General features: G+C 39.9%; 2 protein-coding genes across 2 annotated transcripts; both read right to left on the bottom strand.

The window, feature by feature from the left end:
* Window positions 1-56,683: 56,683 nt before the first annotated feature.
* foxg1a (forkhead box G1a) lies at window positions 56,684-59,957 on the bottom strand. Its single transcript, XM_004554657.3, has one exon. The coding sequence runs from the start codon at window positions 59,677-59,679 to the stop codon at window positions 58,354-58,356; it is 1,326 nt and encodes a 441-aa protein (XP_004554714.1). The 5' UTR covers window positions 59,680-59,957; the 3' UTR covers window positions 56,684-58,353.
* Window positions 59,958-71,760: 11,803 nt separating this feature from the next.
* sptbn5 (spectrin, beta, non-erythrocytic 5) lies at window positions 71,761-139,879 on the bottom strand. Its single transcript, XM_004554656.3, has 81 exons — window positions 139,758-139,879; window positions 138,275-138,397; window positions 133,691-133,858; window positions 133,268-133,384; window positions 132,883-133,031; window positions 132,508-132,736; window positions 130,821-130,907; window positions 130,620-130,727; window positions 130,460-130,544; window positions 130,248-130,381; window positions 129,431-129,651; window positions 129,173-129,311; window positions 128,917-129,051; window positions 128,727-128,815; window positions 128,388-128,541; window positions 125,759-125,962; window positions 124,449-124,664; window positions 124,005-124,179; window positions 122,926-123,062; window positions 122,568-122,780; window positions 122,270-122,422; window positions 121,363-121,493; window positions 120,838-121,089; window positions 120,103-120,178; window positions 119,512-119,723; window positions 118,889-119,138; window positions 118,574-118,713; window positions 117,749-117,848; window positions 117,409-117,579; window positions 117,079-117,243; window positions 116,458-116,547; window positions 116,236-116,372; window positions 115,649-115,835; window positions 115,374-115,483; window positions 114,646-114,736; window positions 114,326-114,442; window positions 114,018-114,175; window positions 113,466-113,598; window positions 113,220-113,365; window positions 112,274-112,388; window positions 111,234-111,344; window positions 110,672-110,851; window positions 110,275-110,478; window positions 109,568-109,717; window positions 109,378-109,482; window positions 108,981-109,169; window positions 108,626-108,781; window positions 107,835-108,023; window positions 107,655-107,750; window positions 107,197-107,318; window positions 106,764-106,878; window positions 106,160-106,273; window positions 105,748-105,869; window positions 104,604-104,766; window positions 104,341-104,529; window positions 103,594-103,671; window positions 103,342-103,514; window positions 103,148-103,238; window positions 102,927-103,073; window positions 102,565-102,702; window positions 102,216-102,383; window positions 100,926-101,014; window positions 100,536-100,722; window positions 100,176-100,244; window positions 99,950-100,093; window positions 98,930-99,126; window positions 98,626-98,830; window positions 96,304-96,483; window positions 96,067-96,222; window positions 95,753-95,970; window positions 95,035-95,224; window positions 94,778-94,954; window positions 94,246-94,353; window positions 93,308-94,068; window positions 93,038-93,086; window positions 92,893-92,961; window positions 92,103-92,186; window positions 90,379-90,470; window positions 89,230-89,346; window positions 73,635-73,831; window positions 71,761-73,154 (listed from the first exon to the last, which is right to left on the bottom strand). Exons 2-81 carry the CDS (start codon window positions 138,386-138,388, stop codon window positions 73,000-73,002), a joined length of 12,252 nt encoding a protein of 4,083 aa, XP_004554713.3. The 5' UTR covers window positions 138,389-138,397; window positions 139,758-139,879; the 3' UTR covers window positions 71,761-72,999.
* Window positions 139,880-144,179: the final 4,300 nt, after the last annotated feature.

The raw sequence follows: 144,179 nt of genomic DNA, 5'->3' as shown, positions 1-144,179 counted from the left end.
CCAAATCTCCGCCCTTGACACAGGGTGTATGTGCATATGCTGGAACAAGTTGCAGCTTCCATGAATTAAAAGGTATGCTGCTAGGACACCTTCAGACATAGACCTCCACAAACCAAAGCAGTCTGTGTGGATGCGATAGACCTGTGGAACTTCAAGAAAGTCTTAGAACAGAGCAGTTCATTTTCTGCACTCTCACATTTCCCAGGACACATGTGTTGTAGTTGTAAGACAGAATGTGAACCCCCTGTCTGATAGATTGGTCTTAATATTTACTGAAGAACTTTAATCACCAGAACTAAATGAGACATAGTTGTCTGTCTGTTGGTAATCACTCTTCTTCTTCTGTGGTTCTAATCGTTGGTAGTGTAAAGTTTGGAGCACAGAGTGATCGACCTCCAGCTGATCCCTGCAAGCTCCAAGTGTTTAGAGTCAAACTTCAGTTCCATCTGATCTATTGGTCACAGTGTTTAGGAGCAAACCTTCACCGACTCGTACTCAGCACACACCAGGGACACAGAGTGTGTGTGTGTGTGTGTGTGTGTGTGTGTGTGTGTGTGTGTGTGTGTGTGTTAACCATATTCCTCATCTCCGTCAGCAGCCAATTGGTCAGCTCATTAGTGGATCATACATCAGTGTTGGCTTGACCTCCCTCTTCAGTTTTTTTCTGTCTCTGGAACTGTGACTCATTTCAGTTTGGATCCACCAAGTCCACATTTCTAGACCGTATATGTCACCACCACAACAACAAACTCTGTCATCTTTCAAAGGTCTTTCATAACAGTGCCAAGAAATTAGGATTTTGTACAAATTTTAAATGACTTGGACTGACTTGAGACAAATATGCAAACACAAATGTTTCTATACAGATGCAACGCAGTTTTAAACCTAACTTTAACAACTTTTTGCAGATATTAGTTACAAAAAAAATGCTGTTCATGGATATTGTTTATAGATCTGAACAGTAGGTAAAACCGAATCTCAAGTCCTATTACTGCAGAAGAAAAGCACACAAAAGACATCATTAAAAGGTCTAGTCAAAACTGAAATGAACAGTACTGGTGTTACTGGTGTTTGTGTTCAGGTTTCCTTTTCTGTGCAAAATGCACACAAGAAAACAAAGAGTAGCAGACATAATTATTTTTTGCATAACTTTATCAGTCTCTCACTTCATTGTCACGAAATCTTGGTGCAAACTTTTTTACAACAGTGCTTCAGTTCATTGAGGTTTTCTGGCATTTGTCTATGCACAGCTCTCAGAGAGTACCACCACAGTATTTCTTGCAGGTTGAGGTCTGGACTTTCACTGGGCCATTGCAACATCTTTATTCTTTCCTTTTTATGAACTCTGCAGTATAGCAAAATATTCTGGAGTCAAATGTGGGCACATCTGTCAGAAACTAGGTCACACAACAGGACAGCAATCTTAAGCAGACCAGCAAATCTACAGCAGAACTACAAAACAAGGATTCAAGGAGCTTTATTGTCATTCACATCACATGTTAAGATGAGGTGGAACGAAATTATGCACACACGGTCCCAGAGTGAAAAGAAACAAAATAATTAAGAAACAGATTTTTTTTTTAAAGTAATAAATAAATAGTTTGGGGGGGGGGGGGGGGGGGGGTTAACAAAGAAGGCGACCAGGCTCAAATCGCCCCTTCACCACCATGTTTTTTTCCAAATGTGACCATCATGGCAAAGTATCTTCATTTGGTCTCATTTTTCTAAAGAACATTGTTTCAGTATTCTTACATATAGTTTGTTCAGATGCTACTTTCTAAACCTACCGTGAGATCACGCTCTTTTTTTCAGAGACTAGAAGATTTCTCAAGTCGGTCTTTTTTCAGTTGTACTGTCATGAACTTTAACTATGTAAACTATGTTTACAGAGGGTGACATGTTTTTTTTGCAGCTGCTCTGACCCTGGTCTGACCTTGCAGGTGGATTTTGCTGGGCAGTCTTTTCCAGAGAAGATTGGCAACTTTTCTAATTCTAATAATTATCAGTCTTACTATATAATGATGGACTTCATAAATGTTCGGAAATGGGATCCAACCTTTCCAGACTGATGGACAGTAGCAATTGCTTCTCTAAAGTCACTGTTGATGTCTCTCCTCTTTGGCATTGTTTTAACACACACTTGAATGCTTCAGACCAGCAAAACATCAACATGTATGTTTTTATAAAATTTCTCACACTTGGGCCCATTTGTTTAGTAGCATCTGGTTCCTAGTTTTCCTCTCCATAAATAGAAGAGTCAGTTAAGGTTCCAATTTTTTAACAGAATTTGAAGTAAAATAGCAAAAGCTCGAGACTTCTATGTATATCATTATTTATTTATTTCACTCAGCTTTTTCCTCTTCATCCCACCACAGCTGTCACTGTTTCTGTGTCCCTTCAACAGACATCTAAGTGTACAAGGTGCACTCAGTTGAAGTTAAGTTAATGTATTTTTTAACTGATTATAAAGCAACAGCTCTAATAATTGTCTAATTTCAAATTTGTGTGCCTTTAAGTTGCTAATAAAGCCCACTTCACTCTGTCAGACACGTTCTAATTAAGTGATTTCTTGATTCAATAGGTCTGGCGGTAATCAGGTCTGGGTGTGGCTTGAGAAATTTAACTCAGCTTTCCAACAAATATGTTTAATCACATCATACATAAAGAGCACAAGGGCGCACACACACACACACACAAACTCTCTGACATGCAGTGGCCTTATTTTCCAAGGGAGGCATTGTGTTAATATTTTCTAGTTTATATTCAGGACATTTGTGGTAAATTGTATTCCTTTCTTTGTGACTCAATTAACTAAGAGGCTCATGGCCTGAGACTGAGAGGCAAAGTATCTGAACACACCTTTGTTGTTAGCTGTAACAGTTCATCATCCTCCTAATTGTTGAGTTTGTACACTGTGACACAGCTCCTTTTGCAAATATTGTGCAAATTTGACCCGAGACAGTTTTGTGTGAAATGTAAATTAGTGTTTCTACAAATGAATGCAATGTGAATATTCCCAAGGGAACTTGAAAAACTATGTCAAGTGTTGAAGTTATGTCATGATTGTGAATTTGTTTTGATTTTTGCCTTCATAGTAGCTCAAAGCTGTGAGACCTCTGTTTATTTGAGAATTTCTACACATGATCTTCTTACTATTTGGATTTCCTATGAAACAGGGAAGAAATCTGAGCGCAGGCATTTCTAGCCACACAGTGACAGTTCGTTGTAACTCTGCAAGTCACTGAGTAGGTCAACTGCTCAACAGCTTTGGCCCACATGGAAAACGTAAAAAAAAAAAAATTACGTTACACACGTTACACTGTTCTGAGCCGAGTAAGAAGTTGCAAGGAACAAGTGCCCATTCTGGGTGGCGGGACAAGTTGCTGCCCCGAGTGGAGGGTTTTAAGTAGCTCAAGTCTTTCTACAAGGGGAGATTGACATTTGGATTGTGGGCGTGTCTGCATTAGTACGTAGTGGTGAAGAGAGAGCTGAGTGTAAAAACAAAGCTGTCAATTTGCGAGTCATCAGCTAAAAGAATGAAATTTCAGATACAAGCAGCAGAAATCAGGTTTCTCTGAAGGGTGGCTGGCCTCTCTTTTATTTATTTTTTAAATTTATTTATTTATTTTTTTAACCCTTTATTTCATTTTTAATGAAAATCACAGAAAACATATTTATAAACCACACCGTGATAATGTCGCATAGGGATGCAAACACAAAAAGCTAGGTTTATATGTTACCGTTTGTTCCCATCATTACTAAAAAATAAAGAGTTTTATTTAATTTTTTTTTCACAAACAAACAAAAAAAAACAAAAAACTCAACCCCCCCCCCCCCCCCCCCCCCCCCCCCCCCCGAAAAAAAAAAACAATCCAAAACTAACAAAGATACTACGCTCTAACAGTAACATAATGGCATAGTGAACCACACAGATCTACTCGGCCTGGGGGAGCTCCCCTCCACCTCTTTACAGGTCCCATGCCGTTAGGTTTTTACTACTGTCCAGTCAGCACTTTACAGTCCATCCCTGATCATATATGGAGGGGTAAACTACCTTTAAAAAAAAGAAAAAGAAAAAGAAATAAAGAACATGTCTTTAACGGACCTTCCTTCTTACAGTAGTTGCGTGAATAGCCTCATCCCACGTTACCACCTTCAACAATTCTCTCCCAGGCTGGCCTCTCTTTTAGAGATAGAGTGAGGAGTTCAATCAGTCAAGACAGGCTCAGAGTAGGAGCCAGTTCAGGTGCACTGGAATCTGACAATAATGCCTCCTGCATCAGGGGTTCTGGACATGTCTTACTTGGGAGTAGGCCCCCGGCTAGATCCAGGACACTCTGGAGAGATTATATCTCTTGGCTGGCTGGGGAACATCTCTGCGTGGCAAAGGGGAAGGAGGTCTGGGCTTCTCTCCTTAGGCTGCTACCCTGATGACACGGCCGAAGATAAGCAGAAGAAGATGGGTGGATGGATGGATGTTACATTGCTATTAGACACAACTGCTATAGCTGCTTTCTAACCTTCTCTCACTTTCTGCTCTCCTCCATGCACCTTGGAAATCTCTATTTTCGACACTGTACACTGTCATATTGTTGGGATTTCCTTTGAAGACAAAAAAATAAATATTCAGTCATGTAAATGTTGAACTGGAACACAAAGCTTTGTTGTTGGTAATATTTTTGTTGTTCATTTTTTTCCAGTTCTTTTTCATGCTCTTTGTGTCTTTTGTTTTTCATGTCCTTCATGTTGTTGTTTTTCTAGCACTTATTCGTGTATTTTCTCCTATTTTTCTAAGAAACACTGTTTTGTCAGTGATATGACAGCGTATTATTAAACTTTAACACGTTACACCAAGCTGGTACACAATCTGCGAGAAAGGAAAAATATGGTTTTAGTCTGGACAAAGGAACAAACAGTAAGGAGAAAAAAATGTTGTTTTACAATGATCCTATCCTGCTTCTTCTGATTCTGTCTTCAGCAGATCTTTGGACTCATTAGCGCTCAACTGAACAATCGTGACTTTCACTTCAGATCAGACAGAACCTTTTTTTCTGTCACTGTAAGCACTCATACATATATCTCCTTCAAAACATAGCCACTTAAGTCACCCTGACAGTCGGCCCCTCCCATCCCCGATGCTGTTGCTATTGTCCTAATACTCACAAGCCAATTTCAGCAAACCCAGTTAACAGCCTGCAGAACTTAGCCAAGCTGATAGACTGACAGTTCTCCGACAAAAGCCACACAGGAGAAATTCCCCTGCTGCTAATATCTGCTGTCAGCCCGGACGCATCTAAAATGCAGCTAATGCATCGCCCCTCTGCCGCTGCGCCTCCCCCAAGCACCGCCACCTCCCCACCTCACTACAGCTGACAGAGAGAGAAAAAGGGAGAGTGATATGAATACTTTGAGAATAACAATGCTAAAAAAGAAAAAAGAAGAAGAAGCTGCTCTCTAATGGTGCCGGCAAATAGCGAAGCATATTCAGCCTGACAAAAGGGGCTTCTGTGTGACGGGATGTTCAATCTTCCCAGGTGTCAGTGCCTTCACACAGGAGGGGAAATGGGTGCCAGACAGAGAAACATCCAAATCCCCACAAGTGCATCCTAAGTAGGCATCATGTTGCAGAGAGCTGAGTGATAGTGATAGCAGCATGATGATGATGATGGCGATGATGATGATGATGATGCTGATGATGATAGTGCAGCTATTTGGACTTGATGGGACGCCGATTTTGCCTCCACACAAACAGTTTGTGTCGCTGCTTTCACTGTTTGAGAGCAAAGCTGGGAAAACAAAAAGGGAGCTTCATAATGGCGGGATTGTGTCAGAGTAGGAAAGGCCTGGAGCTTATTTTTGCTGTTTAATGTCAGTTTTACTGGCAGAAGGGTATGATCGCGCGCAGTTTCTCCAGAATGTTCAGCTGACAGCCTCAGAGTGCTAATCTGGAAGGTCAAAATGCCCCAGAGATGGTTACGCTGTCACGATAAAGTAAGATTTTTATCTGTTTGAGAAAGTTCATTTCACCTTGACTTCACAACACGATATGAAGAAATAGACACAATAACATGTTTGTAAGAATACAAGGATTTACCAGCAGTACCAGTGACCATTTCTAATTGTGTCAATCTTGAGACACAGAATGACCTCAAAGGCACATAGAATCGCTATAATGACAGATGCAGTGACGATATGTAGTAGAAAAAGTACCCACAAAGGTTTAAAATCTGCCCACAAGAGCGTGGTCCTCAAACTGTACACACAGAAATGCAGCCCTGAATTTAGCCCTCATTAGAACCAGTCTTGTGTCAGACTCTCAGCACATTCACTGGCTTTTTAACTTGGTTTAATTTCCCCTTAATTCCTGCAATATTCTTTTTAGATTTATTTCATAGTCATTACACCCACTTGGGGTCATAAATATCCATCAGCAAATTACCCATGTCCAAATACAGATACAATTTCAATTCAATTCAATTCAATTCAGTTTTATTTATACACCGCCAAGTCACAGCAACAGTCGCCTCAAGGCGCTTTATATTGCAAGGTAGACCCTACAATAATACATTCAGAGAAAAAACAACAACAATCGACCCCCTATAAGCAAGCACTTTGACGACAGTGGGAAGGAAAAACTCTTTTAACAGGAAGAAACCTCCGCAGAACCAGGCTCAGGGAGGGGTGGGGTGAGAGAAGGAAGACAGGATAGAAGACATGCTGTGGAAGAGACAGAGATTAGCCAAACATCTAACTTGGAGGAAAAACACCTGTTGATTTCATTTATTAGTTATATTAGTTACTAAGTAATTATATTATTATATTAGTTTTACAGATCTGCCACCATCATCTTTTGGCAGGATTATTGTTTTTACTTGGAAAGAGACGAAAAAAACGGTGTTATTACTGGAATAGCACTAGTTTGAAAGTGTGCGGCAGTTATTAATTGAAGTTCCCTGCCTGTCCTGCATCTGTACTGCATTAGCATTACCGCAGCATAGCAGTAACCATGGTAACCAGCCTCCATCAGGCATCCTGCGTCTTTACCTACATATCTACCTGAACAAAACACACGAGCAAATGCATACACACTGCTCACAGCACATCCATCAGCTGGTTTCCTCTCCACCAAGTCTTAACAGTGTGTGAGCACACACATGTGTGTATCTGTGTGTGTGTGTGTGTGTGTGTGTGTGTGTGTGTGTGTGTGTGTGTGTGTGTGTGTGTGTGTGTGTGTGTGTGTGTGTGTCAGAGCTGACAGCCTTTTCTTTGTTTAGTTGAAGTGACAGAAACAGCTTTTCCCTGTCTACTAGAGTAAGACATCAAACACAGACACACAAACACAAATACACAGAAAGATATACACACTAATAACCAGGCAGTGAGTGTGGAGAGACAGTGTGTGTCAGAGTGTGTTTGTGTATATTGTAGGGGAGGTTTGTGCGTGAGAAAGAGAGAGTTTATTTTCAAGACCCAGTTCACATATTTGTTTATTTTTTCATGTGTGTGTCATAGTGTCTAATTGCAAGTGCTGGTTTAAAGTACTGTAAATGTACATAAATTTAGGTAATTTAAAGGATGAGTTGCATGCTAACATATACATCTCTTTCCATTTATGCCGGTATGTCATTGGTCATCATACTGTTTGCTGTTTTACTGTGTGTTTGTTTTTATATCTTTAGTTTTAAATAACATGTTCATCCATTTGTACTCGTGTATGAGAGACAGAGAGAGAGAGAGAAAAACCTGCATCCCTTAGCTGTCGTAGGCCTGGAGATGGTTACCTTGGAAACCAAGGGCAGTAAAGATGGAGGGGGAAGAGACATGAGTTGATTGGCATTCCCCCCCTCCCCTGCTGTTTAATAATCTCCATTTACTGCTGAGACGGATTGATCTGGCAGATAAAAACAGAGAAGTTCCGTCTCCCTTACCTTCCCTGGAGCATCTATCTATCTATCTATCTATCTATCTATCTATCTATCTATCTATCTATCTATCTATCTATCTATCTATCTATCTATCTATCTATCTATCTATCTATCTATCTATACACACACATAGATAGATGGATAGATTTAGATAAATAGATATATAGATATATAAATATATAGATTTAATAATATATGATAACAAAACAATTGTTTTGTTGATATAAATATATACGTACTTTATAGAAAATATACAATATTAAATTAAAATTCAATATTTCAAAGTTAAAACACCATGTAGAGTATACGCAAGATATTGAAAATAGTCCGGGTGTCAAAAGGAGGATTTATAAAGTCTGATCACCTGAGGTAGGAATGATTTCCCGTGGCGTTCCATGGTGCATCGTGGTTGAATGAGTCTTGCTGAAGACTGGCTCCTGTGGCCATCTGGCACAATATGGAGAGGGCGTGAATGATTGTCCAGTACTGCCCCTAACTTGAACAGCATCTTTCTTTCTAAACCCACTGTCAGAGAGTCAAGCTCCACACCCACAATTTTACTTGTGGATCAGCTTATTGAAACTGTTACCCACTGTGCTGCCCCAGTACAGTGAGTATAGTGAGGACACAGAAGACAAAAACTAGCCACTACAGACTCATTAAGCATCCGGAGTATCATCCAGCAGATGTTAAAGACCTTAAATGTCTCAGAAATGAAGTTTCTAATGAATTCAAATTTAATGCATTGTATTGTATAATGCTGTTTCAACTCTCTGTCCAGTGTTGTCTAATTTCTTCAGCCTAATTTGGTTTAGTGTTCTCTGGTGCTTTCATGTGTTTAAGCCCTCCTTTGGACCATTATTCATTGTGGTTTTACCACAGGCTTGGCCTGTTATTCTCTGGTATCTCTTTAATTCTGGTTCATTCTCTGTTGGTAAATATTTTTTTTGTTGCTCCAGCTTTAAGTTAAACCATCATTCACATTTCCTAAGTCCTGATTTGGTCAATGGCTATCTAGTACTTTAGTCTGGATCATACAGAGTGTTTCCAGTACTTTAAACCCTGGTTTAGTACATTGGTGTAGTGTAACTGAGCTGTAAAGAATTAAAAAACCTGCATGTTACAAAGCCATAAATTGGACAGGCTTTTCATGCATTTCTTTGTCTTTCTGTCTCTTTTCCCATTGTTCTAGTTGCTCCTGATGGGTTGTCAATCAGTGGCCAAACGCACACAAAATGCCCACAAACATACACATATATGATCTCTCCCACTGCATTAAAACTGTCTTGTCCGAGTCTTTGTGTGAAAATCTCTCTGTATAACAATAGCTTGTTGTCTAAACATACACACAGCCATGGTGTGTGTTTGTATCTGTTGTTGTTGTCGACGATATTTCCCAAGGCATCATGAGAAAACAACACAGACAAAAAGGAGGAACGGAGGATGAGTGATGGACGATGAGAGAGCAAGAAAAAAAATGAGCTCATGGGGGGAAATGGCAGTCTGTGAAAATTCGCACACATACGAATGACACAAACACACTCACAAATACACAAACACAAACAACAGTGGCAAGATTTAATACGGAGTTGAGGGTATTGAGGGTTTGGAGGTGTGATTTGGGAGGAGTGGGAAACGCCGCGCCTGCCTCCTCTGGTGAATTGGATCATCAACCACATCCCAGGATGCTCACACACACACAGGCGCACACACACACACAGGCGCACACACACACACAGGCGCACACGACACTTATTAGGTGGAGCAGGTACAGCTGGGGCTTGGATTTAAAGACAACACCACCTGGCCTGATGGTAGTCTGACAGTGATTAACACACACGCTCATCACACAAAGACACAGATGCATTTATACACTGCTACTTCACATGCACTAGATGATACACTGAATGCAGATATCACACGTAAAACATACAACATGTTATTTTTCTCCTGTGATGGCACAGATGGTGTTTTATTCTTTGTTTTGACATGTTTTTATGTCCATTTGTGAGTCATAAATGTGACGGACACTAGGATCAGTTCAAAATTGTGTCAGAGCCTCTTGTTCACTGTCACTGTGAAAGCATAGGACATAAAATAGCATGAATTTAAAGAAGCAACAAGCGTGCATACACAAGTAGAAGTATATAGGAATATATATATCCAATTATTGCAGGCCAACACACCAACATCAGGCTTTATGAAAATATAAGTTGTCTCCTAATATTCAGCAGTACTTTTAAACATGATTTGTATGCATGAAATAAAAATTTTCATGTCCAATTTGGTTTACGTATAAATAGCGGCGCTATCCTCAAATGCTGTAAAAAGTTTTTACATTTTCTGTAACATCTCTGATACATAAATGTTGCCCAGAGCCCAAACTGAGCTCATCACATTATTCTCTTTATTTCACCAACAATACAAAACAGACACCGTTTCAGGGGGTGTTGGGTAGTGTTTAGCAGCTCAGTTTAGTATTTTCACATGTTTTTAACCTGGTTTTGTCCATTTCTTTTATTCATGACGCTCACTGTTTCTTTGAATACTGTCACATGGTTTAATATGCTCTGCTGATTCAGCTCCAGTTTGGTCCAGTGTTCACCATTTGAAGGTAGGGGCAGTGGAGTATTTGATTGAAGTGTTTTTGCTAGAAACGCAAGAGCCAACAGAGCTTACAGAACTGATCCATGTCAGTTAAGTAAATGTAAACGTTAAGTTCCCACATGAGTGAAACCTTGCTTGGTTTTGTTGCATTTATACGGAATCACTCATCGCCTTTTACTCAACAGCAAAACTGGAACTCAAACACAGAGTAACGTAATATTACAGCTACAGTCTGCATACTGATGTCTTTGTTCACTAGAGTAACTGGTTAGTGAGGAAGTCATGTCTGTCTTTGGGCCATTCAAAAGCTCTTGTTAAACAGCTTTTCACACTGTTCCGGTAGTTTTACATGGGGGATTGTTTTGACACTTAGACAGTGTAACAAAAGATTTTCAACCAGGTTCATCTTAAGCATGTAACCTCAAAAACCACTCCATTAGTTTGAGCACATTGAGTACATTTTACTAAGACGCACTCCAGGTCTCTGTACTAAAGCTAATGAAAGTTTGTGTTGGGAAAAGTAAATATACACATACACAAAAATGCCAAGTCAATGCTATTTCCTGGGAAAATGCAGAGTCTGGAGCATTAGATACAGGAAAACATGTTGGGTTTGAGCTTGATAAATTGTTATACACCAGAGCATAAATGGCTTATTAATAAGATGCTTAATAAGAAAAAAAAACAGCAGCATCCTTGTTTTATTAATTTTGCTAAATATGTTACCTGTACATGCAGATATATGAAGTTTTTTCTCTGTAGCAGAAACAGCTAAAGTAGGAACCGTAAGTAGGAATAAGTACATTTAGCAGACGTATTCTTTAAGCTGAGGGGAACATTATTATTGGATATTTTAAAGGGAAAGATAGGTGTCAAAGAAAATGATAAAAACGAATGGAGGAAGTCAACAAAGAGACATAGACATAAACAGTGACAGACTGTTGGAGAGTTGCTGAATTCCCCTGATTACCGTCACACAAACACAAAGTTGACACACAAAGAAACAGTGATATGCTGTCTAATGTGAGTAACACACACACACACACACATACACACACAGAGAGAGAGATAAACCCCAGAGACAAGAGAAGCTGAGGGGATTTGTTGCAAAAGTCTTTGTGTCTGTAAACTCAGTGAGGCTGTTGGGAAAACAGAAAGCCCAGAGCTCAGGCTGGCAAACACATACACAGAGTGAGAAAGAGTGTAAAAAAAAAGACTTGGAAAGACAAAATAGAAATACATATGACGAGAATCATAAACCATGCCTTCCAGAACTTTTTTGCTGTTTGTGCTATTTTTTGCCATTATTAGCCTAATTAGCCTATTAGCCAAATTAGCCATTAGCCTAATGCTACATTGCGTTATATTGCAATGGAATGATACAGCATACTGTATTCATACTGCATACAATTAGATCACATGGTACGGTGTCTCAAGTTACTGTACATTTTGTATATTTTGTTTGGTCACATTGTTTTTGTTTGTGTTACATCTTACTAAAAGCAAGTTGCATCACATGATGGAAATATAATGACACACAGTCCATCAAGAAATCAGGCCACTTGACATTCCTTTTGATAATACTTCTGGGCAGTTATTTGGGGCTGATGAGACTAAGCTCCTTTAAATGAATGACAACAAAGCCACAACCTTAATTTTGGTGGTAATAAAAATATCATTTGTCATCAATCAAATCTGATCATCCATGCATTTTCCGAACACTTTATTGATCCTGTGGTCACAGGGGAACTGGAGCAGTTCCCAACTGACACAGCGGAAAAGGAAAGGATTGCTCTGGACAGGTCATCAGGGCCAATACCTGGAAGAAACCCAGGGTGAAAGTTTCCTGCTAACCAGGATGTTCCAACCTAGAACCTTCTTTCTATGCGGCAGCATTCTAAACACTGTGCCTACATATTCTTCCCAGAAATGCACATTAAAAGTTGAGTGAGTTTGTACTAACATAAGGTTTAGAAAGTTGCAAGTTTCAGAACATTTTTCTCCCAACATTTGCCAACAGTTTTTACTACTGCTTTTAAAGCAGGTGATTGGCTCTTTAAAAAGAGAGAGGGGTAGAATAACTCCAAACTGGATTACTGTTTTCCCATAGAGTTTTATTGTCATTGCTTCATATCACAGCGTATTATATTTAAAGTTCCTGCGACCATTTGCTTCGCACTGTGTCACACCACTAGTTGCAATGTTTTTAATGATGAACAGTATTATGTCACTTAATCAAGCCGCAAAATGTTATCAAAGTAGCATGAATTTAACATAATGTCATGCTTTTCTTAACCCATGAAGCATTTTTCTCCCAAACCAAAACCCATAAGAATTTCTCAGTCACAGTGAAAACTTTCTCAATTGACTTTATGATCCATTGGAAGCTCCTTAGCATAAGGCTGGTTCTACGGGCAGTCTCCAAACTAAGCCCAACCTTTATTGGATAAACAAAGGCGGATGAATGAAAACAATAATATTGATTTGAGGAAAGATGTCAGCTCTGAGCGTGATGCTGACAGTGATGCTGCTCTGTTTGTTTCAGCGGAACAAAGCAGAGAGCAGCAGCATCAGCTGGCTGATTAGCATGGAAAACAAAAGCACACACGCTCCAGTCATTCTCTTTATTAACGCACTGTTGTCTTGTTGTAATGACACCTAGATGCAAACAGGAGGACGCTTTCTCACACTGTGACAATGACAGACAGCTACACATACACACACACAGGATTCCACTGATATATGGGGCCAATAACAGGTTTTTGGTTCAGTGAAAGATATCTCAAGAACCTGGCTCACATGAAAGTTAATACCTGAATTCATTTGCTCCAGAGGATGTTTCTTAATGATCTGAACATTTCCATAGTGAGAGAGTGTTGATGCAGGACTTCTTTTGTTTAGTTTTGGTGTGTTTTGGATTTCTAGAACCAACTCTTCAGTCTGGCTTATCCAATGAATCGGGATTTACTCACCCAGGAAGTGACATTTAATGATGTTGTTGTCAGATGCCTCTTACCTAGATAACAGAGAGTCAACATTAGGAGGTTGGTGGGGTGGCAGCGGCAAAAAAAGTTTGTCAGTAAGCTGATGCCTTGATGCACTGGGTTATTGCAAGTGATCTCTAAGTGCACTAAAGGACATGCTGTGGTATAAACGAGCTACTCAAGTTCAAATCTGGAACTTTATGTCATATCTTTTTGTAAAACTCTTTGTTCAGACCAACATGTTAAATTGCATGAAGTACAGCAGGGGCTTTAGATTAAGCTGATGAAGGTTTCTGGTCTTTAAAAAAATTGAGTATATAAAGACAGTTAAAAATGCTTAATGTTCTAGACAGTGAACAAGTGTTTTCTTCTAGTCATCACTTTTCAGAGACTCCCGCTGAGGGCGTGTGTGTGTTTGTGAATGTAGATGACATAGCACCTCCACAACATAAAGACACAACACTTGCACAGACTTTGATTACTGTAGTAAATACACAGCATGGGTGAGGCAATTCACCGCAGTGTGTGTGTGTGTGTGTGTGTGTGTGTGTGTGTGTGTGTGTGTGTGTGTGTGTGTGTGTGTGTGTGTGTGTGCTTTAACTGAAGGAATGAACAAAGACAAATCTAGCTAAGGGTCTATCAGAGGGATTGTTTGAGTGGATCAGGGCTTTGTGGGTAAACACACTGCTGCTGTTGGAAGTTAAACATATTGTTAAACTCACCATCAGAGCCACTGCTGCAGTCTTCAGTAGCAGACCAGCATAGTCTGTGGTTTTTTTACCCTGCCAACAGCAATTTCATATTACAACCGTGCTGCATTCACTTGCCTTGAAAAGATTGTGCATTTTCCTTTCCGTTCCTTTTCCAGCAAACAATTTCATTGTATTGTCTTTTTAGTGTCTTCTCAGGGCAGCTTCTGTCATTTCCTTTTTTTTTTTTTTTTTTTTGCGAATTCCGTCTGTCATTTCCATTCAGGAACACAAAGTAAGGTTGTAGCAATTTGGAGGTACACAAACTGTTGGATCTATACAACAGATGCTAAAACAATTTAGACATACTGTAATATAGTACAGAGACATTTCAGGGAGTTTTTAAACTGGGGTTTGGGAGTGGAGGTGGGGTTTAAAGGTGAGCTAAAGAAGTTCAAGAAGTTCTTGTTCTTGAAGAACAAACCAGGGAAGAGGCGGGGGTGTGGTTGGGGGAGTGGCTCTAATACGATAATGATAATGATAAAGTAGTGGAAGTTATGTTTTAAATCTGTAAAATAGTAACAGAAGATTACTGGTGACATATGGCTGCAAAGGTTCACTGGTGTAGGTGGGTGCTTCACCATGCAGAGCCCTATGTGAGAAACTTTAACAGAAAAACTGAGATTGTATTTAAATTTAACATTGTCGATAGAAAAAAACGTCACTTATTATGGTTTTGTTTAGCTCTAAGTGTTGTGGGTATATCTGCTCTCTGTCGGCGGGGTCGTGTCGAGGTGTTAATGAATGCAGTTGTAAGAGATAATGTTTCTCTGATTTTTTTTTCTTTTGTGTATTTATGGTTTTATAGGAGCACAGATGTGAAAATGCCATCACATCATAATAATGACTTTATGTTAATATGGTCCTCTGCTGAGATGTGATACATGTAACTAAAACCAGCAGCAGAAGCTGCAGCATGTATTCTTCCCGACATCTTCTCACACCGTTCAAGGACTTCTCTCTCCATTTGATCACAGATGTGAAGAATCTGACGGGACATATTCATCTATATTTCATACATCTGTTTGTTTTTAAGGATATTAAATTGATAATTTCAAAATAATGAAAGCTATTCCTTTCACAGAAGTAAATAAAGATAAATAAAAATATGAAAACATAAGAAATGCTTTACTGATAGCAGGAATGCATTTTTAAGTATTTTTATTTAACAAAAATAAATAAAATGAAAATAGAAGATATAAAACAGTACAAGGTGAATAGCAAAAATGTGATTTTAATAATTTACTAAACATTTGCCTCTCATCAACAATCATGTACTCTTTTGTTAAAATAACCCAATAAAGAGATAGTTTAAATATTTATCAAATATTCTTGTTATTTAAAGGGGGAAAAAATCATGAAAAACAACAATAAAATTAAAACCTGATTTTACCAGAAATATTATAATTAGCGTGCATTTAATAAATTACATCACTTATGCAAAATTACATATTTACATATTAAATTATATGACTTCCTATGTCTTTCTAGTAGCAAGCCTTGCCAGCTGCTTTTGAGCATTTATTTCGGCAGTTATTTGGGGGCACACATTAAAGCTGTATCTATGGAATCGAACGAAATAGAAGGTCCTCTGTACAACTTACAGTATACTACTGCAATTTAAAATGTTTGAGGGCATCTTACAGGACCTACCTTGAAAATCTTTCCTAAATATTTCATCAGAGAAAATGTTTTACAAGTAAAAATACACATTTTTTCAAGGAATTTGCATTCAAAAGAAAGATGTTTTTGTGTTTTCCGAGTGCTTCTCTGTCCTGTATCTCTTCCTCCCACATGCCCCCCTCCCCGCCTCCTTTCTGTGCTTCTCACCCAGATGAAAAGCTGGAGACAACAACAGCGATGGCAGTACGACACGTTCCCTTGCTGAGCAATAAATCTCTCAGCTGTGTAACACAATTCCTGCAGCGTGATACCTGCTCTGACTAAAATACCTGTTGTTGAGATGAAGACGAAAACAGGAATAATTGGTCCGGACAGCGAAGGGTCATAAGACGGCAAACTGCTGTCGGTGTTTGTGTGAAATTGTTGGCCTGACAAAGCGTTGCTTTAAACGAGGGAGAAAAGTAAGACAAATTATCCGCCACACATTTCACATGAATCAGAGGATAGTTGCAGATTCAGATAATGAAGTCAGTGTTCACTATATCAGGTAGACAAGAACAAGACACAGACAGGAAGCAGATCTGTATTTGGATGCATTGTGTATTTATGGCGGTTTTGTTCCTCTTTGTAGTCATTTTTGTTGCTGTATTGTTTTATTTATATAGTCTTGCCTTTCTTTGAGATACTTTTGAAATCATTGTAGCTGTTTTGGATTTCTTTGTGGATGTTTTGCATCTCATTGTAATCTTTTGCTTCTCTTTCTTTTCCCAATTTCTGCCTCTCTGGTCATTTCAATTTTTTGTAACCAATTTCTATCTCTTTCAAGATCTTTGTGAGGCTGTTTTGCTGTTTGTTGTGTTGTGGGTTTGTCTCTTTGTATTGAATTTGTGTCCCTTTGTACATGTTTTGCATCTCCTTATAGTCTTACAATTTTCCTTGTACTGATTTTGTTAGTTTGTCTTTCATTCTTTGTGCCTTTGTAGTTTTTTGTATCACTTTATTGGTCATTTTGTGTGTCTTTGTATCAGGTTCAGTTCTCTATTTTTCCTTTTTTTTTTTAGTTTATACGTCTTTTTAGTTATTTTATCGCGCCAGTAATTTTGCAGTATTTGTCCCCTTTACTGACTGTGATTCTCAGCGGTTGTTTACTTATAAAAAAAACTATTTAAATCACATCCAACAGCGTCTTTCTAATCTATTGGGTTGTATGCTTTGAAGAATGCGACAGAATAGCAGAACAAGTTGTCATAAAATATTTATAATACATTCATAACTGGTTAATAAGACCCTTAAACTGACCTGTTGCCCAATTTTGCATTCTTGATTCTCTGTTTAATGCTTAGTAACTACTCATGTTAATCTCACAGAATAAGAATGTACTGACAAGGTCAGTAATGCCACAGAGGACAACTAAAGCGGATGAATCCTTTCATTGGTTAAGAAATTCAAAGCATACCACATTATCTGTTAAATATGGTGGAGACAATGGTATGGCATGTGTGGTTGCCAATGGAACTGGAGGACTAGTCCCATGGATGATGTGACTGCTGCTAGAATTGGCGGGATGAAATCTGAAGTGTACGGGACTATACTGTGCCATGACTGAAAGGATTGTGCAAAATCAACAAGTTTGTCAAGCTAAAGACAAAGTAGGTGAAGCTAGCAAAGCATGCTTTTAACAGAAACAAAACTAAGAGAGAAGACAAAGGCTCACAAAAAGCATTAACTGAAGACAGCCGCAGTAAAGGCCTGGCAGAGCATCCCATAGGAAGAATCACAGCATTTAGTTTTGGATTGCAAAACTCCAAATATTAAACACAATCTCTTGAGTCTCTGTGGCAGTGTCCACATGCCAAAGCATGCACTGGAGATGTTCACATTAAAAACATCGGTGCATTTGCGTTCTCGGCGATCTGTCAGATAGGGAACAGGACTTGAACTAGTCAAAGAGACATCTTCTTAATCGTGATCTCTTTAGCAGAAAGAGCAGCTAGCTGCTAATGCTAATGCCAGGTGAGTAGGACGGATTTTTAAAAAAGTCTTTCGGAGAACAGAAATGAGAAAAGTAAGAAATGGATTATTTCATTCTTTTCTGTTAACTTCACCACACATAAAACCTGTAACCATAACAACCAAACAAAAACGCATATACTCAACCTCAAAATGTTTATAAGATGTAACAAAAATAAAGCAATCTTTTTTTAAAGGAGAAAACTCGATTAAAGTAACCTACAGGTACCACAGAAATAACAATACTAGTAAAAGGTTAAAGGTACTTGCTAATATTTATGCGTGTGTGTGTGTGTGTGTGTGTGTGTGTGTGTGTGTGTGTGTGTGTGTGTGTGTGTGTGTGTGTGTGTGTGTGTGGTGTTTGCAGGCTACAGTCATCCAGCAGGGCTAGTTGAAACTAATCTTGATATGTTGAACAAGCAAAGCTGCAACAGCAGCAGCAATCCTCTCTCCACCTCCCTCTCCTTCCTCCTCACCCCTCCCTCACCTACTCTGATAAATAATAAACGACCGTTGAGTGGCTCCAATTTATGAGCCGGTGAGAGCGGGGGCCCGATAATGGACTAATTAGTTGTATCTCACATTAACTGATATCGGACACTCGGCTCCTCAATGCTAACTTTTATGTCTGGGATCTGCCCCAGGGGCCCTGATTTGGGACACCCAAAATGGTGGGGGAGGAGGAGGTGGGAGAAGGGTAAATGGGGTAATTTTCTGTTCCAGTGAGACCAGGGGGTAGGGCGAGGAAGTAAGAGGAGGTATTTGGGAAAAGGATCGCCAACTACTAACAGGTATTTCTGTGTATCAAAGCCTCCACAATCCCCAACGGAAACAAAACCAGAGAGGAAAACGCACAAACTGACAAAGTGGAGGTTTTCAGACTCTGGTCATGCAGCCGCGGCGGTGGAGGTGGTGGTGGTGGAGGAGGAACAAGGTAGGGTGGTGAAAACAGGTGAGGCTTTGTTTGGCTGAGATTCTGAGGTAGATCCATATCAGGAATCCTCTCCCACCTTGCCTTGCACTCTCTCTGAGGTGGATCAGTTTACGGTGTGGAGACTTGCTGTCGCCTCTCTGTCGGTTGACAGACAAGCAGGACGGAAAGGAGGAAGGCATAAAAGAGAAGAGGAAAATAAGGAGAAGAAGATTCTCAGTCATGAAACAACTCCCAAAAAGAAGAAGAATTCAGATGAGATTAGATCAAAGTTTTATGATCCCTCGGGGAAAACTGGGATCACCCAACAGCAGCACCAGAGAACTGGATACTGATAAGACCTAAGAAAAGAGCAAACAGACAGTGGTGAAGATAATACAGTGTGCACAAACAATAATAAACATTATGAAAATAGAGCACGAGCAACAAAAGACCTGCATAAGAATACAAACATGAAACCGGAGATAATGTGGCCCAGAGATTATAAATAAAGCTGCTTCATGACAGAGGAAGATTAATGAATGTCATCAAGGTTTCTGTTCTGCTTTCTGTAATCTGACAACAGTTTAAAGTTCCCATAAGGTCCTGCAAGATTTCCATGAAAAGTTTGCATGAGTTTACTCACACTGGGAATATTTAAAAGCATTTCTTTTTTCCCTTTATTTCAAATAAATGAGGACATAAGAAACCAAACACACTAATCTGAGTTTTTAAGCACACATGAGATCAAAGATGAACAAAAGCAAAAATGTGACCAACGGGGAGCTTTTTAAAATATTTCATTGTTTTCTGCCCTACCAGTCAGAATTCTAGGTCTCACAGTTTGACTGTGAGCCACACTGTAATCAGTCAATTGATCATTCTCTCACCCCAACCGGTTGCAGCAGACGGCCGCCACTTCCTGAGCCTGGTTCTGCCGGAGGTTTCTTCCTGTTAAAAGAGAGTTTTTCCTTCCCACTGTCGTCAAAGTGCTTGCTCATGGGGGTCGTGTGATTGTTGGGTGTTTCTCTCTATGTATTATTGTAGGGTCTACCTGACAATATAAAGCGCTTTGAGGCAACTGTTGTGGTGATTTGGCGCTATATAAATATATATAAATAAACAGAATCATTCAATTACAGATACTCCTGATTACAACTCATGTGTATAAAGCACACCTGTCCACAGAATCAGATCTTCCACCACAGTCAAGATCAAAGAGCTGTCAAAGGGCATCAGGACCAAGATTTTAGAGCTGCACACGATTGGAGTGAGCTACAAGACCATCAGCAGGAAGCTTGGTAAGAAGGTGACAATTGTTAGTAAAATTATTTAAGTATTATTTACCGCTGTGTTCTGTTTCACCACAGTACTAAGACATGTTTTCCTCAGTGATATTCAAATCATCATCAAAACTTTTATGTAATGTGAGTTTTTTTGTCTCTCTCTATTAAAATTACTACCATAAAAATTAGAGACTGCTCATTTCTTTAGAAGAGAGCAACCAGTCCTATACAAATCAAAGAACTTTAAATGTGACCATCTCTCGTTCCAGCTCATCTCCATCTCAGCAATGTTATGATGACTTTGAACATGACCCAAAATTCATTTAAAGAATCATGCAAGTGATAAGAGCTGGGTCTAAAGCTAGGACTGTGCAATTTTCAGTCAAAGAATCCATGGTTTCCATTCCCAAAGGCAGTGTGTCAGGTAACAAGATTGGGAGCACGCTTGGTCATTCTTACTTTTTAACATTCAAGGGTTCAGCACTATGGATTTTTCCCACAGGGTGAGACTGTAAATGGGTTTTAGGTGTCTGGTGAAAGCACTAAGTTGACACAGTCTAAACTGTCTGTGTATGTTCAAAACACTGACTCCTAGGTGAGGTGTTTCAGGCATGTCCAACTGGGAGGAGACCCCAGAACGCATCCAGGACACGCTGGCGAGATTGTATCTCTGCTGGCTTGGGAAGGCCAGTGTCCTCCCCAATAGAGGTAGTGTCTTTTCTGCTGCCCTGTACCTGGATAAGCAGTAGAAAATGGGTGAATGGATGGACATTTTTTTAAACTATTTTAATCACATCATTGTGTTCTCTTGTCTACAGACTGGAGAACGGGCAATGAAGTTAATATTGACTTAACCAGGCTTTAATTTGCATTTTCTTTGAAGAACATCTGCAGAACATTGAATAAAAACACAGGACACACAGAAAAAAGCTGGTATTTGATGTGCAATTGAACCCCAACATGTTACCTGATTTCTGCCCTGACAGTGAAAGCATGCCACTGCACCATACAAAGAGAGGAGAGAAAAACCGAACAGCAAGTGAGAGGTAAAACAGGTTTGGATAATTAGTCACCTCATTTCCAATTAATTAACACAGAACCACACAGCTCTGTAACCTGGGCTGCAGGTGTGTGTTTTATGTGGCACGTTTTCTCAATTGTTCAGCAAATGACATTTCTGTTCAGACATGTCTCAGCCTCCTCCCCACTGATGGGGAACCCAGCTTCTTCATGAGAATCAATCACATCATTTTACGACACCACACTTAAAAATCACATAACAGTAAAAGCTTAAGGCTTTGACATTTCGAAAATGACATTTACTCTTGTTCATCTTGCTAAGAGTTAAAAAATTCTAATTGAGTCCTCCCGTATATCTGTACATACAACCCTAAAAAACTCTTAGGAAAGACTCTTGATAAAAATGTCATAATATTTGTTATTTTTCCTGTAACTCTAGACCTACAGATTGTCACATGTTACTAAAATATGATGCAAATTGTATTAGATTAGTTTTTTTTAATGGAGCATCACTAAAAAAATGATTTGCACAATGTTTTGCATTTTCATTTGATATTTTCTATTTAAAATGTTTTGTTTAACCTAAAAGGTACAACACATGCAGCTATATAACAGACACACAACAAGAGAGCTCTCTACACAATACTTTAAGTACTCTGAGCAAATTTGCTTTAATATTCAGTTGAACAAGTATCAACAGCCAACCCATACCTCATATAACTTTGGCTGCTAACTCCTTCAAGGTTGCCGCCTTCTGAAGTGCTGCACAACTCCTGCTCCTTGAAAGGTCAGTTTGGACACTTTCTTTCGTAATACTGGACAAACATTGACCTACATTCCAAATGAAATTATTATCGGTTTGCTCCAATTTATCAAACTTCTTCATTTATGGACAAGGTGACAAGTCTTGCATGTCCTAAATCACATCAATGACAAAGAGACCAGTCACAACCAATCACTAAAAAAAAGACACCAGTAAATGTGGAAAATAACTAGAAATACTGTCTTGTTCATGATTGTTTTGCATGTTCCTGTTGTTGTTTTTTCAACAGCGTTTTAAGGAAATTTTGTTCTTTTTATGGCAGTTTTTGTGATCTGTTCCAGTTTGCCATTATTTTGTCAATCGGTGGTTACATTGCACCTGTTGTCATTTGATTTTCCAACAGTAAATGTCAGCAGTCACTTAAAACTCAATTGCTGGCCTTATCAATGCTAGTTAGGACTGTTTTGTTCTGTACTGCATGTGAAACGTTTTGTCACAATCAATGAAAATGTAAAAAAAAAAGACAAAAAAACAATTGTTCCTACATGATATATTCTAAAATTGCAGCTACTGATGCAGCAAATTAGAGATTTGATCTTAATCGTCATCTTAAAGCTGAGGAAATTATAGGCAGACTGTTAATCAGCAAATGGCCAGCAAACCATTCCTCATGTTTGTTTCATAATCAGCTTTTCTGCTGTTTGAGGACACGTTGGCAGACTACAACTGCACTGATTATCTTTAAAATGACTGATTGAGCTGAAGTGATCTCTTACCTTCCACTGCCAACATCTGAAGTGTCAATAGAAAAGACAACCATGAATCATTCCTTCTCTGTTACTGTACAATAGCACTGCTGTGGAAAGAGACTATCTGAGCTGAGTTTGTCGGTCTTTTCATTTACAACCACATAGAACCATCATTATTCAATATTGTACTAAAATAGATTAGCACTGTCATGAAAGTTAGTCACATTAACCTTATTTTAAATAATTCTGAAGTGAGGTCTATAAACTCTGTTTGTTCCCTCAACTAAAGTCTCACCAACTGTTAGGAAGTAACCTTGTCAGTTTTGGCAAAGGCAGGTGTGCATGCTGAAATCTTCCACCTACTAAAATAAAGCCTATCCTCCGGCGCTGGCTGGCACCCATCCCAGTATGTCAAAGCACAGGGTCCAGACATCAGTCCATTTACCATCAGCTACTTAAGTTCAGTAGTCCAGTTTTATTAGTTTCTGCTATTTTAAATACTCTAGATATGCTCGACCTCTTTGATCCCTTGTAGCTAAGCTTTTGATCATGAACTTTATCCACAATATAAATTCCAGAGGTTCAAGGACAAGAAAAAGAAACAGAAATACACTAATTTTCCCTCAATCTGTGTTTTTCATAAATATCCCCCCTTAAATTTCCAAAATATGCAGCAAAACTCGACGTATTTGGGTACATGTTTAAAGAGTTTATCCAAAGCAAAACAAACAAACAGACAAACAAAAAAACACATTAGATCTTTGTTTATTGACTTTTGTTGTGAGATTAACTTACAGATGCACTGACCCATCCACAGTGTTTCGGACAGGATCTTTGTCTTCTAATGGTTATATTTAATGGACAGAGAAACAGAGAGTGAGAGAGAGAGAGGGATCCCATGATCCCATCTTCTGTGTTAAGTGGAGGTCAAGCAAGGTTCATTTCCAGCTGATCATCTTACAGAGAGAGGGAGGCCCTGGCTGCCCTCAGACTTACCAGTGTGTAAAAGAGCCTTTTGAAGTCAGCACAACAAGCATTTTTAAATTAGTGTGTTATTATTGTTGTCACTGTGACAACACTGTGACAATACTGTAACTGCATCAAGTGAGAAAACAAAGAACAATCTCAAAGAGTGCTGCTTTAAATATAAAGTTAAGATTTTCAGTTCATACTATAACCATTTGCTTATTTTCTGTTTGACTTTGTTAAAACCATAGTTGCTGTTAGGAGCTGTTTTCATAACCAGCAACCAAGTTAGAGCTGATTGATTTTAGAATGAAAATTATAAATTAAATCACGTCAAGGCAAGTGTGATTTTAAAATAGCAGATTCTTTTTTTCCCTTTTAAATCACTCAGCATTCGTGCGAACATGTTGGTGTATTTTATCCGCAGGTTGTGAAACCCAAATCCACCTTCAATAGCACCTGTATGAATTAATGAACGGCGTACATGGCTTTCTTTTCTGCACACGGACGATGGTTAAGTCAATTTTGACAGGCAATTAGGTAAAAGGCCCACAGAAATATTTTTCAAACAAAGGTTTTTGATCGCTTAATGGTTGGTAAATCCAGGCCTCCTGCAGGATTGAGCTGGGTGGGCGGTTCAAGGAGGCAAAACACGGTCATTTGCGGTCATAAACAGACCTCAAGGAGAAGTCAGGACTGGAGATGTAAGCCATACCTGAGCAAACCAAACCAAATGGCTTCACACAGAGAAGGCTTAGGCACAGAACTAATGTCTTAAAATTCTGTTATGGAAAAAAAATATTCCTATGCATGTTCAAAAATCACTAACACAAACAGCTGCATTGATAAAAGCTATAACAGGGTATGTATACATAAAGAATGCAAAGAAATAGATTTATTTATTGTGACTATTGTTCCTTTTGCTAGTAGGCTTGACATTCTGTAGATCACACACCTCTCATCAAAACTCTTCATATTTGAACAATTTAGGTATATATTTTAAACTCTTAACATCTACCTGAAGATTACTAACCCATGTAAGGTATAGGGAATAAGGACGAGGCTTGGAGGAGGGATAGCTACCCTTTTTTTATATCATTTTTCCCCGTTTGGAATAGAAACAATTAAAATCTTTTACAGAAAACTATAATGCAAAAATATGAGACTGACATATATGACATATAATATCTTTTAATTTCTGGAAAGTAGGCAAAAATTGCAAAAAATAGGTCATAAGCCTCTCTATTAACAGGTCACCTCATAGTGATGAATTTTATAAATAAGTTTAGTTGTGGAATCGAATGATTCAGAGCTTTATCGATATAAAAGAATCTTTTTAAACTTACCCAGTTGGTGGAAATCCTGGTGCCGCTGTATTCTGAAAGGGATCGTCTCACAAGATAGCAACACAACAGCAGCATTCTTTACTTAGTTTAAAATGCTTTCTCTGTCCACTGTCAGGGTATACACCTGTAGAGGTTAAACTTTCCGTTTGTGTCTTGATCTAAGTTAGAACAGTGCATCTGCAATTCAGTGTATGAAGTTGTTCATGTCCTAAAATCCGTTAAATTGAACTACATCATCTCAATATTTGTCCATCTACTGATATTTTTGTACGCTAACATCCTTTAAAAGTTCCGAACATATCAGTTATTTGCTAATACTGCCCAGAAAGCATTTCCCCAACATTTTGTGCACAGTCCTACAGAAAGGCATTTGTCAGACCACAGATTGCCAGAACAATTTTGGATCATAACTACATGTCCTTAGTGTTCGGAGATGAACCCCAGACATCTCCAAACGACCTTTGGAGAATCTCTCTGCTCCATTCTTTGTATTTTTTGGCTTTTCATCTCGGTTTGACATTTCTGTGTTTGAAATAATTCAAGACAACAAAGAAATACACTGGAAAAAAAAAGCCTTTACACTTCTGTGTTTTTTCTTCTTCTTTTCATGTAACATTCTTGTTGATTCCTGAAAATACATTCTCACCTGAAGCCTCCAGAAGCTTTCCAGCAATTGGGAAGGAACATTAAACTGTGACACAACAACCATCATCACTGCAGGGCTGAAATGTGTGCTGTTCGAGTTCAAAAATAGAGTGATGGCAAGTGCATTCAGCCTCAGAAAACTGAAAAAATATGACGCCTCAGACAGCAAGCACCAGCATCAGCTGTTTACGCAAGAAAGAACAGCGAGTCTGTCCTCGGATTTTATCTTTACAATGGAGAGCAAACATCATACAAAAGTCACCAAAGACTTGTTTGGAACCTCTCTGCAAATGCATAGAGATTCTATGCACAAAAGGCTTCACAGACAGTTAGTTTGATGATAGAAAATGGTTTGTAAAATCTATAATTAAAGGGTAATAATAAAAGACAAACCATGAGCAAAACAACACTACACCAGCCTGTGGTTGGAGCCTGTGTCTTTCCTCAATGTCATTCTTAATCATGTAGGAAAAAACTGCTTTGTTTTGACATCAATATTTTTGAGACTATTTCATGGGGGTTTCAGGCCCAAATAAAGTGAATTGTAGTCCCTATATCTCAATTAGAGAAAAATGGAAGCTCTGTTAAGATGACATGCTTAAAGACACTGCTTTCCTGTTGATATACACCTTTTTGTCGAAGGGGTCCCCTGCACCAGAGAAGCGAAAACATGAAGGAAAGAGACAATGCCACGGGCATCTTAACAAAGTGTCATCATCTTCCTCCTCACCTCAGATCTCATCTCCTGAATGGTCAGGGCTCTAACACACGAAAAACATCACAAACATGCTTATTTATCCCGATATTGTCACAGCTACTTATTATCACAGATCGTCATGCAACTCTCCCGTCTCTGTACATCTGAAGAGAACACAAGAGCTGGTTATAAGCTAACATTATGCCAGCTATTGTTAGATCAGAGTTTCCTAAAAAGCACACTTTTCCTCTGATAAACAGCTTGATTACATTCTCTCATTTTATCAGAGTTCATTCACTAACTGTCAAAGTCCACCCTTAGATTCACTGCAAAGACTGTTTCACTAACGCTGGCTAACAGCAGCTAGCAGAAGTTTACAGCCTCTGCTAGCTGCCTGTAAACCTTTAGCAAAGGTTTGCAGGCTCTCCTAGAGTAAATTTAGGCGGTGCTTCTCACCTGGGAATGACAGCTAAGATAAAAAGCAGACTGACAGCTGGATTTGGTCTAGAGTCACTTTTCTGTCTGACTACACTCACTACAGATGAGCGGTAGCCAGAGTTTGTGAGGTGACTCTGGAGTAAAAATGTAAAATATTGCAAAAGTTTAAATTGAATTTTAATTGATCATATCAGTTTTTGTTTTCCTGATTTAATGCTGATTAATGTTATTCAAATATCCTAATATGTACTGTGTACAAAAATGTTTTGTTTTATACAGTAGTAGAAACACACCAGCCGGCCATGGCTGTTATGAGGTACAGTCTAATTTTAAAGTTTTTAGCTAATGTTCCAATTTAAATGGATCTGTGGTGTAGTAGTTGACACAATAGTTTTTCTTATTCATCACATATTCATTCACTGTAGTAACCCCTTAGAAAATAGGGGAGCAGCTGAAATTTCTAATCTCAACAAGTTAAGGTTAGGGGTGCAAAGCTTCAGCACTTGCTTTGTTATGCTTATACTGGAGTTTAAATGTTTGCTTAACTTTGGGAAGTTAAAGTTGGTTTAAAAATGAGTTCTGTCTATAAAGTCAAAATTACCATTTCAACTTTAGCTGTAAATGTGGAAAGTTAAAGTTAGAATTTTGAATTTGGCTATGATTGTGCAGTTAATACAAGCACTTAACATTTAGCTTTCACTTTATTATACTTGTGTTAGCATTTAAGAACTTGCTGTAACGTCGGGAAGTTAGAAATTAACCTGTATCTTTGTAGAGTTAGTGGTGCATTTTAACTTTGGCTTTGAAACTTTATAAAGTATTCTGGGGGGAATGACAAGTCTGGACAAGCTACTACTAATCCTGTTTTAAGAAGATTCCCTTTTATTCATATCTGTGCATTAAACTGGTGTGTGCCACAGTGAAGAAACAAACTCCTAGTTTTGTTTTTCAAGTTTTCCTTTCAAAAACAAACAAAATAATCTTGGTTTGAGTCAAATTACAGTGATTTGCACCATTTAAAACACTTTGCAAAGGTAATTATTCCAATAGATGTGTGCAGTGCATTGCTCCTTATCAAGAGAAACTAGTTCACATGGAGAGGAGGCTTTTCTATACATTCAGGGAAAATATAACTCACATAAAACATAGTATGCCAATACAATATGCTAGTTAGGAAGTGAAGGTCCCGCGAAACTGTAATTATGAGCTCTCATAATTCTTATTAAATAGCCAGAATGATATCCCACTTTTTCTTGTTATTTTGCTCTTTGCATGCCTCAGATTTTCTCATCATCCCAAAAAGCATCGTCTCATCACTCAGTTTACAGCAACATGATTCTCTCGTGCACACCTTTGTTTCCACCCTGTTAAACTAAATCGGGCACACAAGTTGGAAGAGATTAGCTTTACCCCCTCCAGCAGAGTAAAACGGTTCTTGCAGATACAAAACACATTCTGCCCCAAACAATTCATGTTTAAATCTTATCTAACAACCTTTCCATTATACTTATTTTCCTGGAAATATCCTGGAAACACTTCTGCTTCCACACATGCAATCATTCTGGTCTGTGTATTAACTAGCTAAAAAAAATTATAAAATAAAATTTAAAATTTGTTTTTGCAAGACTTAATACATATAGTAGGTCTATACTAAGTTGGTCAGGGAGTCGATGAGCTCAAATAAAACAAAAGAACTAATCATTTAAACCAATAGTAAGGGTTGGTCAAAGACAACTTCATTTAATTGTACCCTTGCTGTGTTGCTGAAATGTTATGTGTAACATTTGGGGGGGGAAACAGTCAACCTTTCAACAGGGTCATGAGTATTTTACTGTTCATTTTGAAACCCACTCTGCTTCCCATCACTTCTGTTGTTTTCATAAATGGAGACTCCTCATCATGTTCTGTCACTTCCATACACTCTGCAGCTTTTCTGGTTCACACTGAGCAGAGAAAGATAAAAATCTGCCCACGACGAACAGAAAGGAGCAGACTTGGGTGTGCTGTCAGCTGCAGTGCGAACAGAGCCCGACTCTGTGGATCCACCGGCAGCCTGATCAGCACTCTAAGCTGTGGAGACGCCTGATGCCAAACAGATCAATGATGGTTCCTGTCTGGCCAGGCGGACACTCCTTCTGGATAACCAAGTCTTCCATCACAACATATTGAGGGCAACAAACCACCACCCATCACCCCTCCTCCTCTCCCACAGAGAGGCAGAAAGACTGCAGACAAAGACTGGCAGAAAAAACATTGCTGCTCATCAGAAAAGACCGGGTTTCAGTTGTGCACAGAGAAGTTAACTGTAACTGGAAAATCCAACCACAAGCAGTTTATCAAGAAAATGACTCAAGTTTCACACAACTAATGCTCAATATAACATTACAGAAGAAGATCCAAAACTAGTTTTATGCTCATGGTACTGAACACCTATACTTTTCATTTGTCAAATCTAGACATTTTAAGGTTCTTTATATTTTATCAGTGAAATGAAAAAAAAATGTCACATTGTTTTTTCATTCATTCTTGAAACCTTAAATGGTAAACAACTGGGAATTAAATTAAATAAAAAATAGGAAAAGGTAGACTTATACATTCTAAAATTATGTTTTTTTCTGTAATTGGATGAAGTGATACAAACTTCTAGCCCCAATAAAGCAGAACAGTCCACATATGTCACCAATCTATTCTATATGGAAGATTTACAAAATATATATATATGCAAAAATATTTTGGAGATATATAAGGGCTATAATGTTGAGATATAGGTGATGTTTATGTTCTGTTTCACTTGAGAGAAGCTTGTTTTATATACGTATTATAAGTGCACCATATGTCAGATTTTGTATGGTATTTTTAAGAAGATCAGAGATGAGTTATTATACATCTCTTTTGCTTTATTTAACTTGTATATCTAAAGTGTTTTTATGTGACGGAAACTGATTTCATTTTGTCTTGATGTCAAAAACTTCATTATATGCAAAGGGCAATAGTTTACACAGAAAACACTCAAAGGGGATTCCAAACTAATATTACACTGTAGGCTACCTACACCCCACTCTGATCTCCAGTGGGCTGAACCAGTGAAATGCAATTTCAACAATACATCTCAGTTTTTCTACATGAGAAAGTAATGCTGCTTGGTGCCTAAATTGTAAGAAACAAATGTGTCAAATTAAAGAAAAGTTAATATTAGGTGATTGTGCAGACCATCCTGCAATTATAAAACTGAAAATCCATTAACAAAAAAATAGTTTTTGTTAACTGACAGAATATCCTCTTTTTGTTTTGTTTTTTAAAGTGAACTCTCGGTTAAAGAAAACGTTTCTATCATTGATAGAAAATAACAGAAATGTCTGTATTTTTTTATCAGTAGGAAAAGCTAAAAACAGAAACACACATACACACACGCACACACACATACATACATATGCAATTATAGTTCAGCTAACCACTCCAACATCTGACTTTCCTCAATCATGACATTCTGTGTTTGTGTCTGGAAAAAAATGTTTTGGGGTTTTTTTTGTTTTGTTTTGTTTTTAAACAAGTGTCATTTTTGGCTTTCTCTGCGGTTGTTTTTGTCATTATGCACAGCAGCTGCGACTCACATAGTTTATACTCACTCCATCACTGCTGACACAATATTATTATCTGGTCAGTGTGATGATTTTTCAGCTTCACCACAGAGGAAAAAATTGACTTTTAATTAATTGTTGCTTGACTTTTCATTACAGATTTGGGTTGCATATTAAACAAAAGGATTCTGCAGGAATCAGACCTCAAACTCTGAGATTTTTCAACCACAAAGCAGATTTATTTTCACTCTTCATACCAATATCAGCCACAAATTAAGGTTTAGACTTCAAGTGATGGAGTCTAACTACATTTGTTAATAATTTAGGGCACTACAGTATTTTCTTTATACTTTACATTTAGTTATACAGTTAGTTTTTACATTAGCTAAACATTAACAACTTCAAAATAATCGCTGCTTTACAGATGTATGAATTATTTTTAAAAGTATATATACAGATATAGAGGAAAACATTGACAGATTGTTTTAGAGATTAAAAACATAAATACATTTTCATTATTTGTTTTAAATCCATCTCTCAGTACATTACTACAGTCTCTTAGAAAACACCAAAATATATGTTTTACATTACAGTTGACTGGTTATAGTTAATAGTTGGTTTAGTAATTTGTTTACCAAACACAAATCAACTCACTTGCAAATCTCAGGATTGGTTTGATTTTCTGCATTCTTGGTGGTGTATCCGCAACATTGTTATCAATGCTACCATGCCATAACTGACTGAAGATGACTGAGGCCAGGCTATTAGCATGCTGCATGCTGCCACATATGCCCACACTGTTGCTGCAGCCTTGTCCATGAGAGCAGTTTCTGATCTGATTGTTCCAGGAAAGCTAAACTAGACAGAGGTGCTGAGATGAAGTGTTGCAACCTGTTCTTGCAGGAACGCTCTGGCCTCCCCAACACAGCCAGAGTAGCAGCCTTTGGTTATCAGGACCATGTCCAGACACTTCCTTGGCCACCATTTAGTCCCAAATGTCTCGTACTAAATGGGCCTGAAGACATGCTGCACAACATGTTCATAAGAGGCAGCCAGAACCACTGACCACTGCACAGCTGGAAGATCTTCTCATCCAGGAAGAAAGTAATTCTTCAACAACAGATCCAGAAAGTTGTGCAGTCCACACAGAGAGGCTGACTGTTTGCATCATGTCCACAGAACACTATACCTAGTATGAAACATATAGACTGGTATATATTAATGGAAACTCATTTTTGGAAATCTGAATGAAAAAAAAAGTTTTTTATTTGTTGTTTTCAGTTGTTTTTTGTTTTCCTAATACAATCCATTTTTCTGTATTAAGTCCCGTTTTGTCTTGGTGGGTCTGCGTCATGACATAAATAGTCAGTTTGCCCAAGTCAGTAAAATGTTCATGTGAAATGCCCTTCCTCAAAATCTCTGACTGTACAGACTATACACTGTGAGCACAGTAACTGTAAGGGCTTGAGGAAGATATGATGAATCCTTGGTTCAAGGAGAAGATATGACAGGAATTACACCTTTTTAGTTCTGCTGGCCTTTGTAGCTACTTTGATTAGCAAATGCTTCCCATAACCCAAATAAAGATGTAAGTTCAAAATTCTCTAACAAAAATCTATATTAGCTCGGGTATTGGAAATGGGCACAAACAAACTCCACTTGCACGTTATTTTATAGCATCAGGCACACCTCAGGAATAATGGCTGAAGTGGTACTACAGCTCAGTCTGTAACTAGCTGCCTTACCTCCCTGCAAGAACTTGAATTTTTGAGGACCAGTGGGATACATCTGTGGAGCAGAACAATGTCTTCTTTAAAACTTGTAATAAAAATGTGTAGTATGATCCAAAATTAATCTGAATTCTTCCCTCACCAATAGCTACAGTATAGGTCTAACTGTTGATCTGAAAATGACCAAATAACCCAGATGATGCTGACCAAAACATGAAGTCGGTAAAAAAATAATGTGTGCAGCATCCTGATGATTCCCACGTGAATATTGTTCAGTTATAATATTAGTTAAGTACATCTGAAACTGGAATTTATGCTTTTTGTAATATGTGAAAATTATACATGCTTATATCACATTAATTCATCACATCCCACAAAATGTTTTACACAGGAAGCTGTTTTATGCATATTAAATTTGAAAAAATATACAAATCCCTGCTGTTTGTTTAAATGCATCAAATCTAACTAATATATTTTATTAATATTATATTAATATAATGCCACAAATTGTGGTTTTTTTTGTTTGTTTGTTTGTTTGTTTGTTTGTTTGTTTGTTTGTTTGTTTGTTTGTTTGTTTGTTTGTTTGTTTGTTTGTTTGTTTGTTTGTTTTTTGTAGTATACAGTGCTATATCACAGTTGCTTCAAGGCACTTTATATTGTAAGGTAAAGACCCTGCAATAATACAGAGAAAACAGAGAAAATCCCAACAATCAGATGTCCCCTGTGAGCAACCACTTTAGTGACAGTGAGAAGGAAAAACTCCCTTTTAACAGGATCAAACTGGTTTTTGTTGTTATAATTGGCAAAAAAAAAAAAAAAAAAAAAAAGGGAAACCTGCATTTACAAAAAAAAATAGGTACATAGTGTGAAAGCACAGGTTCAGGCTAGCTTAAGGTCATCATGATTGAGGACTTTCTTAGCCTGTAAAGAAAAACTTGACCTTTCCATTTGAGCAAAAAACAATAATATCTAAAGTTGAAGATAATTTTCACAAGGGAGCAAAATACATGTGCAGGAACATTTTGGTTTTAAGACAGGGCCATGCATAAATAACAGCTCAAACATTCTGGAAACTCCTCAAATAAATGCAGTGTGTTGGTATTTGTGTATGTATTTTCTGTACTGCAGTGTGTACTCCCAACATATTGGTCATAGGATACACACTAAGGCCTGTTTAGCTAAAAATACACAGCAGGCCTTGTTTAGCCATACAGTCGGCAAACACAACGTCAACACAGAGACACGGATACAGACCAAACATGCAGTGAGCCAGTATAAAGCAGGCAGAGGCTGCTGGTGTGTGCTGACAGATTTATATTGCACCTCATTATATTTGTGGTTCCTTTCTGTGTCACATTGACCGCCCATTTGCTGCTGATCCTTAGTCTGACTTTTCTGTTTGAAAACTCTCAGCAAGCTTTTGACGCTAATCTAATGAGCCTTTTTTACCAGAGGGGTTTTGATTATTTAACCAACAAAGCTAAACCAGCTTTTCACCTGTTTACCTCCATATGCCTGTCTTCTTTGATCCTTTAATATTGTATTTGCTAATCCTACCATAATTGTGATATTGTCTCTGTTAAGGTGGAGGTTTAGCTGTTTCAGGCAGAATGATTGAATACAAAAGTATTCATTCTGTATTAGCTGCAGTCAATTCTTCTCTTTTTATGTGGCCTAGTAAATCAGTGTGTAACTCTTGTGTCTTGTCTATCAATAATTATATGTACAAATTATGTATGCAGCACACGGTGTTATTCATATCTTTACAGATAGCATGGAGTATAATGAAGGTGCCCCTAAATTATGTCTTGACTCGTTCCTCTATCAGATTGGCATCTAGTGACTAAGAGAGTTGCAAAAGTCGCAACAGAGGATTCAAATCAAATCCTTTTTCTACAGCTGTCTTCTATACAGTGTGCCGTGTGCCATGCAGAAACTATGGCTAAAATGTATTTCATGGTTTTCTGCTACCTTTATTATATTATGGCATTATGGGAATTTAAAAAGATGTTAATTAGATCACTTAAGATAAAAGTAGCCAAATGAAATTTAATTGAAGAAAGTCAAATTTCAGTGTAACCTGACTGAAAGACAAATAAAAGCATTGCATTAAGTTTTTGTAAAAGCATCACCAGACAGTTGTTTTTTCCAGGAGCTTTCAGACAAATCTTACCATCTGGGAGTCAGTATGATTTGTTTATGCATACAGGTTGCACACACACCCACAAATGGAGCTGTGCATTAACCAGTTCTGACTGTTGAAAGTACTGTAGAAATCTATAGTGGACCTCTAACTTTTTATACTAAAAGTGTACTCTTAATTCCAAATTGGTAAATCTATTCTAAGATTATAACAGCCTCAAAATATTTAGAAACTCATTCAGCACATTATAGGTCACAAAAATGGACCTGACCCAAAAACTTTGCTTCCACAAACCACATTTCGCTATACACTGTAAAACTATAACACGTGCAGAGATAAAGATAGCTGTGAGCTGCTGAAAAGAAGAAACGGTGCGGTGAGCAGATAAAAAGGAAGTGCTCGCTGCTGAGCCATCCCTGTTGATGCTTCATTGACAAAGAGCAGCGGAGCGCACCAAGATCAGCGGGCTTTTTAAAACAACAAAACCAAAGATCACACCGGGTTTAAGAAAATATTATTATGTCTTGTAATTGGCATGACTGAACCAGGCAAGGGTGGGGAGGTGGGGGGAGTGGGTCGGCCAAAGGAAGCCAGAAGGAAACGGGGGGGTGAAACGACACCACTTTTCATTTTGACAATCGGATTTAGAGAGTTTGTTTAACCCGACAGGCCCTCACTGAGCCGCCTGCTTTTACACACTCATTAAAACGATTATTCACGACCCGTCGAGTGTTTTCTTGCTCGCTCACATGAACTACCACCACCGACCACCACCACCCCTCCCAAAACACACCAAAGCACACAGTATTACATTTCAGCTTAGTTAATTCAAACCTGGACAGCTTTTACTGTTATCTTTATTTAAACTGAGGTATATTGTGTGCATACTGTATCACATATGCTTCACTTCTCCTATAACATCAATTTATAATAATGTGAGCTGAAACAATTGGGCGACAAAAGCGTAAAAAGTATATTTGATGATGTTTGGATTGAATGGTGATTTTTTTGTGTTGTTTTGTTTTTTTACCTGTTTTCCAATCAGTTAATTTATCATGATCATTAACTATATTATCATTAACAGCAAGTAATGACAACATCACTGAACACAACTTGGGCATGGGTACACAGCAGAACTGATTAAGAGATGACTTTAACAAGGTGGGAGAGCTGGAAAAAGAAAACATTTGTCACATTTGATTTTTACCTTTAAAGGACTTTTCAGTGCTTGTGTTCTTTACTTTTTAGTTTAATGCTGTTTTACTCTTACAGAAAAGATTTGATTACAATAGTATCTAAAATTGTCATGCTATTTGCCAAAAACACAGACATCAAAATGATCAAGTTTCTGCTGTAATTCCTTATGATTCTTATTCTTTATCATTTCAAAGAAAGTCAGCTGTTTGTTTTTGAGTGTCATACAGCAATGATGCCTAAGCAGGAATCCTGGAAGCCACGTTTTAACTAATAAAGTCTCATAAACGTAATCAGAAGTCTTATAACACTTGAAAAAATATAACATCAATGCCATATGACTGTTGTTGCAATTGGGAAACGCTTTCCCTCAGACGTTTGATTAACATTGTGGAAAAACTATATTTTAGCCCAGCTTATGGTACTTTCTTCAATCTTTTTCCAAACTAAATAGCAAAAATAAATAAATAAATAAAAATGAAACAGTAAAATAAAAGTCTAGCAATAGTCATCAAAGATGGGGTACAAACCTTTCTGTTCTGTTTGAATACATCCTGATATTATTACTATTATATTACTATTATACAATATTATATTATTAATATTATACTTTATTGACGTAAAGTATATACTTTACGTCAATAAAGTATATTGACGTAAAGTATACTTGGTATAAATGGAGATTTACTGAGAAATCTCCATTTTTCAGTAAATGGTTGCATAATGCACCAATCCACTATAATATTATGACCACCTGCCTAACACAGTGTTGGCCCCCCTTTTGCTGGCTAAACAGCACACAAATCCAGTCTTTAAGTGATGACATGATGAACCCTGCTTCAGGGCCCAAACTACCCTGCATTTAATAAGGCTTTTGTGTTTTTAACATGTTTTAATGCTTCATGTCTTGTTCTAATTAATCTCAAAAAGCATCTAAAAAACAGTCAGCGATCACTGTTGGCCTCTCTCGGTTTTTATTACCATTATTCGTTTTAAAGCTCAGTTTTTAAAACCTTACTATGCAACTACAGCCCAGCCCATACAGAAGTATATTAATGACTAACCTCATATTGTGGATGGATTACCTGTTGTTTTCCTCGTTGAAGTTTGGTCTGTTTACAGCATTCCGGAATACAGTTACGTTTGTCCCTGACCATCGGAAACTTTTATCGAGTGGAAAAAAGTTAGCGTTCTTCCTCCAGCGTCACCATTTGTGTTATGCTAACATAGCTGTGTCGCTAGCGATCACACAGCACATGGTTTTATACCAGCCTTTGTCTGGCAGTAACCCTACAAAACGTCACTGCTGTTTACTTCCCTGTGTTCATTTATGTCGGAAGTGATAGCAGAGCTGTACGTCTTAATTTGTTTCAGAAATCTCTCAGTCAGAACATGATATATTGTATTTAGATGGAAATTAGTGAGCTAACTCCTTGCTAACTTCTAACTCTGTTAGTGATCGTTTGACTTAGCAACCTGCAGCGGAGCTTGGGCCCAGACACAGCTAATGACGTCAGACCGGATATGATGCACAGTGTGTTCTGACACCTTTCTATCAGAACCAACGTTAACTTTTTCAGAAATCTGAGTAGCTCGTCTGTTGGATCAGACCACACAGGCCAGCCTTTGCTCATCACACACATTTCAATTCAATTCAGTTTTTACAATTTCAATTTATACAGCGCCAAATCACAACAACAGTCACCTCAAGGCACTTTATATTGTAAGGTAAAAACCCAACAATCATATGACCCCCTATGAGCAAGCACTTTGGCGACAGTGGGAAGGAAAAAAACCCTTTAACAGGAAGAAACCTCCGGCAGAACCAGGCTCAGGGAGGGGCGGGGCCATCTGCCACAACCGGTTGGGGTGAGAGAAGGAAGACAGAATAAAAAAAAACATGCTGTGGAAGAGAGACAGAGATTAATAACAAGTATGATTCAATGCAGAGAGGTTTATTAACACATAGTGAGTGAGAAAGCGGACTGAAGAAGAAATGCTCAATGCATCATGGGAATCCCCCAGCAGCCTATGCCTATTGCAGAATAACTAAGCGAGGATTCAGGGTCACCAGATCCAGCCCTAACTATATGCTTTAGCAAAAATGAGTTTTAAATCTACTCTTAAAAGTAAAGATAGTGTTTGTCTCCTGAATCCAAACTGGAAGCTGGTTCCACAGAAGAGGGGCCTGAAAACTGAAGGCTCTCCCTCCCATTCTACTTTTAAATACTCTAGGAACAACAAGTAGGCCTGCAGTGTGAGAGCGAAGTGCTCTAATGGGGTGATATGGTACTACAAGGTCATTAAGATAGAATGGGGTCTGATTATTAAAGACCCCAATCACACATCAGTGAGCTTTGAGTGCCCATGACTCTGTCGCTGGTTCACCACTTTCTACCTTGGAGAACTTTTGACAAATATCATTCACAGCAGATCAGAAACACTCTACAAAAGCTGCCTTTATGGAGCTGTTCTGATCATCACTATTTGGCCTTTGTCAAACTTGCTCAAATCCTTTTTTAACTTTACACTTACATGTTTTTCCCACTTCTAGCACATCAACGTTGAGGCGAAAATGTTCGCTTGCTAACCATATAAGGTCATAAGCAGTGTGGAGAAACCAAAATATTTTTACAAAAATGTTTTTTTTTCTTGAAACAATAAAGACAGTATTTTGGTTTGTTATTTGTTTGTGGATTTGCTCAGATGAACTACTTACACCTACACATTGTCCTCATTTAAAAAATGAAATTGTGTTGTTATCTGTTTATAGCGTCACCCTGACTCAATAGTGAATATTGATAAACAATCCTAGATGTATGGTATCTGAAGTCAGAGACATACTGTAGGTGATGTAAGTCTGTCCTGGATTATTGACTGTCTGCTGAGCTTATGCCAGAAAAAAAAACACCAGGCACTTGTTTTGATCTCCGTATATATTTCATGATGTCTCTGCTATGCTTTCTGTTGAACGGTTGCTCACTGTTTACTCTTTTTGAGTTGTCTAATAAAATGCAAACAAAATAGCTCTTGTTCTTCCTTTTAGAAGAGTATAATTGGTTTGTGTGGGGAACACAAACCAGAGACAAATATGGTCGAATTGTCAAGTGCATGAGACATTTAAGCCCTTTACACACACGTTTGAAAGTCCACATCTCTGTAAGCACTGCATAAAGGAATAGGTCATAGCACTAAGGTTAAACACAGTGTTCACTGACTACATTTATATAAAAAAGGGAAAAGGGAATCGAGTTCACAAGTGCCTTTAAACCTAATGGTCTACAAGGGGCGATATCACTGGTTACAAAATAATTTGAATTATATAGAGGGCTATGGGAAAATGAGCTCCCTATAATCCCAGTAAACACTTTCCTGCTGAGGATATGGTCTCAATCACTAGTTTATGATTGAGAAGCCCTGACCTCCTGAACAGAAAGTGTCTCTCAGTATCCGCCCCTCATTCAGCTCAAGCCTTAAAAAGTACACAGACCCCTTATATCCATCCATCCTTCTTCTTCGGCTTACCCAGTTCAAGGTCATGGGGGGCGCTGTAGACTACCCCAGCTGTAATAGTATGAGAGGCAGGGTATGCCCTGGACTGGTTGCCAATTTGTTCCAGTACTAACACATATAGACAGACCCACATTCACAGCTAAAGTCAATTGACAGTCTCCAACTAATCTAAGAGAGAGAATCTATACAGGCAACGTTGGCTGTAACAGGTTATTGTATAATCACATTGCATTTTTCAGTTATGCTGTAATTTAACGCATAACTGTACTAAAGTCAGTGGAGTGATCTACAGCCTTTGCGGAATAGAGAAAAGGGTTGGTGAAATTCAACAACAACATAACGCTGCTAATACTGCTAACACAAGCAAGCATCTGCTAACACAAAGCTAGCCAAGAATGCAGAATAATGTTAAGACTGACCGCATACAGACCCCAGCCCAGCAGCAAGACCATGAACTTCAACAAATAACAAAGGCAGTGATTAGCAGTCGACTTACAGCATTGGTGCAGCCTCCATTTCCACCTGCGCATGTTTCAACAGTAGGATCACTGTGCTAATCAATTTAAAGTCTCTATAGGCGTCTTTGTTTTATGTTATGGCTTTTGTGTACATACACAAAAACTCAAATATGTTACAGTGAGTTTCAGGTCATTTTATGGAGTAACATGAAAGTAATGTAGTGAGTAATGTAACAAATTACTTGCTCTGGTGAGTAATGAAACAATACACCGCATTAGTTTTAAGAAAAGTCATTTGAAATATATTACTTTGAGTAACGACGCCAACACTGGATGCGGGAAGAACATGCAAATTCCACACAGAAAGCCCAGGGCTGGATTTAAACCCAGTAACTTCTTATTGTGAGGCTTTTTTTTTTTTTTACAGTTTTGAAGCTACTTTTAGAGGCTCTGATTCTCAGACAGTAGAGTTGGAGTGTTGTCTTAGGTTGTGATAATAACAGCTAGTAAGATAGGTTGCCTAAACATGCAAATAGGTCATTCTTTAGAGTGCTTTACAACAAACAAATCACTTGACTCCAGCCTACTATGTGGCGTTGCTGTATTCATATAAGTCTGGACTTTTGTTTTACGAGACTCAAAAAAATGTGTAGTATTTGCAGTGATTTAAGCAACAAGAATGTTAACTGAACATTCTGAGCGCCTGTTGTGTGTGTGTGTGTGTGTGTGTGTGTGTGTGTGTGTGTGTGTGTGTGTGTGTGTGTGTGTGTGTGTGTGTCTGTGTGTGTGTGTCTGTGTGTGTCTGTGTGTGTGTGTCTGTGTGTCCAGGCCTCATCTGTACCAATCAAATCCAGATTAACCATTTAACGCAGAAAGAAAAACAGCGCATTGACATTCCCAAATCTTAATCGTCGTTGATTGGCAGCCGGCCATATGTGGCTGAAAGAAATAATGGAGTGGGTTCTGAGACACACGCAAACACACACACACACACATATTTCCACTGTATCCACACAAAACCATACTTGGTCTCACTACATGATAATTCTAATTATCGTTTGGTATTTATATCTCTCTTGCCCTCAGATCATCTTTTTTTCTACCCTGAGGTCACATGGCACCTGCAAGCTAACCTGATCACTAAAACCAATAAAAAACCAGTAAGCATGAAAGAGCTAACTGTGACCATGGTTACAGAGACAGAAAAGGTGCCATGTAACCTCCTTGCAAAAGAAAAACTAGCAATAGCAAAAGGAAACAGGAATCGGGAAAAACAAACAATCATTAATGTGTCGTCGATTATGTTTTGGTTTTTTATTCTTTCATGTGCACAGTTTATAGGTCTTTTATTCATCACTTATGTCTGTTTATTGATCCTTTCTCCGTGTTTATGCATCTGTTACCTTGATTATTAAGTTTAAGATTATTATTTTTTCATTTCCCTTCATTCAGTGGTGGTTTTTCTTCAGTTTGTTGTTACAAAGCAGGAAACTATCCATAGAGGCTACAGCTGTTTTGTACCAGGCTCTAAACATGCTTTTAGTGTTGTAGAATTGGACATTTGATCACAGGAGTCTATGGGAACGGACTCCTTTTTGAAGCCAGTCTCAAAGGGCCTCTGCAGTTTTTTGGCACATTTGCCTTGGCTTCATTTTTCAGGTACAATGACTAAAGCTTGATATGTTTATGCAATTACTTTTTTCTTTTTTTTTTCTAGTGCATGACGCCTTGGTGTCTCTATAGTCACTGGTGTAAACAAAGTGCAAAGTGTAATCTCTAGAAGACAGTTTTGGCTCAATTGGGCCCGTCTATCACAGAAAATTTTCCTTGCAGTGTTTCCTGTTTGTTCAAATTCAAAACAAGAAGAAGAATTTGAGCATAACCTGCTAAACATACAGAAGCATAGACTGCATCTGAACTCGAGGGTACCCTCACAGTTTGACAGATAAATGCTCTCTGGGGAGATCGATCAGTCACACGGTCCGTTCCAAGAAAAAGCTGCAGAACATCTGGAACAAAACACTGCATATCAAAATGTATACATTTGCAGGTTTAAAGTTTTTACAATCACAGCAATATTAATAAACTACTTGTGGTACATAAATATTTCATAGAACAGTATTTTGTATCTAAGCAACATTGCTGTTTCCTTAAAGTGCCAGTAACTTTTTAACTAAAGTTACACTGTGCTGCTTCTAAGTCTACGTACATCTTTAAATAAAATACAACATGTTTTAAGTATTTCATTTGAATCTATGAAAAGGATATTTAACATTAAGCATTTCACTGCAGCTCCTTTTGGAGCTAGAACAGGTGTAAAGACAATTTACACTCACACACAAAAAAAGATTCTTTACACTGAAACAATAATTTTGAGTAAAATAAAACTGAAATATATAAAATTAAGGGTTTATTTAGTCAAATAAATCCTCATTAAGGAAAATGTGATTGATACAAAGTGAATGTACAGCAGTCAAGTACATTTAATTTGTCCAGATTCTGGTACATTTGTGTTTATGCAACAAAATTACATTGAATTAAATGGGTAGATTTTTTTATTTAAACTGAACTGTGGCCAAGAATTTTTTATATATTTTATTTTTGGCTTTTTACTGCCTTTATTAGACAGTGCAGTGAAGACAGACAGGAAAGTTGGGAGGAGAAAGAGGGGAACCGGCCGCTCCCCACCATGGTCGCCCGCTCGTCCCAGTGATCCAAACTGTGGCCCTTTTGTCTTTTTAACAAAGGCAAAAAATCAAAAAATCAGCTTGGAAAGAAGGAATGAAAGAAACGAGCCAACAAATAAACAAACAGAAAGCATAAATCCAGACAACAGCTCAGACCATTTCTATGTAATTATTATAAAAAGAATTAGCCATGAATGAAAGACATTAGCTAAGTTTTGGTTTTATCTGGACATGATGAACCCAGATTGCTTGTATGTTCATATGTCACATGTGAACCTATACCTTTTTTTAGAGTCAAACTGGGATGTAGTAGTTTAAACTTTTTTACTGCAGTGCTGTCAATCCTATGAAACTGCTGCTTCACTGAGTGAGTGGGTTAAATGCAGAGAGGAATTTCCCCATGGGGATCAATAAAGTATACTTCATTTATTTATTTATTTATTTATTTAAACAGCTTCAGTTTACAGTAAAAATGTGCAGGTATGTACAGAGCCTGAAAACACTTCTGAATTTAGCCTGCTGTCCCAAATATCTGTAAATTAGATCAAAACAGCTGGAGGAAAGAAGGAAACGCTGAACATTTGATTCCTACAGTTATGGGATGTGGGGGCTCTGTTGTGCTGTGAGATACATTTTCTGCAATGTTTTGTGTCCACTTGTCCCCTTAGAGGAAAGGGTGACTGCAGCTCAACCAAATTCTGATCTGAGTGACCGCCTTTATCATGCGTTGATCATATACAGATGCCACATCCAAGAGGCATGAGTACACTGCCCAGTTGATCACTTATGGAAGGTTTTGGACCAGTGTGCTAAACAACACTCTCTATAATCATCCAATAATCATCCTTAATCATCCTTAGGTTTTTTGTCATTGTTTCCCTTTTAAACCCAGAATTGAATTTAGATCTCACATACAAACTCCAGCTTGATCCTGGCCTCATCGTGTCTCATAGTATCATATACCATATAGACAAACGTACACCTACAGGACCTGCTTTGAACCCATGCCATGAAGCTCATAGTTCTTGTGCTGCTGTTAACACCAGATGAGGCTTGGAAATCCAGCCTTAGCTGACTGGAGTTTAAGCATTAAGCATCCTACCACTTCACTACCTTACCACTTGACTCATTTGCTGTGATTCCTAAACACTTCCACTTTGCAATAATACCTCCTACAGTATTGTAGCGTGTATGTGGAATATATATTCCACATACACGCTACAATACTGTTTCATTGGTCATATGACCAATGAAATTTCACAAACTGACTTACTTACTTACTTACTTACTATGACAGTACCATTCTATGACCTACTGTAGTTGCAGCTCATGACCCTGAGCCAACTCCTATCCTTCATCATATAATGAAACATACAAACTTGAGTTTTTAAGGTTTTGGGCAGGCAATTTAACATCAAAAAGCCTGTTGTTGTTTTGTGCCTAATGTGTGTTTCATAGCAGTCTCTAGGAGTCTTCATTTATTCAGAAGAAGAGGGGGAGATGTTGTCCAAATGAGTGCATAATTGGCAGGGTTATATGGCTCAAACCTATAAGTGAAGTGCCAAAACTTTCACTCAGTCGTATCCCTCTTTACTCAGGTCTCGCTCATAGTGTTTAGAGCTGAGCTGCACTCATTCCTGCTCAGGGAAAATCCTTGGATTTATTGAAACAGAGCTGAACTCAACTTAACAAAGCTTGGAAGTAAGGAAGCGTTTTCCTTTTAACAGTATTCCAGTGTGTTGTGCTTTAAGCCACTTTTCTACTCTGAGATCACTACAACAATTTCAACATCTCTTCCTGCCTATTCTCAGCAGCGCACACACAGAGCAACCTTCATGTTTCTTTGTTTCTTTTACTTCTCTAAAAAGGTACTGTTACAAATGTCAGTCAAAGTGTAGCTATCAGTGAGACTGTTAGTGTTTCAGCTTAATGTCAGAGTGTTCCAATATATTAGGATTAGCATTAATTAAATTAATATTTGCAATATTCCCAGTCTCAGTCTTTTCTCTTCAGATACTTGCAATCAAATGCAGCAGCACAAACATCTGCCAGAATTAAATCCCTTGTCAACTTCCAACTATTTGACCAGCTGTTCAAGTTAAGTTTAATATTTAATATGAAAAGAATGCCAACATTCTTGTTTTATAGCACCATGGACAGCAAGTTCTAACTAAAATTGGCACAGTGAATAATGGTCAGGTTAGTGTTGATTTTTTCACTCAGGAGTGGGGCTGCTTCTCTTTATCAGCACAGCACTGCGCTGCACCATCAGTTGCAAAGCCAACAAACTGCCCATAACATTTCTTCAGAGACGCCCTCATAGCAAATTCTAACTGCAGGCTGTGTGACAGCAACTCTGTTAAATAACTTCAATTCAGGTTCACACAGCACTAAAAAACACAGAGATTGGTGTATTTATGCACGCAGCACAAGACAGCATCGTCATTAAAACAGGGAAGGCAGTAAATAATGGTTTCTGTTCACTTACACATCATACATATTAGCTGGTATATACAATTTTGGGGTTTATATGGAGGAATCTTTGTAATAAAGCAAAACGCTATAAACCCTGTACTAAATCTCTGTTCTAATTCAGTCTGCAGTCTACATCAATACATCTAAGACAGAGGTCTCAAACTTGCAGCCCATGTCACCCCTACTTTGCAGCCGTATATTGACATGAAGAGATATAGCGCAATTTGGCCTTTGAAGTTACTTTTTTGTTAGGGAGGATTTCTATGTTGTTGAGTGCAATGTTAAAATAAGTTATTTTAAAAGCAAAAAATGATTTAGTATCAAGGCAATCTGAGCAGAGAGCACAAACATGTGGAGGGATTGGCTGTGTTAGTTCAGTGAGAAAGTCAAAGCCTAATGTGTACACTTAGGTCTGCATTTTTATTTTGTTAAATGCAAACAAAATGATTGCAGAAGTGCTGCCACGTGTCTGGCCAGAAAGAGAGGATCAATTTGTTTATTTGGTAGTTCAATGAAAGGCTTCAGTTAAGAGTTCTGTTTTGTCTTGTTATAAAATATTTGGAATTTTAAAAAAAAAAACAGTACATTTTCAGACATATTTATGGGTGTTTTCTTGTTTGTTTGTTTCTTTGGGGGTGGGGGGGGGTGTACTACTTGAACACTAAAGTGGCCCTCCAATGAGATGATAGTGTCAGCAGTGGCCCACAGCTCATTTAAGTTTGAGACCCCTGATTTAAGAGAAGAGCTCTATTATAAAGATATTGATTCTTCTTCGTCGCCTCTCATTTGTCTGGACGAAAAATTACCATAAATGTATGAAACTACATGCAACAGATTTACAACACAGTGCAATATATTTGAGAACAAGATTGCACAATTGATTGCGATATTACAAACCAACTCCATGTGAGTGCTGGCTTGACCCAGTTTAATTGAAAACTGAGAGCAGACTGCTTCAGTCTTATAGCAGTTTTATCTGCGTTTTATCACCACCTTGATGCACCTGATCGTCAGTGGTCTCAGACCTGGTTCCAGCCTTTAAAGTAACCACGTCAAGTTGATTGTACGGTTGTAATGTTTGGTTGCGTAGCTTCTTCGTCCACTGCACAGCTAAAGCCTTGCTTACTTACTGCCGTACTGCCATAGGTTTAGGCTGCTGGGAGACTTCCTGTGATGGACAGAGCATTTCTTCTCTTCCCTCTTTTCACTCCCCAGTGCGTTTTACTGCTACATGCCATAAATATTTGTCATCTCTGTCCCATAGTTTGTGTTTGTTCTTGCCTCTCTGCGCTCGCTTTTTTTCTCTTCTCTTTCCAATCACTCCCAGAGCAGATTCCTGTCCCCTCCCGCGTGGGTTCTGCTGCATTAAAAGGGAGCTCTTCCCTCCCGCTGTCGCCAAGTGCTGCTCATATAGCCCCTGATTTATTTATTTATTTTGTTTGTTTGTTGGTTTTGGTTTTTTCTTTTCCTTTTATTTGTTTTTCTTTGCTTGCTTTTGTCTCATATTGTACGACGGTTACTTTACAACACAAAACACCTCTTCTTAAAAGTTTTAGTGAAAATAAAAAGAATTGAATAACTGCAGAAAATTAACTCGTATGTATTTGCATAGCGCTTTACTTAGTCCCTAAGGACCCCAACGCGCTTTACACTACATTCAGTCATTCACACACTGGTGACAGCAAGCTACATTCTAGCCACAGCTGCCCTGGGGCGCACTGACAGAGGCGTAAGTAAATGGAAGTACTCATCGTCTGGTGGTCCTCCTCAGGGAACTTTTCAGGATCACATATTTTACGCCCGGCATTCACGTGACTTTTATGTTTAATACATATGGGGTTTTTTTGTTGGTTTTTTGTCTTTATTTGTTAATGTAAACATTGACCGAAAATGTTTCCTCCCCCTAAGTCGTAAGTGTCGTACATCTGATTAATAACTCATAAATTATGAAAAGACTATACAAGAAAATGACAAATGAGCTCGTCCTCTAGCTATGAGTTATGAAGATTACGGGAACCTTTATTGGAAGACAGAAGGCTGTTGAGTAAGTGTGAGACAGAGAATCTTAAAATATGTTTTAAAAAATACATCAGCGAACGAGAGAACAATACAGAAAGCGCTATGGCAAGTTTTATTATGAGCTAGTTGGCTCCATGCAAAGAAAATATTTTATTTTTTATTTGTGTAATCGCTTCATCACCTCCTCGGTAAACATGACTGCAAACACACACAGTGGACTGATTCACGGAGTTTCGGTGGTGCGTATAAAATCGCTCTGAGGATTTGAAAAAAAATGCTGTGAATTTATCTGACGCTCACGTCACACGCCTCCTCTCTGCGTTCAGGTGCAACCGATGAACATATGGTCACGTGGTGGTCGAGTCACCAAAGCAGAATATATATTTGGGTAGAAAATGAGAGAAAGACGAAAACAAGAAAGCAAAGCGTGTAAACAGCTTCACAAATTAAGAAAAAGAAGAAGAGGCTTCATTTTAAACACACACACACGGGGAGAGAGAGAGAGAGAGAGAGAGAGAGAGAGAGAGAGAGAGAGAGACCATCGCGTCACCTTCTGAAGCACACACACTCATTAACCTGTTATTTATTTGCCTAAGTGTTTTGGAACACTTTTTGCATTCATTATTGTTTCTGTTTCTGCTCATATGCCATACATTTGATTAAAAAATGCCAATTAGCAAACTATTATTAAAAACGCATATGTTCTGTAAAATGTTGTCAAATGTTACTGGTTTTAAAAACTAAATAGCTGTTACTGAAAATAGTAAAATTCTAATGATTATGTGCGCTGTGGTTTTTATATTTTTCCAAAAAAAAATGTGGAAACAGCAGAAATCAGCCTGGAATATTGGGTGTGTTTTAATAAAAGTCATAATGTCAATAAAACAAGCAACAACAACAAAAACTTTGTTGTTTCATTTATATCAGGTTTTAATACACAGTGTGCTGCTGATGCCATGTTTGGAATATTCGCTAAACTATAGGCCCCAAAGAAATTGAGAATTCCTCTGTTTTCTATATTTACTTTGAATTGACCTTTTTCGTGACTGGTTTCTGTCTACAATTATAAAGTACAGAAATATAATTTATCATCTCCATTAAGCGTCTTGATTAACATCTGCGTGGTACCTCTTAGCTGTTTAAAATGTAGTTCTTTATATTCAAACTACCACAACGAATATCATACCACAGCTGCTGTGTGACCGCGTGTTTTATACACTGTAAAATAAAAAGGGGGGGGGGGGGGGTGCAGGACGCACTACGATCTGTTTTATTAAGTTAATGCAACTTCAAAATGCCTCGGTGTCTTCACGTATTCCACAGAGGATATGAGAAAGGCTTCTTGTTTTTCTTTAATATTAGATTGTCAAAAGTGTTGGCCATTGATTTCCTTCGTGGATTTGCCTAAACAAAGTCAGTTCTAACACTTCTCCAGTTGGGTCCACTATTTATCTCAGCTCTATATCGGGGTAAAGGCACCATATCCGGCTCTTGGTTTGTTGGGGAGTCAAAAGGAGACATGACACTTGACGCTAATGGTAAGGACAAAGCTGCTCCAGGAAGGAGCTTCTCCCCTGACATACAGAGATGGTGAATGGGCACAGCAGCGTGGGCGTCATGGGCGGGCCTCGGGGGTCCAGGCCATCCTACTGGTATATTTCAACTACAACATACATTAATTCATGTAGTTTGTTCATTAAACAACAACAACAACAACAATAATAATAATAATAATAATAATAATAATAATAATAATAATAATAATAATAATAATAATAATAATAATAAATTCCCCCAAAAACGCACAGATCTCCGATTCCAGTTCACAGTCGAGCTTCTGCAGTAATCGCTCAGATTTTGGGAAGCAGCCCTCATGTCACTATGAAGCTAAAAAAGGGGTCATTCATCAGCCAGTGCAGTTCTGAAGCATGATCCTATCGAAAATGGGAAAACAAATGGAAATGTGTTGACTGCACTCACAGGAAACTGTCCCGGTGTGTGCTGAGTTCATTGATCTCCTTCCGCATGCGCCCAGAGAAAAGGTCTCTCCTGTTCGTTTCCTGCCTGCGCAATCTAAGACACGTGATTCTGCACTTCTCTGACTGTAACCACTTTTATCAGTGAGCCTACTACGCGTAAAGAGTTATTATGTATACCTGTTCATGATTTGTGGTTTCCCTGTGAAGGTGGCCCGATGACTCCCGTAGTATTCTGTAAAATGTATATTAACGGGTATTGCTGCATTTTGGTTTGTAACCTCTGGGCACAGAGTGTGTGAGCGAAAGCACATTTATTTTATTTTATTTTATTGTAAATGGCAAAGTGACGTAAGCCAAATGCCTTCTGTCAAAGGTGGCTGGCCATGCACTTCATATGCTCTGGTGCCGACCCTGGGGCACAGTCAGCTGACCTTTTCGCCCTGAGAATTTAATCCTGTGCGCCCTCCAAGAGCCAATCCCTGCAGTCTGAACCATTCAGATCCATGGAGAGGAGGATCACACACACCAGTAAAGTCAGGCTATTTCTAAAATTAAGCTCCTCGTCTTTAGGATCTATTTCAGGATAACTAGAGAAGAATAAACCTAACATTGTTTGCTTATCTATAACAGGTGGTGAGTGTCGGTGAATTTATAGCAGTCGCAGAAACTGGTTTGAACTAATGGGAACTTTTTGGGCGGATACAAAATAAATAAACAGATAGATAAAACATTTCTGCATTTCCACAAAAGCGGTCTACTGAACACGAGTAAAAACTGCTGTCATATGGTCTACTGACATACAATCCGTTTTATTTCATTTTATTGTATCCGTTTTACCTTATTATTTGAATTTTCTGTTTGTCGCCAATATTTGCCAGTTATCTGTGGTATCTTTACAAACTGCAGTCAAACGTGTCCCGCTGTGTCTTTACTGTTTTCGTCTGTGATGCCAAATGTTACGTCAGTGTTTTGGGTTTAGTTTCGTTTGTGTATTTCTTTTAAGTTCTTTTAGAGACACCGATAAAAAATAAGATTAAGCCTAATCTAAAGCAGGGAGGAAAGACTGGAGAGGAAGACAAAAAATACAAGAAGGAAAATGGCAAAATAGGGAGGAAAGGGAAGGAAGGAAGGAAGTCGAGTGAAAGGGTGGAAGTAAGGGAAGAGATAAAAAGAGGAAAGAGGATAGGTAGGAAAGACGGGGGAAAGAACAAGGGGAGGAATGAAGAAAATCAAGAGGGGGGTGGAAGGAGAGATAAAAGGGAAAGAGGGTAACCTAGAAAGGAAGGCCGAATGGTGTGAGAAGGAAATAAGGAATAAAATCAAGGAAGGAAAGAAGGAAAATAGGAGAAGATAGAAAGGAAAAGAAGGAAGAGAACGGAATGGAATGGAAGAAAGAGGGAAAGTTTATCTTCACTTCCTCCCCCTCCTCCCCTGTGTCCTTCTGTTGCTTCTTTTGTCTTTTGACTGCTGGTCACCCCATTTAACATGGGACAGATAGCATCAGCCTGACAGATATTGGGTTCCCTGGCAGCTCCATTGTTGGGGGGTGAGGAGGGGTGAGGGGGGGACGGGTTAGTTCTTGCGTTACAGTGGGACTCGTTTAACTCGCAGCCCTCTTTTAGGAAACGAACAAATTGCCGCTGAAAGTCCGCCTTTGTTGTTATGGTGGGCTGATCTGAGAGCAGCCGAGGCTCAAACACCAAACAGCCTGCAGAGAACAGCAGCGCTTGGATCAGACCACGACACACCGAGACACCGACCGTCTGCTGCTGCTGCTCCACAAACGTTCACTTTTTTTAAAATTATTATTTTTTTAGATCGTTTGATCAGACATGGGGTTTTTTCAAGGCCAGTGTCTTTCATGTGTCTTTTCGGTTTTCCTATTTGTGATGTTTTGAAGGCCCATGCTGATATTCTGAGGCATGTATTTACCAATAACCTGCTGTTCTTTTTAACATTTTCCAGCAAGTTTACAAGATTTTTTTAATGATTTGGAGGATTATGGGCCATTAAAAATCTCCGCTGACATATTTATTTGGACAATTTTGTTTTTCAATCATAAACTCCGGTGCCAGGAAGATGCTCACGAAATAAGATTTGGAGTGTTATTTTACACTAAAAAGCCTGCTACTGCATCCCAAACATATTTTTGAATAACACTCACCGATAACGTGCAGTTAAATGTTCAAAGATTTCTGGCTTTGAAGAAGCTGTGAATCAAGCTTTCGAGTGTTATGGGACTAAAAAACTCAAACCTTGATTTGAGTTAAAGAGGTTCACACTGGTTTCTTTAAGGTAGTATGGTGCACTTGGTGTGTGTTCTAATCTGCTTCCAAACATCCAGGGTGTTGGTCACATATACACTCAGTCTCTAAATCACCCCCCTCCCATTGGATTTATTTATTTATTTTATTGTATTTTTCAGAAATGTCATAACTTGGTACAAAAGAGCTCCTGAAATGGATTTTAGAGCACAAAAAACTTTTATTCTGTAGTCACCAAGAACACCCAGTTACTTTATTAGTATATCAAACTTGGTGCCTAATATACAAGCTTTTGAGGGGGTAAAAAAAACTGAATCCAGTTTTGAAGTGATTTGAGTTTCAGATACTGATGTTTGGACCTTAACTATTTCCTAATGTAAGATATCTGCTATGTTTCTATATAATTAACATGGAGCAGAACATTTGAAACCTTGATTTGAGATTTAATGACCCACATTTTACAGAGAACTCCTTAGTATTTAGTTGTTTGAGCAGACCTGTGGTGTGGGTTTTAAAAGTCCTGATCTGTGATAACTCGAGTTATTTCTTTCACAAAGTAGCAAACTCACTTTTTACAATCTAAGCTCTTAAGATTTCTATAAATCAGCCTTTAGAGAGAACAGTGGGAAAATAAAAATCTCAAATAAAACAATCATGTGGGTGCTTTTTTATTTTTTCTAAAAAATAAATATCCTTGGAGATCAGAATTATAGTGTTTCAGTGATTCTGTTTTCTATTTGCTAATTTGGTTCCAGACCATGTCTGTGAGTGTGGATTTACAGCATTGTTCTGCATTGTGTTGTTCTGCACCACCATAAAATAGTAATGAAATGTTGGTCCAGGATCGACATTGCAACTAACCAATCATACTGTTGTGATGTCATAGCTTATTTGTGTGGAAATTAATGTGTCGAGTTAGGTTTGCTGGCAGCCAAATTTAGATCATTCATGTTGGTTTACTAATGATCTTTTTAAGCATTAGCTAGCTTCTTGGCTATTGATTCACTGACCAGCTGCAATGGTGATCAGCATTATTATGATGATGCAGGAATAACATCAATACAGCTATATCAGATTATGCAAGAAATCTGGGATTTTAAAGCCTGATGGGGGTTTTTTCGGGGGGGGGGGGGGGGGGGGGTTTGGGGGGGGGGGGGGGTTGCCAAGCTTTGTGTTTTTCTATTTAATGCCAAACTACCAAGATACTCTGAATTTTATTCCTACTTTTCAGACTGTAAAAATCTCCTAACCACCAGATCTAGTTTCTCAAAATATTTCCCATTTTCGTTCATGATAAAGCTAAATCTTACAATTAAATCCTGGATTATGAGATCACATGTTTAATCCTTACAAATTAATGTTGTTATTTTTGCTATTTTGAAGACACCTACTGGGAATGTTCATTTATCCTTTAAATCTCTAATATCAAATAATAAAATATTTCGTTGTCCTCATGGACTTTACTGCCCCTCAGAGTCCACACTGAAATGACTCTTTCTGTTTTTTAATCAGATGTTTTGATGGCAACAGGCCGACACTGTTCAGCGCCTTAACTGCGTTCCATTTCAGTGCCAAAGGAATTAGAGTTTTAAAAACCTACATTTCAAAGTGTTTGATTTTGTTGCGTTTTATCACTGACAATGAGATTCTCGTGAAATGGTCCAATCTGTTTAGTCAAATTCAAACATTTAGGGCTTTCTTCATATGTTATCCTCTTGTTGGTGATGGAAAACTCTGATTTGATGCCCAGATGTAATGTAAATCGTTGTCACAAATTAAACCAAATTCAGAGTAGTGTGTGTGACAGGAATTATTTTTTACTGCAATTTTCTTTCAGAAGCTTTATTCTTCTCATAAAAACATGTAAGCTCTATACCTGTTGACTAAATGTGCTCAGAACTTCACATAATTGAGATTTTTCTGATTAGAAGAAGAGCTACTGTGTAACAAACTTTCTCCATTAAAGGACTGATTTGCGGTTTAGAGGCCAGACTGACTGATTGTCCAATAATCACATTTTTTTTTTTAAATTTCCATTCATTCTATTTTCTTTTCCTCTTCTTCTCAAGGCAAAAAATCCCTCAAAAGTCATTATTGTGCCTTTAAAATGCCATGCTGAAAACTTTAAAGTGAGTCTTTTCTGATCTGAAGAAATAAGTAAATGAATGTCTCCTATAACTTAAATCATAATCATTATCAAGACATAAAAAAATAAGTTGATAAATAAATAGAAAACCCAGGAGCCCTTCTGGATGAAATGTGTTCACCAGGCAGCCGAAACAAGCATGCATAAGGCCTCTGACAGAGTAGCAAAACACCGGCTATCGATCCGCAAAATAAACCCTGAAGCTGTAGAATGAAAGATCACACTTGATCCACTGAGCACTAAAGCCGCAGCAGCAAACAGCACAAACAGCCGAAGGTTTTCAGCGACTCCAAACGACAGATCTGTGCGCGATAAAAAGGCGGAGGAGATCCTGAGCCATCTGCACTCAGACTGAAGCTAGCAGCCGCTGCGGTGATGCACAGAAAAAATAAATGATTATCAAATAAAAGCAGAAAGACACAACTATCAGCGTCATTGCATCTTCATTCTTTTGTTCCACTTTCTGCTACTTTGATTGCAGGTTCAACACAAGCACTACACGTCTGCTACACATGGGTCGCACTTGCGTCCTGTGGAAGCTGCAGGCAGTCTGAAGGTTTGACCTTTGACCTCCTGCTTTAATTACTGCAGGTGCAGCAGTGAAATATTTCATGATCCAAAATCTCTTAATAGGACACGAATTTTGTTTAAAAAGCAAAAACATTCAATAATAATAATGAACTCTGTTTTGTTTCTTTTGGGATTTTTGTTTTTGTTTTTTGGAATAATTTCCACTGAAAGAAATGAAGAGATTTTAAGATGGTTGCTATTTTAACACATATTAAGAAAAGTACAAAAAAGGATGGAGGTTTAACCTTTGACCTGTGGGCAGCAGACAGGCATGAGGGCAATAATCCTTATTCTGTCATTGTCATTATTTGAAATAATTGCACTACCTGTTGTTGTTGTTGTTGTTGTTGTTGTTGTTGTGAGGTTTCTTTATGAGTTTGTTTTAACTAAATAAGATAAATATCACATTTTTCTCACACTGACTCTATTAGAAACTCAGTGTTTGCTTTGCAGGCTTATTGTATGAGCAGAATACTCTCACATCTGCATGGATTATGAATTATCTTTCCACCAAACGACAGGGAAGACGGGAAACAACATTCTGCAACAACACCAAGACCTGTTGTTTCTGAGACAGAAAATTGGAGCTTTAAGATGGATGGAGGGGACCTATAGACCTACTATACTCCACTATAGGACAAATCACGTGATAGCGTTTATCCAAAACCGAACAGAGACTCATTCAGGTTAGAACGTGTTGTCAGGTGAGGAAGGACGATCCTCACATCGAAACAGCTTTTTTTGTTTTGTTTTTTGTTTTGTTTTTTTCCTTCAATTGAGCAAACATTATTCGAATTTAGCAACAACACTGCAAGAAAACGGGCTTCAGAAAGCATGAGGCACCAACTAAAGTGGACTCTAGAGAATTTAAACTCCTGAAAGTGGAGAAAGAAAAAATGTATATGGGTGTGCAGCCTGTGCTGAAATGTTAAAACACGAAGAATAAGCTGGAAGGCCTGCAGCGCCTCAGACAGAGAGGCTCAGTTTACGGCTTTACGCCACAAACCTGCAGAAAAAAAATGTGAGGTGGTGATTGTGCACCAGCATAGAGAGAGAGCGAGAGAGAGAGGAAGAAAAGCTGCAGGCCGCGGATCAAAATCACACCAGCTGCAACAACAAACATCCACGCGATCACAGCGACATCTGAACACACTGTGAGTCTTTAGGCGTTGCTCATAAGCGCTGAGGAGGAGGACGCAAACACATCTCTACATCCATATCTCACTTTTCTTTTTCAGGGCTGAAAGTAGAATTCTGATTTCAGGTTGAGTTCGGAATCACGACAACTGCACAAAAAGCGATCAGAGCACCTCAAAGAAGACACTGAAGCTGATCCCGGCAGCAGCAGAAAGCACAACACAAACGCACACGCTCAGCTTTGAATCAGACTTCCTGAATGAAACACACAAACACCCCCAAAAAAGCGAAAGAACAAAACAGAAAGTGGCACATAAGCTGCAGCCACACAGAATTAAACGCAGAGCATCAGGTAACAAAGAGAGAAAATCTCCAAATGTGAGACTTCACGACCAGCACGTGCATCCCTGCTGGATTTAATTCATGTTTCTTCTCCACAGAAGCGCAAAAATACTGAAAACCGATATGTGAACCTGTTTACTGAAGAACCGAATTAACACAATCTGAAATGTCAGGTGTGTGTGTGTGTGTGTGTGTGTGTGTGTGTGTGTGTGTGTGTGTGTGTGTGTGTGTGTGTGTGTGTGTGTGTGTGTGTGTGTTTATTTGGAGAGATTTAAAAACCAAACCAAGCATCTGCGACCTATACATGAAGCATACATGTGGATCTCAGACCGATCGTTGCATAGTACAAATATGACACCACAAAAATAAATAATTAACTTCACACAACATTAAATAGTTCCAAACTTAAGAAGTAAATTTTCAACCTTGTTTAAGTTTCAGCTGTAAAATAGCTTCAAGAAGGCGCAAACCCGGCCACCAGCATCTGAAATACTCAAAATCTAAACCACAGTAGCGCCAAGGGGAAGAGGAAAGAAAGTCTCCTGACGGTGGAAATATCAGAAATTGTAGTGGAAAAAACGCGCCATCACCATTTGGCCCCTGACCAAGAAAAAAATGCACAAATCTCTAAATTTAAGGGGGAAAAAATCATCTTTTTCTGATTCTTAAAAAGAAAAAAAATCAGATGAGGCAGAATGATTAAAAAACAGAGAAGAAGAGTCATCTCACCATCAAAGTCATCACCTGTTAACACATAAAAAGCCACAGACAGACGAAAACACTGCACAGCGCCAAAGAAAGAACACCAGTGACCACAATTAGCCTGCAAAAGCTGACTCTTGTTTAGGAAAGATGTCAAATCTGAAAATGTAAAGGGGAAAATATCCAGAAAGTTTCTGCTCTGGGGCTTAAAAAAACAAACAGAACTGAGCAAAGTGAGCAAGAAAAGCCGCATTTAAAACACTAAAACGCATCAGTGACACAGCGCTCAAATCTGCTCTCACATCCTGACTTTTCTTTGGAAAAAAAGACTGAAAAAACTGGAGCTCCTTACAACTAGTGTACGGTGGTTTGAGCTGTGAGCAGTTTAAACCAAACAGACATATGATGATAAAACAGTGCAAAGATGACATTATTAGGGAGGGGGGGTGGAGGGGGCTGCACACAAACCCAGAGGCCACAGCCTCCAGCGCCTCAGATTTCACTGCTCAGAAGGAGAAAATGTCACAACCTGAAACACCAAAAGACCCTCACACAGTCAGTCAGGCTTCAGCAGCCTTAACGCGACCTCCGGTTGCATCATTTGACAGTTTTTTCACCGAGACGCGCATAAATCTGCACGTGTAAAAGCTGTAACGCACAGGTTGAATTTTTTTTTAATCCCAGATGTGTGCGTAAACAAGAACAACTAAAACTCCAGGAAAACATAAACGGAAACACTCGTGTGGATGAGGTGGGATATCGACCTTAGCCCACAAATGAATCAAATGATGTTTGCTCTCCATAAAACCATAATTCAGAATCTGATTAAGAAAATCCAAAATTTAAGTTAAAATCTAGAAGAAGAAAAAAGGTGGTTTTGCTGTTAAAAAAAAAAAGAACAATAATAATCCTAAATTGATTTTTGTGCTTTTCAGTGAAATCAGTGAAAACACGGACGGCAGGAATAAAAAAAGACAAAAGGATTTTCATTAGTTATGAATGTAACCTATTCTTTTATTTTTATTTTTTATGATTATTTTTTTCTTTTTTTGTTCTTTTTTTAAACTTTTGTAAGCGACAAACACGGGAATAAGAATAAGACCACAATAGTATCACAACCATGAAAATTTCTTTAGAGACGACAATTAAAGGACAATCATTCCAAGTAGTATTAGATAATGAGGCATTTTTTTTCTTGTCAAACAAACGGGTTTTTACATCGTTCCTCCTTTTATAGAAAAACAGAAAAGCAAAAGCCCACATTCAACTTACAAATAGACATTTCTCTCTCGCTCGCTTTTTTTTTTTACTAATAATACAAAAAGTAAATAAAAGGAAAAGAAGCGTGAACGTCCGTTTTTATCGGCGATCACGTTTACAGTCAAAGAAAGCACATCACAGGTTGCACTGCGGAAAATATCCATCAGCAAAACGAGAAATTTGTGCTCAATATTCAGCCTTGAAATCTGAATTTTCTATAGCACGAGCAGTTAAATTCAAAAGGTTTAAAAAAAAACAGGCAACAGGAGGCAAAAAAAATCTCTCCAGCAGCACTAACAATCCTTCGCTGATGACGCTGAAAAAAATCGGCGCCACCAAACTCCATTTACGTTTCAGCTAATTTAAAAAGACTGCAAAAAAGCAATATAAATCTCGTTTAAATGGATATTTTCTGCAGTGAGGGAGGCATCATTCACTCCGTCATCCACACCTTCTCCCATCCATTCATTCAGTCCTTAATTCTTTCCACATTAGGCCTGTAGTGTTATGCAGCTGAATACTGACTCTAAAAATCCTAAAAAACCGATTCTTTGGTCTATAGAAAGTACATTAGCAGTTTTCAACTGGGAAATTAAACGAGTGGAGAAACAGTCTCGGGACTTTAAACTGCGGGAGGCAGAGTCGCTAGAAACAAAAAAATAAAAAAAATATATAAAAAATGTGTTTCAATTTTGTAAAATAAAATCACTCTCCGCCGCTTTTCTTCAACCCCGCATGATACTTATAATACTGCAAAAATGCGGGCAAAACAGGCTATCAGAGATATTATTATTATTTTACCTTTTTAAATCTTAAAATTAGACGAAACTATTTTAAATACATATTCTATAAAAGTAATACCTCCTCCAATAATAATAACAGAAAAAATCAGCCTGCAGCTCTCCTCACGCTCTCTGTTTTTTGTGTTTTTGTTTGTTTTGTTTTGTTTTTTTATCTCAGATCACATTGCACGTCGCTGACTGACAGTACTATACAGAGACAAACCCCGGACACTTATAGGAACAGACATTATGTACACAAAAATTAAAACTGCTGGAGAAGATGGAGCAGAAGAAGAAGCAATAATAATAATAATAACAATAATAATAATAATAATAACAATTAAGATAATAATAATAATAATAATAATAATAAAAAATACCTGGAAACTTCAGGGCTGCTTTCTGTTAGTTTCTCAGTGCTGCTCTTTTTTGTTTTGCAGTTTTAAGCCTCTTCTCTTTTTTCTATAGTAGGTAGTTTATAATAATTTTGTCATTTTTTGTACAATGTAAATGTTCAGTGTAAAATGTTCAACTTACAGTTCCAGTCACTTAAAGATTCTCACTCCTTCAGGGCAGAATGAGGGGATGGATGCATGGATGGAGAGGTGAGGTGGGATAAAGTGGAGGGGTGAGGCTGGGGGTGAGGGTTTGGGGTGTTAGTGTATAAGCGGGTTGGAGGTTGAACTCTGGTTCTGATGCGTAAAATAGTCAGACAACCCCCCGGAAAGTCCTGAGGAGAAGGCCGGCAGAGAGCCGGACAGAGCGGGCCTAAGAGAGTCACAGGGCAGCGAGGAGGAGGACGGAGCCTGCGGGGAATTGGAGGCCGAAGCCCGGGCGGCCTGCAAGGTGCCGCCGCTGCCGCCGGACTGCGTGGTCATGGACGGGTGTGGGACATGAGGGAAAAAGTAACTGGTCTGTCCGGCCAGTAGATTCACCGAGCAGGGGTTCAGGGAGTAAGTGGCCCCGGAGCAAGGCACGGAGAGGCCGCAGGGTACCGCCGAGGCCGCCAGGGCCGCCGCTGTCAGGTGGTGCGTCGCGTAGGGGAGATCCCCCCCGACCAGCCGGTCCATGCTGAGCCCGTTGGAGGATGGGAATGACGAGTGGTTGTTGCTCATGTTCTGGGTGAGCATGGTGCTGTAGGACATGGGATGACCCGGGTATCCCGATGAGGTCCCGTTGTAGCCGAGGGCGCCGCCTGCCCGCGGGTGGTGTAGAGAGAGGAAGGGGGACATGGGCCAGTACAAGGAGCCGGCTCGGTCCATGAAGGTCAGCCCAGAGGTCAGCCGAGCACCCCGCTTGAAGGCCAGCTTGGCTCGGGACGTGGTGGACCTCCGTCGGAGTTTCCCGGTAGTGCCGCCGATGAAAACGTCGTCGCTGCTAGGGTCCAGCATCCAGTAGTTCCCCTTGCCCGGGTCGTCGTAGTGCCGCGGCACCTTGACGAAGCATTTATTGAGGCTGAGATTGTGTCGGATGGAATTCTGCCAGCCCTGTTTGTTCTCCCGGTAGTACGGGAAGTTTTTCATGATGAATTCATAAATGCCGTTCAGAGTGAGCCGCTTCTCCGGACTCTGTCTGATGGCCATCATTATCAAAGCGTTATAACTAAAAGGAGGTTTTTCATACTTGCCGCTTTTCTTCTCTCCGTCCTTCCCTCCAGCGCCGCCGTCTCCGTCCTTTGCGTCCTTTTTCTCTTCCTGCTTCTCCTTCTCGTCCGGGCAGCTCTCCTGTCTCGAGGAGTCACTTTTAGAGTCCGCCTTAACGTCCGGCTGCGCGACGGGAAGAGGAGCTTTCTGCTCGGCTTCGTCCGCGGCGCCGGGCCGGTGGTGGTGGTTCTGGTGGTGGTGGTGAAGGTGGTTTTGGTGGTGATGCTGGTTCTGGTGATTGTTGTTGTCGCTTTGAACGGCCTCGGGCACCAAACTGTTTATACTAAACGACGATTTAGGAATCATTTTCACCTCTTTGCGCTCTCCCATATCCAACATCACCGGGCAATAAGGGGGGAAAATGGCAACGACCAAAAGCGACGATCACAGCTGGGTTTCAATCTGTCCTGTCTCTGCCTGCGAACCAGGACGGGAAGGAAGGAAGGGGGGATAGATAGGAAGAAAGAAAGTATAGCCCAACAAACTATTTCATGTTCGGTTTGGGGAGAAAAAAGGAAACACACACACAACACACATGTACACACACATCGATAGGAGACAGATAGCTGCAATTAATTAGGGAGCCACAGCCACTAAAGCAAGTAAAAAAACATTGGTTGGACCTTTCCAGTCCTCAGCCAACCAGGGGAACATTAGTATTAAATATTAAGGCGTCCTCTGCGCTTTCAGCCAATCATGACGCACAGGGAAACACACACATCCACCAATGCCTTGCACGCTGCAAAAAATGCCCACCTTCCCGATACATTTCATGGTTTCTGTCCTAACGAATCGAAATTTGATCAAAATGAACATCGAACTGCGACAGGAACTAGTCTGTTTTTATGGTTTCCAAAGCGAATCGTTTGCTTCGAAATTTTCGTTGGATGTTAGACTATTCTTCTTCAAACTCGTGCTCCCTGTCCTCGTATTAATCTCATCTGCGAAATCATACCCTTGAACTGTAAACGGATTAAACTCGAATAAAAAAATTGAGATTTTTTAAAACCCACTCGTTTATTCACCTGACATTTTTTTTATAGAGAAAATGAAACTTTAGAGCCTTTTTACGCCGCCAAATCGGACACTTTTTACAGCGTAGAAAACACACTCACCCTTATCAACATTCGTGTGCCTTCCCCTCATCCCTCCCCTCTCACACTCTCTCCCCCACCTAAACCAAAAAACCATAGCTGGAAAACACACACCGTGCATGCGTAAACCCAAATCCCCGCCGCTCCTCATATTTACACTCCTCCGATTCAAATATTTGCCCCTTCGGCGTCTCCAAAACTGTTTACATCCCGGGAAAATAAACAGAGGAGAGGGGATCCGGAGGGCACGCGGACACGGTCAGGACAGGCTGAGGTGATTTATGTGTCAGATCGCAGCAGACTGCGCTGCGCAGAAAGGCTGCGGGGCTGCTTCTCCAAAAGCCGCTTCTCCGTGCGTAAAATGTGTGCCGGGCATAAACACGGTGTCATTTCAATCTGCCACTTTAAGGAAGGTTTCAGTAGTCACTTACTTTCCTCCCAGCGGAGGAGAATTTAACAACAGCACGAAGTGAACCGGAGGCAGGAAGAGACTCGGAGTGTGGGAAAGGGTGGAGAGCCGAGGGCCGCCGAGAGCTAGAACCAAGCCGCATTCACAGATTTATTTTTTATTTTTATTTTAAACCGCCATCGACAGAAAAATGTGAAATAATTTAACACAACATTTCAAATAGGGATTTATGTAATTTTTTTTCCTTCGAAGAAATAAAACAAAATAAAATAAGATACGTTGCAATTATACGCATATACTGTGACTGGTACGGCACCCCTGCTCCTTCATTTACTGCTGCTCTAACGGCACTGAGGGATGTAGGCAATGAAGTCCACAATATCTGCCTTATCTGCCTCCGCTTTAACGTTCATAAAATTAAAGACGGGGACGCTGTTTATGGGTTGATGTGTTTACATTTATAACAGAATTTGGTTGCCAGCCCGCGAAGAAATGATTGCGAAAAGGAAATGAAAAAAGTTCAAAGTGTCACAGTGGAGAGGAAATTAGTGAATAGATACCGCTGTTGTTCTTACATTGTTAAATGTTTACATTATTATCGTATGTTAATAGTAAACCGCTAAGAACACATATGGCTTTACAGATACTACACGAATTGGACTGTGCAGTAATATTTACGCACTTTGTTGTTGTTGCTGTTGTTTGAGTCAGATATTGTTTCTGGTCTCACTGGAGTTCATTTAATTCATGCATAAACTGCAACTACTGCTAAGTGTTCCCACAACAACTACACGACTATCCACTCAAATACGCCTGTAGTACTTCCAGCCGTATGCAGCTGCTTCAGCCCCTGAAACTACACAACTACCTCTTGTTAGTAGCACTGCTGGGGTTTTTTTATTGATTCACTGTCATTATTGACGAAATGAGTACAGCTACACCGCTGTTATTAGCACAGTAATAGTAATATTTCCATGCAGATATCACAAGTATTGTTGCTACTACAATGAAGTTTTTCTCTCCATATGAGCGCAAAAAATAAATATATTATGTTCCCCCTCAACAACACCCTCACGTGTTGTCTGGAACAGATAATTACAAAAGGAAAAAAAACTGTTAAGTCTACAAAATAAAAGCCTTTCAGAATGTAATTCCACCTTAAATAGTTTAATGGGAGACACACTCAGCCAAATCTGTCAGTCTGTAAAGTGCACAACAGTTGATTTAACACGTTTAAGGTGGTATGAGGATCTTGATGTCAGTGTGTGCGAGGGGAAGACAACCGAAATTGTAAGCCTCCCCACACACACACACATTTTTTTGACATCATTGGAGCATCGAGGTGTCCAAAACGAAACCACATAAAGCTAATTGAACATTTTTCCATATTTTTTATTTTACTTTGAATTTCTTAACTTTACGTGAATTATGTGGAAATCTGCCAACAACTCACAGTTTTCATCCAAAGTGGAGACTTTTCGGCAGAAATGTGACTCAGCTTGCTGACACACAGAAAACCTACAATTTAAGAGGAGAAAGCTCATTTATTAACAAAGAGCGACTTTTAAGAGAGTCGCGCTGGATTAAATACACCTGACGTAATTCTTTGTGTAGTTCTAATAAAAAATGAACCAGCTGCTCGGACACGCTCCGCTGTTTTTACGCATGAAACACTGAATTGTCACGGAAGCGTTTGCGCTTCTCAGACAACCACAAATATGAATTTATTTTCTGTGAAAAGGTGAAGCAGTCTGTCAGTGACGGGCGCTCATCACTGAAGCAAGGCAGGAGAAGACTTGTAGCAAAGTGAGCGGGTTTATTTCGGGCTGGAAGGTTTTTAACGCACAAAGAAGAAACTGAGCACTGAACACATTCTCAGAAACTACAAGTCTGAATAAACTCCATCAGTTTGTCAGAATCTCCTTTTTTTTGTTTTTAATTATTTTGTTATATAAACCATTAAGGTTCATCACCGGTCATGTTATTATTATGGTATTTCCCGTCTGTGAAGCTTTATATTTTGTTTTTGTTTTATCTGTTTTGCTAAAAATAAATCATTTTTAAATTCGAATTTAATTTTTTATATGAACATTTCATATATGTATGATTTAATGCCATATTATTATTATTGACTGGTCTTTTACAACAGAACCAAAAAGAACAATTTGCTGGATGAAAACGTTCATGGAAAGGTTCTGTAATTTTTTTATTTTTTTATTTTCTTCATTTGGATCTTTCATTCACTTACCATAGTTTTTATAATACAGGATAGATTCAGCTTCATGTAATGCTTTTTTCCCCCTTCAAATAATAATACCAATGATGAGACGATTCAGGGTGTTGGTCAAGTGCAAGCAGGTGCCAAAAACTGATACTCATTCTTCCCACTAGTTTTATTCGTGCGTAAAAACGCGCGCATAAAGGAAATGTATTTAGAGGGACATTCTTTTCTCCATTATGCTTTTATTTTGACAGCGTAATCTAACTCGGTGCTGTTTGTTTATGAGCTTGTCTGTTAACTGAACATACTGGCTGTTTGCTCAGAGAAGCTCAGGATGTGAGCGGACTGTTCGGCTCAGCTTGCATGTTTTCTGCAGCGCTTTCGTGTTGTCGCTGTATTTCCTTGTTGTGTCTGTATGTGTTGAGGTAAATTCCTGATTGTGTCTGTCGGGCTGTGAGACTCTGCAGCATCCAAACAGACCTGAGGAGGAGGAGGAGGGGAAGGTTGTGGAGGAGGAGGAGCCGCAGAGAAAACCCTCCATCCAGTCTCAGAAGGACAAAAACAGGGATGAATAAAAATTGGTGCTCTCTGGTGTTAGTTTGTCCAAAAGCATCTCAGCAAAGCGCCTGTTTCAGAAATTTAAGGACACGTTTTGTCCCTTGAAACAAAAGCAGCAGGTGGATTCGTCGGAGAGAGGCCAGGAGGGGTAGTTTCTGCGGTTCCAGATGTAAATCTGTTTGTTTTAATAAAAAATAAATTCACGTAACAACAGCTTCTTTCTAATTTTTCTCGACTTTTAGATGCTAATTCTAACATTTGCTTGGGCGGGTAACAGCTGGTGTTTAAATTAAAAAGCTGGGGCATTCAAATGAAACCAGGATCCAGTTATTGTCCTTGTAATTTAAAATGCCAAAAATAAGCATTGAAGAAAGTGGCAACAAGTAAAACTCCAAATAAAACCATATGAGCGTTACTATTTGGAGAATCCAGAGGTCGTGGAAAAACGGCTGATTAACAAGGGGGACTGAAAACGAAATTGAGTTCTTTTATGGGGGCAAACGCCCTCATGAAGGATAAGATACAGTAAAACTTGACCTCAGCAACTTGGGAAACACTTTAAACAACGTGAAAAAAATTTTTTATTTTTTTTTAAAGTATAACAAATAAAAAAGAACCATCAAAGTACACTCAGTGCTAAGTTCTGAATATAGAAACTCAAAATAAACTTTTTTGAAATTTTCCGGCAAAATAGGAGCGTCAGAAACTTTCTTATGCAAGAGATTAAAGTGAATCTTCTTTGTTTTTATTTAATTCTGTTGGGAACAAGTTTCCATTTACATCCTTAAATCGTTTACGAATATGAAACATTAAATAAACCTTGTTAGAAGACTGAAATATTTTTATTATGACCTTTTTGCGCATCGCTCTACTTTTCATGATATATCAGTTTTAAAAAAAAACAAAAAAAAAAACAAGCATATTTACGGCGAAAAAAACGCAAAAGAGACTTCCGACCTCCAGCTGTCTGATCATAATTAGGATTTCAGCCATCACTAAAAGAAAAAGATTATATTCTTATAGATTATATTTTCAGCATTTGTTTTATTCATTTTAAGTGTTTCTGGTTGAATTGAAAGGGAGAGGCAACAAATAATAAAATACTTCTGACCTTGCAAAGCATTAAGGTGCTTTGGTAGTCTCTGAGGGCATCCTCGGGGACTCAGTGGGATCTGAAAGTTTTAAGGTTCTTTTGCTGCTTACTGTAGAAGTGGGTTCAATTATGAGGGTCTCAAGAGTTGTTATTTGGGATCCAAGAGCTTCTTAAGGAGGGGAATGGTGATCATTGGCGCTCAAGAGTTTAAGGGGAGGTTAATAAAGGTCAAGACCTTCTTAAAGTTGCTAAATACCAACCGAAAGAGGACAGTAAAGAAGAAAAAGCTCAGACCAAGAAAAGCATGAAGGGGGTTCCTGAAGTTCCATAGTTCAGTCCAGGAATGTGACTAAGGAACTTCTGGTTCCATATCAGGAATCTGGAAATTCTTGTGGGGTTGCTAAGCAGAATATAAAGAGATGGTTAAAGGGGGTTTTGGGGCTGCTTCTTGGGGAAAGACTGTTTATTTGGGCACTGAGTGATTCAATAAAGAGTTTTTTAGGTGGTTCGATTTTTTTTTCAGTAAGCGCTGACGGCTTTCAGATTTTCTTAAGTTAAACCTGGTGTTTTAATAAAGTCTGGGAGCTTGTTAATGGTGTCTATGGGGTGGATGGGGCATTCTGTCAATAAAGGGTTCCTTGGGTTCTTGTAAAGGCTTTTGGTTATCAAAAGGAGTCATAAGTGAGTTCTAGGGGGTCTTACTGTGGTTTCAGGGATTTGTTGCAGCTCTATAAGAAGGAGCAGAGGATATCAGAGAGACATTTTAGTTCACAAGTCTATTTAGATAATGATAATAAGTATTTCTTTTTCCTTTGGGGAACAAAGTAATTTTCCCAAAGTGTTTTTTTTAAACACGGGCATTTGATTTTTGTCCCCTATAGTATGCCTTGTTGGGGGAGGGGGGGGGGGGGATCGACCAAAATAATCGGTGTTCCCTTAAATCCTACACAAAGACGATGGAGCTAATCTGCAGAATTTACTGCCTTAGAGTGTGAATGTTTGAACACATGACGCTGTGTGATTTCTTAACATCAGTATTGCCATTGATTGGCTTTAGAGCTCAAAGAAGGAGAGATGATGCCACCCTGCAGTGGAAAGTGGAACTGCACCGAGACAAATGCCACTCTTCCTGTTGGCATTCATATTGAGCCTCAGTTTATCGTGCGCAGTCTTATAACGTCGTTATTTTTTCAAGCAGTAGTGTGATTAAAAGTTCGTGTCTGGAAAACATAAAAATGAGACTGTGATGGCAAAAAGCAAACACCTGAAACTTTCTCTGGTAAATGTTGAAAATTCCAAATTGTTTGAAACGACAAACTTGCTTGCGTCTGCTCACATATAAGTTCTAACAGCAGGCGATAATATGCAATAAAATATTTAAATCATGTCAGTGTATCCCATAAATACTCAAGCGAGAGTGAAACTGATTAAAACGTCCCTGCGGAAAGTGTGGCAAAGGAGAGAAAGTAACTTAAATATCGCTTTATTTTTAAAGTGAGTCAATAAAATCCTGACATCACCGCGCGCTGGGTTTTAATAGTATACCGCCCTCTTTTTTCACACACCAATCTTGCTACTTTTGTTACATTAACACGGAGATCTGGTGTCATGTTGATGTTACAGCTGTAATGATCTTACAGTAATCCCGTTTAAACTGCTGGGAAGTCTCTTTTTATAGTAAGCCGAGTTCAAGAGTTTTTAACAGGAATAAAAGGTTTATTTGGATCAGGCCTATTGTGAACAAGATATACTTTTACAAAAACGATTTTTTCATCACCTGGAATATAGAGAACAACCTCCACATAGAGCGACCAGCAGCAGAGACTGTGGGGTTACGATGCTGCAGAGGTGGTTGAACTGCTCACATGCAACTATACAGGCTACACATTTATTTCATTCACTGTTTCATTTCATACATTTTTTTTCCAAATAGCTCACAAACAGTATGCACTGCAACATTATGCGTGTTTGTTTGTTTTTAATAATTTGATGATATTCTCTTTGTACATCAGTGTATTTTGTTTTTCACAGTAGCGGCACCGCTGTTATATCCGCTGTTTGGATGCGTCCGCTGATCTGTGGATTTCTTTTTGAGCCACACGTTTCTTGTGAGATTGACTGCTGACTTTAGTAAACTACAGCCAATCAAAATGTGGGACATCGTATGTGGAAAAGGGGGAGGAGGAGAGATTGGTCAAGGTGATGAAAATGCTGTGCAGTCCCACATAAAGTGAAGCACTTGGTCACCCTAACCTTGCTTTTTGCCGTCTAAACATTTGACCTGGAATAATATCAGATTCAATATTTAAATGTGCAAACCTAGCCGGGTATAATGCACAGTTCAAATACGGACGGAACTTTAACCTCCTGTATTTTATATATATATATATATATATATATATATATATATATATATAGATATAGATATAGATATATATATATATATATATATATATATATATATATATATATATATATATATATATATATATATATATATATATATATATATATATATCTCATTTCTCGTGTATATTAATATATTTATTCAGTTATCTATGAGGGAAATTGAATTAGAATTCTTGATTACTTTGGAAAAGGTGAAAGGAAATAAACCTTTAAAACCAGCAAGCAGCTTCAGTGTGAAAAGCAATAGTCCACTCACAGAGGTAAGACCTGCGCTCTTTTTAAACAATAAATTTAAAAAAGCAGGTTGATGCATTTCTTTCTTCTTTAGAACACCCTCTAATAGCTGAATGACAGTAAACTTTACTATAGCCCAAAGCACCTTTAACGTATAAAAAGTAGAGCACCTATGACGCGCAGTCAAAAGCAACATTAGAGCCGAACACAGAAACACAATGAAGTTTAAATGAGAGAGCTAAAATGCCATCGTCAGTATCTGGTTTCTGGATAAGTTCAACTTGTTTCTGCACACTGTTCCTGTCCTTGGGCTCCTGCTGTTTCTGCTCTCTGCTGGTTTCTCTTGTCTTTCTGTCGCGCCGTGAGCTGAATGCTGAAGGGGGAATCAGACGGAGGCCTGGAGGGACACAAATAGGTCCAACACCACCAAAAATGGACGGTAACAGTAAAGCCCGATGGTCGGTCACATACTTCTATACTAGCAGTACAATCCAACAGCACGAAGCCCATCTAAAAACAATTTAATCGTGGACTGGCTGAATGTTTCGAAGCCCCACAAATAAAGCCGAATATAGGCTTTCAAAAAATGTACAGATTTAAAGAAAACGTCACACCTTTAAAGCCATTCAACTGATAAAATGCCCTCTTTTTCGTTTATTAAGGAATAAATATGAGCTCGATCACGTTAATTTGGCTGTTTAACATATAAATTGCGTTTTAAGTTTTTTCATTAAGTGATCATGAGCGCATTCCTCATTTTTGGGCAACCTTTAAATGAAAAATCTGTGCAATTAAAATCAATTCAAATACAACAGATATATGATGCACACAAGTTCACGATTTGTTTCCATATTTTTGGAGTCTGCTCAGTGACTGTTTATATCTATTTTAAACGCGCTTCGCGCTTTATTCAAGGAAGGTTTTCGTTGTGGACGAACACCACGTGTTGGTGCGGAGGACTTCAAAATGATATAATGGTTCAATCGATGACAAACGCTGAAAACAGACTTCAAAAGAATACAACCAGATGACTGGAGGCCGCATGTTCACGCCACGAGGACGACAGACACGGTGTGAGGCTCATTCCTGCACCGACAGCGACACCAAGAGGACGTTTCGGTTAGAGGAGCTTCACACAAGTGAGAGTTTCTGCAGACAGGAAGACATGACCCGTCTGTCCATCTGCTCTTATCCAACCATAAGGTCATGTTGGGACTGGAGTCTGACCAAGCTCACAGGGCGAGAGTTGCGATGCACAGCAGACAGGTAGCAGGGTCAACACAGAGACACAGACAAAAACACACACTCACATCCTGTGGTTCATTTAGAATCACCAACTAACCCAACATGCATCTCTTTGAATTGCAAGAGGACCAGAGCACCTGACGGTAACCCATCTGAGCTGAGGGAGAACACGCAAACTTCACACAGAAAAAGCCTCAGCCAGCCAGGAGGTAGAAACCAGGAAGCATCCTGCTATGAGACCAGCTGTGCTACCATCACACAATAACAACATGAAAGAGAAACTGTTATAACATTACCAGGAAAGGAGGGTTTTTTTCCCTCCCCCAAAATGTCATGCCTTTTTTGCATTGTTGACCTGCTCAGTTGCCCAGAGTATACAGAAGGTTTTGAAATAATTTAGAATTAATTAAAAAAAAAGTATAAAAGAAAAGGTTTTTGGTTACACTCTGACTCTCAGATCTGGAACAGAGCTGACTGCAAGGGGAGGCAGGAAAGTAAGTGGGCTCTGTTTTTGTGCTGATATTAAGACCAAGCAAGAAGAAGACAGAACTGTGGCTGATTTGTGATTAGTAGGTGACCTGCTCTGAGCAACCACCCCACAATTTGTCAGTGCAAACTTTACAAGGGACTGGCATGATCAGTTTAGCCATTCCACTTCATATTACTGCCACTGTAGGAAGAGTATTGTCACAGCAGATGACACTCATGGGATAGTTCACAACATGTAGATCTAAATTTAGAAGAATCACTGAAGGGAAGTTTTCCTTCCCACTGTTGCCAAAGTGCTTGCTCATAGGGGGTCATATGATTGTTGGGTTTTTCTCTGTATCTTTTTTTTTTTTTGCCTGTCCCATTTGGTTCTTTAGCCATCAGAATTGTTGTCTGAAGACCAACAAGGATACCCAATGGATTTATTTTGCCAAATGGATCATCGTGGCATTGCCGCATTGGTCCATTTGATCGACCTTTGTTTTTATTATTTATTTTATTTTATTTTCAGTTGTTACAGACGGGACAGACATGAGTGAGGGATAGGAAAGGGAGAAAGAAAGAGGAAGGAAAAGAAAAACAGAAGGGGAGAGGGACAGTGAGAAAGGGGAAAAAATAAATAAATTAAAAAAAATAAAATAAAATCTCCTGGATCACCTGTTGAGAGAGAAAGAATAGAAAACAAGCAAAAAAAAAAACCAAAGCAACATACTAAACACAACACCATCGCATTAATCTAGCTAAGTGTAAACAGCAGTAAATACTAAATATTCAGTGTTGTTGTGCAGCACGCAGGACAGACAGCGCACAATGTGCTTTGAAGTAGCAGCCAAGAAAGGTGTAATTTAAGTCTACGAATAGTGAACACCCGTGTGCACACCTGTGTGGATCAGCGCGCTTGTATTCAAATGGTTTCCACATGTAATGGTCTGCAAGAGGATGTAGAGAGCCATAGCCCTGTCCCCCAGGGCATGAAGCAGGCATGGAGATCCAGGCCCCAGACATCCAGAGTGCGTGAGCCCAAGGAGGACCACCGGAGGGGCATCCGTGCCACCCTCATGGGAAGGGCTGAGGATCCCCAGACGAGGCGTCACCCAGTAGCCACCGAGCAGAAGCTAGAGGGGGCTGCACCGGCGTGCCCGCCGGCTCTGCCGGCAGCCAGCTGTGCCAGAGTGAACCGGGTTTTTCTCTGTATCTATGAAGCGCCTTGAGGCGACTTTTGTTGTGATTTGGCGCTATATAAATAAAATTGAATTGAATTGAATTGAAACGATCATTTCACCTACTTCTAGGAAAAAAGCACAAACTTTTAGTTTTGGCAAATAAAGTACTGCTACTACTGATTTTGTCATATTTTATCAAAAATGTGGTGGAAATACTTGATGAAAAATGTTTAACCTAAAATGTACATTTTGGGACTACATTCATATGTGACTTGACATATAAAGGCTTCAGCTTCTCAGTTAATGTTTTACCTGCTGTCAGTTTTTTGAAGCCAATAGGAACTAAATTTAAATGATATTATCAACTAATGTGCTCCGAATAACTCATAACAGATGTTGGCTATTTAGTAACATATCTAAAATAACAGAATTCAGAAAAACGTAAGCAAGTTTTTGCTCGTCTGTCTTCACATGCATAGGAACTTGAGGGACATTTCACTCTTAATCTATTGGGGTTTAATATGATGTCAGCCACCTTTGCAGCTACAACAACTTCAACTCTTCCACACCAAACTCGCTCATCCATGTCTTTATGGACCTGGCTTTGTGCACTGGTGCACAGTTATGTTGGAACAGGAAGGGGCCATCCCAAAACCATCACCACAAAGTTGGGAGCATGAAGTTGTCCAAAGTGTTTTGGTATGCAAGGGGCTAAGCCCAGCTCAAACACCCATACCACCACCTCCACAAACGTCACACAGGGCACTATGCAGTCAGACATGTGCAGTTCTTCTGGCAACCGCCATCCTAGATTCGTCCATCAGATTGCCAGACAGAGAAGCGTGATTCGTCACTCCACAGACCACGTCTCCACTGCTCTAGAGTCCAGTGGCAGTTTGCTTTACACTACTTCATCTGACTCTTTGCATAATGCTTGGTTGCAGCGGAAATACATTTCACGAAGCTCTTTATACACTGTTCTTGAGCTAATCTGAAGGCTACATGAAGTTTGGAGGTCTGTAGTGATCACATTTTCAGAACATTGGCAATTTTGAAGAATTAATTTGCTTCAGCATGCTCATGCTCTGTGGTTTTACTCTGGCAACCACTTTGTGGCTGAGATGTTGTCATTCCCACTGCTTTTGGAGACAGCCTCAAACAGCCAGTGGAGATTTTGGCACATCATCAATAGCTTAATTCTCAGTCCCAAAGGTTGGTGCATGACATTTAGCAATAATCATTTTCTTTTTAGATATTTAAGTATTTGGATATTTAAAATGGTGTTCAGTAAAGTCAAATTGCCTCCTTTAACACCAAAATCCAGTGCCACAGAGTTCAAATCTAAGATGACGATGGTCAAATGTTCTCTGCGTGACCCTTGAAGTCCAGGCAGATGACCTTTGAACATGTGAACATACTGGTGCTGTGAGTCAACACACTGATGAAGTTTTAACATGTGGCCAATCGTTACCATAGTTCCAGTGAGAGAAAGAGCTCAATAATGGTTGATAATGAAACATGGATACATTTTATTAAAGCAATTCAAACACATCAATAAACAATCTTAGAGCAATCAAACAAATACAGAAAAAGATAAGTAACATTGTCGAAGTCTGATCTGCAGAAACAGATACAGATAAATGATGAAGTTACGTCACGTTTTTGATTCAGTTTTATTGAATGACTCTCACTTTAACACTTCAACTGAGTTTAATTTCTTTTGCCAAATGATTTCTTCAAGTTTCAATCTGACTCATTATTTTTATTGATTCACTTATTGATCTGATTGAATGGAGGAGAAAATGAGACTGGAGATGTTTGGATTTGTTGCTCATTAATAAATAAATGGAGTTGAATCATTAGCCAAAGTTCTTTGTGTGAAAATGCAGAGCGTCATCTCTGCTGAACGATATCTTCGCGAATCTTTTCTCCAGTTAAATGTGACAAATTTGCTTGAATTGATTTGCTGTCAATCATTCTGTATGAGAGCAAGTGTCAATTTTGATAAAGTAGTGATCATGTCGTGCAGTCAAAGTCTTCACATGGAGTCACTTTAAACTGTTTGGGATCAGGCCGAGAGCAGATTCTCATTAGAGGTGATGTAAACACATCATTAACATCTGTCTGTAGAACTGCTGACCTGCTGGCTGCTTCAAATCCTTCCTTACTGTGGCCATGGCATAAAGTGCTTCTCCAAAAATCTCTTAAGGAGTTTTTTTTTTTTTTTTGCTGGGGTTTTTTTTGTACTTGATTGCTACTTTAGTTAGAACTTCTATAGTAAAAGAAGATTATGGTATTTTCATTTGCAGTTATTTACGTTACCTTTCCATGTGTATACACAGAATGACAGAGACAGGGAGAGCAGCAGTAAGACCCAGTACAGTACAGAGAAGCACAGATTAAGTCAGACAATATGAAAAAGAGGAGCTGGGCTGGAGGTGGGTTGCACAGCTGCTAGCAGATAATCAGCAAATATGGAAAATAAGCAGCCAATCACAAATCTAGTAGTGGTATGAGCCGTTACTTTATCATTTCGTCTGTGCTGGGCATAACCTCCTTTCATTTGCTGGAGGTACTTGTAAAAGAAAATCTGTATTTGGTATATGATGTGATTTCTATGAAACTTCATGCAGAGTCATGTCAAGACTTTGTATCCTTATTGTTGATGGTAACAAAAATATTCCAAATCTGAAACGAGACTGAGATGGACAGCATCACAAGATATATGGATGGAAACCAAAGTGTTACTTCTTAGAAAAAAACTTTCTGAAGACGTTCATTTTTGGCTTGTCTTTGTTCACAGGGTCCTCTATTACTTGGGGGCTCACAGCTGGCGGGTCCTGGGGGTCAGGAGAAGCAGGAGGAGGCACTGACGGCTGGCTTTGGAGACTCTGTGGATCTGCAGTGCATCAAGTCACAATCAGGCCAATTATTGACATAGAAGTCATCTAAGCGCTGTTCAGTGCTTCGTTAAAAACTATAGTAATGCATGGATTACAAATCCAAATGATTGACAAAATGAAAAAAAGGAGTTTGCGTTGATAAAATCTTCAGCAACTCTGACTCCAAGGTTGCATTTCCATTTGAAACCTGTAATATGCGTGCATTAACAATATCTGGAAATGAACTCCATCCTTGAAACAGTGTGTAACCATGTGGAACAAACGTTAAGGTATGTTTTCTGCAGTGATGTGCAAATAAATCCTGTGAAAGTCAGTGTGCACATAAGCTGGCACTGGTGTAACACTTGCCTAACATAACATGGTTCTAAATGCACATTTTACAGCAGTCTATCCTTTTTCTTGGCCCTCATGGGACAGAAGCTGAAACTTGACTGAGACAAGTTTGAAAACCAGTTAAATTTGCTGTGACGTCTCACCTGCCGTCCTGACCTCCCCTCCATCAGGATAGTTATGTCTGCTGTAGTAGGTATGGGGAGGTTTGGGTGGAGGTTGGCCCTCTGAGGATAACTGTCTCTCCAGGCTCTCAGCTCTCCTGCTGAGAGGTTTGGTTGATGAGGAATCATCTGGAGACTCAGCCAGCTTCTCCAAACTGAGGTTGACAGATGACGCTCTCCTGAGTAGCAACAAGTCATCTTTAATTTTAGTGTATCTATTATACCCCTTCCATGCGACTCTGAGTAACTGTTTTACATGATTCTCAAACTAGTCTTTGGCAACATTCAGGGGGAGATCTGAGATACAAGCTTTCTACTTAAAGGGCTAACTATTACAGTCATTTCTGTCTCTACTTGCGAGGCCACTCAAAAAAAAAAATACTGGTGGCCACCAGTGCTACCCCTCAGCCTCATATATGGTAAAAATGTACAATTCCTAGGTGATGTCTTGAGTTATTGCATTCATAAAAACTTTTAGACAATCTTGCCAGAGGATATTTAAACTCATGCAAGCTTTTCAGTAGCAGTTTGACAATCCTAGGTGGCGTTACCTTGTTCACAAGATTTTCCGAAACCTTGACATATGACTTTCAGGTCAAGTTTTTGAGGTCAGGTGGAGGTTTTTTCTTGACTCACATTTTTTTTTCACTCACTATGTGTTTAGAAGTCACTCTGCATTTAATCATTAGTTATTAATAATCTCTGGCTCTCTTCCACAGCATGCCTCTTGTCCTGTCTCCTTCCCATCACCCCCCAACTGGTCACAGCAGATGGCTGCTTCTCCCTGAGCCGGGTTCTGCCAGAGGTTTCTTCCTGTTAAATTTTTCTTAACACCATCACCACACGCTTGCTCACAGGGGTCATTGATTGTTGGGCTTTTCTCTGTATTATGGTAGGGTACATATAAAAGTGACTGTTATTGTGATTTGGTGCTAGATTTTTAAAAAAAACCAAATCAAATAAATTGAAGGTCAGACTTTGAGTAGATGCACCTATGATAAGTTGAAAATCCTATATCACGTCATTCTTGAATTATCCACACCTCTCGCCTATAGCTGCCTGGCCGCCCAGCAGGGTACGAACAATATCCCCATAAGCCTTTCAGGCTGACAGGTAAAAAAAAATCCTTACTTCCTTATTTATCATTGACTAGCCCTACAGTCAGCCCCTGGTTCATCCTCTGAAACAACCTGTCTCTTTAAGGCTTCGCTCCCTTAGAAGACTCAATTCCTTCTTCTCTTTCCACCTGACTAACTTCTGAAAGCCTGCTGAGAGGCGCCAGCCAGTGCTTGTGCTTGTACTGCCTATACTTTGAGTATGTTATGCCTCAATTATATACTATATAATGCATTACATTTTTATTACATCTAGTTCTGGAATCCTGTGAATGCTCTAGAAATCCTGTGAATTTTTGGCTGACAGGACTAGGATATTACATGGTCACTCTAGCTTAACACAAAGCCTTGAAGCAGGCAAATACTAGGAAAACAAATCAGCATTAACAAAAACCCAAGTTTATTTAATTTAAAAGCTATATCTTGTTATCCAGCAAGCACACAGTTTCCATGCCACAATCCTTCCTTTGTGGACTACCATTATGAAGCCTCAAGTCTGGCATTTGGGCTGTTACTATCATGTTTTTTGGGGAAAGACGTGGCCATATTAGAAAAGAGGATAAGGCTGGAAAGGAGTAAGCAGATGGATCTCAGAACACGAGGACAATATCTACAGATATTGAATTGTAAAGAATTGTTATTCAATAGGATTTACGATCTAGACCAAAGACTACATCCAGATCTTTTAAAATAGTCTTTGGTTAGTCCACAGTTCAAAACAACAATCCCAGTCTGAGCTCAGGACTTTAGCATTCAGTTCCTCAACAAATAACCCCACCACTAACTGCTGTGAAAACCACAGCATTTCCTTTTTACATGTCAATTTCTGTACCTGTTAAATAAACGTACTCAATCTGTCCCACAGAAATCCCTTCGTCAGTGTATTTTGTGACTGCTGTAGTCATGCAGTCACTGCAGTGCTCCATATTTCATCACCATGCAGCAAACGAAAGCAGATGCAATGCATGACGGCTGAATAGAGCCATAGCTGTGTCCTGTGCCACCGTGTGTTTTTCCACTATTGTGTGCCCGCTGAATGTAATTCACCTTGTCCAAGTATCTCATTAAAGAAAAATCCTGTTGGTGGGGAGTTTCATTTCTTTGGCCTCTCACCCACCTCAGAGGTGCCCAGTGTCCCCACAGTGCACAGTGTGAATAGGTAGATGTGAAAGTCAAAGTCAAATTATCTTACACAGTTTGAAGGAAACCATTCCAGCCTGAAACTCCATCAAACACGTGTGACTGACAACCGTCCTCTCTGACCCCAAAAACCATGCCTGTAATGCTTTGTATTAGGGACTCTGTCCATTCCAGCAACTTAATTTAATAACAGAATTCACAGGACCAAAGCAGAAATGTTATGGCTGCTTACACAGCTAAAATAAATAGTTTTTAAATAATACTTTGTTAATTTTAAATAAATGTACCTCAAACTATTATGAGGCACAGCTTTCCTTTTAATATCAGAGAGAAAATCCTATTTATTCAACAGAACACTGTAATAAGCTCATAGCAGGATAACTACGGGATGATTTAATGTCATCTGAATGAAGACTTTGTTGTTTCATATGTTTGTTAATATTATCATTATCTTGATGTATATACTTTAATTAAGACAGTTTATTCACTATTACAACTATTTGAATCCTTAGCTGGTCACATCACTACTTACTCATGCCACTGCATGTCCTGGCTGAAAATACCTCGCTATTAAGGCAGGTGACATTTACTATATTGCCAAAAGTAATCACTCATCTGCCTTTACACGCATATTCAATTTCATTTCAATTGAATTCAGTTTTATTTATATATCCCCAAATCATATGTACATAGTAGTACATATGAACTTGTGTGATCCATAGGGTTTCATATGATGTCAGGTCACACTTTGCAGCTGTGAACTCTGCTGTGAAGGCTTTCCACGAGGTTGAGGAAAGGTCACACACGGCAAAATGCTGTCAGACATGTGCAGTTCTTCCGGCTCACACTGTCATACCAGACAGAGAAGAGATCAGGTATTCCACTGCTTCAGAGACCGATAGAGGTGCTTTACACCAGTGCATCTGACACTTTGTGTTGTGCTTGGTGCTCGCCTCTGTCAGTGCGCCCCAGGGTGGCTGTGGCTACATTGTAGCTTGCCATCACCAGTGTGTGAATGTGTGTGTGAATGGGTGGATGATTGCGTATAGTGTAAAGCGCTTTGGGGTCCTTAGGACCAAGTAAAGCGCTATACAAATACAGACCATTTTACCATGTAAGGTTTGGATAAAGCTGCTTGGCCATGGAAGCATATTAGGTGAAGCTCGCTACATACTTGAGCCAACCTGAAGATCACAAGAGGTTTGGAGGTCTGTAATAACTGAATCTTTGCCCTGTCAAATCTAAAAATAGACTTCAATAAAAATGTACCAAAGTAAAGCGATCTCTCTCCTTTCAGCTCAGACAGCACTGTCATAAAGTTCCTTGCATGTTCATTAATATGTGCACCTAGCATTTACATTACTACCATCTTGTGGCCACAGTTGGCTATTGTCGCTGAAAGCTGCTTTTAATTAAGTGCCATAGGAAAGTGCTATTGTCTCTGACAGGGTGTCCATCTGGAGCTGGACAAGTTATATTTTTAATTTACTTTATGAAAAATGAAGAAGTACACCAGCACTTTGGAGCTCATGAACTGATTTTTTTCAGCAATACCTGGTCCTCAACACAAACAGACATTTAGCACAAACCTGTGATTTACAGAATATAGAATCTATAGAATCTCAGATATCTATTATCAAGTATATTAGAGGTAATATTTTACTGTTCTCAAGCCAGGAAGGTGGACAGATAGCACAAAGAGTATGTTTTAGTCTGATCAATTTAGTCTTTAGTCCTGTCTTCCAATGCTCACTCCCAACCCATGAAATTGCCACCCCTCCTTGAGCCCGGTGCTCCTGGAGGTTTCTCCCTGTTAAAAGGGAGAACTGTTGCCAAGTGCTTGCTTACAGGGCATTGTCCCTCTATTATCGTAGAGGCTTTACCTTAGAATATAAAGCTGTTGTTGTGACTTGGTGCTATATAATTAAAATTGAACTGAATTGAAATAGTTTCCCTGTCATCGTCTTGATGCATTCTCAATCATTCAGGTAAGTAAATCTCCAAAAGTTGATTCTGTTCATCTGGACGTAGCGTTTTCAGTGGGAGAAACGTTTCGTCACTCATCCAGGTGACTTTTTCAGTCTCAGCTGACTGCAGGTTTCCCCAATCTTATAAACAGTACATTTGCATATTATTTAGATTATTATTTAAATTTAACATGACAGCTAACTATGTTTTACAGTTGCCTCTACTGAAGACTTTAAAGGGTTTCAGGCAAAGTTACACTAACTCTAGTTTTAGCCTCAGACCATCCTGACTGGCTAACAAATGCTAATGTTAGCCTGTGATTTAGGCTGCTAACATAAAAACTTTTAGCTAGCTGACCAGCATAGACTAATTTGATAGTTAACAGCAGGGGCGATTGAATCAAAGTACCCCCAAAGATGTCTTACTTTTTTGACAATATTTGCTGTTTGTGTGACACACTACTAAAAATATAAAAAGCATACAGAACTTTGTTGTTACAGCTCGTTTTTCCCCTGCTCTGGCTCTAGCACCCTTTCTGCCAGAGCGATGGTGGCTGAGACGCAGCGGAGCGGAGGGGTAAGTGCCTGGCTTAAAACAGGACATATTAGCTGCATTTAACCCTAAGGCCATGTTTCTTTTTAGCTGAAAAACATTACACCAGGTAACCTGCAGTGTTGAAAACGTGTTTTCCAATGATGTTTGCTACCCTATAATCCGTCCTGCTCTGTAGTAAAATCAGCGACATTTGACCGTCCTGTTGCTCCCATTGAAATTTATACAGCTTATTTAAAATCTAAAACTTATAATTGAATGCAGCCTACTGTTGTTACCACTGTCCTGTTTGAAATGGATACTAACTAGCTAACTGACTGAATGCCCATTAACCTTATAACTCCTGTTGTGTGTGTGTGTGTGTGTGTGTGTGTGTGTGTGTGTGTGTGTGTGTGTGTGTGTGTGTGCGTGTACAGAGACAGCCAAGTTCATAATGGATATAAGGAAGTTTTTTCAAAAGAAGGAGCCACATTCAGGTACAAGTGTAAAATCAAATGATCCGTTAATCAAGAATAATGTTGGATCAGTGTTTTAATGTTTATATCTTTTATTAGATGTTCATGTGGTTTGGTTATTTGCCTTTCGGTTGAAAGTACACTGAGAGAGGACTTTTTATTAGTGATCTTAATAGTTTTTTTTATATAATAATGTAATTTTTGCATCTAATTGAATACAATCTATTTGTGTATGCTTGTCAGTCCAAAGAGAAGAAAGAGGGGAACGTGAAGAGAAAGTACAAGGCCAGGAAGAACCAGGTAAGAAAACAGACAGGGAACAGTGACGGGCACAACAGAAACTGTTAAACTGACAAAGAGAAAAAACCTGATTTTACTCACACAATCTGGAAGTTGTGTCCTCCCTAGGCAAGGCAAGGCAAGTTTATTTGTATAGCACAATTCAACAACAAGGTGATTCAAAGCGCTTTACAGAGACATTAGAAACAAAAACAAATAAAAAGCATGATTTAAAATTGATTAAAACAAGCAAACAAACTAACTAACTAATTAACAAACAAACAAACAAAACAGTATATAAAATCAAAACAGATAAAATCAGAACAGTAGATAAAATCAGTAGTTAAAATGTTAGTTTTGAAATTTAAGCTTAAAAGTGTGGATTTGGTGCTTTATTCAAATGCAGCTGAGAACAGGTGAGTCTTCAACCTGGATTTAAATAAACTGAGTGTTTCAGCTGATCTGAGGCTTTCTGGGAGTTTGTTCCAGATATAAGGAGCATAAAAGCTGAATGCAGCTTCTCCGTGTCTGGTTCTGACTCTGGGAACTGATAAAAGACCAGATCCAGATGACCTGAGGGATCTGGAAGGTTCATACTGGGTCAGGAGGTCACTGATGTATTTTGGTTCTATATTAAAGCTGCTGTACAGAATCTGCAAAACAAACTGGGTTGAAACATTTTTGACCCTCTTTAACAACATTCCGACATAACATTGTAATGGATTGGGGAGATTAAAATTAATGATATATTTTTATGTGGTTCAGCCAAAACTCTACTAAAACCTCAGCCAGTAATAGGTAGGCCAACTTTTGGACCGTCCAGTTGTCTGTATGACTGCCGCAATACGTACATCACATTTGCACACTATCAGAAAGAGCCAAACAGCCCTGGTGGAGTGAGGAGCTGCAAAGAGAAGCAGATGCTCTGTTTATATTCTAAAAATGTTTTAAGCTTGTTTCAAAGATTCTGTACAGCAGCTTTAAATGTTTTCCAAAAGCACACATACACTTCTCCAAAAGTCGATTCTGTTCATCTGGACGTAGTGTTTTGTGGGAGAAACGTTTCATCACCCATCCAAGTGACTTCTTCAGTCTCAGCTGACTGCAGGTTTCCCCAACCTTATAAACAGTACATTAGCATAATGACTGAAACCAGCCCACTGACGGAATAATGGGCTGGGAGGTCAGTTCCTTAATCTTAATCACACATACAGTGTTTCTCAAACGTTTTACAGTGTGTACCACCTGATAAAAAAGTCAAGCTCTCTCAAGTACCAAAGCATGAAATCTTACAACACAAAATTAGTATCTGCAGTAAAGATTTTTTCATACATTGTATACATTCTACCACAGGCAAAGTTGCCTCCATTTTTATAGGTTTTTATTAATATTTTGTAATAATGTATTTGTAAGAATTTATTCTGTTTCGGGAGTGTTTTTTATGTATCTGTATTATATTATACAAACACATTAAAAGTTAATCTCTGTCCAAAAAATGCACTCAGTTTACTTCTTACTCACTATGAGCATCATTCATTATTCTCCCGCAGTAATTAAGGTTAGGATATGTATTTTTTTTTTTTATTCCAATCCATTCTTCTTTTGCAGCATTTAAATAACCTTTATCAGATTTGATGGTTTTGTTGTAGACTTTTCAAAAAAGTGTTTTGCTTTTCTTTCACAAATGTGGGATTCAATTGTGTTAAAATGTACAAAACAGTGATGTCATGTTTTGTGACGAGGACCCAGGCACAGAGAGACTTGATGAATTTAAGAATCTTATGATTTAATAAAGAAATTTGCAGACTTGCACAGAGAGGGTAAAACTGTGATGACTGATAAAGGAGACGAAGACAACAGACGATGAGGACAGGGAGGATGCAGGGACCGAAAGAGACGGGGAAGAAGTCTCATTGTGACGAGTAAAGTGTATCTTGGCTGGCTGGGCAGCTCTCTGGGTGCTCAGCACCCCCAAAGCTCTGATCCTAGAATCGCCCCTGGTTAACAAACTATAGTGGTGATATTATTGAAAGTTTAGTTTCACCTCAGCACATTTATCATTATGTCCATTTTGTAGCACATAAAATGTTTAGTTAATATTTGTAGACAGACACATTTTTCCTGTAAACACATTTTTACTCCAACTTCTCTTGAAAATGTAATTTTTGTAATGCTGAGTAGATCATTTCAAGTATGTGGGAAATTTTTGTGACCCCATTGAGCTAATTGTAGTTAAATTATAACTATATGTTGACTAAAGTATAATATAGGCGCAGTGCTGGTCTGCAGGGGTGTTATATGCCATGTGGGGATGCTGCTGACATATTGTAAATTGTTATGTCTATATCAAGCTAATAATAAGCAGGGACATTTGTGTCTTTCTTAAAAATTCAGATCCTTAGAGATTATTTGAAAAGTGGATCAACAGCTATCACTAAATGAAACACTCTAAACCTGCAATGGAAAAATATCCCTTATTTCACCTGTGATCACACACTTGCACGTGCAGAGCCAACAAAAGGAAACACTTTACTGAGTGAAAAAGGAAGATATAAGATGCTGATGGTGCAGTGCAGCTGGTCTCAGGAGAGGATCAAAAAGCCTGATCACCTTGTCTACAAAAACAAGGTGAGTTTAATGTTGTGATTGATTTAGTTTGTGAAGGTTTGCGTGTTACTTTAATTATAAACTGCTTATATTGCAACGGAATGCTGTTATGTGTTTGCAACTCTACATTTATTTTAGGAAAATTAATAATGATAATCCACAGCAGATCTAAACAAAACCAAAACTCTATTCTTTCTTGCTGGCTTTCAATGGTAGGTGTACAAGTTCAGTTTATTTCAAGTCATTTTCCACCTAATACTAAACTTTGTATTTTTATTCCTTTTTTTAATCTTAAATGTAAACAATAGCAACAAAAAATGAACATCTTAAAACTTCTTTTCTTTTCTTTTTTTCCTCAGAATAAATTGATCTTTAAAGCTCAGATGGAATTTAATGGACTACCACGCTACATTCAGGACTTTATCACACAGGTAAATGAAGGTATCACTAGAAAGTGTGCACACAATTTCTCACTTCATGCTTGCTCTTCACCAACCTCCGGTGTCATTTTGTAGTCACTTGTCTTATTATTGTCTAATTTGTTGCGATTTAGGGTTTGTGAGCACAAGCAGAGGTTTTTGCTTGGGAAGTAACTGTGCCCTCTTTTTGAGAGAACATGTAATGGCTGTGAAATATGTCAAACTTTTCTCCTCTACTTTAACAGCTAAGAGCATTTTGAACACAGGGGACAAAAGGTGTGGATTGAGGATTTTGAACTATGGCATTTAAGTGTTGTCAATGCTGAGGGTTCATGGACACAAATCCTTATTCACTTAGCTGCTGTTGACAGTTTAAAAGTCTTCATCAGAACAAGCAATATAAAATAAAATAAAAGAATATTTAGCATTAAATGTACCAATGTTGTTGTGTACTACTTGTGCACAGATCATTTTAAGAAGTTTTAATTTACAAGCAAATGGTGTATAATGGTGTAATTGTATAGAAATGTATGGTTAAGGATATAAAAACGTACATTTAATGGGTTAAAGTTAAAAGAAGTGACTGTAAATAGTAATAGAAACAGAATTTTCAGTTTTTCTATTCACAGAAAAAATCCATTAATGACACAGAAAATATATTGTGACTAAGAATAAGACGATTTTTCCGTTGTACCATTTACAGGAAAGTCTTTCAACTTCCGTTAAAAAAAAACAAACACATTACTGTTTTTGTACAGAATTCTTTTTTACAGTGTAAAGCAACATCCGACAGCTGTTTCCTTCAATAACTGATGGACTTTTTGCATATTGTAATAGAAATATTCAATACACTCAAAACTGAAAACAAGCGTTAACCTTTCTGAGCATGGTTTTGTCTCTCTGCTTACAATTTGGTTACTAAGGGAATAAGTACCCTGACATGTACTGTGGGCTCAGTCGGGGCCCAACATAAACTATCTGCCCCAGAGTCCCTGAGAAAAGCCTTTTTCCTGTTTTACTGTGTCCCTCAACGTGTAAACAAAGTCTACAAACTAAAGTTTGAATTATCGAGCTACTGTGTGATTCAGCAGTGAACTAAGGCTACGCTCACACTGCAGGCGAAAGCGCTTCAAATCCGACTTTTTTGACCCTATGTGACCCATATCCGATCAGTATCCGACAGTGTGAACGGCACAAATCCGATGTTTTCAAATCTGATCTGGGTCACTTTCGTATGTGGTAATGAATCCGATACATATCCGATGTTTTAGAAAGCGACTGCTGTTTGAACGGTCATGTCGCATTAAATCTGTCTTTTACGTCACTGACACAAGACAGACGCCAATTATCAGCGCCAGAGAAGACATCGCGAACGCTTCCTGGCCATCCTGTGTAGATGTCAGTGAAACTGTTGGGAAGACAACGTTGGAGAAACGTGAACATTTTATTTGTACTGTATAATCTGCAGATTCTGACAGAAATCTGCAACTATCCTTTGAAGCAGCGCTCCTCTAAAACAGCAATAAGGATAATTATTAGGTTATCTACATTATTATGTAAATAACAAAATAACTTAAAGCAAAAATTGGGAAACGTAAAGTCCGAAGTCTTTATATTAAGGGCCATCAGTCAAACAATATTGTTTGCTCTGGGTCTAAACAGAGCGCGTTGTGTGTTACATCTTCTTTTGCGCATGCGGGCCGCTTTGAGCGTTCACACTAGAGCGCGTTTGCTGGTCGCATTTTATTTGTAGTGTGAACAAGCAGACAAAAAAGTCCGATTTGATCAAAAAATCGGAATTGAGCATTAAGACCTGCAGTGTGAACGTAGCCTAAGTAATTCACATCGTGTAAAAAAAAAAAAAAAAACAAGTATCGAATTAAAATTTAAATGAAAACTGCAATGGTATTATCAGAAAAATGTACTTTAAAATATATCTGCAGTATTTAAATAAACCTGTAGGCAGTAACTGCCTTCATACAGCACATTCTTGTTACATTTTAATCAAACTTTGGGGTGAATTCATCTCAACAATGCATCATATTGTATTAATTCATAACACGAATGCCTGTAAAACTTGAATCTGCAGAGCAACTTGTTTCTACAGTTTTTTTTATTTCCTTCTGCAGTACAGGTCAGCTTAATCAGGTTTTAAATCAGAAAAGTCATTATTTTAATGTTGTAACTGGCTAAGCTGATGCAAAATTAAAACCCGTCAGTCAGCAAATGTATTTTAAAAATCAAATTCCAAGTCCTCATGTACCTTGTTAGTGTTGTTGAATTGCAGATTCTTGTATATACATATATATGATATTTACATTTTTTTGGTAAACAACTGAAACCTGTTCATTATATTATATATAACTGTAATTGTGAAACAGTGCATTATCTTTTTAAACTGTTTGTTACAAAGTAAGAACAATTGCTGTTATATAAATGCAGCGAAGTAATGAGAGTTAACAAAGTTTGAGGTTAGCATCGTTTGAAGTATTAATTAGTTTGTTAGTTTTTTTGTATTTCTCAGTTTGGTTTGAATTATTTTACAAATATAACACTTAAATATAACACTTTTATGAATGTGTGCCACAGGATCCCGGAGAGAAGAAGTTGTCATTCTTCTGAGCAACCCCCTCAACCCGTCTGTCTCTAAAATGGACCTCAGGGACGAAAACAATCATATTTCAGAGACAATGCAGTCAGAAGAAGCGCCTTCCACTCCTGAAGTTGGCATTCTGGGGCAAACATCCTACCCTCTGGGACACCTGCTCCCCCTCAGCCAGCATCAGATCCTCAGACTGGAGGATTCTTTAGCAACATCCTCCCAGAACCAGCTCCTCCTGTGACTCAGCAGCTGGTTCCACTCATGGTCTCAGCACCAGCTCACCTCTACAGTCAGCCAGGGACAGCTGAGACACCCAGAGGTAGTGACAGGTCTCATTGAAGTTTTATTGATAAAGATGTTTAAAAGTGTTGGACTCATCACTCTGCTCTCAGCTTCCTTGTATTTCACCTTTGTATAAATGTGGTGTGAAGCTTTGCTGAACAGTAAACTTAGTCGCTGCCAGTGAAACATAATTCCAAAGAATAACGCAGGAGATCAAAGTCCAGCTATGTATGAATGTAGTTTTATGCACATCTTCTCCTCCCACTGATCACTTCTTCTACCGAGTGGATAGATCATAGCATTCCAGCTTTTCTCATCATCTGTTGTGTGTTTTGTGTGTTTCAAGCGTAATGTGCTCGGGATTCCAGAAAACATGATCCAGTACCTGCATCCTGCTGGAGAACTGTACGTAAAACACACAAACACACCAGTGTACACAGCTGCTGAACATCTGTATCTTCATAAACTCTGTTATCTCGTATCCGTCTCTGCATCTGTGTAGGCACGGTGTTCCAGTCTGGGATTTTGTCCCTCCTGCTCCCCCATCCAACACCTCCACTCCAAAGTAAGTTTCTGTGGTGCTTTGTGTCAGTTATCTCCAGATATCAGTCTTTTTTCTGCAGATGTTTGCTTGCATTACTGTAATCAGCTTCCTTTAATGGTGCCTCCTTACATTCAGTTTCACAGCTTTACTCATGTTTTTAAACTACTTTGCTCACAGCTGTACACAATGCTAACATGTGCACTGACTCTGTGTTTTATTCCTGTAGAAAAAGGAAATGTGAAGCCCAACAGGATGAGGACCGGCTGTACATAAAGAAGCCACCAAACGCCTTCATGCTTTACCTGAAGGAGCAGAGGCCAAAGGTGATGGTGGAACTGAATATAACTGCCAGTGCAGCCGTAAATGCAGCTGTGGCAAAGAGGGTAAGTGTGTAACTCTGCATATATTTATGCATCTGTTAATGCTTTATGCTCATGTTTGTGCATGTGTGCCAGCTGCCCTGTAGTAACAGTGTAGCTGAGTATTTATCTATGCTGACAGTGGGTTCTCATGATTGTCTGTCTTCAGTGGAGGTCTCTCTCAAAAGAACAAGCGAAATATTTTGATCAGGCTGAAAGCGAGAGATGACGTCACGCCACAGAGCATCCAGACTGGTCCACCAAAGAAAACTACGTATGTCCAAAGTGCTAACATGCAGTTCATACATGTGCCCATCACTGCACTGAATTATGAAACAACCAGTGCACAGAGTTTGGATCAACTGATGAAAATTCTCATATTTTTGTTTTTAGGGCAAAAAGAGGAAGAGAACACGAAATCGCACCTCGAGCACAGGTGAGAGGAGATTTCTGGGAATTACGACGTTTTTTCATGTGAAATGTGATGAAAAGAAGACGGAAATCTGTTAACGAAAGAAGACTTACTGTGTTTTTGTTTGTGTTTGTTTGTGCAGCATCTGAACCTAAACAGGAAGATCAACAGGCCAAGAGGCTTTGTGTGACGCCAGCTCAGACACAGCCATCTTCTTCCTATTCAGTTACAAAGGAGCCTCTTGAGCAGCCAGCTGTTACCAACCTTCCTGATCAGCAGTCAGCGTGTGTGCAGCTGCAGAACACACAGACAGCAGCTGATGCGCCTGTGTGTCAAGTAAATCCGGTCCTCCCAGCTTCTCATATGGATTTCAATTCAATTGAAACAAAAGGCGCTTCATAGGTACAGAGAAAAACCCAACAATCATATGACCCCCTATGAGCAAGCACTTTGGCGACAGTGGGAAGGAAAAACTCCCTTTTAACAGGAAGAAACCTCCGGCAGAACCAGGCTCAGGGAGGGGCGGCCATCTGCTGCGACCGGTTGGGGTGCCTCATCTGCATCACTGGTCTCCTCTGCTGCACCCGTTCAGCTCCAGAAAGAGGCCACTTTTGTCAGTGACACTGATGAAGCACTGCTGTCAGTGGTGGAACAGCTTGACTCCATCCCAGCAGCCCTCCTCTCCACTCACTGGTCCTCAGTTAAATCAGACCAACCCTGCTTCTCCTGTATATACTTCTCTATCCACATTATGTGCCTCCCCTGACACATTCTTTAAAAACCAAAAAGAGCCTATTGGTTTCACTGACAGGATGACATGTGGTCAATCCTCCCTGTCACTCCACAGCCTGATACACTCTCCTGTTCTAATACTCCTAAATATAGTCCGAACAGCCCTGCTTCTCTGGAGAACTCCTCTCCATCTAAATTGCTGGACTCCTCTGTTGCACCCACTGAATGCCAACCAACGCCTCCCTTCTTCAGCCAAACTGTAAAAAATATGATGTCGCTACTTAACGACCTCCAACCTGGGCCCTTTGCACAGCCTCTACAGCCCTCCTCTCCTCAAGCAGACTGGTCCTCACCAGAATCAGATCAGTCCTGCACCCCCCAAACCACGGCTACCTTCATACACTCTATTGAAGAAGGTCTTAGCTCACTGCTTAATTAGCTTGACGTTCCACCCTTTTCTGCAGAGCCTCAACAGCCCTGCAGCTCTCATACAACAAAAACCCTTCCTCTACCATTTCAGTCTTTCCTCTGTTTCACAACTGCTTGCCAGAGATCTCTCCACAGGCGTGTGTTTGTGTGTATGTGTGCACGTGTGTACTGATAGTCCTTGTTTTGGTGCCTGATCAAAAAGTCAGCTCTTGAGTCTGCTTTTGGGTCAACCTCTCATATGAACCCTCTGGGTTTGTCACATATAAACCCTTTTAAATGGAACAGATAAGGCTGCCATTCCCTGGTGGTATGTGGTCTCACACACTGAGGCAAGGAGAGACCTTTGGTACTTTATGCTAGGGAAATGGCCTCCAAAATCCAGTGGCAGTGTATCTGTTTATGTAAAGCTTTATACCTGGCTGTCAGCAAAGCAGACAAACATCCTGAATCTGTTTAATGAAACTATGTGGCACATCACAGGACACAGAGGTTCACAGGGCTGCTGCATTCCATTTGTAAAAGAGCACTGGAAAGAGAAAACACACCTACACTTGCCATTCATAGGCACACACACACCCGTTGTAGATTAAGCCCTCACAGTTTTGATCATTGCCACCATAGTTGAAAGCAAACCTTTAACTGAGCTGCCCTCTCAAGAGGCAAGAGAGAATGAATGTTGCACCATAACAACAGAGAGCGAGGCAGCTTTAACAGGGGATGGGAGCATGTCCTGACCTGCATGTTTATGCAAGAAACCACTGTTGTAACACCGGTGCTGACCAGGACATGCTGGACCAGAACAGGACAAAAGGGCTCGAGAGGTATAAAAGCAGGTAGCAGCTCCAAATACATGATGTACATCTTGCACTGGGGGCCAACCCCTCTCATCGATGTGCAACCACATAGAGTTCCCCAGCCACTTAGTGGCATACATCACAAGACTGATCCTGAAAGCCTCGTTTGTGTCATGTTTTCCTCACGGCTCACGCTTGTTCTCTGTTTTTTGTTTTTGTTTTGCTCTCTTATCAACAAGCTTAATTTTAAAGTGTTATCAAAACAAAAATAGAAACAGACAGGCCTTCTATGTTACTCTGATTTTAAACAACCTGTTATTGTTATTAAAGTGATTGGACTTTCCAAAGTATGACAACAGATCCAAGAGGAGGTGAAGCACCCTAGCTTGTCCTAGGACCATCTGAGTAGGAATACACTGAACAATTCGTATAAAGGTTTGTGTAATAACACCAAAAATATGTTGTTATCACCAGCTTTTATTGATATTGAGTGATAGTGATTTTAGGTTATATCACTAGTCTTGTTTCAGTAGATGATGAGGTTACATGTTTGACATTAACACTTATGTTTAATCCCACTTGTTATACTGTAATTTGTATTGCACTTATTCAGTTTTTAAAGGTGCATTATCATAACTACAATTTCCAAACTTACAAATCGGTAGTTTAGAATTTCCACTCAGCTACTTCTTGTAAATGTCTTTCCTTTTAATTCTTTCAGTTCTCATTTGCAACCTTGAGATACACAACTTTTTTTTTTTTTTTTTTTTTGCTTAAGCTCAAATATTTCACATTCTCCAGTTGAACTGAGTAATCACTTATGATCCAAAAGAGAGAGAGCTTTGTCTTAGGTCTATTAAAATTGATCAACCATGAGTGAGCGCTCACCCAGAGTCGTCAGAGTCACTGCTGGCAGATTCTGGACAGTTCTGGAGCTTTTTCATCCAGATGAGCTGGAGCTCCTTGCTTGATGCTGTAAATACATACTGACTGCCATCCTCCAGTCTGAGAGAGAGAAAGCACAACACAAGTACAGAAAAATAAGTCTTCCTAAGAATGTTTTGCATAAGAAAATACGGCATATAATGATGTAAAGAAATGCATAATTGAGACCAAAGTATGGCACGGGCAGAATTTATTTGAAAGATCAGTGGTGAGCCACAAATTTTCAAAATTATAATATAGTTTCACAGTGCTAAGAAACAAATACCGTATTTTTCAGACCATAAGGCGCACTGTCAATGATCTGGTCTGCTTTTATACATAAGGCGCAATAAGTGAAACAAAGCAGTCAGATAAGTCAAACTTTACTCATTTCATTCTTCTTGCTTCCTCCACTTCCGTACCATTGATTCATTAACGTTGAATTCTCTCACAGCTGCTCTGTTCCCATGTTGTTGCAGTATATTAATGACTAACCTCATAGTGTGGATGGATTATCTCAGTTCTCCTGACTGAAGTTTGAGGTTTCCGTTTACAGCATCCTGCCATGCAACTGCATTTGTCTCTAACCATCAGGAACCCTCACCTTAACTTTTATCAAGTGGAAAAAAGTTAGCGTTCATCCTCCAGCTTCACTGTGTTTATGTTATGCTAACATAGCTGTGTCACTACCGATCATGTAGCACATCATTATATACCAGCTAGTCCAACTTCAGTAACACTACAAAAGTCACTGCTGTTTAGTATTCTGTATTCATTTATGTTGGAAGGGATCCTCGAGGCTCCTGATTACGGTAGCCGCAATGCTTTAACAATCAACCATCAACTTCATACATATGGCGCACCAGATTATAAGCTGCACTGTCGATTTTTGAGAAAATTAAAGGATTTTAAGTGCGCCTTTAGTCCAAAAAATATAGTAGCCAATTTTAAGTGTAAATATGAAGTTTCAGAATGTCCTATACATCAGACAGTCATACAGCATAGAGAAGCTGTGATTTCTAACTTTAGCAACAACATTAAAGTCAACTTTCCAATGCTCCAATGTTGTGTTGTGCTTGTGTTTACACTGTCCATGAAGCGTGCATCTCTTACATTAGTCTGAAAGTGTTCTCCTTGCTTCTGTAGTAGCGATTCTCCCTGCAAACTGCTCCAACTACGTTGATAGGAGGCCACCTAGATGTCCTCTGTGAAAGCACAACAGAGTTAAACAGTGTAACTGTCACGGCGAGTGAGGTGAGCCGTGTGGAGGCAATGAAGGAGGATCCAAACGCAGGCAGTCGTGAAGGTGTGAAGGTGGTTTATTGAGCATGAAAGTAAATACAAACGGCAAAGGGAGCTATGACTAACTAGACTGGGAACAAACTAACTACAGAACACGAACCTGAGCAGAAACACTTGGCGGTTGACAGCAGGGAAACACACAGATGACGCAGGGTGGAATACACAGACGGACCAGCAACTACAATGACGGCAGACATGACTTAAATACACAGAGAATCACAGGGGAATTACACACAGGTGGTGGACACAGCTGGGAATAATCAACAAGACGAGACAAAGGTAAAACTGAACACACTCACATGAGACGCAGACCATCACAATAAAACAGGAACAAGCAACCATCACACTAAGACACAAACTCGACATAGAGAGACAGGCAGAAAATGGCACATGGAGCTAGACAAATACTAAGCAGACACAACTGAAGAACAAATCCTAAACACCACAGAAACATGAAACTCAAATAATAAACATCATCATAATCAACACTACCAGAGAACAAGAAAACAACCCCTGATGCAAACTAAAACCAAAACATAATAAAACTCAAACTACTGGGTCCGACGGACCCAGAACCGTGACAGTAACCTCACTGAGATTATTAGTGAACGTGCAGAGGCAGATGGAGAACACTGTGGTTATAATCCTTCCTGTAGAAAAATAAGCTGCAATATTTTCCTTTTCGTAACACACTGAGTATGCATTAGACACGACCTACGCTCAACTGCGAGTAATTATTCTGTGTCTGAAGAACACAAAAACAGCAGCCTTGGCAGCAAGTTCCTTTGAATTTTGGAATATTTTGAGTTTGACTCCAACAGACATTTCATTTCATTGCATAAACATAATTGTTTGAAAGCAACTTGAAGTTAAGGAAGTTGAATTTAATATATGAAAATGTTTCCAATAAAGATGATCATGCTAAAAACACTTTGAAAGAAAAAATAAAAATCTCCAGATTTGGATAAAAGTCAAAAACCCTTGTTCAAGTTACCAAAATATTTTGAAAACCTTTAAAGTTAGCTTCTGCATTGATTATGGTGGCGTCTATTCAGAGCATGAAGAGATTTTCAAATTCTAAATGAGGACTGAATTAGAAAAAAAGAGAATCATGACTGCCATCTCGATTAATCTCTATTAATGGAAGCCCTTATTTGCTTCATTGTTGAATACGTTAGAAAAAGAAATGTGTGAATTTATTATTTTTTTTATTTTTTTTAATGTTTTCTTTAAACAAATAAATGCTGTTTTTTGTTGAGTTTCTTTTTCCCGTCATTTCTCAGGATACACTCACACATTCATCTTAAAAGAAAGAAAGATCCTCAGTTTGATTTTGGGAGAAGATACAAACCCAGCCTCAGGGGAGCCTAGGTAAATGGGATCGCTGTGTCAAGGACACATGATACCATCAAACATGTCCATCTGCTATGGTGCTAAACGCACTCAGGACAGGACTTAATTGTTTTTACCCAAACTGCTGTCATGTCATGTAGGCAGTGCTGTCAGTGATGCAGTGGCTTTTTAATGTTCTCTACCTGTGCAGCAGCTGCTGTGTCTTTAAACAGGCTGAGAGTCTCTCCCTGCAGAACAGCAAAGACCTCCTCCCAGTGCTCCAGACCCTGCAACAAAAGAGGAGCCTCAGCCAATGCTTCAACAGTGGGCACAACAAACAGGCTGCCATAACCCAAAAAGGTTCTCGGGAACAAAAGGAAATAAAAGGAGCACCACTGGTGTCTCTCAAACCACCGGTGCTAATGGAAGGGTAGAGTGGCAAAAAGAAAACTGGCATAAATCATCCAGGTACTCAAAGTAGGTTTCAAAAAGTAATAAAAGACCTTCATTTTACTGGCTAATGGCATTAAAAATACACCAATGTGTATCAGCTTCTGCAGTCTTCAGGGTGTGGATGTACGAGGAAAACAACAGAGCAATTCACTCTGCTTATCTCCTCTCACTTTAAGTGGGCAACACTATAATGTTACATTATTTTCTTTAGCCTTTAGAAACAATCCTGAGTACAGCATCTTCCTCCGTTAAGCAGCTACTCAGTACAGCAACAAAATCACAACTGGATACCTTATAAAGAGCATGATTTCATACTGTGTTAGCAACCACCAAGACATAAAAATTGGAAAATCCAACTGGGAAGCCGAATAGCTCCTTTTCCATCAGGTTGTCCATCCAGTTTGATAGAGATGTGTAAATAAAATTAAAAATGTATCAAACAAAGAAGCACGTTGAGTTCATGCCCAATATGAAATTTCGTTTTTAGATATCTTTATAAAGATCATATCATCAGTTACAGATGTGTAACATGTCTCTCACCTTGTTTCCTCCTTGTTTCAGCTTAATCTCCAACACGCCCTCCATTCTGATTGGCTCCCCAGGTGTGACCTGGCAGTAAGTATGACAGGTGTGAGAACATGTGGTTGATGATGCTTATTAATTTAATGAATAAGACAGTTTATACCTCAGGTTCGGGTTGCCCCTCTGCTAGATCTAAAGACTTTTGTTGAGGTCTAGGAGAGGGGGGAATAAGGTCAACCATGAGTTAACTTACTTTTTAATGTTTTTTGTATAATTATGTGTGTGCAATTTCTTTAGCGCAGCATACTGATCCCATGGATGATTAATATATATTTTCTTGCTATGAGCTGAAACCACTGCAGTAACATTTTTTTTTTTAAGTTGAGGAATCAGCCAGTCGATGTCAAAGCAGCAGGAAACGGGGCATGCTCACGTCTTATCCTCCTTTGTGATTGGTGCAGCCGTCGGGGCGTTGGGTGGTGTAATGTGATCAGCAGCAGGTGGAGCAGGAGAGCCAGGCACATCGGGCTGCCTTGATGTTGGTGATTTAGGGCGAATACATCTTTCTTTCACAGGTGGAGGTGGTGGCGGTTCAGTGGGGGCAACAAGTCGTCTGATTGCTGAAGGTGAGTTTGGTGGAGTGGTGGGTTTCTCTGGAAGGTTCGGAGAATCAGAGCGGCAGCCAAACGCCTGCTCTGAAAAGGAAATTCTGGGCTTTGGAGCCACAGGTGGTTTGGACCTAGGCCGAGTCTCTTTTAGTGAATGGGACTGAGGAGGCGGTTGTGAAGAGGAATCCGCTGATTCTCCAAGGGGAGTGTTAGAATTTAGGTGTGAATTTTTGATTTGCCTTCTCCCGGCGTTAACTGTCGGGCTGGGACTGGACTCATCGGACTCATCAGAGCTGTCAGCCGATTCTGCTTTTTTAATAATCTTTGAATCTGATCCAGGTCCTAGTGGTGGGCTGAGAAGAGGGCTAGGAGAACTAGAGACAGCTTCTGCTTTCTTCTCCAGCACGGATGGTCTGATTGTTCTGTCTGTCTGCCTGCCACTGCTGGCCCCATGAACGTCTCTAGAGGAGATCCGTGGGGTCTTTAGTTCTGATGGTTTACTTCTCAGGGAGGAAACTCTAGCTGGAGGCTGTCTGTACTGGAGGTCCTTCTCCTCATTTCCATGAAGACCCAGTCTGTTTTCCCTCTGCAATAAAAAAGAAAGTGTTTTTAACAGGGTTCATGCACTACAAAAATCTAAATAAATGGTTTTAAGACATTTTTAAGATCTCAGTACCTAATAAAGAAAGAGAAAACCAGTGTTTGGGGGAAAAGCCTTTGATTTAGTCTATGAAACTCTATTCTTTCCTGTTGTTAATGTTACCTGTGTTTTCTTTTTCTGAAGTGCAATGAAACGGTCACTCTGGGCCTGGATCATGGCCTCCAAGTCCTCCTGCCTCTTAAGGAGCTCCATAACGTCAGACACAGAATCCTGGAGGAACCACAGAAGATGTTCTGGTTAAGAGACGTTTTAATGCCACGAGTTCTGAGTGACGTCTTGGGGACTCCATCCTCTGAAATCTTCCTTCAAAAATAATTTCAGTTTATTTCAAACAGGTGTATTGAGTCTATTATTATAACAGGTATAACATGGCCTTCCTTCAGGGGTAAAATAAAAACGCATCCATATTGAACGATGGACAACAAGGAGCAAATCATTTTATGTTAGATATCTTTTTTCCTCCTACCTCTGCATTTATCTGCATTACTAACACACTACAGGCAAAAATATACCCTGATACAGGGCAACAATTTCCATGAATCGCTACAAAAGAGTTGAAAAGTGAAAAGTGTGCTTGACCCATAGAGACATCTGTCCATTTCACTTTTCTGTCCAATTCTCAGCATTCGCATACCCCGTATTCCTCAGCCATCAGAGTGCTTTCATAGGAGCTCAGCCAGCGCTCAGCCTGCTCCAGCTCTCTCTGCAGAAGGACAATCTCCAGATCCTCCTGATACAGCAGCCTGGTTTCCTCCCAAACCTTCTCCACCCGCATCTCCAGCTCCTCTAGTTCACAGATACGCTGCTCCACCTGAGAGGAGGAATATACAGAGGGATATCAGCCATTCGGAGTCATTTCTATTGTTGTTGATGTTTGATGTGCCAAACTACCTTCTCAGACATGAAGTTTCCGTCCTCAATCAGACGACTTCCTTTCTGTTTGACGGCCTGTGATTTGATTAGTTGTCTGTCAATCTGGACGCGATACTCATCATGCTTTTTAATGAGCTGTTCCAGGTCACTTCCCTCACCACTCTGAGGCTCCCCTCTCACCAGAGACAGCATCTCCTTCAGCCACGCCCTGGAACACAAGACAATGTGCAATCTTTAAAATACTGCTTCTTTGAAAGAGAAAGCTGGTAATCTGCTGGTAGGAACAAAGAGGTTGTTATTTTCATTTGTGCTTATATCTGGCAGAGTAGCTTTCTGGCACCTGCACACTCTTCTGTGCACATACATGGAAAGTGGAGTTGGGCACATGACCCCAGAACAGAGCGGGTGACAACAACTGACAACTGATATGAAACTGATGTCGTCAAACATCACATGAAAGGAAGACCTGGGGTGTAAAGCCGCTTGCAGATAAAAATTCTAAAGCAGTTTAATCCAATGTCAATGAGCTTTACCAACTGGACTCCACAGTGTAGTGATTTACACATTTGGCTAACACATGAAAGGTCCCTGGTTTGAGACCAGGCTGAAACACAAATACTTTGGGGGTTTGTATAGAAAAATAAAGCTAAACTTAATAATTACTTAATACTATTTGTAGTGTTTTTGAATTTTGGGTAGTGTGTGAATAATTTTTTTTTCCATTGACAGAACCTACATGAGTTCAGTCCACTGGGAAAGGTATTTCTGCACATCTTCTGCCTGGCCCAGTCTGGCCCGTCGTAGGGAGGCCTTGTCCTGGATACTGGTCCAGCAGTCCTCTAGGTCATCCAGCCGCTGAGTCACAGAGGACCTGGCCTGAGGCTGGGATTTGCTCAGTGTGCGACCTACTTCTCTACTCCTGGTTACTTCCTCAGAGATTCGAACCAGGTCCCTCTGATGGAAAAGACAGACAACGAGGCAGGAACATTCATTCAGCTGTCATGCATCCACCACTTAGCTTTGATGCAGTGTTTGGTGGACATTTCCTACCTCCAATGCTTCATGTTGACTCATCAGAGTCTGGATGGAATGCAGGTCGTGGCCCAGGTCCTCTGAGTCCAGTACTGCTTCCTTCTCAGCCATCCAGCCCTTCAGTTCTTCCACATCGTGGTTAAACTGATGAATCTCCCTTGCTGCCTGCAGATTCTGAAGGACACAGGACAGACCATCATTCTCACAACCTCTAACCCAGATCAACTCAGGTAGCTTGATCTATCAGATCTATACCTGTTCTCTGGTCCTTATGCTACTGTTGAGCTCATCCCACAGCCTGCTGAGTGCATCATCCCTCCTGCGAGCCTGATCGTCTTGTTGCAGCCCTCGGCCAAGCTGCTGTACTGAGGTCAGTCGGCTGCGACCCAAACCGGAAACTTCTGAAACCAGAACCTCCAGCTTCTTCTGAAGGACCTATAGATGGAGAGAAGGGACAAAAAGCTAAGAAATGAATAAAGAGGGAGATATTAGCAGTTTGAGACCTAAGAGTTTCAGAAGATATACACCCTGGTAGAACATTGGTTTAATATTTACTACAAACTGACCATTTTCTCTATTTGTGTGCCAGTAAAGTCTCTTCCTTTTTAAGATTTTTTCAAGCCAAAAACTGATATGCTACAATAAATAAATATGAAACTAAACCCAAACAAATGCAATCAATATAACTTGGAGCCTCTGTTTTCATAAGTTTGAACAAACTTCCTGCTACCCTGAATTGGATAATAATAATAATAATGGATTGCATTTATATAGCGCTTTTCTAGGCACCCAAGGCGCTTTACAATTCCACTATTCATTCATTCTCACATTCACACACTGGTGCAGGCAAACCACGGTCGCCCAAGATAAGAAGATGGACAGATTTTTTAAAGTCCCGTCACTGATTCTACAGTTAGAAAAACTAGTTCAATAGGTGCTGTTATAGCTCATCTGGGTTTGAATCTACCACAGACCTTTCTCTGTGTCACATTATCCCTCTCCCAAATCACTCCCTGCTTACCTGTCTACTCTCTATACTTCTTAAAGCCCAAAACATAAAAAAAGAAATCACGAAAAAAGAAAACAAAATTTCAAATACAAAAAAATCCAATAATGGTTTTCCCATTAGTGGCTCCCCCCCCCCAAAAAAAAGGGCCCTCCATAAAACTAATATTTATCACTGATTGAAGAAAACAGGAACAACCCCAGCTTTCCGGACTGTAGCCGGAGTGACAGAGAGTTCTGTTGAGCCGAGTACTCATTTAACGTTAACTAGCAATGACTTTATGAATTTCTACACAAATAAAAATTGGAGACATCATACAGATGCCCCACAATCCAACTCTTGGCATTTCAGCCACCTCCATTTTACTCAGCAGAGTATCAGGGCTTTAACACCTTGTGCCCCTCGGGGACCTTGGGGACATATTTGGAAAAAACAGCTGTAGTCAGAGAAATCAGATGAGCTGTTTATTTCCTGACAACCTGAGCATTACTGGAGCTTAGCTTCAGCTGGGCGCAGTCCAGAAGAGGGCTGCATGTTCATCCAGAATCACCTGATGTTTTGCTGGAATTGCCTGGGTAAGAGAGGTCAACTAAGGCAGATCAAGTCTTGTTCGGTGGGCTCACAAAACTCTTTCCAAACTCTTTTGGTTCAGCTCCTGACAGAGCCATAATCCGCTTGGCCTGTCAATATCTATCAGCCACAGTCCCACAAGCTAATAAAGCTGAATACGTCCACTGTCAGACACGGCTTATGCACCCTCACTACACATCTGGGGGGCCAGGTCTGTCCATTCCAGTGTCCTCAGTGGTCACTAGATGGTGAGCAACTAACAGCTCTGCTCCTGTCTCTGGACCGTTTCCCCGACCTGAAGGTGCAGAAAAGCAATGCTCTTGTGCACTGGTGAACCAACATACAGGCAACAAGCCAGAGTGATAAAAGTATACCCACCCCTGCCCGCTACCTCTCACTAAGGGAAACTAGAGTCCAGGCTTATTCCTGGACACTGGTTCCTAAACCCAAGCTGTGAATTGAGGCAAGCCTGACTATATCTATGGCGCACTAGCACAGGCTAGTTATTTATTTAACACCAGTTCACAACGACAGTCACCAACAACAGTCATTTTAAGTTGATCCCCTAAGAGCATCACTTGGCAAGAGTGGGAATGACAAACTCCTTTTTCACAGGAAGAGACTTCCAGCAGAAAAAGGACAACCAGCTGCCATGACTGGTTAGTAGGTGAAGGGAAAGAGAAAAGCTAATGCCATGCAGTAGTGGTGTATAAACACATGAGGAGTGAAAATAAATGAGTACAGAACAAATTCTCAGTGTATGATGGGAAGTCACCCGGCAGACTGAGCTTATAACAGGATAACTAAGGGCTGGTTTAGGATCAACTGATCCAGCCCTGACTATAAGCATCATCAAAAAGAAAGTTGGAAATCTAATCTTACAACCCAAACTGGGAGCTAGTTTCACAGGAGCAGCAATTGATAGCTGATGGCTCAACCATTCTACTTTTTAAAAACTATGAAGCACAAGAAACCCATGATTATTTTTCTACGTGACTCACTTCCACATTCTCCAGATCTTGTCCACAGTCGGTGGACTCTACCATCGTTCTCTTGGAGGTCAGCCATGTTTGGAGTTCTTTAGCCTCTCTCTCATACACATAGAGACGGAGCTGATCTTCCAGAGCGGCACGACGGGATGCAGAAAGTCTGAGGAGCATCTCAAAACATTCAACGACAGCTGGGAGAGACTCACTGACCAGGTGGCTGAAAAACAGAAACATTCTTTTCTTTTAAGTTTCAAAATGTAAAAAAAAAAAACCCAAGCAGAATGATGATACTGCATCGTACTACACACCGCTTTACCTCTTGGGGTGTCTAAGGTGTTGCAACGATGCACCGTTCTCCTGCAGCTTCTCCACTGTCCTCCTCTGGTTGTCCAGTTCTACAGCCACAGAGTCCAATTTCCTCAGCATAGCTTCCGTCACCTCCTCACTCCTCCCGCAGTCTCGAGACTCTAAACCCACCTGCTGCTCCTCTAACCACAGTTGGAGCTCTGAAACCTTCAAACACACAAAAATAGGCACATAACAGGTAAAGTTTTTTTTTTTTCTTTTACAGTTTTTTTTGTTGTGATTATATACATAACATAAAATAATGTCTTAAACCAGTCCAACTGTCCAAAAAAGGCTTGTTAGATTAGTTGTTGATTCTAAATTGACCGTGAGAGTACATGGTGTTCTGTCTCTTCCTGTGATAGTGACCTGCTCAGAGGGTAATTTGTACAATTGTATGACTTAAATCTTTTATATACAGTCAGCTACAGTGTTGCTAGTAATGAGCGGTTATACATAGGACTGGGTATTGTCACAGATTTCTAAAATGGATTTGATTTTCATCCACGAGGTTCTGATTCAATTCAATTTTGATTCAGACAGTCAGAAATATATTATTAAAGGTATTTCTGGCAAAATACATTTCTATTTAAATATCAATTCAGGATTTAACCGGTCACGGCTGATGACCGCGACCCCTCCCTGAGCCTAGTTCTGCCGGAGGTTTCTTCCTGTTAAAAGGGAGTTATGTTTGCTCATAGGGGGTCATATGATTGTTGGGTTTTTGTTTGTATGTAAAATTATAGGGTCTACCTTGCAATATAAAGCGCCTTGAGGCGAAGGCGCCACTTTTATTTTTTGAACAAGAGCAGCATAGCATGTTGATGGAGTCACAGTCGGTAACATTGCGGCATGGTCTGAGGATGTGAGTGATTACAGTCTGTGGTTTATGATACTTGAAACAAAACTTATTTTTCAGATATTTTATAATATATCTAAAAAGGGGGACCTTTATACGTTAAATCTCAGTTTTATGTCATGTGTCTGTTACCTCTGTGAGGAAGGCATGTATGCTGACTGCCTCCTGCAGTAGTTTCACTTTCTTCTCACCCTCTACCGTCAGCTTCTCATGCAGACTCTTTAAGTCCTCCAGACGCTCCCGGATATCGTGAGATGCAAAGTGTCGGCCCCTGACCTGAGAGAAGAACACATAAGGTTCCCGGATCATTTCTTAAACATTCCAGCTATAACAATGCCGAAATCAAAGAGATCCTTACCAGACTATGCCCCGCCTCCTGAACTGCTTGGACCAATGGCATGCGTCCAGAGATCTCCTGCATCAAGGTCTTTAAAAAATGATTTGCAAATTATTTTTTTCAATAAACACAACAAAAGTAACCCAAAACCTGGAACAATTTGAACCATAGATGCTATTTAATAACCTATGACCAGACCACTAAACAAGTAATCAAAGATGTCCTTAACTATAAAAACAATTGCAATTTGGAGCTACAAATAAAGTCCAGGAGGTTATAAATGTCTTATTAAAATTATGATGTCTGTAATAATGTGAATATTAATTAATTTAGATATGTTTTCTTCCTTCCTCACTGTCAGTAAACTCTGCAAGTGGTCACCTGGTGCTTGTGGAGCAGCTGCTGGCTACTGCTGAGGGAGCTGCCCAAGTCTTTGGCAGTGATGGAGGGCAGTCTGTCATTCAGCCAGGCCGTTTCCTCCTCCACATTTCTGTAGAACTGGAACAGGACTTGCCAGGCCTCCAAGTTCTCCTTACGTCTCTGCAGGGGCTGCGCCAGACTGTTGTACCTGTCAGAGTAAAGACCAACACCGGTGAAATACATTTCAAACATTTTTTTCTCATTTAGTGATATTTTAATTTTTATAACAGTTGTTATACCCTTGGAAGAGCATCAACCTCTTCCAAGGTTATAAAGAGACATGAGGAAGTCGGCTACATTATGTATACAACCAGATTTCTTCACAGTGCAAATGATCTGCTGTTTACAAACCTGTTGATGGTGTGTGCCACTCTGGTCTGAATCTCCTCAGCCAGGAAGTTACCCTGAGAGTGGAAGCTCTTTGCTGTGTCCACCAGACCCTGATATATAAAATATATACATTTACATATACTTCATATATGCAGTGGATTTACAAAGCAAGCCGACATTTGTCACACTTTAGTGAATCTACAATGCTCTTTTTCCATGATGGTGGCAGGCAACTCTAGTGTGGCATGGCAGTTTGGAAACCAAAGAAGTATAAGTAAGGTTATTTTTCCCTTTAGACTTAAAACTGAGTTAAACATATAGTCATTAACATGAATAATGTGTCTCCACTAACATTTAGCTGATGTTAACAATATGGTGGGGTTTTTAAAATAAATTTCACATTAATGTTTGTTGTGAAGTAGGGTGGGCAATTGTCATGAGTGTGCTGTGTGGCAGGCAGGAGCTGCCACAAAGGTGATGAACTAAAAGAGGCAGCTTTATTTTGCTGTAAACACTGAGACACGGGATATATGTAAACATAACTTAAAACTGGAAACAAAGAACTATGAAGCTAGAAAACTAGGAACAGAGAAACTAGACTAGAACCACTAGGAGAAACGAGGACCATGGGAGAGACACGCAGCAATGTGGAATGACGCGACAACAGGCAGAGGACAACAGGGGACTAAATACACAAGGGATGGGAAACATAGCTGGAAGCTAACTGGCATAATGGGACAGGGAGGAAGCAAAAATGAATATACTAGACACAGGACACGGGAAACCCACAGACAGAAACTCAAGACGCAGCAATTGGGGAGACAGGAATAAACACAGAGACAAGACTGACTGACAGGAGAAGATTAGACTCAGAGGCAGGGAAAACTATGATCACTAAGAACCTTTTCGTCTGTTTTTTCTTTTAAATGCCTTGGTATTTCTTTGTGAAGCACTTTGTGATCTTTGTCTTGAAAGGTGGTATATAAATAAAATTTTACTTGCTTACTTACTAAGAGCTAGAAACTAAACAGAAACTAAATGATCGAATGAGAACTCAGAATTACAAGAAAACCGAACATGAAACAATCAGAGAATCTAGCCTAACTTAGAATATCATTTTAACCCGATTCACACAATCCATAGCATAAACCCTGGGACAAAGACCCAGGACCATGACGGCTATAATATCATTATAGAAGTAATCTAGTATGTAGCTTAGATATAATTAGTAATGAAAAAAAATCAAACTAAAAACTCAAAATTATGAGGATTTAAAACAACTAAGCATTATGTCCACCCTCGCGCTTGCACCTGGATTCGGTCTTGGTGTCCATCCATCTCCTCTTCCACCCCCTGCAGTTCCTTCAGCAGTCTGTTCACAGAGGGTAGGTCACTGCCACAGTCCTCATTGGCCAGCTCCCTCTCCACTGACGCCACGAACTGCTCCATGTCATCCAATGAACGCTGGAACTGCAATGCCTAAACACACAAAGGGCATTCAGAGAACTTTATGTGCCTCCCTACAATTCCAGGGCAATGAGCATGAAAGAAATCTTTAATGTTTTCTATGAAGATTTAGTTAAGGATTAAAGTTGAGTAGGTTTAAGTTGAAATTAAGTTATAGTTTTAAGGGCAACATTAAACATGACTGGGCAAGTACCTGGTAGGCCTCCTGCAGTCTAGTTTTCTTCTCCTTGCCGTTGTGGATCAGAGTATCCCAGCTGTCAGTCAGCTCTCTGAGTCGAGGTCGAACCTTTCCTTCAGCAGACAGAGACTCAGACAGCAGCTTCTCTCCTTCCTGGAAAGCACCCAATAGGCAACATTTTATATTCCCAATGGTGTAAACAAACAATAAAGTCTGAAATGTTAGCAAAATCTAAGAGAAGGTCTAAATAGGACAAAAATTCTGATGGGATAATCTTTTTGACACTTCTCAGGAATAAACCGTTAACTGTCCAGCCCAAGACATCTTGCAGCTAGAGCTGTAATCAGGGAAATACACAGACACTTAAGAAAATCCACCTTAGTGAGGGTTTCCACCCTGTAGCGGTTGCCGAGGATCTCTGCTTCAAAGCTCTGATGTTTTAACAGCTTTGCCTGAAGGTTGTTTGGTTCCCTCCAGTTTTCATCCAGTGCTATGGCGTTACGCTCATTCAGCCACACACATACCTGGAAAACACAAATTTGCTATAGACCCCTGAAGAACAATACAAATTAGGCTTCAGCAGAGTTCAGAAAGTTACCTGGTAGCTGCTGGACAAGAACTGCTGCAGCTGGAGGGATTGATCCAGAGCTTTGTAACGAGATCTACTCTGCCGCTGCAACTGACTCCGCCTGCGCAAACACAGCAGGTGAGCAAGCAGGAGTCAAAACATTATTTCCAGCTACAGTACTTGCTTTAATTGGAAAGTGTGTGGCTGAGATGTCTGATGACTACCTGGTGGTCAGTGCTTTGCTCTTTGCTCTGATGTTGTTGGCATCATAGTGCTTTTGTTGGATCATCTCCTGGGCCAGCTTCTCTACCTGGTCCAGCTGGTCTCCCTGAGCCTCCAGGGCTTCCTCAAACTGAATCTGCTTCCTCTGCAGTGTTTCTACCTCTGTCACTGAGCTCTGCAAAAAGAATAGGTTGCTTTCACAGCATAAGAGTACTTTCCTATATATGTATGATTCTGAAGCAAATCATCCGTACCCCGAGGTCCTGATTAGACAGGAAGGCTTCACTGTTGTTGAGCCAGCTCTCACATTGTTCTACAGAGGTCAGGAAGATCTGAAGGATACAGAGAAGAGCTCAGCAAAAGCTAATCTGACTGCTAAAGCTGTGTCTCATAGTTGTCTTATGTCTAACTACAAGAAGACACAAAATCCACCTTGCTAAGGTAGCTGAAACTTTTCAGTTATGTAAAGTAGCTCAATCATATGTGTCAATTGTGGTAAATGGACTGATTCTTATATAGCACTTTTCTACTCTCCCAGAGTACTCAAAGCACTCTACACAACATGCCACATTCATCCAATCACACAAGCACTGTCTGCTAAGGTTCTTAGTGCTTCCTAACTACCATTCATAGCAAATGTAGCATCGGGGAGAGCAATCTGGGGTTAGTATCTTGCCCAAGGATACTTGGCATGCAGACTGAAGGAGGATCAGTAGATGACCTGCCCTACCGCCTGAGCTGCAGTCACAGAACAGCCATACCACCCTGAGAACGCCCGATCTTGTCTGATCTCGTCAATTATATTAAGGATTATTCAGTGTAATGCTAAGAGGACCAGGTTAACTTACAATACATGAAATATATTTATTTTAATTAAATCTGAGATTTATTCAGCAAATTAATTTTGCAAATATACTTATAAATATGAATGAGACTATATTAATTCATTATTCACATCAAAAAGTCATATTAAATTATTTTGGGGGCCGCTGCTGTGTCACCTGTAGTGTACGGGCCTGCTCCAAGGTTATGTTACGGTTCAACCAGGCTCGGTCCAGTCCAGCTTTAGCTTCCTCTAGCTGGTTCAAAGCCTTTTGGATCTCTGACTTAGAGCTGTGACCAGACCGGATGAGACCCAGACCAAAGTCCCTGACAGAGTCGATGCGTTCAGCACGAGCGTCAATCTCCGTCTAAAAACAGCAACGTTTAAAATTGGCATTTACTTCATTAAGGTAGTAAAGTTTAAGTAAGCCACAGTGCTCACCCTCCAGTCCTGATGCTCCACAATGAGCCGGTCAGCCTCTGTTCTGGTCTTGGGAAGTCCCTTTTCTGCCATCTCACTGCTTTGTTTGAGACTCCACTCCAGCAGGAGGCGCTGGTTAGCCTTGAAAAGCTGCAACTGGTGAGCCTCCTGCAGCTTTTCTTTTCTGAAAAAGACCATTTCTTCTTGAGTTTTTCCTGAGGGAGTTCTTCTGATCACTATCCGTATTTTTGATTTTTACTAATGTAAAACACTGTTGGGCCTCTAAAAGTCCAGTGGTTAACATGTTGCATGCTTAGTGAGAGGGAAAAAAAGCCTTTAGCAGGTGTGTGGGCTTGTAGAAAGTTTGAGGGATACCTCGATGGCCTAGCTAGTTTAGACAGACCGAGCTTCAGCTAGTCCAGTACCTCTCATTACATACCACACCTGGAACAGTGTGCAACTACAGTCCCAACATGTTCCCATGATTTTAGACATGAGAATCCAGTATAGGAGTATGCTAAAGTGAAAACGCTTATCACAACCTGTCACCTAGCCCTCTGGCTAACACTCAGTGCGATGTGGCATGCTGTGTGGCTAGTGTTGGACGGGATTCCTGCACCCACCAGCAAAATGGATGAAACGATAAAACAACAGCTGCCTACACAGAGCTGCACCGAAAGACGAGCACAGGTAAAGACGGTGCTCTACCTGTGTGCTATGAATTGAAAAGTCAACCAAAAGAACCTCTCATATCTAAACTAACTAAACTAAACTCAATATCCAAGCTGCTCCCAGAACAACCCTGGAAAAAGTTGCTATGGATCAATGTGAGGGTAAGCACCAACACAACCTGATAATCACAGATTGCTACTCCGTGGTTTTGGAAATACCACACTTTCCATCAACAACAATCACACAGATAATTCAAAAGCTGCTCGGTAGCCTAGATAAAGTGGTGAGTGACAATCCTGCGAGGAATTCAAGGAATTTGCCAGACTGCTTGATTTTAGACAAGGTATAGAGATGGCAAAGAAAACATTGGCAAACTTCATTGGTGCCTACATAGTTATTTCACTGTTAATTACTAGATGCTCTGACCTTTGAAAACTTTCAGCAATTAAAATAATTGAAATCACTGTTGCTTCTAATAGTAGATTAAAGTTACCTGTGTTTGAGTTCCTTGTCCAAAGTTTTCAGAGTCTTCTGGACTTCTTTCTGTTTGGTCTTCAGCTTGTCGCTCATCACTGACTGAGCACTCACATCACCCAACAAGCCTTCTTCCAGAGACTGATGAGACAGAAGTAAGTCAGTCATTTTAGTCATAGAGGTGGTAATTTGGCAAATGAGCTGGACTTATAAAACTGCATTTAGTTTTTTGATGAAAGATTAGACAAGATTAGATTCATCTGATTTTTGTTTCCATCTGTCAAGGTTTGCTTTTTTGTCTTGTTTTTAATCTATTTAACATCTACTTGTGACCATCTTTGTGAACAGGTACCAAGCTTACATGCAAGCTTTCCAGTTACAATTCCTAAAGTCAAGAATGAACGTGTCAGTTGCAGCCTTGGGTGCCTCACCTTTGCTCTATCTTGGATAACTCCAGCCTCTCTCTCTATTTCCTCGTGGCGTCTAATCAGGTTTTCTACACTGTCCACATCGCAGCCACAATCCTGATCCTGCAGCAGCAGCATCTAAAGAGAGCGAGGAGGAACCTTTTCAAAATACCAACCAAGTTCCAAAAAAGTTGCAATGCTGGGTCAAATGTAAATAAAACAGAATGCAATGACTGGCAAATCTCATTAGCCCATATTTTATTCACAATAAAAAATAGAAAAGATGTTAAGATTCTGACTGGGAGTGACGAAGGACGGACAGGATTAAAGGTGAGTACATCAGCTCAGGTCCAGCATTTCAACACAGTTAGAACATTGCAATGTTTACCACTGTGCAGCATCCTGACTTCTTTTAACTACAGTCCATCTGGCAGCTGAGGAGACCATTTGCTGGAGTTTTAGATGAATGTTGTTTTCATGTTCCTTTGTGAATACTGTATGAGTTTGAGATTTTCAAATCACTGCATTCTGTTTTTGCTGACATTTTTCACAGTGTGCAATTTTTTACAGTGTAATAATTTTGTGTTTTAGAAGTGCAGCATCAAGGTTAAAAAAACAGTTGCCTGACCTTTTCATTAGCTCTGTCTCTGACCTCCTCCAGTTCTCTGATGAGACTGTGGACCACCAGAGCTTCTTCGAGCTGGTTCTTGTAATTATTCAGATCAACGTGAAATTTGCTCCACCTGGAGGAGAAGAACCACTTTGATGCATTATTTTGTTTGTGCGCTGGTCAACACTGTTGCCTCACAGCAAGAAAGTTCTGGGTTGAAATCCACCAGTCAGCTGGGGCCTTCTGTGAATGTTCTCCCTATAATTGCATGGGTACCCATGTAGGCACTTGTGTTAGCCTGTGACTGTGACAGACTTGTGACCTGTCCAGGATATGCCCTTCCTCTTGTGGAGCAGCTGGAATTAGCTCCAGCCCCACTGTGACCCTGATCTGGATGAGTGGGAAAAAAACACATGAGTGGAAGCGAGTGGAAGATCTTCAGACACGTTACCTTTCATTGAGCTGCTGCCTCCTCTTTGTCACAGTCACCAGTTCCTCAGCACTCTGTCTTTTTTCTAGTTTGGCTGCCAGTTTGTTGATGGCTTTGATATGAGCATCATCCACTGTCACGTCCTGCAGATTACAGATTTGGCTGTCACTTTTCAGACATATTAAAACAGTGTGGCTTGTGGTCAGTTTGAGCTATTCCTTCTATAATATCAGTAATGTTAGTCATGTTAAGCTCTTCGTATCCTGTTTGAGGAGAACACTAGAGAGCAAAGCATTTAAAAGCAGTGTTCTTCATCTTCTCCCTGTTTGTGGTATATAGAGGCCCTGTCCGACTTCACTATTGCCATCAAAAGGTTGAGTCATCAAACACTGAGCTCTGTGTCTTGTGTAACTATCATTGCAGCCTAGCATAGCTGTAGTTTCTCGCAGCTCACGTTGGAACAACATAAGTTTACTTACCTTATCTTCACTTCCCCTGAACTCACTGAGCTTCTTCAGCAGCTGGACTCCATGTTCATAGTCCTTTCCAACATCTCCAACATTAATCATAACCTCCTGAAACACAGAGTCACAGACGTAAAGTAACAAATGTCCCCATGTTAACAGCAATGCACTTCCATCCATTTATCTGTGCTCTACCTTTTGTCTGATCCAGGCCTCCACCTCCTCCACCTTCTGGAGGTACTCCAGGAAGGCTCTGTTATCTTCCAGAGCTTTGCCACGGATGGCCACAGCCTTCTTCAGCTCTTCCCAGTGAAGCTCGAGTGTGGCTGCACTCTTCTTTACCTCTTTGGACCTCAGGTGAAGAGATACAAGTTCTTCCCCAGCCTAGAAGCAAAGAACAAAGCAGGCTGCATGTAGATGTTTGACACAAAGGCACAAAGCTGAAGACGCAATCTAACCAACACTGACAGGTTCACTAAATCATGTCTGTAAGTGGTAATTCTGAAAGGTAAATTAAAAAAAAGATCCATATTAACATTTCATCTTATCATCTCACCTCTTTGTGTCCAATCACGTCAAACAATCCTAAACCTAAAGTTAAGTGGCATTACTGCTATACATGTTTTCCACTTTTTTCCACTTGGAGTCAGATTTACTATTAGCTACATGGCAATATTAATTGTGTCTTTATTCAGCAATGTGCACACACAGAACTGTGCAACATGACCAGCTCTTGTGTTGTTGTTTTTTTGTTTTGTTTTGTTTTGTTTTGGGGGGGGGTTTGTGTTCACAAAGCTATTCTTTTGGCAGATTACTTACACCTTCAGCAGGTCTGTTCATGTTAGTTATTACTGAAATGAAATCTGCTCATATGTTTGCACGTTTTTAGTAGATCACTCCCAGATCTTTTCACTCCCGCTGAATCTTTTCTGTTATTGTGGTTTCATATTAATTTGCCCTACTGCTGGCCCTCGAGCTGTTCTTACCAAAAGTACATTACTGATGATCTCATGGTGAGACAGGATTTCAGCCTCAAACACCTGATGTTTCTGCAGGAGTTTCATCTTGGTTTGCAGGTTGCTGAGGTCAGCTTTACTGTCCTCTGCCATCTTCTGCATCCGCTCAGACACCCACTCCTCTGCCTGACGCACAGAAACAGAAGTAGATGGACGGTTAAACAGTGTTATAAACAGAGAATTGAACTGGAAATCAGACCTGAGTTTTTTCATTTGTCAGTTATCGTCAATCACACCTTATTTTTTAACACTGTAAAAACCTTAAAGATATTTGGGGATCCAGCTACCAAACATTGCCCAGTGTTCTGACTGGTTAGCAAGTTACCTCTGCGACATCTCGGTTGAAAATGCACAGACGCCTGGAAAGCTCCAGCTCTTCCCCACGTTTGGCAGAAAGCTCTTTAATTTTCTCTCGTCTCTGGAGGAGAGCTTTAAGTCTGGTTTTGACTTGTCCGCTCTTCTTTTTGCTCAGCTGTTTCCTCAGACGTTCAGCCAACTCCTTCAGAGATGACAGCTGGAACAGAGAGCGGGAAGTGTAGATTTAAATGAGCAGGGGCTCAACCAAGGTAGAAAGTGGTAATTACTATAAAATGTAGAGTATTATCATTCACTCTACCTCAGCATGTCACTAAATGGTTTCGTTTTTCCAATTGACTTTAAAGAAGCTGTGCATTTTGTTTTAACTGTAGGGGAAAGGACCAACCCTCAGAAGGAGTACAGACCTTGTCCTCCTGCGAGCTGAGCAGCTTCTCAAAAGCTTCATGGCGTTTGATCAAACCTTCTGTCTCATCCACAGTATTTCCCAGAGTGCTGTTCTTCAGCAGGATCTGTGGAGACATGACAGAAGTTTTCACCATCAATGGTATCATTATTTTGCAGGGTTTTTTTCTTGAACAAATACAGCAGGTGTACCTCCTGTGAGTTGGACATCTTCTCCATGCTGTTGACGTCTCTGTAGAAGATCTGCTCCAGGTGAACAGTTTCTAACCAGCTCTGTTTCTTCTTCCAGTTCTCCTCCAGTTTTTCTCTCTCTGACTGGAGAGCGTCCATCTTCTCCAACACCTAAGAGAATCATCACCCAACAAAAAGTCTAATTTCTCTGACTAGACTGTGTCAATGTCTACCTTACAACAGTGGGGGAAAAAAATTCAGATTCATCTCATCTTAAGGTTAAGCTCTTTTTTAAAGAGCTGTTATCCCTTGTTATCCCAGGACCCGAACCCCCTCCTCACCCTGGGATAACAAACTCTTTCTATACTTATCAAACATGGACTTCATTAATAGGTAAATGGTAACCGTAACTTTATGATTATTTCTGAAATCAATCAGAATATGACTCTAGGCCACAACAGATGAGCTTAATGATTAAAGCCAAGCTGATCTCCAGAGATGAGTTTGCTTCAGCATCCTAAATCCTTTCATGCACACAATGTGTTTTGGACAGTGCTTGAAGGGTACAATGAAGTTGTGATTTTCTGTATTTTGCAGCTGTATTTTTTAATCTGCTTTCTGGTCTTGCAGACTTTTCTTTCTTTTATTTTCTGTTTGTATTCCATAAAATGAGAAAAGTGCCATATAGCTATCCCCAGAGTCTCCAAAATCTTACTTCTCCTCCTTACCTCCTTCTGGTTGCTTTTGTCCTGTGTCTGCAGCTCTTCTCCCATGTCCAGAGCTTGCTGGTAGGTCTCCTGTCTTGCCTCCATCTCAGCCCATAACTGCTGATGTTGAGCCAGCTGGAGGTCAGCGGTAGCCACATCACTGATGCTTTCCTCAACTGCCATTGCACTGATCAGCTGGCTGCACCACAGGAAGTAGTCTTGCACCTGAAGAAGAAGAGTGGGGAAGATGACAGAAGTAAGCTCATTGTTGGGGACAAAATCCAAATGGATAAAATTCCCCTTATACCTAAATACACTTGAAAAACCTCCACAAAAAGATGCAAAACATCTACTGAACAACTCAAGGAAGTACTACTTTAGACTTTCAGACCTGCATCCTGTATCTATCTGTCCTCACCATGCTAAGGAATTGATATCGCTGGGAAGCCCGCTTGAGCTCCTCTTCTCTCTTCTCAGCAAGAAGTCGCAGCTCCTCCCACCGTTCCACCACCTCGTCCTGCACTTTCTGTAGGCGAACACTCAGTTCGGGCGTGCAAAGCTCCAGGACAGAGTCAACAGAGTCCAGCTGCTCTTGAAACTATAGAAATGAAAGAGATAAGATACATTAAGATGTCTCATTCCAGCCAATGGCACTTTGTCATTTTGTCAGACAGCATCTTCCACTCTGTCTTATTGAGCTCATCATCAGTGAGTATTGAACAGATTTTCCTTCTGCTACATTTCTATAGTAATGATGTCAGAAATGCCGCCCTTCAGAGTGATTTTATGTATCACTGGGCAGAAAAATACATTCTGTAGGTTAGACTGACTGTAAACCACTTTAGAAATGCTCCCTAGCCTGTTAACAACCCATAAGAGACTGTTTCCATGGTGATCTTTTCATTTAAGCTGAATCAGATGTTAAACATCTTTTCTTAACTATATGATGTCCTTGGTCAACAAATTTAGCACTTTATCACCTGTTCCTCTGTGGTGGCAAGCTCAAGGAGCAGGGCCTCATGTTTCCTCAGCTGTGACGTCACTCCATGCAAATCCTTTGCCACATCGTCAGGGATGCTTTTGTGTCGCTCCTACAGAGAGAGACAGGAACAGAAGTTTTAAGTGTTGCACAGGGGACCATCAATAACATAATCGATAAAAAAAACATTATCCCATAAAGTAGAAAATGACAGATGTGTAGTGTAACTGTGAAATAGGATTCAGCTGTGTCGAGTGGTTTTTAGTCTGTTAGCTACTAATAATCAACAGACACTGTATGTCTATCCTTGTGTTGCAACCATACCATTTATTGATGTAGATTGATAACCAGACTTACTTGATGCTCACATTTCATGTATAGTCTATGATCTGGACTTTTAATCTTCCTTCTGTTCTTTGTACTTCAGATACAATGACAAATAGATGAAGTGAAATTCTTTACAGCTGTGTCTATGTTGCTGGATGGGGTTTAGTTTTTGTACACCATAGCGTTTCTATAAATGCAATCTCTTTTGCACCTTTCAAACTTTTACAGCTCCAGCTGTCAGCTCCCTCCCACCTCCATGTTTCTTGGCCTGTTCTCATTGTGGTTTACTGAGGCGGGGCTGGTTAGGTTCGTGCCAAACAAGCTAAACGCTTTATATTTGTGTGATCTGAATGATATCTCAAAGTTTAGCACTGCAGTGTTTTCCTTCTTTGGTTCCATCTATAGATGTACACTTTATCTCCCATCTTTCACAGATAATCCTAAAACCAAATCAGAATGTCTTATTTTCTATAATAATTTAGGGGAGGACAGCCAGTCCCCTTCCTCTTATTAACAGTTCTTCATTCTTCTGAACTGAACTGAACTGAATGAGCGTGCTTCTGATGGGTGTGCTGTCTTCCATCTTCCATTTTATATTTCCATATTTCAATGCCATAATCCATTCATGGGATCTGATATCTTCAAAGTAATTAGATCTAAACCCAGCTGACATGTCTAGGAGTCAGACAGCAGTTTCTACATGAACATAGCTACCTGGATGAGAGTTAGCGCATCACTCAGGTCTTGGTAAAAGCGGTGACATTCCTCAGCTTTCTGTAGCTGATCCTGACGCTCCTTGGCCAAGCTTTTCAAATCTTCCCAGGATGCACTGCAGAAACATAAATATCAAAACTAACATAAGGTGGACAAAGAGCGATTCAAAGGACCCCTATGAGTGGAAGATCGAGGGAACAGTTCACCCTTCCCGGGATAGGGTTACCAGGGCCCCGCCTTAGAACCAGACAAGGGCAGGGTGCCCGAGGGCAAGTGTCTTAGCCCTAGCCTGGCCAGGAAAAAGGGATATGGGCCCACCACCCGCCAGAGGCACCGTAGGGTCGGGTGCAAATGTGTGTTGGGTGGCGGCCAGGAGCAGAGGCCCTGGTGGACCGATCCCAGTCTACCAAGACTAGCGATTGGGACATGGCATGTCACCTCTCTGGTGGGGAAGGAGCCTGAGTTATGTGTGAGATACCAGCTAGATATAGTCGGGCTCATCCCAACACACAGCTTGGGCCCTGGCCAAGGTCAGTGATTGATTTTGTAAACGTATCATCAGACCTGCAGTCATATTTTCTGGACACAAGAGAGGGGCTGAGCTGTCAACTGACCACCAACTGGTGGTGAGTTGGATCAGGTGGCGGGGGAGGATTATGGACAGACCTGGCGCACCTAAATATATAGTGAGGGTCTGCTGAGAACGCCTTAGGCCCCAGTCCACGAGATCTTCAACTCACACCTCCGGCAGAGCTTCAACAGCATTCAGAGAGATACTGGGGACAACCCCAGATAAGCGGAAGAAGATGAATGGATGGACGGACACAGATAAAAACTGCTTACTGAAACGCAAAACCAACAATTTCAGCATTTAAGACAAACAAGAAAAGGAATAGGATGCCTCACAGATAAAATAACTGACTCACTACTGTGGCTGTGTGATTACCTGAGCTGCTGCAGAGTGTCTTTGATTGCAGAGCTCTGTGGGTGTTTGTTGTGGATCAGCTGAACAGCCAGGTTTCTGCAGTTCTGTAGTCTCTCCTCGCCAACCTCCAGCTTCTTCAGGAAGCCTTCAAACTTCCCTCGAACCAACTGCAAGCATAATCCACAGACACACAACTCTACAGCTACCTTCAGCCTCCAAAAACACACTAGAATTAATATTTACAATCATTGTGCAATGAAATGTAACCTGAACATGCTGATAATCATTGCCCAGGTCCTGAGACTCAGCTGTTTGTCTCTGCTGGTTCATCCAGTCCTCCAGCTCTGAAGACTCTCGCCTGAATTCATGGAGCTGAAGGACCTCCTTCAGCTTCTGACCCCTAACAGGAGACATTAGGGTGGTCAGTCACACAAGTACACAGACACAATAAAAAAGCCAACAATAAAACCGCTAAGTCAGAGACAGATCATCTGAACTAATATCATTTTGTTTGGAGAAAAATGATATAAATCACCTAGAAGCAGGTCAAGATATTAAAGATCAGCACTTTACTGTATAAGTCTTTCTCTCTGTCACATACGTATGTTCTTTCTACATTTTTTGTAATTAACAACTGCCTTATGTAAATATTGCACTTTTTCCAAACAAAAAAAGGAAAAAAAAAGAAGAAAAAAACACAGTAAATAGATAAACAAAGGAAAATATATTAGGAAAAATATCACGAAAGAGAGAGACTCAAAAAACAATCTGTGAGAGAAAAGCAGAGAAAGTAATCCAACAATATGAGTGTGTGCTCACCTGAGTCCAGCCTGGTGCTGCAGCTGCTGGTTCAGGCTGCTGATTCGACTGTAGGGTCTGCTGAGCTCCTCCAGGCTCCAGTTCTGAATGGCCTGCTCTACCTGGTCTCCTAATGCCTCTACTTCAGCTTCCAACACCTCCAGTTGTCCTTCCAGCACCTGCACGAACACAAGGACACTGTTTACTGATTCTGTTGTTGTACAATCTGCACGCTGTTCTTTGATTTCTTCGTCAGGAATCGATAGGGGAATCATATGAGGTCCTTTTCCGACTAAGCAAAGTGTACACAGTGAGAGTGTGTGATATACCTGGTGTTTAGTAATGAGGCTTTGTGTGGCCAGCTGGTTTTTGCCATAGTCGTCGATGTTCACCAGACTGAGCATCTCTGCGAGTCTGGACTCCAGCTCTGAGCAGTCCAACAGCAGCTAGAGATGAGGCACACACAGAAAATGTAGCAGTTTATGTTTTGTTTTGGTTGGGTTTAGCATAAAATACTTCAAAATTTAACTCTAAATGACCAGTTAGACAGCTGCAGAACTAAGTGTCTTACTTAAAAGTATTTTGATGATGGAGTGTCAGTATCAGACTTTCACTTCCCTCCAATATATAATATCCTTGTCCATCTCACCTGTTCTCTGGTAATAGCCTTGCTGAGGTGAGCTGCTCTCTTTTTGCAGGCATCCTCAAGCTCCTCCCACTCTGTATTGAGGTGGTCGCACCTGCAAAACAGCAGAAATTTACACTGCTCCACAAAGCCAGAACACATTTGGTCCAAACTGAAACCGTACTTATTACAGATCACTTGATCTGTACAGACAAATACCTTCTCAAAGTTGTGTCAAGTGCCCAGCTATATAACATAACCCCTCCCAAAAATTATGAAACATTTGCATACATTGGAGCCAATGGCATCTTTGCAGTCTAAAAATCCAAAATCCTACATTTAGAGAAAGGACCAGTTTCTCTCATGGAATTGGTCGTTTTAATGTCATTAAATTTAAATTTATTCCTTCAGATCAGTGTGCTGGGTTTTGAAAACAATCCCATCTTTGCATCAGTGTTAGGCCTCAAAGACAGGAGTGATTACCAAGCTATTTGGACAAGATCATTCAATGGTGTCTATTTTGTTCTCATTATTTGGTGGACTAAGGTAATGTGTTTGATAATGTTTTATCAATTTTATTATATTATAACTTATTCTTTAACATACCATTTTCCTTGTCTAAGTAAATGCTTATTTTGTGATGGTTTCTAGTTTTAATGCATTTTATAAGCAATGTCAGCGTAAGATAGATTCACTACAATGCACCAATGCACATGAAACTTTTTTTTGATGACAAAAAAAAACAACCACACCTCTGCAGCACCGCCTCTCTTTCTGACTTGTTGGATTTGGCTAGGCTGCGCCCTTTCTTCAGAATGTGGTTCAGGTGTTTTCTATGTGCATTCACTTCGGCCTGCAGCTCCTGGGTTAACACACGAGTACATGAGCAAATGTTAAGTAAAACACAGCCCTGTGAATGTGTCAAATCACTTGAGTCCATTGTAATTCCAACTGAGCTCTCAGCTCAGTTAACAAATGAAGGAAAAGGGGAGGTTTTATAGATAAAGAACTGCAACCCAGCTCGTGCCTTGTGTTTCTGCATGAGGCTGAGGGCCCCAGCCAGAGATTTGTCATATCCTGTAGATCCAGAGGCAGGAACATGCTCAGAGATCCAGTTGAGCTCAAGATCCACATCATGATAAAATCCAAACAACGACACAGATGCCTCCAGTTGTGCTCGACGCTCGTCCAGAGGTTTCTGCAGGGACTTGAATCTGCCACACAGAGGTTATAAAGTCAAGATGATGATAACCTAAAGTGAGCACTGGACTATATTTATGTTATTACTTTTTAATTACACACAGAATAAAATACCCCAAAGGAGACAATGACAGATAAAACCTGAAGTGACATAGGAAATTGTATTCTATGTATCTGTGTCTTTCAGATTTTGTCTCTGTGTGAGCGTCCTTGTCATCCACTTTTATTTTTGTTGTTATTTTGCCTTTTGTCATTTTACTTCAACAGATCGTTTTCTTAGCTGAGACACCCTGACCTGATCTTGTTTGTACTCCTTTCTTTTCTTCACCATGCACTTGGTTTTATATGCACTGAAGTTACTCTAAATGCAATAAATGCAAATATCTATTTGTTTGAAGATTCAAGGTAACTTACAAAGTGAGATAGGCGTCTGTCTCCTGGAGGATCCTTTGAGAGTCAAAGTGGTTGGAAGCGAGGTGTTTGGCCCTGCTCACAATAGAGTTGATCTTCTCTGCCAGTTCCTTGGCCTCCTGCTCCAGCTGCTGATGCTCCTGCATGAGCACACACACACAAAGTACTCACTGATGTCTAACTGTAAAACCCAGCGTCATTAAATCAATGCAGGCCTGTCCTCACCTTCAGCAACTGTCGACTGGAGCGCAGGTCGTGACCTTTGGCAGCATTGTTTAGCATCCACTGGATGGCCTCAATCTTCAGCTTGGCATCCTGTGGAGGAAAAGTACAAGATTTTTCTGAGAATGGAGCTCTGTTTGGACAGCAATTACTTCTCCTGGGAAGGATGGTCTTTAATTTTTTACTCCAGTTGACCTCTAAAATTAGTGTAAATTTAAATTTGGCCAGAAACTATGAACTGTATATAAAAGACAGGGGTCAGTTATAGTGTCACCTAAAGGCTTGTGAAGTCTCAAAGTTAAGCTGTGTTCTTCTTGCTTTTTTGGGAGCCAGTGGTGAGCATATTTGAGGCATACAAGAGGCTGGGGTGTAAAGTTATCAATTAATGCAGGTAGGCTAGGTTGGCAAAGTGCATTCATACATATATTAGTGCTAATTAACTGATTACCTAGCATTAATAAATGCTACAATCTCACAAATCAAGACTGAAGTACAAACTTCTTGGATGGGCTACACAGACAGCATTATTTGTCTGGTAATTTCCTCAAAGCGCCATAAAAGGCACCAACATCACTGAACTGGACCACACAAACGTCTTATCCAGTTTCTCCATCAGTAGTTTACCTGCAAAAGCTCCATCAGCTGCTCCTGCTGGCCCGCCTGTCTCAGCCTGTCCCCCCTGTCAGCCATCTTGTCTTGTAGTCTTTTCCACCGACTCGTGAGCTGAGAAGACTTCCTGCTGATGCTCTGACTGTTGTAGTGCTCTTCAGCAATCATCTCCTCTCCCAGCTTATCACAAACACACACATATGTACTGAAGGTGACATCTCACCAAAGTGCAAGTCGTCTTTTCAATATATGCAACTGTGCATGTGTTGCCAGAGTCACTGTCAAACACTTGTTGTTTCCTCTACAGAAGTCATCATGCTGGGTGAAAAGTTAGAGGTGTTTTACCTGAACAAGTCTATCCAACCAGACTTGGTTGGCCTGCATCTCCTTCTCAGCCGCTTCATGTTTCTTCAGCTTCCAGAGGATGTTTGTGGGGTCTCGGTAGGACTCGTCTTCTGCCACCTTAAACTTCTCCTCCATCCACAACAGCAGCTCATCCGCATCTCTTTGGAACTCCTGCCACACGAAACACCAGGCAAATTCACCCTTATAATTATTATTAAAGAACTTATAACATTCATCTGAGCGCTCTCCTGTAGATATTATGATCAGTGCAGGTACTCGACACAATAAACAACATAAAGTAAAGTATGTTTTCTTGTTTTTAGCATTTTGACAATAGTACTTGGTATTTCTTGGAGTCCAGCAGTAGGTTCCTCCTCTTCCTGCAGCTCTCTTTCAGCCTCCTGTTGGCTTTTTGGATGCTCCTGCTCCGTTCCTTAATGCTGTAAGATAAACATTGAGGTTTTAAAGATTGGTGACACAGGTTATTGTAAGGTTATTGACTTGAACATATTGGTTGTTAGAGGGACAATTTAACTAATAATATAAACAGTTCCCCGCCATCTGCCTGAGAAGATGATTGGCATGACCCCTCACAAGCCATTTAATCAAAGTAGCAGAGATGGTATACATGTGGTGTTGTAATTTATTTGACAGCTAGATGGCACGGTTTCATGTCGTATGGAAAAGAAACAGCCTTGGTGCTCTGCAAACTGTGTGCATACTGCATCAAAGCTTTCCTGTTAGGTTGAAGTAGCAAGCAGATGAGCTTAGATTTGCATTATGCTAATTTTGCAGTGATGTGTGTTCTACTTGTAGAACGATTTACAAACAGAGTGATAGTACCCAATTCATAGAACCAATTCTATTTATCCCTAACTTCTTCTACTCTTATTTCTTTAGTCCCACCCACCCTGTTAAAACCTTCTGTATGCTGGGAACAGTCCATGAGAAGAAAGTTGGCATAAAGGGAACTAAATCAGCTTGTTTACATGGATGAATGTCGGGACTACGCCATGGCTCAGTATATGATAAATAGGTTTAAGATTAGACAAAGAAGGATTATTTTTAAAAGCAAAATATGCACAGTTACTCCAGTACAGCATAAGAATTAAATTATGGAGTTGACAGCCCACTTTATGGAACAATTTCTGCTGTGTTTTCTTACTGTATTGAAGCAAAGTGCTGCTGGTCGATAAGCTCCTTGCTGCGCTCAGCGAATTTATCCACTCTTTGATCCAAAGCCATAAGAAGACTTTCAAGTTCATCTTGTCGCCCCAGTAGACTGTGCACACTGTCTACCGAGTCCTGCATCAATAAATGTAATCATTATTTTGACATTTTTATGATAGAGCATCCTATTTATAATCTTTACTTATAGCAATTTCACAGATTTCTATAAATACTTATTTAGGATTCAAATTTAAGGGTAACATTTCAAGGAGCTGGACCATGTAAAAAGGTGAGAAATGAGCACCCTCACCCCAAGATCTTGGACTTTTAGTCGGGCTTCATGTCCAGACAATGCTGCTTCAATCCGGTCTCCCTCTTGGTTCAGCCTCTGGAGCTCCACACCCTGCTCCAAATGCTTCTTTCTACTAGCCCACAGCGTCTCCAGCCTACTCCTTTCAGCACTGAGATTATCAAGGATTTGTTGGATGTCAACACCGCCTATTTTCCCATTGGATGATCCCTGCAGCAGAGATTTCCCTAAGTTCTCCATCTCCTTCAGCCTGGCAAAAACACACACAGTGGGAGAGACACAGTCCACTTAAATGATGATGTCCATGAGCCAATCTTCTCAATCCCTTTGTCAGAAGGGGATAGAAATGGCTTTCATTATGGACAAGCGTTATGGTAGTTAAAAAAAATACGTGCACAGGATTAATGATTTGAACATTCTTTAGCATAATTTTTAATCATAATAATTTTCATCATAATTTTTTTAAATTCCTATTAACCACTGCTAAAACACTTTGCATTTAAATTTACTGATGCTGCAGATTTAATTTATTTCGAATTAAATAGAATTAAATGAATGCAATTCAATGAATGGAACAACAACACACTAAGCACTGAATGCTGTGCACAGTTTCTGCTATTTACCTGCTCCTCTGTGTCTCCATTTCTAGTTGCAGCTCCTGGTGTTGCTCCAGCAGCGTGACAGCCGAGGCCACATCGCTCGCTGTCTCCTCCTGCAGGAGCCGTTCCTGAACTGAACCCCCCCAGCGCTCTAGCTCCTTGGCCTCCTGCTGGAAACTTTGCAGCCTGCGGGCCTCCTCCAGTTGGTGCTGTCTGTCTGATGCTTGACATTTCACCTGTACAAAAATGTATTTTTTTTTAGTTTGTAGTTTTATTTTAGATTTTTTTACTCAAAACATTTAATAATAATATAACAATAATAAAACAGTAACAGCCTCTGAGTCTGTGTTCATCAGAATATCAAACCTAATTATAATGACCCAAACGCTGTACCTTTTCAGTCTTATACCACCTGCTTTGTACATACAAAAAATAAGAGATCTTCACTTTTATTAATAAAATAATGATGTCGAGTATGTCAGTGTCAATGCAAATCAACACGAAATGTTGCAAGCACAAAAGAGATGTTCTGTAGGAACACAGACTGAAGTTTGAACACCTTCACTCTTGGCTACTACACTCCAGTCAGTCTAAAACAAAGAAGGAAAATGTCACCTGATCCAGCAGAGCCTCCAAACCTCGAACCTCCTCCATAATGGCCGCACTCTCTGCCGGACTGCAGTCCTGCTTCCTGTAACACAGGATGTGAGCAAATTGAGTGGAGATGAATGGAGATGTACTCCACCGTGAAGTTTCTTTAGAAAAAACACTTTTAGCTAGAAGTTCATGTAAAGTGTTTTAACTTTGAAACCTTTCAGACTAATGCAGCTCTGTGTTATTCGTAATGTAAAGTAAGATACCATTATCATCTGTAATAGATATTTGGAGAGCGGTGAACACATGAACACATCAAAGCCCATGTACCAAGGTACAGACCAGTGTAGGCCAATCCATGAGCCCATTCATGTGAAAGTAATTCACAAAACTATTCTCAGGAAAACTGCAGCTACCTTCAGTGTCACGTCTATGGCTCTTTTAATTTCCTTTATATACATATATCACATCACTGATGAATCATTATGAACATCAAATACAAAACAACAATGACTTATTTCTATCAAATTACAACACACATTTCTAAAATTATTATTATTGATTGATTGATTGATTGATTGATTGATTGATTGATTGATTGATTGATTGATTGATTGATTGATTGATTGATTGATTGGTTGGTTGCTTAACATATTTGTAACCATCAATTACTTTTAAAGTGTTTTTGATTCAATTAAGGCCTACTGAGACAACTGCAGAACACCTCAAAATCCCACAGACTATATCAGACCATACATCTTTGCAACGCTCTTCAGGTAAGCAATCTTCCCCTCAAGCATCTTGATGTCTCTAAGGGCCCGAATCTGGTTCTTCTCCTCAGCAAGCAGAGTGAAGGGGGTGCAGCCCACGTCCACTTCGTCAAGCTGGGACAGCTCACCCTGCAGCTGAGCCTTAGCCTCCTCGCAGCTATGCAGGAAGGACTGCACATCTGCCGTACTCAGCAGCTCCTTTCCTTTGTCATCCTTCAGCTGCTGAATCCAATCCCACCTGCAACACACCAAGAACCCAGAACTATCACACAGTTGTCACACAGTCATCAGGAGCTTCTGGCGCCCCAAAACTGTCCAAAATGCTGTCCTGTACTCAACCTACAGCCCAGGCACTTTATTATAGCATGTTGCTATAATAGCAAACCGTTGTTACTGGGTCCTTCACTGTTGTCATTTTAATAACAGTAACAATGAGACCACTTTTTCACAGGATCTAGTTTGTGTATCTGGGTCCTTGTGCTGATTTGAGTGATTTGGACTTTTTTTGCACCTTTTGGAAACACTCCTCTTTCTGGATTGGATTTCTTTCTGTTTACTGTGCTGGCTCTTCACCAGCTCGTCTGCCATTTTGATGATATCGTCCAGCTGACCTCGTCCGCTCGCTAACTCAGTCAGAAAGTTCTAAAACAGAAAGTCAAGGGTGAGTCAAAGTATTCAGATATTTTATGAATCTGAGTTTGTCTGAGTTTATTCTGAAGAAGTGAAAATAAAAAAAATCAGGCCTCTTAAATATGTCCAAAAGTCAGAAAAAATCTCAAATTAATCATTTAAAAAAGCAACAAAAAAAAGTTGTTGTTTGGGTGAAAATCACTGAAACGAAAGATTGATGCTACAGAAGAAAATCAGTGAAAACTCAGTGGCACTTAATATGAACTGCTGCCTTATCAGATGTATTCTACCTAAAGCCACATTTTTTCATTTCTGATTAACCTACAGAAGTGACAATTGGAAGCCAGTATTTACCCTGTGATTTTCTGGCTTTAGAGGTTAAAAGTTTCTCCTTCCCAATAAATAATATGATTTATGAGCTTAACTTAAGGTTGATCTTCATCTACAAATCTGTTGGTATCAGAATCCATCTAGCCAGCTTCGACAACACCATGTGCTATTATTTACTCATTTATAAGTAAACCCACAAGGCTAAATTTCCCACCATCAGCAAAAGGAAACACCTGACTGCTGTTACAGTTTATGCTGAGATCTTAACTGAACAAAATGATGGGCTGTGACGTAGTCTTAATATTTTTTAAGAGATGCATTTAAGGATTAAACAAATTAGAAAAATCATGAGGTATTGGGACATTTGTTTCACCCAGATGAGTTGATCCCCTGTTTTCAGTTTGTAGGATAAGTCTTGTACGATATGTTTGGAAATATTTTTCTGGAGAAGTCTTCACCTCATATTTGGCCTGAACCACTGCTAGATTGTCACCATCAGTGCTGAAGGTGTTGAGGATGTTCTCCTTATCCTCCATCCATGACTCAAACTCATGGCAGCTGTTGTAAAATCGATGAAGACGCAGTATCTCCTCCAGGCTCTTTGTCTTTGTCTGAAAACCAATATAAATATAAATCTGATTTTAGAATACAGCTACTCTGAATGTCCTTTTCTGTATAATAATCTGTCATCTTAATACAACCTCCCACATAACTAAGTAAACAGTTTATATTCTGTATACTGCTCCTTTCTCTCACCTTCACCAGGTTGTACAAGAAATTGTACTCTTGGTCCAACCTGCCCTGTGTGCTCTCCACAGTATCTCTCTGGTACTCGGGGTCTGGCAGTAATGTGGTTTGGATCTCAGCTGTGCCGCGACGCATAGAGCGTTTTCGCCTTGGACGACTCAGTTTCTTGCTTGAGCTTTCTGGCATATCATTGGCTGAGGCAGGTGGAGTGGGTGGAGGAACCTGAAGAGGGTGTGATAAAGTTATTGACACTTTAAAAAAATACATAATAATTTATTTTCACACTGCCCACTAACAAAGCATGTCCACTAACGAGATGTGATATTTTCATAATCTGACCAAAGAACTGGTTCAGTATTGATCATACACTGGATGGCAGCATATTCAGGTAGGTTTTGGGAATGGACTGCTGGTTTCCTCCACTGTCTCTGGCCACAACTCTGTCTCCATCCGGCTCACTGCTGACGATGGTCACAATCTCATTGCGGTCCCATGGAAACTGACCTGAAATCAGGTTAGTTTATACTTTACATTTCAATAAAGTATCTACTATGTGTTTTTCTGTTGTGTGATTTCAGATATAGCCCATGTCTGTTCATCACAACACACTTGGCTACATTTTAGAAATGCAAAAATGAAAACAGTTACAATTTACATAATCTGCTTTTCCTTATTTTCTGTCATCATTTTTTTTAGCACAGATTACTGCTCTTCATAGTAAACCACAGAGTAAACCTGTGTTAACCTGGCCTGTGTTACAGAAAATAGCGAATTGGAGTAAAGCCACTTTCAGACATGGTTAATAGAGAAGGACATAATGCATGATATTTTTCCTCTTAAATTGGCCTGTTATCTGGTCCTCTCTGTAAACAAGAGCATCTCTATAAATTTGCCTAAATATTTAATGAATATTTTTTATGTGACTTGGTCTGACCTGAGTAAGATTTCTGTTTTAAGAGAAAAATGGGCATTCTGTATCAAAATGAGAAATGAAATAACACAGTGTAGTGCTGGCAGATTATTTAGTGCAGAATATAGGCTTGTGTTTTCATGTATGAGTAGCAGTCACTCCTTATCATGGGGTGGCTGTAGCTCAGGTGGCAGAGCAGGTCAGCCACTAATCAGAAGGTCGGTGGTTCGATCCCAGGCTGCATCCTGGCTGCATGCCAAATATCCTTGGGTAAGATACTAACCCCGTGTTTGCCTACTGGTGGTGGTCAGAGGGCCCGGTGGCGCCTGTGTCCGGCAGCCTCGCCTCTGTCAGTGCGCCCCAGGGCAGCTGTGGCTACAATGTAGCTTGCTATCGCCAGTGTGTGAATGTGTGCGTGAATGGGTGGATGACTGAATGTAGTGTAAAGCGCTTTGGGGTCCTATGGACTAGAAAAGCAGGCCATTTACCATTTATCATGCTATGCAACACAACAGTGACACTAAGTACTCCAGTACCTCTGCTGTATCTGAAGCGGACTTTGGCCTTGATTTCCTCTTTCTGAGGGGGGATGCTTACAGGGCCCTTCCCACCTCTGGTACTGGATAGTGAGGTTCGTGCTCCTTGCCACTCCTTCTCCTCTTCCCCAGAGGAATCGCTATATTGGATCATCTTGCCTTGCTGAGGCTCTGCCTACAAGGGATGAGGAAATATTGCCTATAGCTTTGCATCTACTATCACAGTCAGTGTTGTAGAGCCAATATTAGCTATTTGTCAGTTTATTGATATCACAGTTTATAACAGCCAATAAATGAAGATTAAAAAAGTAAGGAACACATAGGAGAAACATCTTTCAACTATGTTATATTATTTTAGTAAGGACTCATTAATAACTACACATAAGAAATGTTAGGAAAATCTATCTGACAGAAACAATATCTGAATAAAGCATGCAGAATGACCTGCTGTGCAGTCAGCGCCGTCAGCTGTGCTGCAGTTTTTGACTGTTCTGACAGTCTCTTTATCTCTGAGGCATACGCTGCCATCTCCTTCTCCAAACGAAGGTGGCGCTGAAGAAGCAATGCTGTGCTGGAATCGTCCTTCCCATGATCCTCGCTTATCAGCAGTGGCTTCCTGTCACCTAGCCAGGAGTTAGCCTCCTCCACATCTGCAAAATACTGGTCAGAGAAATAAAGGTTACTGTCTTAGAGCATGTCTATAGAGATCAAGAGCAGGTTCCAAAAGACCACACAAGAAAATAAAACATAACATACGTGACAGGATGGTTAGAACCTACACAATAACAGCAGCACACAGGTAAAAATCTGACTGCAAAATAATTAGACTAACTGTAAAAAAACAGTAATACCTCAAAAATGTGTTTGTTGTGAGCAGAGATAGGAGTTTACAGACAAAAAGAAGCTACACTAAACAAAAACAGCTTTTTTTCAATCTTCTCTTCTTCTTCTCTGCCTTTAATGACACATTATTCACTAGTGTTGGGATTTCCGGCTCTTTTTAGAGAACCGGCTCTTTCGGCTCCGAACCGGCTCTTCAGGTTGTTTTGTTGATTTAATTAATTTATTATTAACAATAATATAAAATTATGCACAAAAGGAATTACTAATGTAAAAAAAAGTGGTTTTATTTATATATAAATATAAATATATACAGTGGCCCCTAGAGAAAAAGCACGTACAAACTCCAAAACACATTTCTAGCGTTAACTGAACTTCAAAACAGAGCTACCTAAATATACTTTTATTTATTCACTCCACATAAAATGTAATAAATAAATCATATAAAACAAAAACAACTATTCACATTTCAACTTTAACTATTTAAATTTTCAGCTTTTTCCTTTTACACAAATTTAAAGTGAAACAACACAAAACACTGCAAACCACAACACAATTAAATATAAATAAGAAAAAATATGAAAACAAAAAGAACATGCATATTCTCTGTCATATGGGCCTGCATGAATAAACTTTCTGAATCCTTTATCATCCGCAACTGAAAATAGTTGTGGATGATTACTATACCTTTCTAATGTGACGTTGTTGTCCCTGGCTCTCTTTCTCTCTCTCTCCCTCCCGCTCTGTTCCTGTGCTACTGCGAGTGTAACTACCGCCCCTCCCCCCTCTGCCCAGCGCAAAGCACAAGGCTCGTGTACGGAGTGAAGCGGGAAAAAGTGCGAGAGAGAGGGTGAGAGAAAGGGGAAAAAAACCCACGGCTTGCGATAAGGAGCCGGCTCGCCACTATTATTCACCTGCTTTATGGTAGCGGCAGCCTGCAGTCTGTCGCGGTGTCCCATCACCTCGTCAGTCAGGTGGCTCCACTGCTTCTTGAGAGTCCTGATCCACTTCTGAACAGCTTGCTGATTCTCCTGACTCTGTTTGGAGAGCAGATCCTGACCTCGACCCAGGACACCTTTATACAAAGACTCCTGGGCCTGGACCTCTGCCTCCAGCACCTATCAAATTATGATTTATTTGAAGTGGCATTTAGAGTCAAGATAGATTTAAATTGCCTTTATTCTCAAGGTGGGGTCATGTTCAGCCTAAAAACAGTCAGATTAACCAGATTACATGACTTAAACCAGAATTTAAATGTTATTATTTGTCTGTTTTGTTTAGATGCACTTCTGTTCTTTGCATTGCTGTTTCTTGTTTATGTTATTTTCATTTCATTTAAAACTTGGCAAATATTGTTTCGTGGTCTTGGGCTTTGGACTTTTTTCAGCTTGTGTATTTTTGAATTCTTAAGTCTTAGTTTGATTGGTTATTCCCGATGACTTAATCCTTTGTTTCACTTATTTCGGTTTGTTTGTTTGTTAGAGTCATTGTGTTGGTGTTTTGTTACTTCCTGTTTTATTTTTATAGTCTTTTGTCACTTGTGCTTTGTTTTTATTCCTACTTCGCTTGTCTCAAGATTAGTTTCAATTGTCACATGACGAACATTTACCTCGTACCTCTTGTATTGTCTCTGTCGTCCTTGATGCCAAGTGTCCCTTGATGTTTTGGATTTCCTGCTTTTTGTATTCAGCTTCTGGATTTTGGCTTGGTTTACTCTCTGGGTTATCACCATTAAAACTTGCTTAGAGTTTAGTCACTGTTTCCTGCATCCTGGTTTTAGGTCCATAATCCCTCAACAATCCACACAGCATGCAACCTATTGTAGGTCCAACTCTATATTGTCAGGGCCGTGAGTCGGAGCTCAGGATTTATGTTTTCTTCTTTTTAAGATTATGTTTTACACAATATTCTACATTCTTGTGGTTAATATTATTCATGGTTCTGTGCTTGGCCTCCCCTGTGTCCTTGTTGCTTGTGTAGTCTATCATGTCTCTCGCGCATGTTAAATTTTCTCTCCGTGTTGATTCATCGGGCGACCGTGGCTCTGTAACCGGAAGGTCGCCGGTTCGATCCCTGGGCTCTCTGTCCTGGTCGTTGTGTCCCTGGGCAAGACACTTTACCCTACTTGCCTACTGGTGTTGGGCCGATGGCGTGGTATTGTAAAGCGCTTTGGGTGCCTTGAAAAGCGCTATATAAATCCAATCCATTATTATCTGTCTCCCCTTCATGACCCTCGCTCCCCCCGTTTCCTGTGTTTACATCTTAATGTGTGTCTCTTGTTTCCTGTGTTATTTTGATAGTCCTTTGTCCTGTATTCAGTGTATTTAGTTTTGCTTCCTCCCTGTCTTCTCAGGTTTGATTAGTCCTAGCTGTGTTCCCGCCTGTTTCCATCCCCTTGTTATCCTTCATCTGTATTTAAGTGTTTAGTCTCACTCTGTTCATTGTCGTGTTCTCCATGTAAGCTGTGTTCTGGTGTTAGTTCCATGTTGTCAAGTCTAGTCCAGTTCAGTTGTTAGTTCTAGTTTATCTTTTGTTTGTGTAGTGTTCGTCATGGTGCCTGCCCGGCTGGCCCTGTGTGGCTACATGTGTGTTGCTTTTGTCTCGCTCTCTCTCTCCTCTCTCTCTCCTCTCTCTCTCTACTTGCTGCCTGGGTGGAGTTCATTGTGGGCTCCCGCCCCTGGCCATCACCACCTGCAAGCAATCACCTGTGGCTCCTCACCTTGTTTGCTCTCGCTACTTAAGGCAGTGACTGAGAGCACCTCGCTGCTGGACTATTGAGTAACGCTCGTCAGTGCTACTTTAGCCTCAGCCAGTTTTGAGCTCTCTTCGTGACAGTTTTCCGTGTTAATTCCTGATCTCTGTATACAGATTCTTCGTGCTCGGTTTGGAAGTTTGGACACCGAAGCCTGTTCGTGAGTGCCGCAGTGAGAGTGGCGTGTGTGAGGAAAGGACCTTTCCAAGTGCATTGTTCTGTTCGTGTGGAGCGGAGCAAGAGAGGACACTTTTCCTGATTCTTCCCTGTACCCCTGGGAACCTTGGCCCCCTTCTCCTTCACCTGTGTATAGTGAACCGGGAGTGTGTAAATAAAATTCAGTTTTCTGTGATTTCAGTCTGCGCCGAGTGACAGTGTTCATGTATTTTGGTTTTAGTTTTCACAGCAAATAAAAGCTGCCTCTTTAAGTTAATCTTTTGACTTAGAGTCCTGTCTTGCTTTAGTTTAAGGCATTTAAAAAAAAAACAGAAACATGTATCTGCTTTATAAGCTTTTGTTATTCTTTTTTTAATAAAGAATAACAATGTAACATTTCTAAAGTTTTGACAATCTGTAAAATAATATGAATCCTGTGTTTTTCACAAGAGGCACAAAAAAGTTGACTTTTCATCACATAATTCAGAGTTAACACATTCACAAAGAACACCCTTAAACCACTTGTAACACATGTGCCTGTGTAAAAAAGCAAACAAAACTTCTTCACAGTGTCAAAGTCCAAAGCATGGAACCTTATGGGCTCAAGTGTCCGTATACACAGCTTTCTGGCTCACCTTGTGCTTGTGTTCGGCCACCTGGATGTGGTTGAGGTCTCTTCCAAGTCCAGCCGTCTGCAGCTTTAACCAGCGCTCATAGATCCAGGCCTCCAACTCCTCACAGTCATAGAGGAACTCAAACAACCTCAACTGAGCCTCCAACTGCCTCCTCCTGACACAGCAAAGGAAAGATGTGAGGCAAGATGAGCACAGGTGAGAGATGTAGCAACAGAATATCAGACTAATTAGACTTTCTATTCCACCATTTTGGACATACAAAGAAATGTTACACGTTTAGACCTGTTGCTTGATAAATGATTTTTCCCTCATGCTGTAAATGAGAAAACTAAAGCAAACCTGCTGCTGCTGAGAGACACCAGCGATTTGTACTGAGTGTCAAGAGCTCTCACTCTGCTCTGAATCTGCTGCCCATCCCTTACTTTTGCCTGAGTGAGAGAAAGGAGGTGGGTCAGTCTGACAGAAATCACCCTTACAAATTCCCCAAACAGTGAACTAATAGGACATGAGATGCCAATTATTAGCGTACCTTCAGAGCTCTGCTACTGATTGCAGTGATGGTTTCACCATGAGTTGAGATCTGAGCTTCCAGGAGATCTTGTTTCTGAAGAAGAGACTCCACCTCCGTCAGCTGCTTCCCCAGTTCAGAGGAACTGGCTTGGGACTAAGATGGGATAAGGGAGGGGACAGTCAGTAATATTAAAGTCACCCCACTTCTCTCACAGTACAATCTAAGTAAAACTCCAGTGTCGTCATTATAACTAAATTTCGAATAATAAGCTCACTTGTAGTTCTTTCAGTTCCTGGGAGACAAGCTCAATGTCCCGCAGGATGCTCAGAGTTTCAACTACATTTCCCAAAAGCATCCTCTGTTCTTGGAGCTGCTGCAGCAGGTCCTTCCATCGATGGCTAATGTTCTCCTCCCTTAGAAACAAATATATTATTATGTAGAGTACAAGTTTTTTTTTTTAATTAATGTCACTTCTTGGTTCTTCTCCCTTCAAAAAGAGTGTTACACAAAGTCATTGTTTTCATCCTCCCACCTCCCAATGACCTGCTCCTTGCTGTGGTAGTTTCCTTTCTCGATGGATTTTGCCATGTCTCTGAGGGCCGTGAAGCGTGGCTCCCTGGCCAGTGCATCGGTAGCCAAGGCCTCCAGACGCCGGCCAGCTGCCTGAGCCTCCTCCAGTGTGGACAGACCTCGGATGTCCTGCCTCCGGATCAGACGCAGTGTGTCCTCAAGATAGCCCTCCCTCAGAGCTGCCTGAGAAGACAAAAAGGAAGGATTTTGCAGTCTATTGGGGATTTTTTAAGGAGCCATAAAAACAGGCAGAAAGTTGAATATCAGATCCAGGGTTTTGAATGCTGTTTGTCTGCATAGATTAACCTTTCTGATGCCAAAAAGTGGTTTCCATTTTAAGTTAACATTACACAAACAAATTCACAAAATCCCAGCAACACGTTTGTCCCCATTTCCCAGCTTTAAGTAAAGGGTATTCCATTCTGAACAGATTCCAAACTGATATACCTATTTTAATAAAGAAAAAGGTTTAAAATTAAATCAAAATTATACTTTTTTGTTGTGTTGTGTGTATCTACTTTTCTGTGGGGTTGTTAATAACAAATAACAAGATCTTGCATATATGTCCAGTGGAACAAGAGTGGTCAAAAGGTCGCATCCATTTTAAGGTTAACATTACCAAAACTCACTGAAATTTGTTTCTACGCACAACACAGTGATTTGTAATCACAAAGTTGTTTTTATAATTTACTCAGGAATATGTCAGGCAACTCCATAACATAACGATCAAAACTGGGAGACTTGTAACAAAGACATTCATATGAGTAGAGTGGCGTTACCTTCCTGGCAAACTTCTGTGCAAGTTGCTCCAGGCTTTCCAGGCGTAGCAGCGTTTCCTGTAGGGCTCGCTCTCGTTCATGTTCCGCCCTCTCCAGCATAGCCCAGCTCTTCTCGATGTCATTCAGAGTTTTACCTTTACAAATACACAACAGCATGAGCGATCTTTGTCATAGCAGCCCTTATATTATAATTGACTGTTAGTGTTCTGTACCTTCGGGAGGATTATAAGCCCATTGGTTGTTGGCTGCCAGTTGAGTCCTCAGACTGAACAAGTGGGCCTCAATTGCCCCACGCTCCTGGAAAAACAAGACTTAACTTTAAGGAGATGAACAAAGGAGGACGCTGAATTTAAAATGTGAGGGTCATCTGACCTGGTATTTGGGAGGTTTCTCCACAGTTCTGTAGGTCTTAAAAGCGCTCATCAGTTTCTGCATCTCCCTCAAAGAGTTTGGGAATCTTCTGTCATTCAGCTGCACCATCTTCAGTCAAAAAATAATCACCAAATTTAATTCATTAATTGTTTTGTTTTTTTGTCTTATATTCCTGTGTTTTTTCTGGGATTGACCTGTTACCTTAGTTTTGATCCAGCGAAGCAGATCTGAGACCATTCTTTCATACTGGATCTTCATGCCATCCAGCTCCATGAGCATCCCAACAATCTGTGGAGAAAAGAATGAAGTCCTACTTTTGTGTTCTGGATGTTTTGGTTTGATATGTTAAAATGGAATCTGGACTGGCAAATCAAAGACAAAAATATTGTTCGTAACCAAAGAATTAGCAACCAAGAAAAGTTGCTCATTTAAATTAATCCTTAAATTACCTATCTTGCCTTCTTAATGATTTCATTGTTAATAGGCTATCCCCATTGTTGCTGGTTGACTCTAATTCTGCAAACTGTAATTCTGCATCCTGCACCTGCCCCTCTTGATGTCCCCTCAACCCCACTGGGGTAAAAAAGTGTCCATCTGAAACTGCTCAATCTTATTGCAAAAGGCTGCTGTCAGTCACTTCCTGGCATTCTGAAAATGCTGGTCACTGCACCTGAGCACTATCACTATCACAAGCTATATGAGCCAATGTTGATTTTAAAATGCATGGCTGTTATATTACATCACATGATTGGCTTGCTTAATTTTTGATTTATAGTTGCCTACCTATCAATGCAAAAATACTAATAAATATAAAAGTGGCTTCTAACATAATTTTCAAAGCTGTAGTTATCACTTCCATTGTGTACGCGACTTAAGATGAGAAATTAAACATATTAGTTTCACCTCCCATTAACTAATGTGGTTGTTATTTAAGAATGAGAAGCAATACAGCAGCATCAGTGTTCAGTCACAGCACTTTCACTCCTGCAACCATAACCCTCAGTCCAAATAAACAAAATGCAAACCTTAAAAAAACATCTGACAACACTCAGCCCCAAAACAGTTTAACTTGGTTATTATCATGTACAGCAGAAGGAACATGTGTGAAGCAGATAAAGGCTTGTAGCTTCGGTGTGTTAAAGGTGTGAGGTTCTCTGAATGAGTTCCTGCTGCTGCCTCCAGCAGCATCTCATTGTATGTGATCTGATGTGATTCTTAACATCCACAGCCCCTCTTTTATGAAAGGTTCTCCTTTGAGCTACTAATACCTTCTTATCTACCAAAATAAAAATCCCACCAGCTGTGTTTTGTGTTTTGTGTGAGCAGCAGCTTGTCATTGTAGCAGTAATCTATACTATTTAGAGCAGGTTACAATACCACATGGGGCAGAGCAGTCCACACTATAAACGGTATGACAGACATTATGTCAAGCAACACATTATTTAAAGAAAAAAATGACCCACAATCTGAGTTTAGGGACAAATAAACCTGCCTTATAGATTAGATTTTCCATTGTAACCAGCCTCGGTTTTTGCTAATCAACATCAAGTTACAAGAGCCGACTGAGTCTGAAAAGATGGACTGACAGACTGATACAGACTCTTTCTCTGCCCCATTGCTTCTCTTTTTTATTTTTACTGCACGTTTAGTTAAACAGAAACAATTCTGCCTTATATTAGAAATATGTCACCTTTAATATCTATAACATGTGCATGTCTGTATGTGTCGTATATATTTATATGCACTCATCTATACACAAATTTAGAATCACTTGGGCTTCAATTAATATTATGTATTATGCTATTATGGTCATATTATTTATTATCTGACTGATCTTTTTTTCTGTTGTATGCAATGCTGCTGTGTTTATGTTTGTGCTGAATCCAACCCTGGCAAGTCTCTTCTGGATGGTCTGCCCCTGCTTCATCCTGGAAAAGTAGTGGTAGTACAGAGACACGTAGGTCATGATGGACTTTTCATCAGGATGAGCAACCATGATGTCATCCACCTCCAGAAGCTGCATGATACTGAACTCCCGCTCTGCCAGAGTGAACGCATGCTCCAGATTACGCTGGGGGTTATCACCATGGAAACGGTGGTAGTCAAAAAGGTCAGGTCTGGGATGGACAGACACATGTATGTTTACTCTGTGAGAAGCGATTTGAGTTTCCATTTGAGTTTTTGACTTTTGAGGATATTTTAGGAAATATTTTATGAGGGACCTCACAAATACAACAAAAATGCGTGTGCACAAGTATGCTACCGGTGGGCGTGGATAAGAGCATTGAAGGCAAGTCCATCCCTCCAGCTGGAGGAAAAGTCCTGCACGTCAACACCATTGTAGCCTGATGTTTTCCTCTGACACCAGATCAGCAGAGCCTCCTTGGCTGAGCGATGAGCTACGCTGTTCCCCTGAGAAGGAGGAGGAGGGAAGGGGGTGAGATGAAATGAGAACAAGGCAAAAATGGAAAAAATTTAAAAGACAAGAAGATGGAAAGACAAAAGTAAAAATGTGGAGGAGCAAGGGAAAGGAAAGGGAAAAGGAAAATACCCCAAAAAAGAGGGAAAATGTTAAATATGTTAAATTCATAAATAAATTGTTTAAATTAAAGGAGATAACTAATTCTGCTGTAGTTTTAATTCGATACCTCTTCCAGGTTAATATGTCCAATCTGAAACCTGAGGATGATGATCCACAGCAGCCCCAGGATCAGTGTACGATCCCCATCCACCACATTTTCTGGACCAATTAAATCCACCCGAATCTAACAGTAGAGCATAGAGCAGTGTGAAGCTGTCGTTCGTGAGACTGCTATGAAGTTCAACATTTTACAGCTGCCAGTAAGAACTGAAAGTCATTACCTTGATATTTAGGATAATCTGATTGGCTTTTTAGAACTAACATTTAATCAAGATTAAAATATACTGAGAAAAGACCGTTCTCCTCATGAGGAATAATACTATAACCATATACACTTGTACACTGAGGTTTGTGTGTATAAGATTAATTTTGTATATTTGTAAATTTGGTGGATCACTTTCAGGACACCAAAAAGCAAAAAGTAGGTTACTTTGGTTTTGAGGAAATTGATGGCAATGCTGTTGTTCTCCAGAAAGTGGACTCTCATCTTGCCTCGGCTCCGCGATGGCAACTTCTCGTTGGCGATGAACTCCAGCAGACGGATCAGAACTTCTCCGGTTTTAAGTTCAGTATAGACGTCAGTCAGCTCCAATTTCTCCTGCAGGAGATCCGGACAGTTTCAGTTACAAGCCAAACCTGACATAGAAGCTCCCCGTTACTGTACCAGATTTTTGATGTTCACGTTGTTCAAGCTTGCAAATCAGAAATATTACTAAACCTTGCAGTTATTTGGTAACCTTAGTCTAAGTGTGTGGGTGCCATTCTTTTATCTACTTGCTAGACCAAACAAACGCCTACAGGTGGTGTGATTTATTCTCAAATGGTTTGAGAATTCAGTTTAAGATCAGTTACTTTTCAATCCTTCCTCTCCACTTAAACATTTAAGTATTTGATGATACTGCATTTCCTGTGTATGTTGTAACCTCTAATTTAGATTTCTTTCTCTATCCATTACCAACTCCTGGAATTCCCTCTACACTATTATGTGTCTTCTGTGTAGCTGCTGTGAATCAACTTGTACCGTAATTCTGTCTTTGGATATATTTTTTTTGTAACATTGTAACAAGTTTGGAACAAAATCAGTGAAGCAAGTCCTTCACTAAAGTAAAAGTACTAATACCACAATGCACTTTCTACTGCGTAACAGAGGTAAGGAAATGTACTCAAATGATCAAAAAGTGTGTATTAAAGAATAAGAATTGTGTATTAAACTGCTATATACAGTATCATATGTTATCACCCTGCAGTATTTTTGAATATTTTGCACATTACTGCAGTGATTAACTTTTTTTAAATAAAAAAATCTTTAAGTCAAAATGTTGGGACTGCAGAATGTTTGTTTTTTTATGTTTTTAATATCTTTAATAGATATGAAATGATTTTTGGCTCTACTATTAATAATCATGACAGTAATTTAAGGGCCTATATTTTAGAAAACGTTAATCGTGTGAAGGTAAAATTTTGCATGGCTTCAAACGTTATCATTTCATTTTAAAAAGTGCTGACTGTGAGTATAACTTTATCACTGTGATGTATATGGACTGGCCCGCCTATCTGTCTTTGGATTCTGTCCATAAATAAATTGCTTTTACTTACCACTAAATAGCAGCCATCTCTGTCTGTGTTTTCCTCTTTTTTGGTTTAAGGACTGAACCTGCTAACCAACCTAGCATTTGTTAGTTTCCAACTTCACACTTTGCTCTAAGATGACAGCTAGTTGGCCAACATAGAGGCCTCAAAAATATTTGATAACCTTGCAGTGGGTAAGAAGAAAGTGTAAGCATGTAAGGATAAAATGCACAAATGCTGTTGAGATTGTAAAGTCAAATCTAATATAGTAATAAAGTGTAGTTAGTGTGTGAACACACACAAAATAATAATCAAAGGTCCTTAGCTTTTATGACCCTTCTTATGAAGAGGCTAATTGTAATAAAAAAAGAAATCTCCAGCACCTGGATTAAAGACACTTTAATTCCTTCCTTAATTCCTTATTTGCTTAAGTTGAAAAAGATAAGACTCTTTCTCAGGTGCAACCATAATCTTGCCCCTCCTAATCTCTGTGATTTGTTTCATATCACCACTGTTTCCCGCTCTCTCAGATCTTTATCTGGCGCTCATCTTGTTGTTCTTCCTGCTCGTCTTATCACTATGGGGAGCAGAGCTTTCAGCCGCTCTGCTCCTCGGCTCTGGAATTCCCTTCCTTCGGTCTTAAGAAATATAGATTCCCTTCCCTTATTTAAGTCACAGATCAAAACCTGCTTGTTTTAACTGGCTTACTCCCTTTAATACAGATCTTATTTATGGTCAAATCTTGTTTATTTGTTTGTTTGGGGGTTTTTGTTTTTTTGTATCTTAATTTATTTTAATGTATTTTAATCTACTGTTTTATTAAGATCTTTAAGGTGACCTTGGGTTTTAGAAAGGTGCCCTCAAATAAAATGAAATATTATTATGATGATGATGATGATGATGATGATGATTATTATTATTATTATGACTATCTCCAGGACTCTTCTCATACGTTCTGGAATGTCTGGGAACTCGTATTTGACTTTGATGAGAAAACTAATTTCCCATTAATCTCTGCTTGACAGTTTTAACAGTTGAGGTTGCTGCTGTTTGTTTTTCAATTACATTTTTAACTGGCTGAATGTATTAGTTTCTTGATACTCCTGTCTCATAGCATTTACTCTTTTGTTTTTGTTGTTGTTTGTTATTTGTTTGTTTGTTTGCTTTGTTACTATTGGTTCAGCAATGACTTATACAAGATAGAATATGAAATTGATTTCCACTTTTTGAAATGATTTCAAAAAGCCTTTTGATTCATCGTATTGTATCAAATGGTAAATGGCCTGTATTTATATAGCGCTTTACTAGTCCCTAAGGACCCCAAAGTGCTTTACATATCCAGTCATCCACCCATTCACACACAGGTGATGGTAAGCTACACTGTAGCCACAGCCACCCTGGGGCGCACTGACAGAGGCGAGGCTGCCGGACACTGGCGCCACCGGGCCCTCTGACCACCACCAGTAGGCAACGGGTGAAGTGTCTTGCCCAAGGACACAACGACCGAGACTGTCCAAGCCGGGGCTCGAACTGGCAACCTTCCGATTATAAGGCGAACTCTCAACTCTTGAGCCACGATCGTATCATTTAATGTTGGCTTGAAAATTTGGTTGTTTACATTGAAAAGAACTAAGAGATAATATTTACTGCACCCATCGCTTTGTAACTGTCACATCCTCATAATACAAACATCCTGATTATGTCTCGTACAGTTACGACTATGTGTAACAACCTTTAGTCAAATGTGCTGGAACATGTATGCAAGTTAAATAAATTAATTTACAGTGGGGCAAAAAAGTATTTAGTCAGCCACCGATTGTGGAAGTTCCCCCACTTAAAATGATGACAGAGGTCAGTAATTTGCACCAGAGGTACACTTCAACTGTGAGAGACAGAATGTGAAAAAAAAATCCATGAATTCACATGGTAGGATCTGTAAAGAATTTATTCGTAAATTAGGGTGTAAAATAAGTATTTGGTCACCTCAAACAAGGAAAATCTCTGGCTCTCACAGACCTGTAACGTCTTCTGTAAGAAGCTTTTCTGTCCCCCACTCATTACCTGTATGAATGGCACCTGTTTGAACTCATCATCTGTATAAAAGACACCTGTCCACAGCCTCAAACAGTCAGACTCCAAACTCCGCCATGGCCAAGACCAAAGAGCTTTCTAAGGACACCAGGAAAAGTATTGTAGACCTGCACCAGACTGGGAAGAGTGAATCTACAATAGGCAAGCAGCTTGGTGTGAAAAAATCAACTGTGGGAGCAATCATCAGAAAATGGAAGACATACAAGACCACTGATAATCTCCCTCGATCTGGGGCTCCACGCAAGATCTCATCCCGTGGGGTCAAAATGATCATGAGAACGGTGAGCAAAGATCCCAGAACCACACGGGGGGACCTGGTGAATGACCTGCAGAGAGCTGGGACCAAAGTAACAAAGGTCACCATCAGTAACACACTACAACGGCAGGGAATCAAATCCCACAGTGCCAGACGTGTTCCTCTGCTGAAGCCAGTGCATGTCCAGGCCCGTCTGAAGTTTGCCAGAGAGCACATGGATGATACAGCAGAGGATTGGGAGAATGTCATGTGGTCAGATGAAACCAAAGTAGAACTTTTTGGTATAAACTCAACTCGTCGTGTTTGGAGGAAGAAGAATACTGAGTTGCATCCCAAGAACACCATACCTACTGTGAAGCATGGGGGTGGAAACATCATGCTATGGGGCTGTTTTTCTGCCAAGGGGACAGGACGACTGATCCGTGTTAAGGACAGAATGAATGGGGCCATGTATCGTGAGATTTTGAGCCAAAACCTCCTTCCATCAGTGAGAACTTTGAAGATGAAACGAGGCTGGGTCTTCCAACATGACAATGATCCAAAACACACTGCCCGGGCAACAAAGGAGTGGCTCCGTAAGAAGCATTTGAAAGTCCTGGAGTGGCCTAGCCAGTCTCCAGACCTCAACCCCATAGAAAATCTGTGGCGGGAGTTGAAAGTCCGTGTTGCTCGGCGACAGCCCCAAAACATCACTGCTCTCGAGAAGATCTGCATGGAGGAATGGGCCAAAATACCAGCTACTGTGTGTGCAAACCTGGTAAAGACCTATAGTAAACGTTTGACCTCTGTTATTGCCAACAAAGATTATGTTACAAAGTACTGAGTTGTATTTTTGTTATTGACCAAATACTTATTTTCCACCCTGATTTACGAATAAATTCTTTACAAATCCTACCATGTGGATTCATGGATTTTTTTTTTCACATTCTGTCTCTCACAGTTGAAGTGTACCTCTGGTGCAAATTACTGACCTCTGTCATCATTTTAGGTGGGGGAACTTGCACAATCGGTGGCTGACTAAATACTTTTTTGCCCCACTGTAACTTACATATGCAATGCATAATTATTTCTTAGAATTATTTCTTCTTCCCATCTCACCCCATTCTTGTGGAAGACACTGTTCATCCACTTGGTGAACGTTTTCTTTTGAACTCCCATCCGCTGCTCCTGCAGCTGTCGGACTCTCCCAGCCCCATCCTCCTCTGTCGCCATCCTGATGGGCTGAACATGAAAAACATTAAAAGTCACAAACACACGCAGTTTTCAGATCTTGACCTTTTCTTGCTTTAACTTTATACAGCTTTAAACAAGTAAAAAACACATTTTCATGAGAGATCTAGTTTGGACAACAGCAACACATCAGAGAGCGTAATATCAGACAGACACATCCGTGGCACACAGGAGTGTCAGTTAATGCTTTTAACATTTCAGTCTGCAGGTTAAAGGCAAAAAAAATGCAAACTGAAAGACTTTAGTTGTTACTGTTGAAAGTGTCATAGTTCTGTTTATGCATCCTTGTGTTCTTGTGCCTCTTGGTTATTAGAGCCTCTGTCGCACTACACTGGTTCTTTGACACATTGCGATTGACTTGTCGAAGTCACTGATTTTTAAGCAATGCTTAAAATAAGCATAACATGCATGATAGTCAAATAACAGAGACGGACACAAAGTGATTGCATGGCCTAAGTTAAAAAGAGCCTTAGAGCAAGAGGAGAAACAGAATAGGGGCAATAAACCAGACTGAAATAAAGCAGAATGATCCTTTAAGTATTTAAGCCTCACTCATCATTTGCCCTTTGGTAGGATTAATCAGCTGACTAGGCAAATTAAACTGAGTTGTCAGTTCACTTGCTTGAGTCAACGGTTAAATTGGACACATTTTATTTTCTTCCATGCTGACAACAGCAGTTACACCTAAATGTAATGTAGCTGTAAAAATTCCTAAGCTTTAATAACCTAACTCACTGACTCATTGCTTTGTGCCATTAATGTGTGTGTATGCACACTTTTTTTTTTTTATAACTGTCAAACCTAAGTTGATCTTTGATTTTGTGGAGTGATGCCAAGACATTCAGGCACAGATAGAAAGGTAGATAACCTCATGTGTTGTCTTATTATCCTTCACTTATTCTCTTGTTTAAAAATTTTACAAATATTGCAAAACACAATTTATTGCAATGCATCATCTTGAAAGTGAAATCTTAATTTTGCTAAATGTATAGCAACCAGATGGATGTACTAAAAAGTTTAAACAGGATATTTAAACTTTGTTCCAAGCTAAGCTAACCTCAGTCTAAAGATAAAGATCAGTCTAAAATCCATACTGCTGTCAAAATCTCCTTCTTTATCTCTGCTTTCCAATTTAGCAATACACTGTAAAATGACCAATTCAAATATGGCCCACAAAGCCTAAAAATGTCTACATAAACAGGAAACACTTTTGTGCAGCAATGTGGTCACTTTTAAGTATCCTGGTGCTAAGATAACCTGCAGAAGAACTTAGAAAGAACCAAACTACAGGAACAGGAAGAGAAGCTATATACAGCACGCAAGCACACAGACAGAGGAAACATGCTCTTACCTTTCAGTCCTGTGCAGCCCAAAGCTCTTTATGATTTATTTTGTTTTCAACTTTGGAATCTCAGGGGAAAAGACATCCGTTTCAGAAGAAATAATGCCCTTCTGATCCAGTGAAGAGTGACACCCTGTTGATCTGATTTTATTGTCTGCACCAAATGTTGCCATAAAAGAGGTGTGTGAATTCCTGTGATGTGTGTGTACAAGTATTGCCCATGTTGTGGGGACATAAATGTGTTTACACAGCTAATTTGCAGAGATTCAAAGTAAATTAATAAAATTTAGGGTGAATACTTGATTTAAGGTTAGGCAAGAGGTTATTGGTGTGGCTATGGTAATTCTACAAGAACTGAATAAAAGCCAATATCATGTCTCGTCTTTTTTGAAGAGGTTGAAGTGTGTGTGTGTGTGTGTGTGTGTGTGTGTGTGTGTGTGTGTGTGTGTGTGTGTGTGTGTGTGTGTGAACTTTGGAACCATTGGATTTACGGCTTGAGCAGATCCACTCACCTGACAGCAAAAGAGTCAAAGTTCAACGTGACAGTAACTCAAAACACAAACGCACAGACACGCTTCGAATGCATTATCTTTCTTTCTAAATCTTTCCAGCATATATTCATGTATAAAAGCTACAATGTAAATAAATGATGCACCCAAATGCAAGTGTCCTGAAGAAGAACCAGGATTAAGATCCAGTTTAACAAAATGCACACTGAGTCCTAATCTGAAACCTTTTGGTATAAAAAAAAAAAAACCTGGAGAGGAAAAGATAAGAGAGGAGACAGTTCAATATCCAGTAAAAGTAAACTGTACAGTGTGTGTTTCCTGGATTATAATTAATAATGCATAACCGTCCCTCATCCTGCCAAAACCACCTGACTGCAGCTCTGCAAGGAAACATTATGTAATAATTACCATTTTTCACTGGAGAGGGTTTGAATGTCTTCCTAAAGGTCCTTTCCAGTAGCAAGACCAATTAATTTAAGCATAGGGTGTGTCTTTAAATACAGCCTCAAAGTTTCAAACAGTTTCATAACTGCACATTCCCACTAGGAAAGCAGTGACTGTGGTCTCTCCTATGTTATTCATAAGGTAGCTTATGGGAATTCCTCTGTCCCTATGAGAAAGCACAGTCCTATTTAGTACTTCTGCTGCAGCATTCTGCATTAACTGAAGACTTTTCAGCATCATTCTGAGACAGGATGTTTCTATCATTTTAGTTTTATTTGTGCAAACGCAAGAAAGTAGTCCTAGACATATTTGTTTAATGTGTGTATTGAAAGACATATACTGGTCAAAAATGAATTACAGTGTTACAAGGTAATGTGCAATGAACTATGTCTGAATTTAGAAGTGAGAAATTAGAGGTCATCCAGGCTTTCAAGTCTTTCAAATATGTCTGCAGTTTAACAGTTGATTTGAAGAAAGCATAGGAATGACAGTGTTTTCTATCTATTCCTATATGTAAAACGAATTGGTCCCAGCACAGAACCCTGTTGAACCCTGTTGAACTCTGTGAACTTTTATGTGTGAAACCTTTTCTATTTATATGCACTAATTGAAATCAATCAGATAGATATACCAAATGTGTGCTCTAATCTCTGTACTGTTTTAGTCAACAGTATTATATGCTGCACTAACATTTAGCAGGATGAGCACAAAGGGACGTCCACTGCATAAGAATCTGCCCTAGTCCTTTTTCTGTGCTATAGTGCACTCTAAATCCTAAGCAAACAGTACAGCACTTGGTATTCCCAGGTAGTCCTCCATCCCAGTATTAACCAGACTTGACTCGACTTACCTTCTGACAGCTGGTGTGCTAAGGGTGGTATGGGCATAAGCTTGATTCCTTTCTCTTAGAAGACTTGTGGTTTTTTCAAGATGCAACTTTGGAAACCTTAACCTTAGTGCCATATTCTGTTTAGCAAGAAGAGGTTTTCCTCTGGCAACTATTCCAAGCAGGCCATACTTGTTCAGTCTTATAATTACACTGTTATGACCTTTAACATTTAAGATGCTAAATGAGTCCTAAATCTTTCACTGTAGAAGAATGAACTTCAAATTATTTGGAAGAGGACATTCCCAGACTGTTGGACAGGAACAATTGCTTCCCTAAGATCACTGCTAATGTCTTTTCTCTTGGGCATTATATAGTAGAGATGGACCGATCCGATATTACGTATCGGTATCGGTCCGATACTGACCTAAATTACTGGATCAGATATCGGAGAAAAATAAAAAATGTAATCCGATCCATTAAATATCACGAAAGCACCTCACAAAACTTGCAACACGCTGTAACTCACCTCAGAACGTTAGCACGTCGGAGCAGTATGCATCACGTGATAGAGCACCGCGGTAAAGTGAGCCGTCATTTGTGAGCCGCGGTCAAGCCAGCCGCCTCTTATCCGCCGCATAAATTTCCTTGCGCTTTTACACCAGTCTTTACGGTAGCGCCTTTTCGCTAGCAGAGTGAAGCTGACCCCCCACCCACTTGAAACGTAAAGGCAAATAGGCGGAGCGGTTAGTGCTACGTTTGTGCAGATTTGTTCAGGTAAAATTAGCGTTTGTGCTGCTACGGTTTCCGAGATATTAAACTTTATTTTATAGGTCATTCAAAGGTCACCATCCCCCCAGACTGCTCCAAAACGGGCCAAAATGGTCTACTTTTTTAGTGCTACGTTTGTGCTGATTTGTGCAGGTAAAATTAGCGTTTGTGCTGCTACAGTATCTGAGATATTAAAAGTTATATTTTTTGCTGATGACATCACCATCCCCCCAGACTGCTCCAAAACAAACCAAAATGGTCTACTTTTTTAGTGCTACGTTTGTGCAGATTTGTTCAGGTAAAATTAGCGTTTGTGCTGCTACGGTTTCCGAGATATTAAACTTTATTTTATAGGTCATTCAAAGGTCACCATCCCCCCAGACTGCTCCAAAACGGGCCAAAATGGTCTACTTTTTTAGTGCTACGTTTGTGCTGGTTTGTGCAGGTAAAATTAGCGTTTGTGCTGCTTCTGTTTTAAAGATATTAATGAAAATGTAAAGGTCAACCAGCCCCCCCACATTACCCAAATCCAACAAAAGTGGTATCAAACGTTTGTGCTACGTTTGTGCTGGTTTGTGCTGCAAAGATTTTCGTTTGTGCTGCTATCATTTTAAAGATATTAATAACAATTTCTAGAGGTCATCAGAGGTCAACCAGCCCCCCCACATTAATTAAATCAAACAAAATGGGTGTCAATCAACTGTGCTACGTTTGTGCTGGTTTGTGCTGCTAAAATTTTCGTTTGTGCTGCTTCTGTTTTAAAGATATTAATGAAAATGTAAAGGTCAAAAGGTCAACCAGCCCCCCCACATTACCCAAATCCAACAAAAGTGGTATCAAACGTTTGTGCTACGTTTGTGCTGGTTTGTGCTGCAGAAATTTTTGTTTGTGCCGTTATTATTTTAAAGATATTAACAAAAATTTCTAGAGGTCAACCAGCCCCCCCATATTAATGGAATCAAACAAAATGGATGTCAAACGTTTGTGCTGGTTTGTGCTGCAAAAATGTTTGTTTGTGCTGCTAACATTTTAAAATGTTTAATAAAATAACGTCTTGATGCGTGCTTAATCATCCAGGTAAGTAAATCCCAAAAGGTTGATTCTGTTCATCTGGACATTTTCAGTTGGAGAAACGTTTCGTCACTCATCCAAGTGACTTCTTCAGTCTCAGCTGACTGTAGGTTTCCCCAACCATATAAACAGTACATTTGCATAGTGAAGGAAACTAGCGCCACTGAATGAACAATGTGCCGGGGGGTTAATTCCATGATTGTTAGTATGCAAATTCTTATGACCATTGATCAATGACAACTAATCAAAGCCTATTGATCAATGGCCATGAGTACCATTCACAGAAAGTGGGGAATGGCTACAATCACAGCATTGTAGGATGGCGAAAGATGTACCCTTGGGCCCCCCTTCTCGATCCAGAGATGGTCAGCATCCTGACAGCCCGATGGACGAAGCTGTCTCTCAGTCTGCTGGTTCTGGCCCGGAGGCTCTTCAGTATCCTTCCTGATGGCAGCAAACTGAAGACGCTGTTGAAGGGATGAGTGGAGTCACCTGTAATGGAGAGGACCTTCCAGATGAGGCAGGTGCAGTAGATCTCCTGGGGAGGGAGGCAAGAGAGGTCCCCACAATGCTCTCGGCTGCTCTCACTACCCGTTGTCATTTTTTCCTGCAGAACCCAATGCAGGAGTCATACCACACAGTGATGCAGCTGGTGAGGATACTCTCAACTGTGCCTCTGTAAAAGGTGCTCATAATGGGGGTTGAATCTCTTGTGCTTCTCAGTTTGCAGAGGAAGTAGAGTCACTGTTGGTCTTCTCCACATTCAGGGACAGGTTGTTGTTGCTGTACCACTCTGGCAGATGGTTAACT

Source organism: Maylandia zebra, linkage group LG19 (genome assembly GCF_041146795.1).
Source record: "Maylandia zebra isolate NMK-2024a linkage group LG19, Mzebra_GT3a, whole genome shotgun sequence".
In the NCBI taxonomy this organism is placed as follows: Eukaryota; Metazoa; Chordata; class Actinopteri; order Cichliformes; family Cichlidae; genus Maylandia; species Maylandia zebra.
Note: the sequence above shows the minus strand (reverse complement) of the source record. Positions and strands in the feature narration are given on the sequence as shown.

Bases quoted from the DNA above. Each gene is read 5' to 3' on its own strand.
- foxg1a (XM_004554657.3), bottom strand. From the start codon at position 59,679: ATGTTGGATATGGGAGAGCGCAAAGAGGTGAAAATGATTCCTAAATCG.
- sptbn5 (XM_004554656.3), bottom strand. From the start codon at position 138,388: ATGGCGACAGAGGAGGATGGGGCTGGGAGAGTCCGACAGCTGCAGGAG. The intron at 129,652-130,247 runs GTAACGCCACTC...TTGTCTTCTCAG, and splicing joins CACAGAAGTTTGCCAGGAAG to GCAGCTCTGAGGGAGGGCTA. The intron at 73,155-73,634 runs GTGAGACGTCAC...GATGCACTGCAG, and splicing joins AGGGGAGGTCAGGACGGCAG to ATCCACAGAGTCTCCAAAGC.